At 42.9% G+C, this 126,518-nt stretch overlaps 2 protein-coding genes, 2 long non-coding RNA genes and 1 other non-coding gene across 14 annotated transcripts; 2 read left to right on the forward strand and 3 right to left on the reverse strand.

The window, feature by feature from the left end:
• Positions 1-9,263: 9,263 nt before the first annotated feature.
• Positions 9,264-9,316, reverse strand: LOC118943947 (U7 small nuclear RNA). Its single transcript, XR_005039292.1, has one exon. It is a non-coding gene; the product is annotated as a U7 small nuclear RNA (small nuclear RNA).
• A 9,221-nt stretch (positions 9,317-18,537) lies between these two features.
• Positions 18,538-21,324, forward strand: LOC110502342 (E3 ubiquitin-protein ligase TRIM21). The gene is made up of 6 exons (XM_021580288.3): positions 18,538-19,210; positions 19,425-19,523; positions 19,635-19,865; positions 19,981-20,003; positions 20,087-20,205; positions 20,536-21,324. The coding sequence occupies exons 1-6, from the start codon at positions 18,779-18,781 to the stop codon at positions 21,099-21,101; spliced, it is 1,470 nt and encodes a 489-aa protein (XP_021435963.2). The 5' UTR covers positions 18,538-18,778; the 3' UTR covers positions 21,102-21,324.
• LOC149972486 (uncharacterized) lies at positions 19,856-20,624 on the reverse strand. Its single transcript, XR_016490934.1, has 2 exons — positions 20,514-20,624; positions 19,856-20,173 (listed from the first exon to the last, which is right to left on the reverse strand). It is a non-coding gene; the product is annotated as an uncharacterized LOC149972486 (long non-coding RNA).
• Positions 21,325-30,466: 9,142 nt separating the features above from the next.
• Positions 30,467-34,195, forward strand: LOC149972487 (uncharacterized). Of its 3 annotated transcripts, none has more exons than XR_016490931.1 (4): positions 30,467-30,650; positions 30,800-30,868; positions 32,561-32,659; positions 33,885-34,195. It is a non-coding gene; the product is annotated as an uncharacterized LOC149972487 (long non-coding RNA). The 3 variants fall into 3 exon arrangements; XR_016490932.1 differs by having other exon boundaries at positions 30,806-30,868; XR_016490933.1 differs by lacking the exon at positions 30,800-30,868.
• A 3,501-nt stretch (positions 34,196-37,696) lies between these two features.
• Positions 37,697-121,558, reverse strand: LOC110502345 (EMAP like 4). Of its 8 annotated transcripts, none has more exons than XM_021580292.3 (24): positions 121,133-121,558; positions 73,847-74,029; positions 68,148-68,289; positions 67,233-67,454; positions 64,603-64,743; positions 64,237-64,262; positions 62,182-62,217; positions 59,207-59,330; positions 58,828-58,977; positions 58,119-58,188; positions 57,100-57,210; positions 56,191-56,286; positions 55,946-56,080; positions 55,370-55,505; positions 53,685-53,836; positions 53,412-53,537; positions 52,693-52,824; positions 52,369-52,436; positions 52,140-52,228; positions 51,914-52,011; positions 47,585-47,672; positions 47,243-47,341; positions 40,013-40,143; positions 37,697-39,852 (listed from the first exon to the last, which is right to left on the reverse strand). In XM_021580292.3, the coding sequence occupies exons 1-24, from the start codon at positions 121,155-121,157 to the stop codon at positions 39,304-39,306; spliced, it is 3,129 nt and encodes a 1,042-aa protein (XP_021435967.3). In that variant the 5' UTR covers positions 121,158-121,558; the 3' UTR covers positions 37,697-39,303. The 8 variants fall into 8 exon arrangements, with proteins under 8 accessions (XP_021435967.3, XP_021435964.3, XP_090072804.1 ...); XM_021580289.3 differs by lacking the exon at positions 121,133-121,558 and adding an exon at positions 89,415-90,033; XM_090216678.1 differs by lacking the exon at positions 67,233-67,454.
• Positions 121,559-126,518: the final 4,960 nt, after the last annotated feature.

Here is a 126,518-nt window from a genome sequence, read left to right on the forward strand (position 1 = left end):
TTACGGTCGGATGGCGAGCAGTTGCCATACCAGGCGGTGATGCTCTCGGTGCTGCAGCTGTAGAACTTTGTGAGGATCTCGGGACCCATGTCAAATCTTTACAGTCTCCTGAGGGCGAAAAGGAGTTGTTGTGCCCTCTTCACAACTATCTTGGTGTGTTTGGACCATGTTGGTGATGTGGAGACCAAGGAACTTGAAACTAATGACCCGCTCCACTACAGCCTCGTTGATGTGAATGAGGGCGTGTTCGGCCTTCCGTCTACAATTTTACCCCTGATGTCCTTACACAGCTCTCTGGTCTTGGCCATTGTGGAGATGTTGGAGTCTGTTTGATTGTGTGTGTGGACAGGTGTATTTTATACAGGTAACGAGTTCAAACAGGTACAGTTAATATAGGTAATGAGTGGAGAACAGGAGAGATTATTAAAGAAAAACTAGCACGTCTGTGAGAGACGGAATTCTTACTGGTTGGTAGGTGATCAAATACTTATGTCATGCAATAAAATGCAAAATAATTGCTTAAAAATCATACAATGTGGTTTTCTGGATTTTTGTTTTAGATTCCGTCTCTCACAGTTGAAGTGTACCTATGATAAAAATTACAGACCTCTACATCCTTTGTAAGTAGGAAAACTGGAAAATCGTCAGTGTATTAAATACTTGTTCTCCCCACTGTATATATTTCTTAATTCCATTATTTTACTTTTAGATTTGTGTGTATGGTTGTGAATTGCTAGATGTTACTGCACTGTTGGAGCTAGGAACACAAGCATTTCGCTACACTCACAACAACTGATAAATATGTGTATGCGACCAATAACATTTGATTTGGTATTAATGGCCAAAATACTCACCGGGCTAGAGGCTGTAAACTACAGCTCCGAACATCGCAGTTTCAATCTCAGTGCAAGTCACACATTTATGACTAGTTTCAGGAAACTAGGTGTATGTCGCACGTCACTACTTCACAGGAGAGGCATTTGAACGTAAAACAATTTTAATCAAATTATTTATTTTTTGGCAGCAATGCCTTCTGGAACATGTGAACTTTCATGTGCCTCAATAACAAATGTGTATGCCATCTGTACATTATAATACAATTGTTAAATTACGAGTCTAGTTGGTTTAGCCTCGGAAAGCCCAGAACCTTCCCACTAGGCATGATAGGCTGAAATTATGAATGGGCTGGACAAGCTAAGAAATTAGTTCAGATTGGTCTGCAATGTAGTATGCTTCTGTTTATAACATGACCTGCTCAGTATGTGGAGGTGATCATTTCTAATGCAACTTTTTTTAAAGATATCACAAAGAACTGCAAAAGTGTTGCTAATGCTCTCCACTTTCTGGAGGACGATCCTGCCATGATTGACTCTCTCTGACTCTGAAAATGAATCAGACAATGAGGAAATCCCTGGTTTAGGTAAAAACATTTTAATTGAATCAGACATTGTAGAGTCTCCTGGAATGGCGATCAACAGCGTTGTTGTCATGGAAGAAGTTGACCGAGTTTTGAAATCAGTGGAATGCCTGGTTGTAAGCAAAGTATGATAGTTAATGAGATGGTGAAAATTCTGGCGTTTGATTGCAAATATACAGAGGGAGTGGAAAATAGAACTCACTGAAGGCCGTTGTATAAAACGCATGTCTCTGGATTACATGTTTAAACTAAGGGCAACCATGGTATCCGTGACAGAGAAGGATGAGTGTTCCTCCATGTATAAGGGTAGAGTCTAACTAGCTACATTTTCAGATATCATATGTTTATATTTTTCATTGCAAGTTAAAGCGTACTGTTAGTTAGCTAGCTAATGTTATGTGATTGATCAGTATGGTAATATTATTCATATCTCAGAAAGCCATTTGCATTGATAGTTAAAGCCTAATGTTAGCTAGCTAGCTAACATTGAACCTAGTTGGTTAGTTTTATGTACCTGCAGATTCATGCATGGTATTAACGTTATGAGTTGGGATTATTGTTCATTTATCTAGCTAGCTTGCTACGTGTCTAAACAAAATACTCCACTATGCAAGTAACCATTTTAATATACTGTTTACACCTTCTGTATCCAGTGCATGTGACAAATAAACTTTTTTATTTGATATAGTGTGTTAAATTAGGGTTTGAATGAAAACCCACAGGATGGTAGATCTCCAGGAAGAGGGTTGGGCAGCCCTGATATAGTGTGTGTTTACCAGAGACAGTAATGTAAAGAACAACATGACCTGCAACAAAGTCAAATTAGGATATATTGTTCGGCCAGTGATACAGTGTCCAAGTTCTACAATTCTACTGAAATTTGTAAATAATGATCTTGTAGTGAATTTATTTTTCTGTAATAATGAATAAAACTGTTAAGATGTTGTCAGCTATGATGTGGTTATTATTTGAACTAGCTAGCCAGCTAACTTAAAGTTAACAAACTAGAAACGAACCCTAACATTGTTTAGAAAGTTGCTTTTAGTTACCTGGTTTGCGAGATTTATATACAGTACCAGTCAAAGTTGGGACACACCAACTCATTCAATGGTTTTTCTTTATTTATTACTATTTTCTACAATGTAGAATAATAGAAGACATCCACACTATTAAATTACACATATGGAATCATGTAGCAACCAAAAAAGTGTTAAACAAATCTAAAATATTTGAGATTTGAGATTTCAAAGTAGCCACACTTTGCCTTGATGACAGCTTTGCACACTCTTGGCATTCTCTCAACCAGCTTCACCTGGAATGCTTTTCCAACAGTCTTGAAGGAGTTCCCACATACGCTGAGCACTTGTTGGTTGCTTTTCCTTCACTCTGTGGTCCAACTGATCCCAAACCATCTCAATTGGGTTGAGGTCGGGTGATTGTGAAGGCCAGATCATCTGATGCAGCACTCCATCATTCTCCTTCTTGGTCAAATAGCCCTTACACAGCCTGGAGGTGTGTTAGGTCATTGTCCTGTTGAAAATCAAATGGTAGTCCCACTAAGCGCAAACCAGATGGGGTGGCGTATTGCTGCAGTATGCTGTGGTAGTCATGTTGGTTAAGTTTGCCTTGAATTGTAAATAAATCACAGACAGTATCACCAGCAAAGCACCCCCACACCATCACACCTCCTCCATGATTCATGGTGGGAACCACACATGCAGAGATCATCCGTTCACCTACTCTGCGTCTCACAAAGACACGGCGGTTGGAACCAAAAATCTCAAATTTGGACTCATCAGACCAAAGGATAGATTTCCACCGGTCTAATGTCCATTACTCATGTTGGCACAAGCAAGTCTCTTCTTATTATTGGTGTCCTTTAGTAAGGGTTTATTTGCAGCCATTCGACCATGAAGGCCTGATTCACGCAGTCTCCTCTGAACAGCTGATGTTGAGATGTTACTTGAACTCTGTGAAGCATTTATTTGGGCTGCAATTTCTGAGGCTGGTAACTCTAATGAACTTATCCTCTGCAGCAAAGGTAACTCTGGGTCTTCCTGTCCTGTGGCGGTCCTTATGAGATCCAGTTTCATCATAGCGCTTGATGGTTTTTGCAACTACACTTGAAGAAACATTCAAAGTTCTTGAACATTTCCAATTGACTGACCTTCATGTCTTATAGTAATGAATGACTGTCATTTCTCTTTGCTTATTTGAGCTGTTTTTGCCATAATATGGGCTTGGTCTTTTACCAAATAGGGCTATCTTCTGTATACCAACCCTACCTTGTCACAACACAACTGATTGGCTCAAACACATTAAGAAGGAAAGAACTTCCACAGCTTTTAACAAGGTACACCTGTTAATTGACATACCTTATGAAGCGTGTTGAGAGAATGCCAAGAGTGTGCAAAGCGGTCATCAAAGCAAAGGGTGGCTACTTTGAAAAATCTCAAATATAAAGTATATTGCAAAACATAAGCCTATAGAATGGGCTTATAGGAACACCTATTTCATTCCATGCATTAACCAGCTATGAGGAGCTGGCTCTCGCTGAGCAACAAGTTATACCATTTCGCTCAAACTCAAAAGCCAGGGCTCTCATGAAGTGTTTGATTTGATTTTGCATTTGCATTGATGTCAGAGTGATTAGTGGGAAAATAGAGCACTGAGTACCAAGCCATTAGCAAGTTTGGCCGGCAACTAATGACCAATCAGCAGCATCATAGTGCAGTTTTTGGAGAAGCCTAGTTACCGTGACTAAATGGTCACGTGGAACCAGTTCCTGGTTTGTCCCAGGGATGTTTTTAGGGCTTTCTTGGGATGTTGTGTCATGGTCCCCTTGATGTTCTTGGGAAGTTGTATCATTGTCCTCCAGAAGTTTTATTTCATTTTTCATTTTTTTGTTATTAAGGTCATTAATAGCAGCAATCTATCTCACCAAGCAAAGTGAGAAGAATAAGAGCACCACATTGAAGCTGCCCAGCAACACCCAGTGTGTAATCATGTTAGACAGTCTCCTGGAGGGGAAGGAGACTCTCCAAGAAATGGCCACAGTCTACCGATATGGACAGCCCCATCAAGAGGATCCTCCTGGATTATGTATTTTTGGGAGAGAGTGGTAAGCAAACTTCTGAAACCTATAGCAGTAGTCATTGCGCGGATTGAGGAGGACAATGCCATCCTGTCTGATGTTCAGACTCCGCTTGCAGATGTAAGATAAGAAATCCGTACTGCCCTACCCACTTCACTGTTGCTCCAAGCAGAGGAAGCTGCAGTTCTGAAATACATCAAAAAATGTGAAGACTTTTGCCTGAAGCCCATACACACTGCAGCGTACATGTTGGACCCCAAGTACGCTGGCAAGAGCATCCTGTCTGGTGCAGAGATCAGCAAGGCCTATGGTGTCACCACAACTGTCTCGCCACCTTGGCCTGGATGAGGGCAAGATTTTTGGCATTCTGACAAAGTACACTTCCAAGCAAGGGCTTTGGGATGGAGATGCAATATGGCAGTCGTGCCAACATATCTCATCAGAGACCTGGTGGAAGGGACTTTGTGGATCTGAGGCTTTTCCCCTGTTGCCTACATCATCTTCCAAATCCCACCAACATCAGCTGCCTCAGAGCGCAACTGGTCCTTGTTTGAGAACACACACACCAAAGCGCGCAACAGGCTGACCAATACAACGATTGAAAGATTGGTGGCCATCCGGGCAAATTTGAGGCTTTTTGAGCCTGACAACGAGCCATCCCCAACAAGGCTGGAAAGTGACAGTGAAGATGAGGCCTCAGAGTCTGATGTTCAAGAGGTGGACTTTGAGGTCCAGGGAGAAGACATGGAGGCATGAGAGGAAGACAACTAAAGCTTTAGTTTCTAGACTATCATCTTACAGATAGATGTATGTAGAAAACATTTTTGGGAGATGCAATGGTTCATTGGAGATCATTCAATATTTTCTTTCCTTTGTTGTTCATTGAAATCATTACATGTGAAGAGTCAACTCATTTAATTAAAGTTAAATTCGTAACTAAATAGTTGTTTTCTTTTGGAAGCATTTAATCATTTGCAATTATGTCTACTTATGATAAGGTAAAATGTATATGTTTCTGTCTCCATATGATGTGGTAAATATATCCAGTGAAGAAAACATCTACATTTAAATGGTATTAATATTAATTTGCATATATTTCCGTTAATTCCCATATATTCCCGTTATATCCCACAGAAAGTTTCCCCCTCTGAATATTCCCCAAAATGTGCAACCCTACCCATAACACCACCATATTTTACAGTAGGTATGGGGTTCTTATCTACTTATGCATTCTCAGTTCAACACCAAATTCACCATTTGTGTTCATGGTGAAAGAGCTCTATGTTCATGTAATCGGACCATAGCACCGGTTTCGATCCAAGTACCAGTGCCGTTTACATTTGTTGGATGACATGAAAATTAGGTCTTTAGCCATGCACACAAGTGGTGGGTTTGGGTGTTGAAATGAGAATGCATAAACAGACAAGAATCCCATACCTACTGTAAAATATGGTGGTGGATCTTTAATTGCTGGGAGGGAGGGAGGGAGGTAGGGAGGGAATAGAAACAGTAAATACCTGGTTTAAAGGATTTGCTATAGGATTTATTCACTGCCAATCAGATTGAGTGTGTTGAAACTGTTCACACAATCTGCCTTCAGGCCCTAGGATAACTGCACCCATTTCCGTACGCTCAAAGCATAATGTTCTGTGCAAAGCCCAGATTTTCAGACATCTGACAGAGAGGGGTGGCAAAAGCAGCTAAGAGACATTAAAACCCTCTCTGAGATAGGCGTCCCACTGGCGGGACAACTTCCGGTGAAACTGGAAACTGGAAATTATGGATATTAAACACATAGGAACATACAAGTGTCTTATATCAATTAAAAGCTTAAATACTTGTTAATCTAACTGCACTGTCCGATTTACAATAGGCTTTACAGCGAAAGCATGCCATGCGATTGTTTGAGGATTGGGCCCACATCAAAAAAAAAATCCACCAGCACAGGTTTCATAAATTCACAAATAGCGATTAAATATTCACTTACTTTTTGAAAATCTTCCTCTGATTTGTCATCCAAAAGGTCCCAGCTACAACATGTAGAGTCGTTATGTTAGATAAATTCCTTCTTTTTATCCCAAAAAGTCAATTTAGTTGGCGCCATCGATTTGAGTAATCCACTCATTCAACAGGAATAGAAAGGAATCCAAAAAGCTACCGCTAAACTTTGTTAAAACAATTCAAAATACGTTTCTATCTAATCCTCCGAATCCCTAAAATGTAATTAAACTATAATATTTCATACGGAAAGAAGTATGTTCAATAGGAAAACAATATTCACAGGTACACATCCTCTTCCTCGCGCTTGCACAGACTGATTTCCAAGTCTGTGTCCTAGTACTAAAACTCATAATTCTTCCTCGTTTGGGAAGAAACAAGCCTGAAACCTTGTACAAAGACTACTGATATCCAGTGGAAGCCATCGAAATTGCATACTGGGAGCTGGATTTTATTTTTTCCCTATACGTTCTAATGGAAGAGCATGGGCTCTCTCAAAAATAAAATTCTGGTGGTTTTTCTTTCGATTTTCTCCTACCATATCTATTGTGTTATAGTCTCCTAAATTATTTTAACATTTCTACCAACATCAGAGTGTTATCTATCAAATGGTACCAATTATAATCATATCCTGGTTTCAGGGCCTGAGCAACAGGCAGTTCACTTCAGTCAGGCGGAAATGGAGAGAAATAGACCCTAGCCTGAATGGGATTCTCTGCCTCTAACCCTATTACAGAGGCTGAGTCACTGGCTTACTGGTTCTCTTCCATTCCGTCCCTAGGAGGGGTGCGTCACTTGAGTGGGTTGAGTCACTGACGTGATCTTCCTGTCTGGGTTGGCGCCCCCCCTTGGGTTGTGCCGTGGCGGAGATCTTTGTGGGCTATACTCGGCCTTGTCTCAGGATGGTAAGTTGGTGGTTGAAAATATCCCTCTAGTGGTGTGGGACTGTGCTTTGGCAAAGTGGGTGGGGTTATATCCTGCCTGTTTGGTCCTGTCTGGGTGTATCATCGGATGGAGCCACAGTGTCTCCTGACCCCTCCTGTCTCAGCCTCCATTATTTATGCTGCAGTAGTTTATGTGTCATGGGGGCTAGGGTCAGTCTGTTATATCTGGAGTACTTCTCCTGTCTTATCCGGTGTCCTGTGTGAATTTAAGTATGCTCTCTCTAATTCTCTCTTTCTCTCTTTCTTTCTTTCTCTCTCTCGGAGGACCTGAGCCCTAGGATCATGACTCAGGACTACCTGGCAAGATGACTCCTTGCTGTCCCCAGTCCACCTGGCCGTGCTGCTGCTCCAGTTTCAACTGTTCTGCCTGCGGCTGTGGAACACTGACCTATTCACCAGACATGCTACCTGACCCCGACCTGCTGTTTTCAACTCTCTAGAGACAGCAGGATTGGTAGAGATACTCTTAATGATCGGCTATGAAAAGCCAACTGACATTTACTCCTGAGGTGCTGACTTGCCGCACCCTCGACAAACACTGTGATTATTATTATTTGACCATGCTGGTCATTTATGAACATTTGAAAATCTTGGCCACGTTCTGTTATAATCTCCACCCGGCACAGCCAGAAGAGGACTGGCCACCCCTCATAGCCTGGTTCCTCTCTAGGTTTCTTCCTAGGTTTTTGCCTTTTTCTAGGGAGTTTTTCCTAGCCACCGTGCTTCTACACCTGCATTGCTTGCTGTTTGGGGTTTTAGGCTTGGCTTCTGTACAGCACTTTAAATATCAGCTGATGTAAGATATAAATACGTATATATATATAAATACATTTGATTTGAATACGATTTATAACATCTCTCTTTACTTATTCCCTCCCGCTCCCTCTCTCTTTTTCTGTCTCTATTCATCTCTCTCACATCCACGCTCTCCTCCTCTTCCGCACTCTTTCTCCATCTTACTTTTCTCCTGACAGATTCTGAAGGTCCCCGTACAAGTGTACAAATGATACATGGATGGCATAGTCTCATGTTTTCAGGCACATTCATTAATGCATGTGCATGTGCTAAAGATCCCATGACACCTGTTGCTAGAAAAGGAGTGTACGGAAGCCCTGAAGCACAAGGCAGACCACAGTCCTACATACCTACATGTTATGGGAAATTTGCTCTGTGTATTTCTCAAGGAGAAAGTCTCCACTTCTATGTCAATGATAATATAAACAAAAACACTATTGTAAATACTACGGTAATGTCTGCAAAACCACAACAGTGAATACTACAGTATATTACAATAAACAAATACACTACATTAATTACTATAGTATATGCTACAGTTTTCTTTTACTACAGTATTTATACTATAGTTAACTGTAAATAATACAGTATACTGCAGTAAATACTACAATATTGTCGGCAAAACACTAAAATGAATACTGTGGTTGTCATACCTTAGTATACTACAGTATTTTTTCATGTGGGAGAGAATGGGATTCTGTACTATGCATATCAACTCATGCAGTCCAGAGTAAGTGTAAATCCCCTGAACTTTATTATACCTCATCTTCCAAATGGACAACTACAGTATTCCTGCTGTTGGACAGCGGCTGTTTACCGCCAGTTCAATACAGAAGTTCAATAAGTACCCATCTCAACCATTCTGAAACACTTCAAGGCCAAAATCAATCAATATAAAAAATAACAGAACTCAAGTTTCTTAGCCATTAATTTATTTACTTTAACCTAGGTTATACTCCCACAGAAGTCCTGAAGCAGTGTTTTCGCAGACTGTAATTTAATAGTGGTTTTATTTGAGGGTTTCTCCTTGACTAAACCTACTAGAGAAATACTAAAAGAGCAAATTTCCCATAACATGTAGGACTGGAGTCTGAACAGATACTGTATTTCAGCACTCAACTCTTTCCTATGACATGAACAGAAAATAATGTGGTATATATATGTAGGTTTCTAACTTATGGGTGGCACAAATTGGGATATGGGGGAGGGGAATGGGCAGAATATATGCAAATTAATTTGTGTAGTATTTACTATAGAGTTTTTTTGCAGATCATAATTAAGTATTTATTATAGTATTCTACAGCATTCTATAGTAGGTACTATTTTATTTTTTATTTAAACTTTACTTCACTAAGCAAGTCCTTTAAGAACAAATTCTTATTTACAATGACAGCCTACCCCGGCCAAACCCGGACGACGCTGGGCCAATTGTGCGCCGCCCTATGGGACTCCCAATCAAGGCCGGATGTGATACAGCCTGGAATAAACCAGGGACTGTAGTGACGGCTCTTGCACTGAGATGCAGTGCCTTAGACCACTGCGCCACTCGGGAGTCCACACGTGATCTAGGGATAGTGTGTAGAATAATATTCTATAGTATACTACAGTTTACTACAGCATTCTATAATCAGTGCTATAGTATTCTATGGAAACTAAAGTATTTTCTTCTGCGGGATATTTATTCTCTCTCTCTCTGTGTTTCTATCCTTATGTAGTCGGGTGGTAAAAGCACCTAGCTGTATTTATTTATTTCCACAAGATGGCACTATCCCTTTAAGAGATCAATAATTAATGCGTGGGTTCTGGGATACAGTAGCACATGCACAATGAGATCCTCGTTGGTAGTAGCTGGGCTACCTGAGAGTGTTTAGTGTCCATCATGGCTTCTCGTGAAATGTATTATTAAATATTACTCTTGATGCAGCTTTATACAATTATGTAAACATGCCTCCTTTGCAATGTTCGCATTGTAATATTTGTTCTGGATGATCAACTTAGACTGTTGATGTTTGCAGATTTGTAATTGGGTGTTGGTGGCTAACTACTGCTAGTTACATCCAGTTGCTCTCGGACCACGTTGTGGAGTTTTACAAGATATCATAAAGTGAGAATTACAATTCAAGTTGAATGTTTATTAATAGTGATCTTCCGTTATGAGGGAAACTATTATCGTTGCTGTGATAATGACATTCATGGTGTTTATTGTTTTCCTAATGCTAGGACACGTGATGTTGACCTGTCCGACGTGTGCATCTGTAGTAGCACATGGACAGTGTTGTAATCATTTAGTTGTTTAAAGACTAGATGTATTCTTTCATTTCATGCAAGACTAATTTTGACAAGGTTATTGTGAACTATTAACAAGGCTAACTTAGTTTGTGTTTTGTTTTGTTTTCTTGTTTTACAGAAATAGGCCTGTGACATTTTTTTGTGCACTTTGGCTAGATACACTTTGTTTCATGATTGGATTCACTGATAAAGTAGTAGGTCTAGAGTTTAGTTGACTCATTGCACTTTTGCAAGCGTATTCAGTAAGCAGGTTAGCTGAGACAGTAAAGTAATTCCTTATTATTGTAGCCTATTTAAAATTGATTAAAATAACTTTCCAAAGGATTCTGTTTCCATTACCAGGGACAGTTTTCAGAATAAACAACCCCAAAGATATTTCTGTGCCCTGTGCTGGGTTAACTTTTGCCAGGCTACGCTTATCACCGTCACTCTGAGGGCTCTATTTTTGTCTGGTATTAAGCAGGGGCTCAGCCTTGGAAACGGCATGTGAAAGGTGACAGTCTAGCGAATCCAACAGGTGTGGTTTCATCTTGCTGTGATATTCTCAGACGGATTTCGAGATCTCAACATGAAAAAATACAAAATGATTTCATAGGATTGAAACAAGACCATTTCCTTTTGGTCACAGATGGATGAAATCCCGGTGTGCTTCAAGCTGAAGTTGTAATGAGTCTGCAGATATTTGAATGGTGTCTTTGCGCCGCTCAGTGGATGTTTAGGTGAAAGGTATCTGTCGTCAGTGATATGAAATGGTGCCAATATTGTACTGTCGCTAAGTATGATCATATGTTTTATACAGTCCAGAGAAAGGTGAAATTCTCATAGTTAGAATTCGATTTGTACTACATTTAGAAATCATTTGTAATTTCAAGCTCTATTGCCCACTTTTTGAAATGTTCATAATATTTGTACAATGTACTTGAGCTTGTGTCCTCAAAAGTGAGTACACCCCAGCAATTTATGACTATTTTTTACCAGAAAGGTGAGTTCCAGACCTTTCGAGAATTATACCGCAGTATGTTCATGGCCATTTCATGAAAAATAATAACATTTTGGTTATGTTATTAGGCAGCAATCTCAATTAATCAAGTGTTTAAAAAAAAATGTGTGCTAAAGAGCCAATAGAAAGGATGCCTCTTTACACTAACGCCAGGAGCGCATTCAGCAGGACAAAACATTTTGGAACGTTCAGACAGTAGAACAGACTTGCCTCTCCGACATGTGGAACAAGGAATCATGTCGGCCTCTATTCATGGCATTTCTATCGGCGACGTTCAACAACGGAACGTAACTGAACCTCTAGACCACCCCAGGCCATGGAGACGTACTTCTTATCATGTCAAACACCTGTTTCTTACTGCCATAGACACATATTACTTATCTGAAGCTATGTGACTGTGTAATGTGGGAACTGATCCTTCTATGAACTGCACTGTATGTACTGTATCAAAACCAACAACTGGTAGAGCAACAGCCATGCATCAAAGCTTTATTACACTTTGTTCCCAGCGGCCAGTTCTGCTCCACTTCATGGCTCTCAACCCTGGCAACTGTGGGTGATACATAGCCCAGTCTTGGCTAAACTTAACGCTTTTCAATAAAATATGACCCAATAATTCACTGTGAATTATTCATGGTCACTGTTCATAAGATCCCGGGGTTTGCGGTTCGGGCGTGAGCTGCTATTGAAATTCTCTCCATTGTTTTTCTCTCCTTTCCCCCAGACATTGGAAATGTCCATCTATTAGTCAGCGCCCTGCCCGTCCTCTCACCCATGGCCACAATTCATTTCAACATGTTTATAACCTTCTAGCTAGATTCACAGGCTGAGAAAGAAAACAACCTTTCACTTAATGCCAGTTCTATTACTGGGCTGCTGAGAGTATTAAACATTACGTATGGGCTAATATTCTATCGAAATGCTGCCTGCGCATGTCCACAGAAAAGTGGCAAAGGGCCAGGTATTTGGGTCTGGATCCAATTGGATTCAGATGTATTAATATTATCAAACTCTTCTTTATTGCTTTGAAAATCTTTTTTTTTCTTCCTGTGTGTGTGTGTGTGTGGGGGAGGGTTCAGTATGATGGGGAAAGCACAGTGTACACAGCATTTGGTTGGTGGGGTTGCTTAGTGATGAATCGCTAGTGGGGATATCTGACAGAGAGGTTGTGTATAAGTTGGCCCTCGGAGATAAGTGTGTTCTACTGGTTGGTTGGCTGCCGTCCTTCAAAGAACAGGGTCAGGAACTGAGATTGGTAGCAGTTTAATTGTGCAGTCACACCCCAAACCCAGTGTCTCAGTGGAATATTTTACAGTAATGTAGCCTGCATCCCATGAGTACATAAAGCACCAGATTTACAATGTATTTACAATGTATTTACAATGTATTTACAATGTATTTACAATGTATTCATCCAGTCATTCATGTAGCCTCTCCCATCACCTAACATAAAGTACAAAGCCTTCCAGAAGAACATATCGGACTCAGATTCTCATTATTGCTCCAGCAGTGAAAACTTATGAACAATAACAAGTTACATTAAACTCTGAAACCGAGGCGATTCAAAGCATCAACACAAAATGAATAGATGTAATTGAAATAAATTGCTTCGAAGACAGCTGGTTGTGCCAATACATCACTGCAAATGAACTCAACTAAGCAGTTATGGCTTCAAAAGTGAGTGGGGGACATGACATGAGCAGCTCAGTAGATACCCCCAAACAGCATGTGTTAGCTTGTCAAGGGCAGACATGCGTCAATGATTCAGAGGAGAAACGGAGCAAACATTTGAAAAACCACATCCACTAGTCCTCCCTCTTGGTGGTTCAGTACTGAGACTGCCCAGTGTGGAGATCTATTCACTGTTCCCCATCTCTCCCACATGAGCAATGTTTCTGTCTCCTGCCTACTGTATGGAAGAAAGCTCCACTCCATCATTCTCCACTCCATTTTTCATCATTTTCCCCCAGACCCACACGTCAGCTAAAACACAGAGGCACACACTTTCACAACTGCACACACACACACACGCGCACATGCACACGCACACTCAGCGGTTGCTGATTGTAGCTTAACTTTGTAGCAGTGCTGCTAACAGTGCATTTCAGATTGATTGTTTCTATGTTGACAGGTGTTGATTAAGGAGTTGGAGCTTATGGTGTGACGATATCGGGTGCTGGGACTACTGAGGTGGAGGCCATCCCACAGAACACAAGTATTAGGCTGTACCAGGTTGGGCTTTACATCACTCTTCAGTTAGTACTGCTGACATCATGATATCAGAGAGAGCGAGCGAGAGAGATACACTCCCCTGCGGATTGTTAGGTTCTAAACAAACAAGAGTAAAAACTCAAATGGATGACTAGGAAAAAGTATGTTTATTCACCCACTGGGTCAAACAGGTACAAAGACAAAGACATGTTTACACAAGCACATATATTTATACCCTCCTACTAGGCGGAGTCAAGTCCTTGCCCATCTAGACAGCCAATACGTCTCTGTTGCTAAGTCAGGAACTTAATTGGTTTCCTCTTACTGGTGTAGTCATGGCCCTGCCTCAGGCTAGAACCTTCGTGGGTGTGGAAATGTGTGTGGGATAGGACTGTTCCTTCTCACTTCATCTGACCTGACCTCAGGCTGAATTCCTCGCTCCTCCCTAATCCACGGCTGTCCTACTTTATCAGTGACTGATACCAGACTGTTGCCCTTTGCCTCCCTCCATAGGATCCATGAGATTTAACAGTAACAAATACTCCCTGCCTCCCCCCATTGTCTCACTCAGTTACTTTCCATACACATAGCTATTATCCACCCTCCATTGACCCCAACATATACCTTCATTATACATGCAAAGTAACCAATAAGTTCTAGTATGGCAACATGAATAAGTATATTTCAAGCTAGAATCCAACAGTATGTACGTGTACACATGCTGTTGCATGTATATATTTTATATAAGGTGACAGTACAGAATGTCACTTTATTTGAGGGTATTTTCATACAGTACATATCTGATTTGCCATTTAGAAATTAAAGCACTTTATAGATCTAATCCCCCCATTTGAAGATGTCATAAGTATTTGGACAAATTTCACTTATAGTGTAAGAATAAAGTAGTCAAAGTAGTATTTGGTCCCATATTCCTAGTCTGCAATGACTACATGCGTGTGACTCTACAAACTGGTTGAATGCATTTGCAATTTGTTTTGGTTGTGTGTTGGGATCCAAAAGGAACTGAATGGTGAATGGTGACAAGTTCAAGGGGGCCGAATACTTTCGCAAGGCACTGTATATCCAGAAAATGCAATGATTAAGAAAAATCACGAACGATTCATGAATAAGGATGAGTGAGAATATTACAGAGGCTACAAAATGGCCTGCTAACCTCTCACCACAACCAATAAAGCATACCACCCTGCATACCACTGCTGGCTTGCTTCTGAAGCTAAGCAGGGTTGGTCCTGGTCAGTCCCTGGATGGGAGACCAGATGCTGCTGGAAGTGGTGTTGGAGGGCCAGTAGGAGACACAGGGGACACAGTGATTGGGGACACTGCCCTGTGTAGGGGGAAGTTAAATGGGTGTCCTTGACTGTCTGAGGTCATTAAAGATCCTATGGCACTTATTTTAAGAGTAGGGTTGTTAACCCCGGTGTCCCAGACAAAATCCCAATCTGGCCCTCAAACCATCACGGTCACCTAATAATCCCCAGTTTACAATTGGCTCATTCCTCTCCCCTGTAACTATTCCCCAGGTTGTTGCTGTAAATGAGAACGTGTTCTCAGTAAAAACTTACCTGGTAAAATAACCAATAAATAACGGGGGGTCTTTGTCCGTCTATAACGTTCTCATTCATGATTATCGTGTTCACAACCATCTTCTATTCTTACAATAAAAATGACTCCAAAATAACACAATACCTTCTCCCCCACGCACATATTATTGGACAAAACATAATCTGAAACACAACCAAATCAAGCTGCAAATGCATCCAACAAGTTTGTAGTCACACGGTTGATGTAGTCATTGTGTGCAAGGAATATGGGACTTTCGACTACTTTAATACACTATGAGTGAAATGTGTCCAAAAACCTATGACATCTACAAAATGGTGGGGGGCCTAGATATATAAAGTGCTAATTTCTAAACAGTAAATCATGTATGTATGAAAATACCCTCAAATAAAAGTTATATTCTGTCACCTCATATGAACATTTTTATCTCAAATCCCAACACCTAGTCAGTCATTTCGTGTTTCACAGGTCCTCGCTCAGTCTCTCACTCAACAGGGTGTGGGATTTATATAAGACCTATAAGTCCTATCACAGCCACCTCCATCAATTATGATGGAGGTGGCTGGCTTCACTATTTCAGGCCCCTTACAGAAGTGCAGCCTTGTTCACTACTGAGGGCTGGTATTAGGGAACAAGACTCCTGTGATGGGGAACGCAGGGAAAGAGAAGAGAACAAAGGAAAGAGAGGGAGAGTAGATGAGAGCAGGCGGGTAGGGGGGAATAATTAGGCCTTGATCTGTGTTACATTGCAGAATTCACACTTAGTTGAGAGAGTTGCGTGATCCTTTTTAGACTTTAAACGAGGCCAGAACATACCCTGTGGTCTCCAATAGGAGTCCTCTCAGGCATAGACTCATCAATGCGTCTGTCTGATCGTCCACTGTATCAAGATATTGTCAGCGTAATGCCTACTCCATTCTCCTGTGTCCCAAAACAGGATTCTGTAAGTATCTCAGTTGGAATGATGTATGCCAAATGATCTGAAGAGAAATGATGAACCTCACCCTAAAAGATCCCTAATACTACCAAAGAGAAACTAAATTACCATTCCAGTGGTAGTGGAATCAACAGACACAAAGTTTGACAAAAGCCTTTGTATCTGGAGCAGTTGGGGACAGAGAAATTACTCAGGGGTGGAATGGAACATTTGCTGTACAATTAGGTATCAGTGGCAGAGAAGGGAAAATAAGAATTGTGGGTGAGAGATAAAGAAAAAGAGTAGTTGGAAGACAGACAGAGGAAGAAAGAGCCTGTGATAGATTGCATCAGAAACGTTTAGGTATCCTATTTAAAAGAAATATGTGACTAGACACAGTATTTTGTAAAAAAAAAATATTTGATTAGATGCTCTCTTGTCTGTCTAGAGCTGTGCCCTAAAAAGTAGCATGGGATTTCATCTGGCAAATAATCCATATTAATTTAATAGCCTCTTAAATACAGGTAACTGCCAAAATAATGGAAACTTAAATGAGGGATAAAATAATATTGAAAGCAGGTGCTTCCACACAAGTGTGGTCCCTGAGTTTATTGAGAAATTAACATCCCATCATGCTTAGGGTAATGTATACAAATGATAAGCAGGCCATTATTTTGGCTACCATGACTAGGACGACAATGCCCCCATCCACAAGGCACGAGTGGTCACTGAGTAGTTTGATGAGCATGAAAACGATGTAAAACATATGCAATGGACGTCACAGTCACCGGATCTCAACCCAATGGAGCACTTATGGGAGAGTCTAGAGCGGTGCATGAGACAGCGTTTTTCACCACCGTCAACAAAACACCCAATGATTGAATTTCTAATGAAAGAAAGGTGCCGCATCCCTCCGATAGAGTTCCAGAAACTTGTAGAATCAACACCAAGGTGCGTTGAAGCTGTTCTGGCTTGTGGTGGCCCAACGTCCGATTAAGACACTTTCTATTGGTGTTTCCTTTATTTTGGCAGTTACCTGTATGAGCCCCAGTCATCATCCCTTGTGATTGACTACAATACAGCAACCATATAGCAGTCCTTTACCACCCCCGTTTGATAGCTTTCACAACTGAATGTCAGCGACACCAAGTTATATTCAGATCTATTTATACTTTTTGAAGTAATGTTATGGCACCTTGGTATTGCTGATACACTATGGACAATGTCAGTGTCAGTTGGTATCTCTGTGAGCCAACCCGTATGTAAAGAGTATGCAAGCATGACTGAAGTCGCTTTGGATAAAAGCGTCTGCTAAATGGCATACAATTTATTACAGTGGAAGAAAATTGTAAACTCAACATGCAAAGTGTTGGTCCCATGTTTCATGAGCTGATCCCAGTAATGTTCCATATGCACAAAAGGCTTATTTCACTCAAATGTTGTGCAGAAATGTGTTTACATCCTTGTAAGTGAGCATTTCTTCTTTGACAAGATAATCCATCCACCTGAGAGACGTGGCATATCAAGAAGCTGATTAAACAGCGTGATCATTACACAGGTGTGTTTGCCACACAACACCACAGATGTCTAAAATTTTGAGGGAGTGTGCAATTGGCATGCTGACTGCAGGAATGCCCACCAGAGCTGTTGCCGGAGAACATCCATTTCTCTACGATAAGCTGCCATCCCAGGCCCACCCATGACTGCACCCCTGTCCAGTCATGGGAAATCCACAGATTAGGGCCTAATGAATTTATTTCAATTGACTGATTTCCTTATATGAACTGTAACTCAGTAAACATTTTGATATTGTTGCATATTGTGTTTATATTTTTGATCAGTATATGCAGTATATGTAATAGTCACCAGCTGAGAGTCTGCTAACATGTGAAGCTACCTGTTATGTCGGGTTGCAGTTTAGATGGAGCTGGGTTGACAAAATTATTTAGCTGGTTCTACTCTAAAAATGCATGGAATTTATAGCCAATCACAACAGACCAGAATCACCTCTTAGAGTATGAGCCTTTTGAAGTTGATTTGACAATGTGTCAGACTGGCAATTATGGCTGAGGCTGTTAGCACATCAATGTCAAATCAGTTATTATTTTGATATGTCTCATAACATAAGTCCTAAAACCGTATTTTCATCAAACGTTCCTTCAAGACTGCATCTAAACTGCGGTGTACTTTGTATCTTTTATATATGACGGCTTGGCTGTTTCTGTTGGGTTTTTGTTGTTGAAAGACTGAGATAGTAACAGTACTTGAGATACAACAACATGTGCCAAAGGAATTACTTAATTGCTATCTGTCCTGAAATGAACCGGATAAGCTGGATAAACTTTGATCACAGGTAGGGCCTAAATTGTATTAGATAGCAATTTAAACCTAACTTCCCTGTAGTGGGTTGGAGAACACGAATAGAAAGGGATAAAGGACACGGTTGTAATGACACATGTACACATGTACAGTTGCTATTTCATACTGTACTCTGAAGAGATTGGCCTTTACCTAACTTCATCTGAGGAAGAGGATGACCCAGCAGGGACCTACAGCAGCTATGGAGGAAAAGCTCAGCTGTCCCATCTGTTTTGAGTTCTTCCAGGACCCAGTGAGTCTGAAATGTCAACACAGCTTCTGCCGCAGCTGCCTGGAAACACCAACAAGGATTCAACAAAAGCAGCGCAAGTGCCCAGTCTGCAGGGGAAGGAATTCCATAGACAATATCCAGCCCGCAATGTCTAATATGAAACTGAGGAACATAGTGGAGGCCTACCTGCAGAGAGAAGAGAAGAAGGGGAGTGGGGGGAGAGCAGTGGGTCTTGTGGTGTGCGCCAGACATAATAAGAAGCTCAGGTTTTTCTGTGAGGAATGTGAGGAACTTGTTTGTGCTGTGTGTGTGGAGACCGAGCGGCATGCCAAGCATAAACACCAGCCAGTGAAGGAGGAAGCGCAATGGCGTAAGGTACTGTGCTATAGCTGGAAGACAGATCTACTTGCAGTCTTTTCCTCTTACTAACCGAGTTGCATTTGGTATTAGATAAAAGTACCAGTACAGAATAGCTGAGAAACCAAATCTACCAACCAAAAGTATTTTTTACTTCGATCCATCATTTTTCTACTGTTACCCCTCCCTACTTCTCCACCACTATCCCCACTCTCTTCCATTATCTACCCAGAGGGAAATCACTTCATTGATCTACAACCTTCCTGAGAAACTGGAACTGGACATAAAGCAAGCGAGAGCCACAAGAAAGTGTGCAGCACAATACATCAAGGTATGTCGCTAGCTAAATTCCACAATATTACAAAGATAGGCCTATTACAAAGATATTACATAGACATGTACCTATGCAATATCTATCTTACTGTACTGTTCCAACTTCCAGACCCAGGCCCAAACCACAGCAGGACAGATCAAGAGTGAGTTTGCTAACCTCCACCAGTTCCTGAGAGTTGAGGAGGAGGCCAGACTGGCAGCTTTGAAACAGGAGGAAGGGATGAAGACACGGTTACTGACCGAGAGGATCGCCCGTCTTGCCAGCAACATGTCCTCACTCCCAGGGAGGATCTCAGACATACAGACCAAGATGAAGACAGATGACATCTCGTTTCTACAGGTCACACTTTATTTTATTATTGAGGCTGTCTCAATCAAAGATATTATTCTGTACTGAGGCTTTCCCAAACAAATATATTGTTCTGTACTGAGGTCCACATGTGTTCTTGTTTCAGATGTACAAGGACTTGAAAGACAGGTAATGCAACATTACAATGATCATCAATAGTCAAGTATCTGATCAGTCACCAACACTATTATCATGCAATGTCTGCACTTCAGGGCCAAGTATACATTGCAGGATCCAGAGCCTGTATCGGGGGCACTGATAGACGTGGCACAACACTTGGGAAACCTGAGGTTCAAGGTCTGGAAGAAAATGCAAGAGATGGTGCAATACAGTGAGTCCAAAGTTTTATAAGCAACTGCCCACGCATTTGAGGTCATTGACTTGCTTCAATGACGCAGAAAAATGATCAGTTACTAAACATTATAGTACAATATCCAGGCTCCAGTGTCAGTCATTCATGCCATGAATCACGACTGAAGTAACAATAAAATGTCATCGTTCTGAGCTAGTCTGATTACTGACAATAAAACTGATGAATGTTCTGATTCCTGAATGACAAACTGCTGACTCATGTTCTGTTCATACAGCCAGAAATACATTAAACTAACATCCGTGTATCTGACCTGGTGTCCAACTAACCTGTCCACTCCCTCTGTCCCAGCCCCTGTGACCCTGGATGTGAATTCAGCCCACCCTGATCTACTGATCTCTGGGGTCCTCCTGGAGGTGAGTGACAGACGATCATCCCAGCCTGTGCCTGATAACGCGGAGCGATTCGACAGCTCAGTGAGCGTGCTGGGCTCTGAAGCCTTCTACTCAGGCATTCACAGCTGGGAGGTGGAGGTGGGGCCTAAGAAGGCCTGGACCCTGGGAGTGGCCAAAGAGGGTGTGGCCAGGAAGGGCAATGTGATGGTCAGCCCAGAGGGTGGGATCTGGGCGATGGGGCTGTGGAACGGGGAGGAGTATAGCGCTGGAACCTCCCCGTTGGGTACCCCTTTGGTCCTGAGTAGGAAACCCCAGAACGTCAGGGTCAAGTTGGACTATGAGAAAGGAGAGCTGTCCTTCTATGACTCCAGTGACATGTCACTCATCTATATGTTCGAACAGAGGTTCACAGAGAGACTGTTCCCCTTCTTCTCTCCCTGCCTTAACTCCGATGGCACTAACCCTGGAGTACTGAGTATCTGCCCTGAGAAGGTGTTTGTGACTGTGACACCTGCTCACTAAGGATCTGTTCTGGTGATACTACTTTACGATCACTCACCGAAGTGTCTGTGTTGGTAAAGTCTGTCACAGTGACTCTAGTGGTGACAGTGATGTCTAAGACACCAATGTGTATTCCCAAAACTTTGTCTGGGGTACTTTCCTGTTAATTAATTTATTGAGAGAAAGTGTCATGAATTCCCTACTTTTTGTTGGTATGTTCAATAAAATTACAGTTAGAAAAAAAGAGTTCCAAAAGGGTTCCCTTTTTGGTTTCAGATAGAACTATTTCTGGTTCCATGTAGAACCTTCTGTAGAAAGTGTTCTAGATTAAATCTAAAAGGGTTTTACCTGGAACCAAAAGAGGTTCTTCAAAGGGCTTTCCTATAGGGACAGCTGAAGAACCTTTTTGGTTCTAGATAACACCTTTTTTCGAAGAATGTACAGTTGTGGCCAAAAGTTTTGAGAATGACACAAACATTAATTTCCACAAAGTTTGCTGCTTCAGTGTCTTTAGATATTTTTGTCAGATGTTAGTATGGAATACTGAAGTATAATTACAAGCATTTCATAAGTGTCAAAAGCTTTTATTGACAATGACATGAAGTTGATGCAAAGAGTCAATATTTGCAGTGTTGACCCTTCTTTTTCAAGACCTCTGCAATCCGCCCTGGCATGCTGTCAATTAACTTTTGGGCCACATCCTGACTGATGGCAGCCCATTTTTGCATAATCAATGCTTGGAGTTTGTCAGAATTTGTGGGTTTTTGTTTGTCCACCCGCCTCTTGAGGATTGCCTACAAGTTCTCAATGGGATTAAGGCCTGGGGAGCTACCTGGCCATGGACCAAAAATATCAATGTTTTGTTCCCCGAGCCACTTAGTTATCACTTTTGCCTCATGCCAAGGTGCTCCATCATGCTGAAAAGGCATTGTTCGTCACCAAACTGTTCCTGGATGGTTGGGAGAAGTTCCTCTCAGAAGATGTGTTGGTACCATTCTTTATTCATGACTGTGTTCTTAGGCAAAATTGTGAGTGAGCCCACTGGCTGAGAAGCAACCCAACACATGAATGGTCTCAGGATGCTTTACTGTTGGCATGACACAGGACTGATGGTAGCGCTCACCTTGTCTTCTCCGGACAAGCTTTTTTCCGGATGCCACAAACAATTGGAACGGGGACTCAGAGAAAATGACTTTACCCCAGTCCTCAGCAGTTCAATCCCTGTACCTTTTGCAGAATATCAGTCTGTCCCTGATGTTTTTCCTGGAGAGAAGTGGCTTCTTTGCTGCCCTTCTTGACACCAGGCCATCCTCCAAAAGTTTTCGCCTCACTGTGCATACAGAATGCACTCACACCTGCCTGCTGCCATTCCCGAGCAAGCTCTGTACTGGTGGTGCCCCGATCCCGCAGCTGAATCAACTTTAGGAGACGGTCCTGGCGCTTGCTGGACTTTCTAGGGTGCCCTGAAGCCTTCTTCACAACAATTGAATCGCTCTCCTTGAAGTTCTTGATGATCCAATAAATGGTTGATTTAGGTGCAATCTTACTGGCAGCAATATCCTTGCCTGTGAAGCCCTTTTGTGCAAAGCAATGGTGACGGCACGTGTTTCCTTGCAGGTAACCATGTTTGACAGAGGAAGAACAATGATTCCAAGCACCACCCTCCTTTTGAAGGTTCCAGTCTGTTATTTGAACTCAATCAGCATGACAGAGTGATCTCCAGCCTTGTCCTCATCAACACTCACACCTGTGTTAACGAGAGAATCACTGACATGATGTCAGCTGGTCCTTTTGTGGCAGGGCTGGAATGCAGTAGAAATGTTTTTGGGGGATTCAGTTAATTTGCATGGCAAAGGGACTTTGCAATTAATTGCAATTCATCTGATCACTCTATATAACATTCTGGAGTATATGCAAATGTCCATCATACAAACTGAGGCAGCAGACTTTGTGAAATTAATATTTGCGTCATTCTCAAAACTTTTGGCCACGACTGTAGTGCATGATACAGTACATTCAGCAAATGTTCAAACCCCTTGACTTTTTCTACATTTTGCTACGTTTTGTACATTTTGGAAGCACCCGGACTCTTCCTAGAGCTGGTCGCCCAGCCAAACTGAACAATCGGGGGAGAAGGGCCTTCGTCAGGGAGGTGATCAAGAACCCGATGGTCACTCTGACAGAGCTCCAGAGTTCGTGTATGGAGATGGGAGAAACTTCCAGAAGGACATCCATCTCTGCAGATGGAAGGCAGTTCTCAGTAAAATGTACATGATAGCCCACTTGGAGTTTTCCGAAAGGCACCTAAAAGACTCTCAGATCATGAGAAACAAGATTCTCTGGTCTGATGAAACCAAGATTGAACTCTTTGGCCTGAATACCAAGCGTCATGTCTGGAAGCAGCATCAAGCTGTGGGGATGTTTTTCCACGGCAGTGACTGGGAGACTAGTCAGGATTGAGGGAGAGATGAACGGAGTAGAAGTACACAGAGATCCTTGATGAAAACCTGCTCCAGAGCACTCAGGACCTCAGACTGGGGATGAAGGTTCAGGACAATGGCCCTTAGCACACAGCCATGACAACTCAGGAGTGGCTTCGGGACAAGTCTCTGAATGTCCTTGATTGGCCCAACCACAGCCTGTACTTGAATCCGATTGAACATCGCTGGAGAGACCTGAAAATAGCTGTGCAGTGAAGCTCCCCATTCAACCTGTTTGAGAGGTTTACCAAGCTTGTAGCGTCATACCCAAGAAGACTCTTGGCTGTAATCGCTGCCAAAGGTGCTTCAAAAAAAGACAGAGTAAAGGGCTTGAATAATTATGTAAATGCTTCATTATTTTTTATAAATTTGCACAAATTTCTATAAACCTGTTTTTGCTTTGTCATAATAAGGTATTGTGTGTAGATTGATGGGGGGGGGGGGGGGGGATAATATAATCCATTTTAGAATAAGGCTGTAAAATAGCAAAAAGGTGGAAAAATCAGGAGGTCTGAAGACTACTTTAATCCAATGTAAAAAACACAATTTCAAATGTTGCTACATAAGACTGAATCGACCAATCGGTCACATATTACAATAAATACTATGGTAAAAATTGGCATGAATAAGAACATGTACCAGTTCCATTTGAGGATAAATATGCTGACGGCTGCGCCACACAGGTTACAAAAAAGTTGGGAAGACATCTTCGATTGTCCATGGCACTTGGTTTATGAACTGATATACATAACAACGATTGATTCAACAATTCAAGTTTTTCCATTTTAAATTATTATACAAAATTCTTGCCAACAACAAAATGTTCTATATTGTAAATCAATGGCCAGTTTATTAGGTACACCACCCAGTTCATGAAAAGGGTTCACTCCTACAGACAGTGAGTCACATGGCTATATAAAGCAGGCAGACAGGCGTTGAGGTATTTCGTTACTGTTCGATTGAATGTTAGAATAGGCAAAACGAGTGACCTAAGCTACTTTGAGTGTGATATGATCGTCGGTGCCAGGCACGCCAGTTCCAGTATCTCAGAAACGGCCGGCCTCCTGGGCCTTTCATGCACAACAGTGTCTACGGTTTAACAAGAACAAGAACCAGCCTGTACCTGGTGTCAACGGTACAGGCTGGTGGTGGTGGTGTACTGGTGTGGGGAATGTTTTCCTGGTACACGTTAGGTCTCTTGATACCAATTGAGCAACGTTTGAATGTCACACCTTGAAGAATCCATTCCCCGAAGAACTCTGTTCAGGAGGCAAAGGGGTGTCCGACCCGGTAATAGATGGGTGTACCTAGTAAACTGACCACTGAGAGTACATCTTTACCATGGCGTTCCAAATTAAACACGTTACCTTTAAAACGTTATAAGCATGATATCTTATTCAGTAATTCACAGTTCAACATGCTCGTCTGTTACTTGATAGAGAGCACAGCTACAAAAGACAATATAAGGAGAATAAACAAAAGGGGGTGGATCGGCTGGATCATCTCAATTTAAACGTTAGTGAAGTTTTTGGGAACAGCAGGAATGTGGATGATCCAATAAAATCGGTCTGTTCTGATTAAACAGAACGGTCAGGAATAGTGTGCTGGTATGCAGCTTTTTGATACTGCATTACATGACCAAAAGTATGTGGCCACCTGCTCGTCAAACATCTCATTTAAAAATCATGGGCATTAATATGGAGTTGGTCCCCCTTTGCTGCTAAAACAGCCTCCACTCTTCTTGGGAGGCTTTCCACTAGATGTTGGAATAAGAGCTTTAGTGAAGTCAGAAATTCATCCAAAGGTGTTCGATGGGGTTAAGGCCAGGGCTCTGTGCAGGCCAGTCAAGTTTTCCCACACCAATCTCGACAAGCCATTTCTGTATTGACCTCGCTTTGTGCACGGGGGCATTGTCATGCTGATACAGGAAAGGACCTTCCCCAAACAGTTGGCAAAAAGTTGAAAGCACAGAATCGTCTACAATGTCATTGTATGCTGTAGCGTTAAGATTTCCCTTAATAAGGGGCCGTGCCCGAACAATGAAAAACAGCCCCAGACCATTTTTCCTCCACCAAATCGGGGATCTTAGGCTAGTGTGCGGCTGCTCGGCCATGGTAACCCATTTCATGAAGCTCCCAACGAACAGTTATTGTGCTGACATTTCTTCCAGGGGCAGTTTGGAACTCGGTCATGAGTGTTGCAACCAAGCACAGACAATTTTTACGCATTACGCGCTTCAGCACTCTGCGGTCTCATTCTATGAGCTTGTGTGGCCTACCACTTTGCGGCTGAGCCGTTCTTGCTCCTAGACATTTCCACTTCACAATAACAGCACTTACAGTTAGTTGCCTGGGGCTTCTCTAGTAGGGCAGAGATTTGACGAACTGAGTTGTTGGAAAGGTGGCATCCTATGACGGTGCCACATTGAAAGTCACTGAGATCTTCAGTAAGGCCATTCTACTGCCAATGTTTGTCTATGGAGATTGCATGGCTGTATGCTCGATTTTATACAGCTGTCAGTAACGGGTGTGGCTGAAATAGCCGAATCCCCTAAGTTGAATGGGTGTCCACATACTTTTGTATATATATTGTGTATAGTTTTTGAACTGAAACCATTTTTAAGTTAGCAAAAGTTCAATTTCAATGGGAGTTATTTAGACATACCAATGCTCTTGGACTGTTACAGCTACAAACACCAAACCAATGTTGACACACAAACTGACTCAATTTAGCTTGTAAAAAGATTGTTGATAGCGTTTGCACTTTTGGAACTTTTTGGAACCATTTTCAAAATAAGGAGTATAAACAAGAACGCGCTCAGTTTAAACGTGCAGTGAAGTTCACTATAGCAACAGCAGATGTCCATAATGCTGTGGATGGTCAAAAAATGATTAGTCCGTTTTTAGGATCCATCCAACTACATCAATATCTGTCAGGTGTGTGTAACTATACAGTCTTTCTGTTCAATCATGAGTCCTTAAACAGTACACTGGCACAACGTGTTCCACAGGCTTGCAGAGCAGCTGTCTATACCGAGGCTCATGATGGCATCTGAAGATATACTTTATGGTATAGGGCATAGAGAAGACCCATCATAACGGCAAAGGCGTTGGGGACGTACCGCAGCTCTGGGAGGACGATGTGTTAAGATCATTACATCGTAGATGATTTCCTTGAAGAATGCATTTTCTCCACCATTTTCAGTCACAATTAGTATTCTGATGTTCACCCCCTTTGTGGTCTGCTCTTCTGGATCAGTGGGCTACAGGACAACAAAAAAATAACCAATTACGAATGTACACATAGCCCTGACTTTATTAGTTACAACACTTATCGTGTTGTTAGAATACGCTAAATGAATTACCAATGTGGAGATGAAATTTATTCACTTATGAATTACCTTACTTATTGGACAGCAAGCAAGGAGTGTGAGATTGCAAAATCAGGCCTGTGTGTGCCCAAAGAGAAAACCAAGGACTTATAGAAGTTACACAAAAACCTGACAGATCTTGATGAAGTTGAATGGATCCTCCCTCAGGAAGTGTGGAAGGCCAAGTTAAACAGCAGCTCTTCTATTCTGGTTGGAGCTCTGAAATGATGAGAGAGAGGGTGTTAGTGAGAGAGTGGGTGTTAGTGAGAGAGTGGGTGTTAGTGAGAGAGGGTGTTAGTGAGAGAGACAGCATGAGAGAGAGAAAAAGTGTGTGTGTATTAGCGAGAGAGATAGTGTGAGAGAGCGAGAGAGAGAGAGAGAGAGGGGTTGGGGGTAGTTCTGATCAAGAGAACGTATAAGACTATGATGTTCGGCCATTGTTGGAGCCCGTGCTCTGCACAACTCCAGGAAATCTGGGCTTGTCCTGCGAGGAATGATTTATTGAGGTCAGCGGAGACAAGGTGATTGAATTCTGCATTGACATTTATAGAGCAAAATATGAAGAAATAGTTATCGTACTATGTATGCAACAAACTGTACAAATTGTTGGGAAGGGATTGTAACGCTACAGCCCGTTTGAAAAGGGGGACACTCGTCTACCCTTCTCTCTGTAAACAAAGTTGGCCATCTGGTTTTCACATCAGATGCAAGTGGCTCATCCTGAATGATGTCCTTTCTCAGTAGGGCAAACGTGTTTCCCATCAGCAGTTCATCCGCTTTGTCTTTTTCACCTCTAGCAAACTGTTTCTCTCCTCTTCTAGAGTGTTTGTTGTTTTAGCTTGAGGAATATCTGGCCAGAAATTCACCCCTGATCGCTTGTTTATTTAAAAAAAAAATGTTATTTTGTCTTTGCCATCAACCCTTGACCTCTTGTTACAATTCACCGTAAGCTCAGGACATCCTGTTATGTGCAACTTCTGACAATAGTTCCCATATTGAAGTTTCAGGCTGAATTTCCAGGCAGACCATCCGCATAATGGTCCTTGCTTTTTCAGGCATGGGTGTTTCTCCACCAGAGCTTTGGCAACACCTTCGACTTGTTTTTGTGATGGGAATGGGTTGACGTCAAACATAACACCTGCTACTTTGTCAAGAATTTCTGTCTTCATATTCTTGGAGACTGGCAAAAGGGATCCATTCCATAATCCTCATTTCCATGGCTGAGCTTCAATTCTACATCATCGTTAAAGGTGGGTTGTAGATACATGGCTCAGGCCACTGCTGTGCACGGTAGGAAGGTGAGAGAGAGTCTGATAACAACTAAATACTGCCAGCTGTCTGAAAGCTCAGAGTCAGGTGGCGTCTTAAGCATTACCTTCAGGGTTGCTCATTTTCAAATAATGGATCTTCAAATTAAAGTACGAAGGCACCTTCCAAATCGAGCTTGCTCTTCAGTATTGACTGCAGTTCTTCCACAGTCTCGGGCAGACTTTCAATGGTAACTCTCCTGATGCCATCAATCGCAAGTTTGACTCGAAGCAACATGATTGACATGATTGACACAGAAATGGAATGAAAGAGGGAGGGTTAGGGTTAGAGAGAGAGCCGGGGAGAGTGATAGGGAGTGAGAGAGAGATAAACAGATACAGATTACACACATGAATACATTGGATGGAACCTGCGCCAGGAATTGTGGACAGCCGAGTAAAACAGCAGCTCTTCTATTCTGGTTAGAAGTGAGAAAGATGCCGAGAGAGAGAGCGAGGATGAGAGAGATAGTGTGTATTAGTGCGAGAGAGTGACTGTGTGAGAGAGTGTGTGTGTTTGAGGAGAGAGGGAAAGAGTGATAGAAGCACTTACTTTCGGATCAAAAGTGCATCTTCTCCACCATCTACAGTCCTGATTAGTACACCGATGTTCAACCCCCTTTGTGTTCTGCTCTCCTGGGTCAGTGGGCTACAGCGTAACACAAAAATAACCAATTACTAATGTACACATAGCCCTGGGTGGATTAGTTCCAATACATATGGTATTGTTAGAATAAGCTACATTTTTTACCAATGTTGACATAAAGCTTATTCACTTATGAGAGGGAAAAATTAGGGCTGTGTGTGCCTAAACAGAAAACTGATAACGTATAGTAGTTACACACACACCTGACAGATCTTGATGAAGTGTGATGGATCCTCCCTCAGGAAGTGTGGAAGGCCGAGCAAAACAGCAGCTCTTCTATTCTGGTTGGAGGTCTGCAACGATGAGAGAGACCGAGAGAAGAAAGGATTTCAGGAGGTCAGCGGAGACGAGACAGTTGAAGGCCAATGCAGAATTCATAGAGCAAAAGAAGAACGTTTAAGATAGAGATGGTATTTTCCGCATCTATGGCGGAAGGTGGCCGAGCTACAGCAGTGTTTGTCAGACCATGAGACATCCCGAAAACGTCTGTAGCGTCCGAACGGTTTGCCCTACAAAACTAATATGACCACTCTATGGAGAGATGAGACTCTCACGAACACGATGGTGTTCTCCCCACAAGTGTCATGGGACTCGTCTGAAGGTAACCCATACAAATGAATGGAAGTATGTAGGTAGTTTTGTGCCAACAAAAAAAAGGGGTTAAATAGTAGTACGAGTAGTCCTTGTGAATAAATTATATGTTTGTATTATACCTGGCCTGTTTGTTCCCATGCCCCACTTTTAACGAACCTGTGTGAGTTTTAGATTAGTCCCGAGGATTTCACCTCACGTATAAAAAAAGATGGCGCAGTATCGGCTAAAGGAAAGGTTATTTATGTCCACGTTATAATTGCACAAGGGCCAATTGTACACTGCAGAATCCAAAGCCTGTATTAGGGGCACTGATAGACGTGGCCCAACACCTGGGCAACCTGAGGTTCAAGATATGAGAGAAGGTGAAATACAGTGAGCACAAGACCAGAGCAAATTTATCATTAACAGATCAATGGACATTTTTCGAGTACCACACTTTGTGTGTGTCTTCCGCATTTAACCCAACCCTCTCTGAATCAGAGAAGTGCCCCGGGAGCAGTTGTTGTTGGGGGTTAACTGCCTTGGGCAGATTTTTTCACCTTGCTGGCTCTGGGATTCAAACCAGCGACCTTTCGATTACTGGCCCAACACTCTTAAGTGTTAGGCTACCTGCCGCCCCTTAGTTAAAGCTGTGGGTCTATCGAAACATATTTGCTAATATATTACTAATATCCATACAGTATGTCCAACAATGTATTATCAACAGTTATAAATAGTTATATTCATGATCTATACGTAGTTAATGTTAGTTCACGATAGTTATTAACAAAGTGTTGCTTGTCAACAATGAGCTAGGCCAACCAACAGTGGTGAAGTCTTATTATAGTGCTCCAAGCCTCCAACGGATAATGCAACAGTCATGTGATGAAATAAGACACCATGTCCTTACATGGAACACATTTTAGACACCATTCTTTAATCCTGAAATCTACCCCCCCCCTTATCCAACCCTTGACATACAATGTGTGTCCGCCGCATCTGTTTGAGTGCATGTGACTGCGCGGGTGTATGTGTTCCTGTCTTGAGCACATGACACAGTATAAAAGCAGGGGTGCTCTCGACCTGTCATAGACTTTCAACCTCAAGACTTCTCTATTGCTAAGAGAACTCCTCTGCTGAGAGCAACAATGAGAGCCTACCTGGTCCTGCTTCTGCTGCTCCCTCTGTGCACAGGTAAGTCACACTTACTTACCTTGGCTAGTGCTTTTAAGTTCCTTGCGGAACATAGGTCATTGCCGAGCTGCTTCCAACCCTTTCTGTCCTTTGCCAGTTGTTATTGTTGCTATATCAGTGGCTCAGTCTTAATTTCTTGCTCTGTGAAGATGCAGGTGGAGGTGTAGATGAAAGTGGTCATGGGCCTTTCTCTCTTGCGTTTAACTTGTGGGCTAAAGGTAAGAGTCTAGTTTGGTGATGCACGTTTCTTCTTAGTGTAGCCTAACCAGTGTGGCCTAACCAGCACCACTTCCTCCTCTTCATTTGTGCTTCAATAGGTACTTGTTTTGTGATCTCCCACAGTCAGATGTTTCTGATGGTATATGTCCAATGAATTCCAAGTAAGCGTCTGAGACATCGGTTGATGAATGTTTGTACTTTTTAACAGAGCATGCTGCTGGTGGTTCTCCATGTCTTAGACCCGTTAAGGAAGATGGCCTTCACATTGATTAGAAATCTCAGTCTTTGGTTTAGCTTTTATGCTGTTCTGGCTTTACCGATTCCTGCTTTCACATTCTTCATCAGTTGATGTTGATTTGAAGTCCGATCTAAGCTTATGTTGCTTGCAAGAGCCGAGACTTGTCCTGCATTTTTGTGTGTTTGTGAGACAGTGGAGCAAGGTCATCCGCAAAGTCCAGATCTTCCGGTTCACTGTGTGCCTGTTGTTTCTTGAATGATCCGGTAAGCATGCCTGTCGGACCTGCAGTGCCTTCAGAAAGTATTCATACCCCTTGACTTATTTCCCATTTTGTTGTTACAGTCCGAATTCAAAATGGACTATATATATTTTTTCACACATCTACACAATACCCCAATGTTTTCAAATTTACTGAAAATGAAATGTCTCATTTACATACATTTTGACATCCGAGTCAATACGTTCAAATAACTTTGTCCGCGATTACAGCTGTGAGATTTTCTGAGTAAATCTTTGCATACCTGGATTGTACATTATTTGCATTTAAAAATTCTTCAAACACTGGTCAAGTTGGTTGTTGGTCATTGCTAGATGGCCATTTTCAAGTCTTGCCATAGATTTTCAAGACAATTTAAGTAAAAACTGTAACTACGTCACTGAGGAACCATTGGTCTCATGTTGAAATCCCTGAGCGGTTTCCTTCCTCTCCGGCAACTGAGTTGCCTGTATCTTTGTTGCGACTGAGTGTATTGATACACCATCCAAAGTGTAAATAATAACTTTTAAAAAATACAATGAAAAGATCTAACCTTTTATTTAACACAATGCTCAAAGGGATATTCGATGTCTAGGTGCCCTTCTTTGCTAGGTATTGGAAAAACTCCCTGAACCATTGTGGTTGAATCGGTGTTTCAAATTCACTGCTCGGCTGAGGGATCTTACAGATAATAGATCTTACAGATTGTATATGTAGGGTACAGAGAGGAGGTAGTCATTCAAAATTCATGTTAAACTCTATTATTGCGCACAGAATAAGTCCATGCAATTTATTATGTGACTTGTTAAATACATTTTTTTTACTCCTGAACTTATACAGGATGACGTGATTGAACACTTTCCCTGGTGTTAACCAACATTATCCTGAGGTAGTTTTTACACTCCCTTAGATCTCCTTTCTTGGGTATTTTGAGGTCAAACCCAAAAACTCACGTACACACAGTCGCTCGCACACACAAATGCAAGTATAGCGCACGCACACTCACATTACTGAATTCCCGCTCTGCATCATTCATAACAGTGCTGGCATGAGATTGTAATACTTTCTCAGATCAAATTCAAGTCCTTATGTAGGTTGTGACGTAACCATGTCTCTTGTGATCTTTGAACCAGCCTAAACGTACTGTATTCACTAATGAGAATGAACTCTGAACATCTCTTCCTTCCCTTGCCATAGCGGACTACAACATTGAGTGTTACGGTGAGGACTTCCTGATGCTGAGGAACCAGCTCCTACAGTGCTCAAGCAAAACACAGCAGGCCTGCTACATCAGGAGTGAGTATCACCACTATAGTCCTTCATTTGGCCCTGCAATACCAGGGCTGTGTCTGAAAATGTTACTAGCTGTCAAACCTTCATCTTTGTTTGCTCAATTCCTCATCTCTCTCTCTCCCATAAGCTCATTGGAGTTTTTGAGAGGGAGGCAAGGAATTGAGGAAACAAGAACAGAGGAAGCAAGGACTGAGCAATATTACTTGTTACAGGCAAGGCTGACTCTTTTGATCAATTGATGACAATAAATGTAAAGATATACCCATCATGCTATTGGCTTGCATAATACAACAGCGTAAACACACCATCTGGACCTTGAAAAGGGTAACATCCAAATAGCATGGACTTTTGATCAAACAACATTAGCGACATAGTAAAGAATTATTGAATTGGGGATATGAAAACATGAGTGAATAAATATTTAAAGCTGCAACTTTTTGGGCGACCCGACCAAAATCACATAGCAATGTTCATTGTGCGCTACTTCTATGCTTCCCGTTCTTAAGTTTAGTTTTGTCAAAGAAAATAATTTTTTGGTTGATCATGGAAAATATATTTCACAGCAGTTTGAATGGTACAATGATTCTCTACACTATAATTGCTTTTTTGTCACACACTAAAATTAGGTTGAACCATAAGAATTTTAGCAACCAGGGAAGGGGGGAGCGATTTCTGCATAGTGCACCTTTAACCTAACATGAAGTCTTATTGAATCAAACTGTATTTGTGATAATAAAGTCCTCGATCCTACTACATCTTCTGATTAAAAGGTCCAATGCAGCCATTTTTGTCTCAATGTCAAATTATTTCTGGGTAACAATTAAAACGGTCAAAAATAAACAAAAATAGCTTCTTACCAAAGAGCAATTTCTCAAGGAAGAATTTTGCTAATACTGTCTGGGAGTGGTCTTAGAAGAGAAGGGGAACATTTTAAACTAGCTGTTAATGGCAGAGAGGTTTGGTCTATTAACTAATTTACTTCCTGGTGATGACAAGCCAAAACACCATCCAACCAAAACAGGCTGACATTTCAAACAGCTCTTACACTAAAAGGGCATCATCACAGTATTATTCTTATCTCAGTGTGGAAACATGCAGTAGATATAAAACACAGGAGGAAAATCACATTTTTGACTGCACTGGGCCTTTAAGGCCATGATCCTGCTGCATATTCTGATAAAATCCTTGATCCTACTGCATCTTTTTATGTTCTGGGTCTCCTCTACAGGTTCTGGGGAGAAGGGCTGTGCTAGGCTTGAGTTCTGCTCTCGCCTGGGCTGGACGTGTTGCTATCAGGACCGCTGCAATGCCTAGAACTGACTCCAGGGGCCAATAACTCCACGGGCAGGCAGAGGAAGGAGAGCAAGACAGATGGAGAAAGGATCTGTGAAATCAGCCAACAGTAACTTGAGGGCTTGTGGTCCGATCTGCTGTTTAGCATTTGGTGACTCATTAATGTGTTCGTAAAAAAGTGCAATATACACAACTTCGATGGTGTAAAGTCACATGAAATAAAGTCAGAGGACAGTTTTTAATCCACTAATCTCGGGTCTGAAATGCGGTTGTGAAAGGAGTCATTTCATCAGTGTTTTACTATGTAGGCACACAGTTACTTTATTCATGAGGTGTCATGCTAAGCCATTCTTGCAAATGTGTTGTTCTGAATCAAGATGCTAAAAATGGGACATCCTTCCCTCCACTGCGGTAGACAAGCAGTCTTTGCTCCTCCGTGTGGGCTGCCTGGCAGTCTGTGGGTCTGTTTATCTGTGTGTCAGTCAGCAAGAACCTCCTGACATGTTAAATCCGCATGGCACTAGTCCTCGGTTTACACACACAGTCGAATACCACGGCCAGAAACCTCTGTTCACTGTACGGACCAAACTATAGACAGACACATCCAGAATCAACTAGGGAAGACAGTGAGCTGAATAACCTCTTCACTATACAGACAAACACACAGATACGCATGCATGCATGCATGCGCACGCACACACACACACACACACCAGGATAGGTATCATAGGGTTCAGATCGATTACAGAACACCAGACAAACAAGCTCAGGGACGGAGAGATGTTTGAGGAAGGATTCAACTTGAACTTTGTCAAACTCAGATGATAGTGACAAAAGTGACAAAATTAAATGAGTATACTGGAATTATTTACTGTAGTTACGCCCTTTTATAACACAAAACATTCAGACCAAGATCAACATAGAAATCAGTGGAAATTGAGTGGGGAAAATACTCAAACAAAAGCTTTTCTTTTTTTGAGATGTTTATTTCCATTTTTTATTTTTTTTAATCTTCAGTATTTTTCTGTCTATTGACAGGAATGCATGAGAGACAGATTGGCTCAAACATTGTCATGTGAAACATTTGTCAGTCATATCTTACCAACATTATATCATTTCAACATTGTCATTATCAGTATCACCATCATCATGGGTGGTGATGACCGTTTATTCTGAATATCACAAAAGGTTGCACCTGCCTTTGCCCTCCCCCAACCCAAAGACTTGATAATCAGAGTGGGCACACATATATGCCCACTCAATTTTCCCTAGGATGATTGGCATGGGTGTGCCAGCCCCCCCCCCCCCCCCCCCCAGGACACTTAGACATACATTCACAGGGATGAGGTTTCAGACCAGTCAAGGAGTTTTGTGTTTAAACTCGCTTCCCTTTGTGTGTTTTGGATACTAGCCCATCTAACTTGAAAACATAATTCTGTACAAGCCCTTCAGAAAAATTCCCCTCAAAAGATGGTGGTTGAATAGACATTAATGGACCGCTCGGTCTCTCAAAAATATCAGATCCTTGTCAGGGCCCAGTACATAGGATGCCCTGGTGTCCATATCTCCCACACCTTACTAACCCTCCCTACCTTAAAAGAAAATATTTCCCTCCCCTTAACCAACATAGGCAAAACTCACCTCACCTCACCCCCCACTCCCCTCATTATGGCAAGGAAATTCGTCAGAGCAACATTCACGGGACATATCTGATGTAGGACTCTGATTGGCAGACCACTACCGAGCCTAAATGGGGTGAGATGAGTTGGCCATGAATATCCTTGAATAACAAGAGGAGCGACATCCCCAGATAGACTGCGGGCGGAGGCACTCTCAAAGCCAGTTCACTGTCCCACCATAACACCTGCCAGGGGAAGAAGAGCACATTTGGGACCATAGTTTATGAGGACTCATAGAGCTATTATTCCACACTGTACTGCATATGTATGTACATGCTTGGCCTGTGGGTGAGCTGCAGTGTGCCTCCTAGTGGTGAAAGAACGCACTGAGTAATGGTTCAGTGGATCTACAGGAAGCTGCCAACATAATGGAAACACTTGAGTAATTGAGGGATACAAAATATATTGAAAGCAGGTACTTCCACACAGGTGTGTTTCCTGAGTTAATTAAGCAATTAACATATACTTAGGGTAACGTATAATTTTGGCCATTATCTTGACTACCATGGCTATGCCCCCCCATAGGATGACAATGGCCCCATCCACAGGGCACAAGGGGTCACTAAATGGTTTGATGAGCACGAAAACAATGCAAATTCTGTGCCATGGCCGTCTCATTCACCAGATCTAAACCCAATTGATTCTGGAGCACGCGCCTGAGACAGCGTTTTCCACCGCTATCATCAACAAAAAACAAACAAATGAAGGCAATTCTCGTGGAAGAATGGTGTCGCTTCCCTCCAGTAGAGTTCCAGACACTTGTAGAATCTATGCCAAGGTGCATAGAAGCAATTATGGCTCGTGGTGGCCCAAAACCTTATTAAGACACTTTATGTTGGCGTTTCCTTTATTTTGGCAGTTACCTGTATAATCTCAAAATGAATAAACCACACACACAGGCATACCATTATATACATAAAGTAGCCACACCTGAATGTACAAAATGGACAATTATTGGATGGGAAGATCTAGCAAGACCACATGGCGCCCTGAAAACAGGTGCTTTAGCGTTCTGGAGAGACTCCAGATATCCTAGGGCACGTGTCAACCTCCTTCCACTGAGAGCCGAGTGTGTGGGTTTTCGCTCCGCCATTTTACTTGATTGGTGAATTAAGGTTGCTGATTACCCGTAAGGAACTCCCAGTAGACACTAGGCCCTCCATGGAATGAGTTATACACCCCTGTCCTAGGGTATGAGTTATACAGCCCTGTCCTAGGGTATGAGTTATACAGCCCTGTCCTAGGGTATGAGTTATACACCCCTGTCCTAGGGTATGAGTTATGCAGCCCTGTCCTAGGGTACGAGTCATACACCCCTGTCCTAGGGTATGAGTTATACAATCCTGTCCTAGGGTATGAGTCATACACCCCTGTCCTAGGGTATGAGTCATACATTGACACCTGTCATTGTAGGAGGCGTTTTCTGAGGTCATGAGATATTGTACGGGGTTAAACAAGTGTGTTCACGTTCTATGCACTCAGAAGCAGAGCATTCTGGGAAAGGCAATTCCATGTTCACTACAACTACAGAACCACATGACAAAAACTACAGGACAAAATCTACCTACATTAAATCTACCTTACATTAAAGCATTCCCAGTTGCACAAGCTGTTGATTTGCGAAAAACACACACCAAAAAAACCAGACAATTATATTATAAAAAGAGAAAGAGTTTCTTTGTGGACCAGCTGGAAGTCTACATCTTTGAGGACAACGTTAGAAAACATTTGTATAACACTGATACAACCATGCCCTCATGCAGTCTTTCACTAGGATTACCAATGTCTTTACCTCTTCACTACAACCCTGTCAATGCCACCTACCAATCTTACCACACCGTCACTGACATGCACTTTACTTACAGTCCCTCACTCATCTCTCACCAACAGAGAGGATATATATATATATATATATATATATATATATATATATATATATATATATATATATATATATATATATATATATAAAAAAGATGAATCTACACCACGTGCCTTTTACACAGTCCTCGCTCTTCTTGCTGATAATGACAAACCTGGAAAAATACTTCCATCATTCAGTCCTGTATAGCTAGCTAAACCTTTACTGTGCATTGCAACACATACACATTAGTACATATCCCTTCCACCTTTCTTCAGTCTTCCTTGCCATAGAAAGCATTGGACCCTCTCTCCCTAGTCATAGACAGGCATTAAAAAAAAACAACCTCTCTCTCCATTCCCAGCTGAAAAACAGAAAAGCCTTTCTCTCTCTCCCCTCTCTCTCCCTTATGCCATGTCTGTGGAAATGTACCAGCGCATTCCCACGAGGGGATAAAGATAAGACTGTGTAGAAGAGAAGAGTCTCTCTCGCTCTCTGTTGGCTGTGTATTCCTGTGAGCGTGATCCCGTCCTGAGTTGCTGCAGAATGGGGGGGGGGGGACAAACCCTGGACAAACCCTCCTCCGGAATGACACAACGTGTAAACGGCAGCTCGCACACACATAAAATTTAAAAAAAGAAAATTAAAAAAAAGTATTTTTTCTTAAAAACATCTCAGTCCATAGAGCAGAGAAGGAACACTCCCCCCAGAACGAGCTTTTAAAAAGGTCTAAATCCTAAATCAAAATGAAAAGAAACGCAAAAAAAAATGGTAGCACGTTAAGGTAGGGCGAGCAGGTGAGAGTCACCTGGGTACGTGTGTCGCTGGTGGTTCAGTGTGGTCATAATGTCCATGAGCCACAGGATATCCTACGGACCATTATTCATCAGAGTCCTTTTTGGCCTTTACAGCGAGGCTGGATGGATGAGTTTCCTGCAGGGACTCTTACCAGAGAGAACAGCTTATTGCCATGAAGCAGTCTGCAGGCGCGCGCACACACACACCTGATTGAACGTCCAGAATGATGGAGTGTGTGTGCTATTAGCTGCATGCGTATAACTGGTTGTGTGTGGTCACACAGCTATGGTGTGTTATTGCAGGTTGTTGCATTACTGAGCTAGGATTAGGTTTAAGTTTCTATGGTAACATAGCCTAAAGACTATATGATGAGTATTGACAAAGGGCTGGACTGGGGAGTGAGCATTAGCCAGGGGTACCTGCCTAGCATTAGCTAGGCTCAGGGAAGAGGCACTAGGCTCTTGTAGCATAATATACTTGTGTATAAAGACATAAGTAGTACTTGGTATCAAGTACTATATGAGTATCTATGATAGCAACATTACAATGATATTTGAACTGTGTAACTGATCCTGCATCTGTTTGGCTGATCAAGGAGTGATGTTGGAGTGTGATGTTGTGTGTCTTTGTGTATTAGTGCTAGTGTTTGCACGTCTGTGTGCTTGTGTGTCCCCCTCTCACAGAGCTTTCATTTGCAGACTTGACTTAACCGTACGACCCAGAACAACCACAACATTCTCTCCTCACACAAGGCCGAGTGACAGCGTAAAAAAAATCAGCCACTAATATCACTGCTTGTCTCACTTACACCCTCCATTCTTATCCAATTAACACAGACTTCAAAACAAAACAAAAAGAAGAGCATGAAAAGAAACTAAAAAGAAAAACAAAGGAAACCTGAACAGCAAATATTGAACCCTGCTGCGCTTCTCCTGAGAAACGCAGTGACATCGAGGTGCCTCCAGGGGGAGTGCTGAGCAGGAGAGCGCACTAGGCTGCATCACAAGTGACGCTCTTTACGAGGGTGGGGTGAAAGGGCGGCCCTCGTCGCTAGGAGTGGCCGTGTCATCGCTGGGGTCCAGGCTGTCCTTGGGGCTCAGCGTGCTGTGAGAGGGGGGTGGGGTAGACTCTGAGCGGGGTGGGGTCATCCCGGATGGGGGAGGGGTTTCAGGTGAGCTCTCCTGCCGTCCATTGGTCGTGGGCTCGGTGGGTGGTGGGGGGGGCGTGACGATGGCCGTATCCCCGCAGGGCACCGCTGGGGGGTCAGAGGTCAGGTCGAGGACGGAGGGCGGAGTTGGGGTCGCGATTGGCGTCACGGCAGGCTTGGTGGGGGTGGGCGTCAGGTGCACCGCTGGGATGGTGGCGCGGGGGTTGGAGTTATGCAAGAGCCCCTCCCCCAGAGAGAGGGAAGAGTCGCTGGGGACCAATGAGGGGGTCTTCTCCACCAGACGCCACTGCATGACACTGGTATCTTTCCCGCCCGTGGACACCAAGTGACTATCGTTGTGCATGAAGGTCACATTAGTCACGTGACTGCTGTGGGCGCTATATTTGTGGCTCGGTGCCTGCGGAGGAAGGAGACGCATGTCAGCACATTATATTATGATTGGAAGCAAATATTACAGTATGTTATAGTATATACAGTCTACGCTTAGTACAGGGATGGTAGCACTGAACAGTGTTAATTCAGTAAGTGGCTGGTGCCCAGGGGCAGGGCAGGCTTACCTTGGGTCTCGCACAGGGGTACTGGAAGAGGTGCACTTTGCAGAAGTCATCAGCCAGAGCGATCACCTTCCTGTTGTGGGATCTGATGAGGGCGTTGATGTCTGTGCCATCGGAACCCTCAGGCCACACTCCTGGAAGACACAAACACACACACATTGGTGGTTTTGCTCCACTATCACAGTTAAAATATGGAGTCTGAGCAGTGAACCTGTGTGTACTTTCCATATGTGTGCGTACACGAAGTCATGTCAAAAGCATACCACCAGGGGGCAAACAAACACTGTAAGAGAGACTTCATACACCTCTCCATGCACTCTAACATGCTCAATACACTCCCTATCCTACTTTCCCTCTCTCACAGGTCTGTACAAAAACATATGCATGCACATATAGAAATAGTGATCACTTCACACACACGTATGCAATCTCTATTCTCAGGGGTAATATCAGTTACAGCCAGTGGCGTCAGTTCAGCTAAACCTAGGGTATGGCAAAGTGGGGTGTGTGGAAATACCCCACCCCCCAAAGCAGGTGGAGTGAAACACTGTTCACACTTCCCAATCCAAAACCAAGATAAAAAGAAAGATGAAGGTTGGCAAATAATCAACAACTACAAAAAGAAGCTTACAATAACATTGCAGACAATAATGACTTTGCAGACATCAATTAATTATTATTGGACAAAAATAAGTGATAAATGTACAGTACACTCAAAATGTGTTGCAAGTAGGGAAAAGCTATAATTTATTAAACTAAACAGGATATGTATGTGTGAGATATTCAGTAATTATACACTACCGGTCAAAAGTTTTGGAACACCTACTCTTTCAAGGGTTTTTCTTTATTTTTACTTAAAAAAATAAAAAAAATGTTTTAAATTGTAGAATAATAGTGAACACATATGGAAGCATCCAGTAACCAAAAGTGCTAATCAAATTAAAATATATTTGAGATTCTTCAAATAGCCACTCTTTAACATGATGACATTTTCACACTCTTGGCATTCTCTCAACCAGCTTCATCTGGAATGCTTTCCAACAGTATTGAAGGAGTTCCCACATATGCTGAGCACTTGTTGGCTGATTTTACTTCACTCTGCAGTCCAACTCATCCCAAACCATCTCAATTTGGTTGAGGTCGGGGGATTGTGGAGACTACGTCATCTGATGCAGCACTCCATCACTCTAATTATTGGTAAAATAGCCATTATACAGCCTGGAGGTGTGTTGGGTCATTGTCCTGTTGAAAAACAAATAGTCCCACTAAGCCCAAACCAGATGGGAGGGTGTATAGCTGCAGAATGCTGCAGTAGCCATACTGGTTAAGTGTGCCTTTATTTCTAAATGAATCACAGACAGTGTCACCAGCAAAGCACCACCACACCACAACACCTCTTCCATGCTTTACAGCGGGAAATACACATGCAGAGATCATCCGTTCAGCCACACCGCATTGACTGACCTTCATGTCCTATAGTAATGATGAACTGTCGTTTCTCTTTGTTTATTTGAGCTGTTCTTGCCATAATATGGACTTGTTTTTTTTTAACCAAATAGGGCTATCTTCTGTATACCATCGCGACCTTGTCACAACACAACTGATTGGCTCAGATGCATTAAGGAAAGAAATTCCACAAATTAACTTTTAACAAGGCACATCTGTTAATTGAAATGCATTCCAGGTGACGACCTCATGAAGCTGGTTGAGAGAATGCCAAGAGTGTGCAAAGCAGTCATCAAGCCAAAGGGAGGCTATTTGAAGAATCTCAAATATTATATTTGGAATATTTGGATTTATTTAACACTTTTTTGGTTACTACATGATTCCATATGTGTTATTTCATTTCTACAATGTAGAAAATAGTAAAAAGAAAAACTCTTGAATGAGTAGGTGTTCTAAAACCTTTTACCGGTAGTGTATGTGGGGATTTTAATACGGTGATGGAACCTAATGATCGACTATCAGACAATTTCGAACAGTCTCTTGAACAAAACGTTTTATGAAGTGATATCTGATTAATTATACGGTGGTGAAACTGACCCGTGCAGAAACGAAACACTGTATTTGAAAAAATATACTCTGTGTACAACTGTCAGAAAGAGTGCGTACTGTAATAAAGTGGATTTGTTTTGTCAAAAACTAAATTGTCTCCTATGCCTAATTGTCATGAAGAGAGTTTCAGTATTTCACCCCTTTCAGTGAAATATTACAAAACTAAAAAAATATTGGGTTTGATGTCCTGTCTTCAGAAAGTATTCACACCCCTTTACTTTTTCTACTTGTGTTACAAAGTGGGATGAAACTTTTTTTTTGTCAACGATCTACACAAAATACTTTGGAATGCCAAATTGGAAGAAAAATGTGAACATTTGTAAAAGTAAGTAAGTAAATAAATAAAACACTAAAATATCTTGATTAGATAAGTATTCAACCCCCTGAGTCAATACATGTTAGAATTGCCTTTGGCAGAGATTACAGCTGTGAGTTTTTCTGGGTAAGTCTCTATGAGCTTTGCACACCTGGATTGTTTTCCTAAAAAAACTCTCTAGGTCTTGCAGATGAAAGCATACCCATAACATGATGCAGCCACCACCACGATTGAAAATATGAAGAGTGATACTCAGTGATGTGCTGGATTTGCCCCAAACTTAACACTTTGTATTCAGGACATAAAGGTTATATATTTGCCACATTCTTTGCAGTTTTATTTTCGTGCCTTATTGTAAACAGGATGCATGTTTTGGAATATTATTTTTCATTAGGTACAGGCTTCTTTCTTTTCCACTCTGTCAATTAGGTTAGTATTGTGGAGTAAATGCAATGTTGTTGTATATCTCCTATCACAGCCATCAAACTGTTTTGTTTGTCACCATTAACCTCATGGTGAAATTCCTGAGCAGTTTCCTTCCTTTCCGGCAACTGAGTTAGGAAGGAAGCCCGTATCCTTTCAGTGACTGGGTGTATTGATACACTATCCAAAGTGTAATTAATACATTCAGAATGCTCAAAAGGGATATTCAATGTCTGCTTTATTTTTTATCCATCTACCAATAGGTGCCCTTCTTTGCAGGGCATTGTTGCTGACAGGTGTAGAAATTGAGCACATAGCCATGCAATTTCCAAAGACGAACAATGGCGGTAGAATGGTCTTACTGAAGAGCTTAGTAACTTTCGACGTGGCACCATTTAGGATGCCACCTTTCCAACAACTCCGTTCGTCAAATTTCTGCCCTGCTAGAGCTGCCCCGGGCAACTAAGTGCTGTTATTGTGAAATGGAAACGTCTAGGAGCAACAACGGCTCAGCCGTGAAGTGGTAGGCCACACAAGCTCACAGAACGGGGCCGCCGAGTGATGAAGCACATAGCACATAAAAATTGTCTGTCCTCGGTTGCAATACTCACTACCGAGTTCCAAACTGCCTCTTGACGAAACGTCAGCACAAGAACTGTCTGTCTGGAGCGTCATGAAATGGGTTTCCATGGCTGAGAAGCCACACACAAGCCTAAGATCACCATGAGCAATGTCAAGCGTGGAGTGGTGTAAAGCTTGCCATCATTGGACTCTGGAGCAGTGGAAACGTGTTCTCTGGAGTGAGGAATCACGCGTCACCATTTGACAGTCCAACGGAAGAATCTGGGTTTGGCCGATGCCAGGAGAACGCTACCTGCCCCAATGCATAATGCCATCTGTAAAGTTTGGTGGTTGAGGAAGTGAAGGGAAATCTGAAGGGAAATTATCAAAGGACTTACTTAGGATTACAATCGACAAGGACGCATGAAGACACATTTTTTTTTTACCAAAGAATGGACAGCGCCTCGGTACAACACGTAGACATAGCGGAGCACCGTGGCATGGTGCTGAATGGACAGCGCCTCCGTACAACACATAGGCATAGTGGAGCACCGTGTGTTCTTTTCATGAACATGGCCTTATTTCGTTACAGAATATTGTATGACTGTCATTCATATTCCTTTTACCCAGCTCAATGTTACATCGATAGGTTTAAGCTATTACATGATACTCAACTTTTCCCCTATACCCATCACGAGGTTGCTACAACCTAGCCTACAAATGAAATTTTACAACGTAGGTGCACAGGTCGAGAGAAAAATATTTTAATCAAGCTGACAGTGACACATTCAATACCGTCATTCAATGTATTGATAGGTTTAGGCTACTACATGACACTCAAATTGTCCTTATACCCATCATGATGAATAGCCTATGAATGAAAGTTTACAACGTAGGTGCACAGGTCGAAATTTTGTAATCAAGGTGACAGACATTGACAGATTCAATACCACCTTGCAAACTCCTGCCTGCATTTAGCTGATCTAGGGTGGAATCATTAGTCCAAACAGTTGCAAACAAGAGTTTCTATTGGACAAATTCAGATACGTTTGTCCCCGTTTAGTTTTGTTAGCATTTTAAGAAACGTTTTAACAGAATCAGCTGAATAAATACACCCGTGATCACGCCCAAACACAGTTAACTTACACAGCAACCACATACAATGAGCAAAGACACCGTGCTGTTTGTATAATTCCTTCTCACATCTATGCGCTATTCTGTGACCAGGTAAAAAAATAACTTTCCAAGCCAAACCTTCATATCATAACTGCTACATACAGCCTACATAGTTGTCACCATATGAGCTAACATCATAGTCAACATAGCTACTAGAACTAACGCGTTAGTAAACCCACTATTATCATGCAGTAGTGTACAGCAAGCAGTTAGGCATTTACACCGACGGGCCCCGGAGACAACAAATTAATAAAACCGAAAGCTTACCTTGACTTGGACTTGGATAGCCATAGCCAGCTAGCTAACATAACAAACCTCTCTGTTTGAGCCAGGTGTATGAGTAGGCATGAGCAGCATTCGCTAGCTAACTGCAATATGTAACTTTTTGGGTGATATGACCCAATTCACATATAAAAATATGTTGCGTGTGCAAGTCTAAGTTGAGGTAGATCTGTTCTATCTGCGCTATTTCTATGCTTCCCGTTCTTATGTTTCATTTTTGCGTCTATTACTTTCAGTTTTGTACACCGTCTTCAAACAGCTGAAAATGAAATATTTTTGGTTATGGAAAATATATTTCACAGCGGTTTAGATGGTACAATGACTCTACACTATATTGTCACAAACTGAAATTAATCAAACGATTAGAATTTTAGCAAGAAGGAAATGGCAGAGTGCATCTTTAAGTGAAAGTAAAAAAAAAATACAATTAAATATAGCTAGCTCTCACTCCCTTTCTTGCTTCTCCTCCATTTAAGAAATGAATTTGCTCAAAACTGTTCAACTATTGTCAGCAAGAGCTCTGATAGGTTGGAGGATGTCCTCCGGAAGTTGTCATAATTCCTGTGTTAGTCTACGAAAGGGGGTGAGGACCATAAGCCTCCTAGGTTTTGTATTGAAGTCAATGTACCCAGACGAGGACGGAAACTAGCTGTCCTCCCTTCCTCTGAGGGGCCTCCACTGGATCAATTGTAAATTGGCACTCCACATGAAAAAGGTTGCCGACCCCCTGCTATAGGCTATTTAAAGCCACATTTGTTGAATGGCGCATACAGTGTATTATGACAGTGTCATCGTCTCGTGCCCTCCCACCACCATTGTCTCGTTGCGATGCATTCAGAGATGTTCCTCATAATGTGTGTGCCCAGCTCATTTTCGCATTTGCCTTTCTGCATTATTCGCCAGGGAAGGTAAGAAAAACAAAAATTGGTGAATATTGAAGCATTGTATCAACAAGGTGGCTCTGAGAATATTGAAACATTGCATTAACGAACGAGGCGTCTCGGAGACTATTGAACCATTTTGTATCAACAAGGCGGCTCCGAGAATATTGATATTGCAACATAGTAGCCAACCACAAGGTAGCTCGTGCAAATTTTCCCCTGAGCCAGCTTGTCTCTGTCTGATTATTGTGTTGCCTACGCAGCAGTTGCACCATTTGGGTGCCTGTTAAAGTTTTTAAAAGAAACCCTTTATCCACACTATAGCTATATAACTTAGCAACATTTAATGATGTTTGGCCAGCAAGAGTTGACCTGTTAGAATATTAGAGCAGAGGCAGGTAGGCTAACGGGTAGGGATTAGGGATGCAGGCAAAGAATGATGAAGTAGGCCTACAGCAAGAAGCTACAAAAAAAGTTAGCCCAACTAAGTAATCATAAATTATTTGCATTATCTCAATTATTATTCTGGAACAGCATAAAAATGCACATTTGCTATAGCCTACAATTGTTATTGGCTTTGAAGCCAAAAACAGGACATGTAAAATAGCAAGTTATTCAGTTATTCAGAATTCATGAAAATAACAATTACACCTCCCAATTCCCAATTCAATTAACCCCTGGATATCAGATTACAACAAGACTTGTTGCCTACTTTAATTTTGGGGCCTAATCATTACACCCCTGGTTGTAGCCTCAGACAATCTACTGGCGCAGAACTGTGAAATCTGAAAGTCAAGCGTTAACTATATTTCCAGCCCCATAAAGTACTGAAATATGTGGAGTGGGGGGCTAATGTGGGGCTATTATTCTGAGCCCAAGTCCCTCCGAAAGAGAGAAAGAAAAAACTGGGGTGAGTGAGTGAGTGAGTGAGTGAGTGAGAGAGAGAACGAGATGGACAGTGAAAAAGTGATGGACAGAGAGACAAAAAAAAGAGGGAGAGAGAAATAAAGAAAGAACGAGAGAGATACCACATAACACACCATGCTGCAGTGGGACAAAACCAGTAGTGAAAAGCACAGCAGGGACAATTCTGGTAGCAGAACGAGAGTTGGAATGGAAGGATATTAAATTCCTATTATTCAAATTAGAGCTCTTAAATTCCTTTCAATGCTACAAACTTGGGTACGACATCTAAAAAAAAAACTGAATAAGAAAGGAGTAGAGCAAGAGAGGGTGAATGAAGGGAGAGAAAATAAAACCGGGGCAATAGGCAGAACGTCTAAGAGTGCGTGCGATAAGTTGCTGATGTGCAAACTCCCAAACCACACTCTGTTCAGTAGTAGGACTCATAGAAACATAAATTGCAGCCACACAACCACAGAAGCTTATAAACCCACACCAGTGAAAGTAAAAACACACAAACACAGACACAGAAATCTAGCATGGCACAGCCAAGAACCGTGCCAACGTGTTTGAGGACGAATCAAGCCCAACAGAAGAACCCATCCCACACCATATCCATATAACCCAGGTACTGACCGAAGACATGGTAGCCCAGCACACAGGTGTAGGTGGCCCAGTCAATGTCCTTACACTCCGAACGGTTACGGATGTACTTGCAGCCATTTGGAATGTCCCCTGCAAAAAAGGATAGAACCAAGTCAGGGCATAGTTTAAGGGGATACTACACAACAGAAGTGTAATGCAAAAAGGTATGAGCTACACTGTACGTTGGTTTAGCCCGATTATTTAAAAAAAAGTTTATCACATTTTTTGGGGGATAAATAGTCCTTCATGGATCAGTAACATAGCATGAGGCTTCATCAATGAAGCTGTAGTCTCACTGAAGCATGACAATCATTTGAAGGCGTCTCTACTCACAGTAGAGGATCTCATAGTCTCCTGAGTTGGACATGATGAACTTGTTGTCGGGGGACCAGTCAAGATGTGTGATGTAGCTGGAATGTCCCTGTTAACCACAGAGTGAGAAAGTTTGATACATGATTTAGAGAGATGAAACAGCTAAATGGTCTATTTTTTGTTGTTGTTGTATTTTACCCACTTTTTCGCCCCAATTTTGTGATATCCAATTGCGACCCAATTTCAAACTCGTCTTATCGCTGCAACTCCCCAACAGGCAAAGGTCGAGTCACTCGTCCTCCAAAACATGACCCGCCTAACCGCGCTCCTTAACACCTGCCGCTTAAGCCGGAAGCCAACTGCACCAATGTCTCGGAGGAAACACTGTTCAACTGACGACCTAAGTGTCAGCCCGCAGGCGCCCGGCCCGCCACGTGGAGTCACTAGAGCACAATGAGTCAAGTAAAGCCCCCCCGGCCAAACACTCTGCTAACCTGGACGGCGCTGGGCCAATTATGCTCCGACCCTGTCACGGCCAGTTGTGACACAGCCTGGGATCGAACCCATGTCTGTGGTGACGCCTCAAGCTCCCCAATGTAGTGCCTTAGACCCGCTGCACCACTCGGGAGGCCCTAGTTAATGGTATTTTAATGGAGCTAGGGACATATACAGCAAGTATAGTACAGCTGACTTAGTTTTGCACATCATTTCATGTGACATTTTGGCCTTTATAAAAGTTGGAACGAACTCCAGTCTTCCACCTCAGCCCATAGGAGGAGACACCGTGTGTGTGTGTGTGTGTGTGTGTGTGTGTACACATGTCTGTCTGTCCTCCCCCTCACTCAGGGTCAGGGAGGAAATCTCTGTTAGACTATCTTGGCACTTGGTTTGATTTCCTTCAAGTCTGCAGGCTTTCCTCCAACACAAAGACCCATACACACATGCAATCATACACATGCATGCAAACGCGCACACTTTTACACACAGGAATGTCACTGACATCCTGCCAAGCTAGACACTCCACAGCTGCCGACTTTCTCACACAAACATATACAAATCTGAATTCCATACTGAACGACGCGCACACACAAAGTTTATGTATTTCTCTGTTTATGCATTTCCCTATTTATACGTAGAAACCTGTAGTTATTTATTTGAAAAACAGGACATACATATTTACGCGTCACTAAAAATCCCCATAAACAGTTATACACAGAAAGTACAAAACATTAGGACCAGGTGAATCCAGGTGAAAGCTATGATCCCTTATTGATGTCACTTGTTAAATCCATTTCAAATCAGTGTAGATGAAGGGGAGGACACAGGTTAAAAGAAGATTTTTAAGCCTCGAGACAATTTAGACATGGATTGTGTTGTGTGTGCCATTCAGAGGGTGAATGGGCAAGACCAAATATTTAAGTGCCTTTGAACGGGGTAGGTGCCGGGCGCACAGGTTTGTGTCAAGAACTGCAATGCTGCTGGGTTTTTCACGATAAACAGTTTCCGTGTGTATCAGAATGGTCCACCACCCAAAGGACATCCAGCCAACTTGACATAACTGTGAGAAGCACTGGAGTTAACATGGGCCAGCATCCCTGTGGAACGCTTTTGACACCTTGTAGAGTCCATGACCTGACTAATTGAGGCTGTTCTGAAGCCAAAAATATTAGGAAGGTGGTCTTAATATTTTGTACACTCAGTTAATATCAGTGCGTCTCACTGCTTTACAGTGGAGCGGTGCTCACAGACAAGGGCCCAGTCATTTGCCAACGCCTATAAACGCCTCAAACCAACCTTCCCACAATGTCTTTCTCCCCTCTGGAGCCCACGGTCTTTTATACATTACCAACACGTCAAATGAGAACCTTGCTTTAATGCTCTCTCACGCAATCCCAAGCTTATTTTTCAGCAAATCTAAAACGTGACTGCTATGCACTTAGTCTGTGATCTGGTATTAAAAACAAACAAACACACAAAGCACTATACCACACACTCTGCTGTGGCTGCAAGGCTATGTACAGTAGGTTGCCTGGGGGCTTAACCTTGGACCAAGACCATAGTGGTCAAGCAGCAGAAGCAATGACCGTGACCACAACCTGAGCAGCATGGTACTGACCATTGGCATCCATCACACAGATGACCATGAGCCCACAGGGATGCAGGGAAGAGAGAGAGAGAGAAAACGGGTGTGATGTATGAAAAAGAGACTACATGAATGAGAGGGACATGAAAGAGAGGGAGAAGAGGAAAACAAGGGACAAAGAAAGAGGCCGGACCAATGCGTGCGTGACAGAGCGAGAGAGAGAGAGAACATGGGATATAAAAGAGAAATAGAGACAGCAGACTGAGCAGCAGCCAAGTGGAGGCTTAAAACTACAGTGGAGTGATTCACACTGGCCCTGTGGGGTCCAGACCACTGTAGCGTAGACTAGGGCTGGGTAGTATACAGTATTTTATGATATACCGGTATTGATGCAGGGACCGGTTTGGTTTTTTACTTTACCTTCTATACCGGAATTTTTATGTTTGGTTTGTTAAACGTGATACCATGTGTAATGTCCATTTTTATAATTGTTTACTCCGCTACTTGAATCATCTCTCTCTCCGCTCTTTCTCTCTGCGCCACCTTCCACACAGACCTAGCCACGCCCCCTGTCACAACCATGAGACACTTACGTTCAGTCTGCATGGTCAATGCAGCACATGCAACAATCTTGCATGTTGCTTCTTAATATAAATCCACTAGCGTTCTATATTAGTTTGTGTTTCTTACATCTGCAAACAGCTAGTTTATCTTTGCTTAGAAAGTTGCCCTACATCTTGTGACACTAATTGTTAGCCACTAATGCCAAATCTATCTAGCTAATAAATTTACTGAGTAATAAATGCTGCAAAGCAAGAATATGTTAGCTACATGGCGTAGCTAAGAGAAAACATGCAATGTAGCCAAAGCTTATAGGGTCCCCTAGGAAACACTTATCAACACTTTAGTTCCTACCCTGTCACAATAACTCCTCCCTGGCATTTTAATTTGTTGTCATCTCAAACACTGTATTCAATGTTCCCACTAATATATTCTAACTATAGAATTAGAATAGTCATTATATTTCCATGTTTCCAACAGTTTTGCTCTAATTCGCAAGTCAAATCGCAATTGCAACATTTGGTTAAAAATAAGTCCTAGATTATATCGTGCAGCCCTACGTGGCAGTGTGGAAATTATCACAATTGAGCAGTGGTGTAAAGTACTTAAGTAAAAAATAACTTTCAAGTACTACTTAAGTCGGTTTTTGGTATCAGTACTTTGCTATTTTTTATTTTTAACAACTTTTACTTCACTACATTCCTAAAGAAAATACTGTACTTTTAACTTCATACATTTTCCCTGACACCTAAAGTACTAGTTACATTTTGAATGTGTTTAGGTTGAAATGTGTTTAGGTTGAAGTTGAATTGAACAGTATTCAAAAACTAAAAATACCATTCAATTAAAAAAAATATATACTGTGGTATAATATTTTGGCCATATCGCCCAGCCCTGGCGTAGACCTAATGGGATCAGTCTACTGGTCATGATCTGTATACCTTCACCTCTAACCTGCTGGATTTAAACCCATCACTATACGTATATACAGGTAACTGCCAAAATAAAGGAAACACCAACATAAAGAGTCTTAATAGGGTGTTGGGCCAATACGAGCCAGAACAGCTTCAACTCTATTGGAGGGATGAGACACCATTCTCCATGAGAAATTCTAGAATTGTGTGTTTTGTTGATGGTGGTGGAAAACACTGTCTCAGGCGCCACTACAGAATCTCCCATAAGTGTTTAATTGGGTTGAAATCTGGCGACTGAGACGGCCATGGCATATGGTTTACATCATTTTCATGCTCATCATACCACTCAGTGAACACTCGGGCACGGATTGTCAACCTATGGGGACATTGCCATGGTAGCTAAAATAATGGCATGCCCAGCATTTTTATATATGATGGGATGTTGATGGGATGTTAATTGCTTAATTAACTCAGGAACCACACTTGTGTGGAAGCACCTGCGTTCAATATACTTTGTATCCCTCATTTACTCATGTGTCTCCATTATTTTGGCAGTTATCCAACAGTCCCCATCTGAACTGACTTTCTCTCGATCTCGCGCTCGCTCGCTCTCCTGTTGCTTCTTCTGTTATTACCATACTGTGAAAGCACTGATCCTATCCATCTCTCCAGCTGCAGGGAGACGTCACTCCCTAGGGCCCCACACACACACACACACACACACACGCACACACACACACACACACACATACTAATCACTTCAAACACACAAACTAATGGTGATGTACTCACAATGCACTTCCCGTATCTGGTGTACTTGCGTCCTTTGTCCGACACGGTGTAGAGGTAAATGAAGTTGTCATGTGATCCCACTGCCAGCAGGGTGCCATCTGAAGGATGGAACAGGTAAATTATCCACCATATTTTATTCTCCTCCCTAACTGTTGATTGGTTTAACAATTCTCCCATCAAATCCAAGTCTACGGTTAGGATAGGGTGTAAGACAAGCTCCACCCACCTACGGAGAAGCGTATGACTGACAGCTGCTCATTGCCGTCTGTATGAATGGCCACCAGGTCTCTGGTCTCCGCATCGAGGGCGTACCACCTGGGACACGGGGGGGAGAAGAGAACATCGGCGAAAATTTAGAAGAATGGACTATTCCCATACAGGCGTGAGCGATAAGAGATGGGATTAATAGCCACTGCTGTGCTTCAGAGTTCGAGATAGGGTTAAGCTGAACTTACTTTCCTGAGTGAGTACCGATGGCCACAACAGCACCACTAGGGTGGAAGTCTGCACAGTGTCCATGCTCCTGAGAGAAAGAAACAGCAAGAGGGAAGGGAGAGACGCAATTCATACATACAAGTCATTTTTTGAGTAAGGCCTGAATCCTAACTCGAAATGTGTTTGCATGCCTTGATCTCAATAAAAAAAACTTAAAAAAAAACTTGCAGCAACATTTCAATTACGTCTGTGAACAAAAACTCTAAAAAAGGGCAGTGAATGAGCGCGTATTCTTAATCTGCAGTATAGAATAGTTCCGACAGGGAGGTATATTTAGTTCTTACATCCAGCAGCCTGGTCCATTCCAAGCAGTGGTCCACAGAGTTCCACAGGCACACCTGCCTGTCCTGGGCACAGGTGAGGAACAGGTCCTTGAAGGGGTGAGAGGCCAGCCCCCACAGCTCGTCTGTGTGACCCTAGGGGCGATAGGTCAGAGGTTGGGGGAAAAAAATGCGACACACTTGAGTAGTTAACACAGCTTGCAGAGTAGTTAACACATATTCTGTCTATTCTGTATGTCGCCCATGTTACTGTATGGGGAGAATCAAAATCCACAGTATCATGTTCCAACCAACTAAGCCATTGGAAACACACCACCACTAACGCTCGAATGACCTCCTTCACATGGGAATAGTGTGCCTCAAAGAGGGGGCAGACGAGGGGAGAAGGGGGTGGGCTCAGTTGGGTGCCCTCAAAAGAGGAGAACTAAATATCTCTGCCAAGCTGGAAAATGTATGCAAAGTTTTACCACGCAGCTCTCTGGAAAATAGCAGCGTCTCCATCGCTCTTCCTCACAGAGAAGAAACGATTGGGAAGGCAGCTAGTGAGGCGGCCGACACTGGCATCCCTACAGCAGAGCTGCCATAGCAAGGGCCCTGCAGTCCTCAATTGGCTTTAGTTCTCACACCCTGGATGTTTTACACACCTGGAGCACGTAGTGCTGGCAGTCAGCTATTCAGCAGTGAGAGAGAAATAGAAAGCGAGAAATATAAACTTCGCTCACCTGGACTTCCACCTGGAAGCCGTCATTAAACGTCCCCCTCAGGACGAAGTTACGCGACGTGCCCACCAAAAGCTGCTCGCCCTTGCCCTCAGCCACAGCACGAATGGTTCCATATTGATCAGGGACCTGCCGGGGAAACAGCTACATTGAGATGTACGTTCATATTAATCATACTGAACATGGGACATATTTACATTCGTATCTTTGCGCATAAACCACGGCGCATTGGGGTGGAACGTGTCTGTGTTGCATTCTGCACGGCCGAGACGGCACCTCTATGTCCCTCTCTGGGTTGATGCCGTGGTCCCACAGGATGATCTTGTGGTCTTTGCCCCCTCCGGTCAGCAGGGTCCCGTTCCTCATCTGACACAGAGTGAACACACTGCCATCATGGGCCTTGATCTGACGACTGATCTGGTACGCACCTACAGGGAGTGGGGGGGGGGGACAGAATGACAGACAGACAGAGAGGGGGGGAGAAGTAAAATTGCCCAGAAGGAAAGAGGAGGGAGAGGAATGAGAGAGGCTTGTAAAACAGCTCACAGCAGAGATTTCTGGGAATAGGATAGCACAAATAGTTGACATTCGTTAGTGTGGTTTATACACCACGCTACAGGCCAGCTCTTGTTGTTTTCTCAGGGGAGCATTTGAGGGGGGGGGTGAAAGAGGGTGCGCGCACGCGCGCGGTTAAGAAGATAGCTGTGGAAGGCATGTTCGAATGAGTGCGAGCACGCACGTCTGTGTGCGCGCGTGGTCTAGGTTTGATGTGTCTACATTCTCCACATTCTGATGATCCCTCCTCCTGTTACAAGATATTCTCTGCTGACAACACAGACAGATGCACAGCGAGGGAGGCCCATTCCTCAAGGCTAGTTACACTGAACCTGAGGCAGTGGAATTCTCAATGGGGGTAATATTGTGTGGCATTGGGAGGGTGCGTGTAGAATTAACGTGCATCAGATAAGTGTTTCTGTATCGCTTGTGCTCCCCCACACTGGCATGACCTTCATCCCTGCAGAGCTCAGACAGATGTGGACCCACACACTCAATCAAGCATTCCCGCGCACACACACATACTGTACACGCGTCACAGGAGCCCGCTGAGGGGAGAACGGCTCATAATAATGGCAGGAACAGAGCAAATGGAACGGGATCAAAAAAACAGTACAAGTTCATGTGTTTGATCCATTCGATACCGTTCCACTGATTCCGCTCCAGCCCGTACCACGAGCCCCGTCCTCCCCAATTAAAAAGGTGAAACCAAGTTCCTGTGAGACACATGCATTCCCACCGTCTAGCCACCGGGGACGCTCAGGTAAACAAAAAGAGATGAACAGTTTTTATCCATGGCGCCTGGCCCTAGCCCTGCTCATCCAGTTCCCCTGTACGCCACAACCAAAACTATTACTGCTCAAACCTTCCCCAACACCCTCCGTCCCCCGGGCACTCTGGCCTGCCAACACGCACACCCACTCTCCTTCCCCCGCCACACTTTTATTTTCCCTTCCGTGTCTCTCCTTCAAAGGCTGTTTTCTTTTCGCCAGTCTCAAACCACCCTCTTCCAGTCGCTCTCCTCTGTGGCTGAGACTCACTGGGAAGGTTTCGCCACTTGTGTTACTCATGTGGGCATGTACGATAAATGGTCAGACGGTTTTTCCCAAAGTGACTAAAGTTTAAAACAAATATTCAGTAGGCTTCACATGGCTTGCGAGGGAACCAAACCCGCACTCCTGGTGTTAGAAAGCACCGTGCTCCAATCAACCGTGCCATCGGTACTGTAGCACTATACGGCCGGGTGTAGGGACTGCCTGCGAGGTTTAAAGTACAGTGGAAGGTATATGAGGTATTGTGTGATAGTGTACCTTTGGATCCCTTTCCCTGGGGCCGGCTCCACTAGGTCGAGGGAGTCCGTTTGTGATGTTCAAGGTACAGTGTAAGCTAGAAGGTGTACGGTGTACCTTTGGGGCCTTTCCCTGGGGCCGGCTCCACTGTGCTCCGGCTCCATATCAACATGACGCCTCCAGAGTCTCCAGTCAGGATGTCCCCGTTGTTGAGGAAGGCCAGACACTGAACGAACTTGGGCTTCTCGTATTTCTGAAACGGGACAGGGGGAGACGGGAGAATGAAATGTCTGTGTAATAATTGTCGTCTGTGTTTAGTGCAGAGAAAGAGACTGTATTCATGTATGGGTAAAGGTATACGTTACATTCTAGCGTCACATTGTTTTTAAGTTTTTCACTTTTGGTGACACGTAGGGGTGTGGAGAGTACTCGGACAAAACAAGTATCATAGCGAATGGAGAATTTTCCAAATACGATTGTGATTTTTTTTTTTTTTTTGTAACTATCCATGTTCTGAAAAAATGTATGGTCAGCTCCCAGCACAATTGTGTACAACTGCAGGCCGCAATTCGGGGCGGTTCTGCATGTGCTCATTCGGGCCCTGAATTGCGGGCTGCAATCAGCTTGGCTCAAGTGGATATTTTTAAGTAATTTAAGTTTTTAAGAACTGGACAAGTGGAAAAATGTCCTCACCCCGAAGATGCCCTGCTTGCGTGCCAGCGAGGTGCCAGCCCAGGTCCAAAAGAAGATGTGTGACTTGCCACAGGTTACTATGGTGTTGGCATCAGTAGGGTGGAACTCCACCGCAAGGACCACCTCATTTGTAGACTAGAGGAGGTGAAACAGTCAAAAACAAAATCTATTTCAGAACCAAATCAAATGCTTTACGTATTTTAGGCAGAATTGCACCGCATAAAAACACCCCAGGTTTCCCGGACCTTGATTTCAGCAATTTTGGATTTCTTCTGCCAGTCCCAGACAGTCAACATGTGGTCGTTACAATCATCAATCACTGCCAGGTGTGTACCGGAGTCCTGTAGGAGAAAGGCAGGGTATGTCACGTCAGCAAAGCTTGTATGAAACACAGATCCTATTGTCTGCAATGCAGTTAACATGGCATAACATAATAATATAATTCCAGTTTAGGCCTACATATTCACAGATACAGTATGTATGTAAGTGAGAGGGCATGGAAATCTAAAGATGAATCCACATGTTGCAAAATGGCCATAAAGCAGGCAGGACTAAACAATACTCTTCTAAGTGGTTAGCCATGGAGTAGACTTGGCATAATGGTATCGACAACAGCATAAGATCACCTTCATTCAAGCTTTACCATTATTTGATAGGGAAAATCCACTGCTTAGTTAGACCTTTGATCACATAAGGGGATAATGAATCACTTAGAATGCGTAACTGTGTTTGTTTGTATGGGAAATGGGTCACGGTGTGTTTGTCGGTTTGCGTCTGAAGGGAGCCAGACATTAAAAGCTGTGTTCCGGAATGTGCTAACTGAGGACAAAGAGAGAATAGGAACATTAAACTACTACTGATTAGAGAACCTATTGATGTATTCAATACCGCAATAACACCAGTCTGGCCAACTAGCCTGATTATGAAAAGGCTCAGTCCAGAAACACACAGCACCTAGAACCCCAGAACTGAGTAGAACCTCTAATCTAGATCCACTGGCTGTGATGTGAGTGTGTGATCTATCAGATGCGTTGTGATATGGACCCTTCCCAGACAGAATGGGGTTTCATTTAATGTACTTCACCAGTTCCCACAAATCGCATAATGACTAACACTTCCTGGATTATACCATTAGAGGTGCTACGGGTACCCACCGCCTTGGAGAAGGCCAGGGAGCCCACCCCTCTCTCAAACGTGCCCAGGCCGATGACCTGCAGGGTGGACAGGCTCACCGAGTCCCACACCCTCACGTGGGGCTGCAGCGGCTAAAGAGGGAGAAGAGGAGATACACATGATATAACAAGCCATCACTGCAGCCAAACTCAGACACTATGGCTGCATTTGCAGTATACTCTTTTCACAGCATCCTTTCCTTGTTTCCTTCCCTTCACAAATCACTGGTAGGTGAGGAGGAGAAGAGAACACAAACATCTTTTTTGTAGATAAAAGGACTGGACAGATTCCCACCCAAATTGCTTTTCATCTATCATATCCTCTAAGATCAGTGGTCATGATGGAATGGGGGAAGGAGGTGAGGAAAGGAAGCCATTTTTTAGAAAAAACTTGAGAAAGACTAACAAGTAGTCAGTGAGTGAGTGGTGCGGGATCCAGGCTGGCTGACAGGCAGGATACTCTTCTACAGAGTCCTTCCAGGAAGGTTAGAGGCAGTTTGGCATGTTTAGACCCAGAGAGCTTAAATATAATTAGTTGCATGAGCGCACTGATTGTTGGTGTGGTTGAGTAAATATGGAGCACCTGTGTCTGGGTCTGTGCCTGTCAAAGACGTGAGTGAGCCTGATTGTGCAAAACGCGAGCAGAAATACTATAACCGTACACAAGAAGAGACCTCGTGCAAACAAGGATTATGCTGTTCAACACAACCACAGGTGTCTCGCCGTATTCGGCGGGTTGGAATAAGACTACTAAACTCACTTGGAAAAACCCATGGCGTTACATAGGTGACATTTGAGCCCTGTGACTTGCCCATTGTGTGTGTGTGTGTGTGTATGAATGATAGGAAAGAAAACAGCATATGTGCTCCTAAATCCAGAGGAACAAACATGAAATGTACATGAACAAAGAAATATCACACATGCGAACATACTATTAAAGCATTTAGCTAGCAGGAAGTCAGGGGGTTAGTAATGGGTGAGGTGGTGGGAGTGTGACTCACCCGGCCGTCCTTGTCCACTCCCGCAATCTGTCCCGTGGCAATGCGGATCTTATCGGGATGAACAGCAAGGCTAGTGAGTTAAACGGAGAGTGAGACAGAGAGAGAGAGTGAGAGAGCAAGAGAAAATCATAGACGGATAGAAATGAGACACAAAAACATGAATAGATTGTCAAACCAATAACATTTATTTTTTTATGTCGTAAACTACCTCCCTATTGAAAACCCCTACAGTCAAAAACAATCGTAATGAGAGGAGTATGTCAGATGTAAAATTAAGTTGAGAGGGAGCTGCTAGACTGAGCTGACCCGTTTGCCTGTCTGGCACACAGCCTGATGGGAGGAAGTGAGGCTTTTCGTTTCAAACAAAGGCAGTTTTGAATCAGGGTTCTGCCAGCACAAGGACTAATTTGTCTCTTCCACCCAGACAGAAGACGTGTATATCTCATTTGCATAGTCTTTATCTTAAGAGGCCTCTGAGAGGATGGAACCTGGAGACAGTTAAGCTGAACCATCGTGTCTGTGACAACTATTTGCTTAATCTACATTAAAAAGGTTTTGTAATGAAGTGTTTGTACATTATTCAGACCCTGGGGGACACATTGTTGTATCATCTGAATCTAGTGTACACCCGTGATGGTGTGTATAAGCTACTGTAGGAATTCATTACCTGATACTACACAACGAAGGCTGAACAATACTACCAGCTCACCATTTGACACAGTCAGTGTGGCCAAGGTAGTGGCGCTGTGTTCTCTCCTCGTAGTTGAAGAGCACGACCACGGAGGCTATGAAGTATACACTCTCCCCTGTAGGGAGCAGGTACACGTTGGCTCTGCAGTCTCTCCCCCTGTAGCCATACCTGACATAAGGACTCAAGGAACCACAACAGTATTCTCCTTTCCATCATCTGCCACGTGAAAACAACTGGACAGGTCGAAAGTGAAGACCTATAAGGCCTCCACCTTTTTGCTTTGGACATCTGTCTCCGAGCCCAGGGACCCACAGACAGACAAGAGGGAGAGACCGAAGGCCAGGGACACACGGAGTAACAGTGTTTGGGACCAGGCACCGCCAAGAAGAAAGGATACACCCACTCAAGTTTGAGTTTCTCCGGAGGCAGCTCTGTGCGCACGTCTTCATAGTTCTCCACGTCCGCAGGGATGTACATAGTGATGGGGCGACCTCGCATGAACATCTTGATGTAATCTCCCTCTGCGAACGAGCCGGACAAAACATTTTTTTTTATAGCAAGCTATATCACGATCGCCATTTTGACTCGCTACATAGAGAGGGATTCTGGTAACACTAAACCCGTGCTTTTGCAAACACATTCAAAATACAGTATTAGCACAGGTATAAGTATAAGCAAGTATAAGTACTTTCAAATACTATTTGAAAGTATTCAGGCAGGCTAGAGCAAACACTCAAAGAAGCAGGCCTGAGTAGTGGTGGTTCATGTTTCCCCTTAACAGAAAACCCTGTTACGGTAAAGCATTAAAAATGACTGTGGGTCAGACAAATACCTCTTGTTTAATAATGGTTCATATAGAGTCATGAGTCAGAGAGCGTAAGTGAGAGTGCATGACATGACTTTAGTCCACGAACCCAAAGATATCTGCAGCGTGACTGCTCAACACCCTCCGCACCGTCACACACAACCACTTACACTTATTTTTTGTGTGTCCCTGGCCTTCGGTTTTTTGAACATAAAAACCTACAAAAGCCTTGAAAACCTTAAAGAGTTCAGTTAGTGTGGTGCACGTGCTTTCCACTCATCCAGGGATGAGATACTGCATAGACCGAGATAGATATACAGATAGAGGGCGAGTCAGACAGAGAGAAGCGTCGGATGCCGTGCAGTGGAGCAAAGCAGCGAGTCAGCAACCCCAAACTCAGCTGAAATAAGAAAACGTGACGGGGGGAGAGAAAAAAAGAAAAGATAGGGAAAAGAGAGCAAAAGGAGGGGGGTGAGGGTGGGTAGATTAGTGGTAGACAGGGATCAGTGGAATGTGTGTGTTTCTACTCTCCTAGTGAGAGAGGACGAAAGGGAGATGGTTGGACGGGGGCCAAACTCACAAAATAGAGCGAGGGCTTTCTTCCAGTTTTCCCAGATTGAGGAGGAGCATACAGTAGACTCAAACTGAAGGGCCAGAATTAATCCCAGGACCTACCTAGTTATTACTAGTCAGAATGTACTGGTATCACTAAAGGCCAACACACTGCCTTGGACACTGTAATAAGTTTAGCCATTGTCTGCAGTATTCTTCTTAACTAATCCATTCCCCCTACTGCACAGTGCATTCGGAAAGTATTCAGACCCCTTCACTTTTTCCACATTACGTTACAGCTTTATTACTCTAAAATTAATTACATTGTTTTTTCCCCCTCAATCTACACACAAATCCCCATAACCCCATAATGACGAAGCAAAAACAGGTATTCAGACACTTTACTTTGGTGGAGCACCTTTGGCAGCGATTACAGTCTCGAGTCTACTTGGGTATGACGCTACAAGCTTGGCACACCTGTATTTGGGGAGATTCTCCCATTCTTCACTGCAAATCCTCTCAAGCTCTGTTAGGTTGGATGGGGAGCGTCACTGAGCAGCTATTTTCATGTGTCTCCAGAGGTGTTCGATCGGTTTCAAGTCCGGACTCTGGCTGGGCCAGGACATTCAAAGACTTGTCCCGAAGCCACTCCTGCGTTGCCTCTACCGTCGCCCCCAGTCTGAGGTCCTGAGTGCTTTGGAGCAGGTTTTCTCTCTGTACTTCGCTGCGTTCATCTTTGCCACTGAAAAACATCCCCAGAGAATGATGCTGCCACCACCATGCAGGTTTCCTCCAGACGTGACACTTTGCATTCAGTCCAAAGAGTTCAATCTTGGTTTCATCAGATCAGAGAATCTGGTTTATCATGGTCTAAGAGTCCTTTATGTGCCTTTTGGCAAACTGCAAGCAGACTGTCATGTGCATTTTACTGAGGAGTGGCTTCAGTCTAACCACTCTACTATAAAAGGCCTGATTTGTGGAGTGCTGCAAAGATGGTTGTCCTTCTGGAAGGTTCTCCCATCCCTGCAGAGGAGCTCTGTCAGAGTGACCATCGGGTTCTTGGTCACCTGCCTGACCAAGGCCTTTCTCTCCCGATTGCTCAGTTTGGCCGGGCGGCCAGCTCTAGGAAGAGTCTTGGGGGTTCTAAACTTCTTCCATTTAAGAATGATGGAGGCCACTGTGTTCTTGGGGACCTTCAATACTGCAGAAATATTTTGGTACCCTTCCCCAGATCTGTGCCCCGACACAGTCCTGTCTCGGAGCTCCACAGCCAATTCATTCGACCTCATGGCTTGGTGTTTGATCTGACATGCACTGTCAACTGTGGAACCTTATATAGACAGGTGTGTGCCTTTCCAAATCATGTCCAATGAACTGAATTTACCACAAGTGGACTACAATCAAGTTGCAGAAACATCAAGGATGATAAATGGAAACAGGTTGCACCGGCTTTGTCATTATGGGGTATTGTGTGTAGATTGATGAGGAAAATGTTTATTTAATCAATTTTCAGAATAAGGCCGTAACGTTACACAACGGGAAAAAAGTCAAGTGGCCTGAATACTCTCCAGATGTACTGTGTCTGTGGTCAATAATGCCAGGAAATGGCTGAATTCGTTGAACTAGCTGAATTCCAGTCCAAAGTGTGTCTGTGGAGGTAAACGAGCACCCCAGCCAGCAGACTCAGGACCAACCACCTTCCTCACATGACCAGAAGCAACCTTTCTGAGCAAGAGTGGGAGACTTTTAACCAGACGACACTCTGCTAAGTGGCAAAGGCGGGGCAGGGCATACTGGCACAGCTATGCCTTTTATGTCGGGCATCGCCTGATGACAATAAATGGAGGAGGGTGAGGAGGTAGAGGGAGGGGGGGGATTGAGAAAGAGAGAGATTCTGTCTGTGTTTGACATGATAAAGAGAATGTCAGAGTTAGATAGACAAGCCAAAAAGCAGAGAGGGTGGGGCAAGCGCTCGTCCCAAGGCTGGCAGCTCTCCTCGCTATCTGACAACTTACCTGCTTGGCTGTTTTTCTCACGGGTTGACATTTTGGCTGGTCATGAGACAGAAACAATGTCACTCACACACAACGATAGTACACAGGGGAGAAGAGCTAGAATGATCTGAAGACAGCAACGATGACTAGTTGGGTCTACACAATAGGATGAAGGACTATGTGGAAGGAAAGGGGACATGTTTGAAAAGAACAACAAGACGCTAAGGCTTTGAAATACAGCTCTTCTCTTACCTAAAAAATATACTCTCAAACCTACAGTACAGCACAGCGTTTTCATAAGCCCAACGAGAGCACACTTTAGGGCTATATCCCATCCTATTGTACAGCTGAATTAATAAACGATCTGGTTGTCAACAGATGTGCCAATTGTGTCGGTATACCGCAGTACACACATTGGGGAGAGCAAGTATTTTATACACTGCCGATTTTGCAGGTTTTCCTACTTACAAAACATGTAGATGTCTAATTTTTATCATAGGTACACTTCAACTGTGAGAGACAGAATCTAAAACAAAAATCCAGAAAACCACATTATATGATTTTTCAGTAATTAATTTGCATTTTATTGCATTACATAAGTATTTGATCACCTACCAACCATTAAGAATTCCAGCTCTCACAGACTTGCTAGTTTTTTTAAGAACCCCTCCTGTTCTCCACTCATTACCTGTATTAACAGCACCTGTTTGAACTCGTTACCTGTATAAAAAGACACCTGTCCACACACTCAATCAAACAGACTCCAACCTCTCCACAATGGCCAAGACCAGAGAGGGTGTAATGACATCAGGGATAACATTGTAGACCTGCACAAGGCTGGGATGGGCTACAGGACAATAGGCAAGCAGCTTGGTGAGAAGGCAACAACTGTTGGCGCAATTATTAGAAAATGGAAGAAGTTCAAGATGACGGTCAATCACCCTCGGTCTGGGACTCCATGCAAGATCTCACCTCGTGGGGTGATGAGGAAGGTGAGGGATCAGCCCAGAACTACACGGCAGGACCTGGTCAATGACCTGAAGAGAGCTGGGACCACAGTCTCAAAGAAAACCATTAGTAACACACTACGCCGTCATGGATTAAAATCCTGCAGCGCACGCAAGGTCCCCCTGCTCATGCCAGCGCATGTCCAGGCCCGTCTGAAGTTTGCCAATGACCATCTGGATGATCCAGAGGAGGAATGGGAGAAGGTCATGTGGTCTGATGAGACAAAAATATAGCTTTTTGGTCTAAACTCCACTCGCCGTGTTTGGAGGAAGAAGAAGGATGAGTACAACCCCAAGGACACCATCCCAACCGTGAAGCATGGAGGTGGAAACATAATTCTTTGGCGATGCTTTTCTGCAAAGGGGAAAGGACGACTGCACCGTATTGAGGGGAGGATGGATGGGGCCATGTATCAGGAGATCTTGGCCAACAACCTCCTTCCCTCAGTAAGAGCATTGAAGATGGGTCGTGGCTGGGTCTTCCAGCATGACAACGACCCGAAACACACAGCCAGGGCAACTAAGGATTGGCTCCATAAGAAGCATCTCAAGGTCCTGGATTGATCTAGCCAGTCTCCAGACCTAAACCCAATTGAAAATCTTTGGAGGGAGCTGAATGTCCGTATTGCCCAGCGACAGCCCCGAAACCTGAAGGATCTGGAGAAGGTCTGTATGGAGGAATGGAGGAGAGGGTCAAAATCCCTGCTGTAGTGTGTGCAAACCTGGTCAAGAACTACAGGAAACGTATGATCTCTGTAATTGCCAACAAAGGTTTCTGTACCAAATATTAAGTTATGTTTTTCTGATGTATCAAATACTTATATCATGCAATAAAATGCAAATTAATTATTTAAAAATCATACAATGTGATTTTCTGGATTTTTGTTTTAGATTCCATCTCCCACAGTTGAAGTGTACCTATGGTATACATTACAGACCTCTACATGCTTTGTAAGTAGGAAAACTTGCAATATCGGCAGTGTATCAAATACTTGTTCTCCCCACTGTAGCTCTAGCGGTTCCATTACGCAGCGGTGGATGACGAACTTAGAAGAGAGAGTATATTCACCTTGGCTGATCACTGGGTCTTTATGCCTGGACGAGAATGGAGAAATAACAATCAAGGTCAGACTGTGATTTGAGAGTACAAAACAAGTAAAGGTTATCTGACAGCTGGGCCAATTTAACAGCGTTCTCTATTAGGGAGGGACTTTGGATGAACACAATATAGGGAATTAAGGGGCGATTCTTGGATGATATTACACTATCTGAAAAGAAACTCTAGCTAATGAATACCCCATAAACGAAATGCAGGCTCACCTCTTAGTACAAAACATAGACCGGAATTCAATTATTGTGCATCACCGTACTTGCATTACACTTTCACACCTATGTTTACAACAGATTTGTGAAGCGCGTCCCATCAGCCACTCACTTGTCTGCATTCTTCACCACCTTGGCCAGCAGTTTGGAGGTGGAAGCAGCCTTCACCAGCTTGTTCCTGCTCTCCTCGCCACTCTCCCAGGTACTACTCTGTGAACGCTCCATTCCCGTGCCTCGCTTCGCACTGTGACCCCTACACACACAGAGGGTACAGAGTGCACACAAAAAAAATAAACAGTTTGTTTTATACCACAGAGACGGATAGAGAGGGGAAGAGAGAAAGACAGTTGGCTAGACAGAAAGAAAGCTGGAGTATGGATGAGTGTCATGGTGAGTTTCTTGAATTTGTTCAATTAGTGGAACTGTAAAAAGTGCATTAAAAGTGTGCAACGGTGAACTACATATTTTTGTTTGTTGCAGTTTTATGCCATATACATTAAAAGTACAGCCCAGAGCCTGAACCTGACCAGGCCACCAAGTGACCTGACAAGGAAAAGAAAAACACTGTACCTTTAATGCACTTAATTCAAATGGAATTATTTCACTCATGGTACGCATCTTTTTAGGGTTAATCTGGACCTGAAACAGACGCGCGCAAATGCAGAGATACAGATGCCTCAGGAGGTACCCAGGTGAGTAGCAGGCAACCCTCAGGGGTAGAATCGATACCTGCTGATGTAGCCGGGCACACAGGGGAAAGCCCACCCCAGTCACAGGTTAGTACACACAGGCTGGCAGAACAAGTCAAACCCCTCCCCAGGCTTCAGCAGACAGAGGAGGTCAGTGAGTTTGGCTGTAAGAATAACACTGCAAGTCAAGTGAAGAATGGAAGGTTTAGAGAATGGCTAGAGAAGAGAGAGAACAGCGAGAGAACAGCGAGAGAACAGCGAGAGAGAGAGAGAGAGAAAGAGCATGAGCGTGAAGAACATGGCGTTTTGTTCTACCTCCAGGGGGCCATAGTGACACTGAGGGGGCAGATAGGACTGGGGCTGAATGTTGGGGGAGCGGTGGTGGTTTAACAACGTTACACTGCTTCATTTACAGAGTCTGTACTCTCTCCTTATCTACTGTGCGGTGAGGGAGAGACAGGGACAGGAAGGTAAAGACACCCAGACATCCTCTGCTTATTCTAACTGCCTGCATGGAATTTGGCGGGAAAATAACAACCTAGCCCGAACAGAATTTCTCCATAACCCTACTACACGCACGCACGCACGCACGCAGTACTGGTACAGTATCATTGCTCTACAGAGTGTAGAAAACATTAAGAACACCTGCCCTTTCCATGACACAGACGGACCAGGCGAATCCAGGTGAAAGCTACGATCCCTTATTGATGTCACTTGCTAAATGAACTTCAAAATCAGTGTAGATGAAGGGCAGGGGACAGGTTCAAGAAAGATATTTAAGCCTTAAGACAATTGAGACATGGGTTGTGTACATTTGTACGTCTTACCCACAAACGGGGTATGGTACTAGGAGCCAGGGACACCAGTTTGAGTGTGTGAAGATCTGCAATGCTGCTGGGTTTTTCACACTCAACAGTTTCCCACGTGTATCAAGAATGGTCCACCACCCAAAGGACATCCAGCCAACTTGACGCAACTCTGGGAAGCATTGGAGTCAACATGGGCCAGAATTCCTGTGGAACGCTTTCGAAACCTTGTAGAGTCCATGACCTGACGAATGTAGGCTGTTCTGAGGCCAAAACGGGGTGCAAATCAATATTAGGAAGGTGTTCTTAATGTTTTGTACACTCTGTGTCTGTTGGTTAAAAGCCCTGAATGGTCCACTCACATCTTCAAAAATAGGAACAGAAGCGCACTTGATACTTTCAATCCAACCAGAGGATTGAATAGCATGGGAAAGGACCATTTAAGAGTTAAATATCACCCTATAATACTCATCCCCAGAAAGAGCCCCGACTGTGCACTGCGCTGCTTAGAAGCCTGGCCCATTTCAGATTTTTTGACACACACACACACTTGCCAGCGGATGAGTTTTCCGGGCTAACGTTCTTGGCACAGCAGCGGCCCTGACTAATATCCTGTCACTTGCCCAGTCTAATGGGCAACGATGGGTTCACGGGTACTCTTTGTGAAACTTAATTGGTTCTCAATGTTTCTGAGAATAATTTATATTGATCTGTGTTATGGGTAATGAGTGCGAAGGCAGTGCTTCGATTAGTGAGAGCAGTCGGTCTGGAGCGTGTGTGTTGGCGTGTGTGTGAGAGTCTAGGGCTGGTGTGTGTGTGTGTGTGTGTGTGTGTATGCATCCGAGTGGGTGTCCTGAATGGTACGAAGCACAGCTAGTACATGACAGATAGGGCCTCTCCTATTCCTAATGGAGAGAGGGCTCAAACTGTTGCAGATGAGTGCAGAAGGGTCAAATGCTAACCATTCCTACTAGTCTAAAAAAGAAGTGATGCAGTTTGAGAAGCTAAGGTCTGCAGTGGCGGAGTCTCTACAGGGAACGATTGCTGAAAGTACAGGTGAGAGACAGAGAAGAGAGAGAATAGGTTAATAACCAAAATGGGTACAAAAATGAAAGTGATCTAAAGAAGCATGCCAACCAGTCAAAGGGTAAAAGCTAAAGTCATGAGCATTCAGAGTGTCGGAGGGCATTGCATTGGTAAGGTGGGGGGGGGGGCAATCGACGATCAAAGTGGGCAATCTTAGGAACCTTTTGGCTGGGGAGGTGCCCTTGCTCTCCGGGGCCTGCCTTTGGGACTGAGGGGGGTGGGGTGATGGGGGGTGGCTGGAGACGGAGGGGGACGGAGAGGGCTGTACGGGGCTGGCAGGGGAGGGTTTATCGTTAGCCTGGTTGGGCTGGGAGGGCCACTCCTCCTTCTCCTTGATGCCCTCCATCTGAGGCTTGTCCTTTTTCCTCTCCGCTGTCTGACCGCTGTGGAGACAACCAGGGGGTCAACCAGAGGATAACCAAACAGCGGAACACAACCAGTGGCGACATGGGGACACAACCAGTAGTAGAGACATGGGTACATGGGGACACAACCAGTAGAGACATGGGTACACAAACAGGTGGGATATATATAGGAGGACAAATAGTGACAAATAACGAAACACAGGGGTATATCAGGACACCGTTGACGGTAAAATGATCCTAGATCTGGGCAACTTCTACCCTCAGCCTTCACTACTGAGAGACCTGCAAAGCCTCAACTTCCTGCATAAGCAGTGAATAGCTGAGGTCAGTATATTTGATTAATATCTAGTTACTCATCGAGGACGTGCTCAGCAATGCTTAGCCATAGGCTTAGCTACATGCGGTGACAGGTACTCCATCACTACGTCATTGTCCTGAAAGAACCAGGGAAGTGTATAGGCTTTATTCTGCTGAATAACTGCAAGCTGCAAGGGAGAAAGTTAAACACGTGATCAACATTCAACAGTTTCTTTTCTGGGAGGAATTAATGTGGCGTTTCAAAGCAAAAAAAATATCAATACAGGCTCTGCAACAATGGCTGCCCATCTGATACAAGCAAGTCTAGAGTTGTGCAATGACTGTTTTTGAATGTTGTGTGTGTGTGTGTGTGTGTGTGTGTGTAGCGTATGTAACTTTACGAGTGTGTAGTACCTCTTGGCAGCTGAGGAGAAGGTATCCTTCCTGGTGACGGAAACTGTGGAGCTGTCTCGGTCTCTGTGGCTGGGCTTGCGGCTGCTGGAGCTGCCGTTGGCGATGCAGGACATAGAGTAGGCCTCGCGCAGGGGAGTCTGGCCTACAATGGGCAGGAGAGAGCACAGTCAGAGGGGACAGTAAAACCGACGCAGTATATAAAAGTAACTGCCAAAACACTTGAGCAAATGAAGGATACAAATTATATTGAAGGCAGGTGCTTCCAACACAGGTGCGGTTCCTGAGATGATTAACCTTGCATCATGCTTAGGGTCATGTATAAAATGCCCAGTTGCCCATTATTTTGGCTAGCGAGGCTAGAAGATCTCAGTGACTTTGAAAGAGGGTCTCAAAGGAGCATAGGGGGTTTAAATGGTGTGCGTGTCTCTCTCTCCCCGTCACCAGATCTCAACCCAATTGAAGACTTATGGGAGATACTGGATAGGTGCCCGAGACAGTGTTTTCCACCACCATCAACAAAACACCAAATGATGGAATTTCTTGTGGAAGAACAGTGTCACATCCCTCCAATAGAGTTCCAGACACTTGTAGAATCTATGCCAAGGAGCATTGAAGTGGTTCAGGAGGCTCGTTGGCCCAACGTCCTGTTATTAAGACTCTTTATGTTGGCGTTTCCTTTATTTTGGCTGTTACCTGTACATCAGGATACAATGGGAGGAGTTTATGTATAAGACAGAGAGAAAGAGAGCGAGACAGCGAGAGAGAAAGAGCACGTGAGAGAGAGGAGACACTGTCTACTAGGGCTGACCCCAATTAGTCGACTGGTCGATAGGCTGTTGGTCGAGCAGTAGCAAATACATTATTATAATTTTTTTTTAACGGCACACGAGGCGCCTGTCTGATTCGCAACCCATGTCAGTGAACCAATCCATTGCTGAGACTAATCCATTGCGGGGCCGCGTGCATGGCACAGTCCAAGAAGGGGAGTGTGGCTAAAATGCACGTCTCTCTCCAGAACGTTCTCTCTCTCTCCCCCCCGCCAATTTGTGCACATTCATCGTTTCATAACTTCATTGTGTGAATTGTTTGCCTTGATTGTTAGTGTATATCAAGTCCCCCTTGCATGCATCACCAGTAGTAGCCTACATTTACCGTTCATTCCTATCATTTCTACAATGTTTGTTTGGTTGTGGTCACTTCTGTTCATCCATTCACTATATTATTATTTCAGTCTTTTTACCGGTCTCATTGGCAGAGTGGACATCGTTGTTTGCAGAGTGCACAACCTACGCTAAGTTTGGATTTATTTCGTTCCATTTACGAGTTTTGTCAATGTAGTCAGTCTTCTGTTTGGGGCACTACTGTCAATGTTGAGTAAGGACATGCACCTGATTACGCATAGAATTTGGACTATAGGCTACCTGGCCTGCTCGCAAATGTAGGCAGGGTAGCCTAGTGGTTAGAGCGTTGGCCTAGTAACCGAAAGGTTGCAAGTTCATATCCCCGAGCTGACAAGGTACAAATCTGTCGTTCTGCCCCTGAACAGGCAGTTAACCCACTGTTCCTAGGCCCTCATTGAAAATAAGAATTTGTTCTTAATTGACTTGCCTAGTTAAATAAAGGTAAAAAAATATATATATAGCCTAAATGTGCCCATTTGGGGATCTGATGGTATTTCTGATAGGCTTAACGCACCACCACTGTGGAGCTTTTCAAAGTAATATTTTCTTCACCTCAAACAGTAAGCAAACAAAGTCTGTTTTTACAGCTGTTGAGAATGACAATAGTTCCTCAATTGTATTTGAAAACTATTTGAAAACCCTCTCAGCGTGAAAGGGAAAAACGGCCATGTTCCGATCCAGTGGAAACGTCATAAAATGAGTCTACCTGATGAGCTCATCCCTTTTGCGCTATATTTTATACAACGTTGCACGTTTGCTAGTGTGCGCTTCCTCTGGACCCAAGTTGATACAATGTTTCAAGTTTGCTGCAGACAGGCCATGCGTAGCCAATGCGATTAATAGGATATGTTCTACCTGCAGACTGCAATGTTTTTATTTGTTGTACTTAGTCGGCAATAGAAGTTACTTCTTTAGGTTTGTATCATTTTCATTTAGATTTGGATTAACCACATGACAATGACTTTGAGATACAAAGACGTTATTATGAATTAAATGAAACTGTTAGATGAAAATGTGCATATGAAGACCACAACAGGCACGCAGATTGGTAGAAATAGTAAGATAAAAATCGGGGTTCCGCACGAGAAAGGTTGCCGACTCCTCGGGTAACCTATTACCGGAAGCTTCAGGAGAGAAACTGTCTACAGCAGTATATGGGGATTAAAAGGGAGGGGGAGTGGTTGAACAACAGAGTATGAGATTATGACTGCTCAACAGACATGGTTGAAGAGTCTAATCCATGGGAGAACAAAGGAAATATTAGGGAAAGCAGATGTAAAAAGCATAACAAACATCCTTCCTCCCAATGAAGCTTCTATGCCACTTCTGTAAAAGGCACAGACACAACGGTAGCAGCGTTTGCCAGCCGAGAACACTTAGCACCTCTGAACAGAGTGGCGGACGTCATTTGCAAGCCAATTCTACATGTAGAAACGACCAAAAAATGTCAGCAGTCAGACGCCGACGACGGGTGGTCCCCAAAACATACCGCACCGAAGGAACGGGCAGACACACAGCTGACCGTCACTCGGTGAGACGTGTTTCCTCTCTACGATGTGTGGGGGGCAGGGTTATGTTTGGGGGCACGTGGCGCCCCAGTGAAAGCCTGATTCCGTGCCAGTGGCACAAGGCCCAGTTTCACGGTCCATTACCCCCCAAGCACAAACAGACACCGCATGGTGGAAGAGGTGGCCTCCCTACCCCATCCACCAGCCCCCACCACCTCCCTCCTCTCACCAGTATTTTCCCCTCCCCCTCAACATCAAGACAAAAGACAGCCTGAGTGTGTTTGAGGAAAGACTGGAAATGCTGGTACACAAGGCCAGAGGAAGAGTCAACGAGTATAATGAGTGGTCAACCAAAATCAATCCCATTCTAGAGACTTCAGAAAGTATTCACGCCCCTTTCTGAAACCATGTTTTCACTTTGTTATTATGAGGTATTTTGTGAATAATCTATTTAATCCATTTTAAATTCAGGCTGCAACACGACAAAAACGTGGAATAAGGCAAGGGGTATGAATACATTCTGAAGGCACTGCATATCATAATGACTGATGCCTTGGGAGAGGGAGGGTCTTCATCCATCAACCTGGCTTCCTGATCTCAAAAACCTGTTTCTCTCTCCCATCGAAGCCATGTGATTGACAGGTTTGTGTGTCTGTGTGTGCGCGCGTGTGTGCACACATGCCTAGATGCATGCATAGGTCTGTAGAACTGGAGGATAGCCCCAAGCCAGAGTGTGTGTGTGTGTGTGTGTGTGTGTGTGTCTGCAGTGTTCATAGTGTCACAATTCATATGCCTTCATATGCCTTGGCTTCATCATTCATGATAATACATTATTTGGAAAAGAGAAAGATTTGGGGGAAAAGGGTGGAAAGAACGAGGGCTGGAAAGATAAAGATAGGGGGCTGGAAAATGAGAAAAGTTTACAAAAATGAGAATGAGAGAAAGGGATACAGTGCTGGCCAATAATGCAAGTGATAGAGGGGAAAGAAAGACTGAACGAGAGAGGAAGATATTTCTGGGTCTTGAATAAGTTAACAAGAGCAGGAAGGGGCCGTGTGCCTTCGTGCTCTGTGTGTGTGTGTGTGTGTGTGTGTGTGTGTGTGTGTGTGTGTGTGTGTATATATGTGGGGCAGTGGAGGTTTGCATACTCTGAAGAGTTGGCTTTGAAGTCAGAGCATGGGTGTCTGCAGAGAAACTAAACTGAACCATGTGATTTCCTTTGCTTCCTGTCTGCTTCAGTCCCAGATTACTGCCCACGCACCGAAAGAGCAGCACAACAGAGTTAAAGCACAGAAAGCTCTTCCACTGTACGTGCCAAACTGCCAATGCCATAACACATCAACTCCATAACCCCTAAATAACATCAGTCAATGTCAATGTGCCAGGAGTGCTGACTAACTCACTAGAGTAGTACGCGCAAGCACACACAGCAAGGGGTTGCCAGGGGTCGCCGTTATGGCGATGGACCATAAGTAAGAGAGTGACGTAAGAGAGTGACGCCATAATGAGATTTTAAAAAAGGTGACCGGAAGAATGGAGAGCTGACCGGAACGAGGGATCAGAGGGGACTGGAGGGAGGAGTGACAGATGATGGACAGAGGGGATAGGGGTGTAGAGGGGACGTGGCATGAAAGAGCTAAGCAAGGGTGACACTGGGCGAGTGCAGTCACACAATACAGTAACTCCTATCCTGCCGTTCATGAGCAGTAAGGGTCCTGTTCCAATACTTTTCAAGTGCAGCCTTATTTCCTTGGAGGAACTGTAATCTGACATGACTGGAAAAGTGAAAGCATTGAGATGGAATCTTTGCTCTCACTCTATACATGCTGGATCAGTGGTTACCTCAGGAAAGGAAGGAAGGACGCATTTAAAAAAATAAAAAAGTATTCTAACGGGGCCAGGATCTTTCTTTATCTAGGACCCATGCATGGTTTCCCAGCCAAGACACTACCCAGAGAGACACATCCACATGATCATATACAGTAATTGGTTCCATTGGAGAAAGTCAAAATATCAGGAAAAGGCTGCAGAGTCGCCATACACACAGATAATGTTCCACTTTCCACAATTAGGTCCCCCTGATCACACACACACACACACACAAGATAGAGGGTCTTATTGTGTGCAGATAGACAGGACTGAAGTTAGTTAGCCAGGCTATAGGTGAGTGAGTGGTGGTTATTACTGAAGCCCGATTACAGAACCCAGATACTCCCCAATGACCATGGGCACGACACACATTCTCTGTCTGTGTCGTTCTCTCTGTGTCTCAGCGTCTCTCTCTCTCAATGCAATATCCTTCTCTCCCTTTCTGTCTCTAAAATGGAGTTCAATCACCTTCTTTCTCGCTCTCTTTCCCTCTTTGAGAGCTGGGAATTCCCTTCCCCTCCTCTCTGTCCTACTGCTGGCTGGGTATATCAGCCTCCACTTTATCACTGAGCTTAGAGAGAGGAATGGCTACGGCACGGTGTTCATGTGTCAACCAGAGGTTGGGTTATCGTGTGAGAGAAAATGGAGCAGAGTACATTTGTCATCGAGAATATAGTGTTAGATTGTGATTATATGGGATGTGTAATCATGTGTTGCTGTGTGTAGGTGTGAGAGGCTAATAAAAGCCAGGGGTCAAGGTTGGAGGGGCTCCATCCTGAACTTCCTTAACGTAAACAAGTGGAGGAATACAGGATAACACTCTCTTCCACAACTACGACCTGGTGAAGAAATGCAAGGGAGAGGAGAGGGGCTGAACGAGCCATTGGGAAAGTGGAGATTAATGGAATGTCCATTGCTGGAAGGAAGTTATGGTAAATGGAACAGAAGCTAGTGCAGATGGATTTGACAGTGCATGACCAGCTTATGGTGGGGAGAAGGTGCTTATAAAACTGTCCTTTACAGGTATTGAGAAACTACCCATGGAGATTTCTGAGGGTTTACAAAAACAAAAAGGTATAATCATGAGAGTGCCTCAGATGGTGACAGTGACGACAGAGACAGTTCAGGGGTGACTGACTACCTTTGGTGCTAGTCTGTTTCTTGGCGGTGGTGGCCGCGTCCTCGGAGAGTGCCAGGCGTCGCAGCACGTCGGCCAGCGCCGCCTTCATCACGGTGATCTCATCCTCTTGCTGCTGGACACGCAGCTCCAAAGACGACAGACGGTCCTGCACGTCAGACGCACTCGCCGCTGAGATACTGTCATCTACAGAGAGGAGACGGGGTTAGAGACGGTAGACAACACACGTTTAGACATCCACCCACACAAACATTTTGGCCTTACCCAGGCCTCCTTTAACGTGTACAATCACATAATTGTGATCATTGTTGAATGGCCCCCTGCAGTGTACCATCGCAAATACGTGATTGGAACGGTAGCAACAGAACGTGTGATGCAACAAACAGATTGCGCTGACAAAAAAATTAAGTTAGCGACCCAACAGCTAAACTTCAAATGTACCACTTCTCTGGCGAGGGCAAGGGAGAAATGTAATGTTGTTTAGAAAAGAGATGCGTGTCAGCTAAGCTAACAGCAGCTACATTTTTTAAATGTTTGTTTACGTTTGACAAGCAAAAACTCCCTCTTCACAGAATTTAATTCACTATAAAACAAAAATATGAATTTAGTTTGGCTACTTTTCAGCAATCTTCAATGTACGTGTTACAGTGTAGACAAGAACAGGAGCACATGGCTTGACAAGTCATTTACAGTTTTTGACAAATCACAAAGCAAATGAAATGTTATCACCTCACAGATCATCACCCCAAATACAAGCCTACTGCCTACTCTAGCCATAGCGTGAAAGCTAAACAGGGTTGCCAGATTCAGGTGACCCCATTTTAGGGGGGATTGTGGGAGGGGTTAATTTAATTTGTGGGGGATTTCAAGTCGATGGGGGGGGGGGGGGGGGGGGTAGAAAAGGGGGAAGGTATCATTGGGTTATATGATACAGGAAATATTACTATGATGAGGGATTTATCAATACCTGGGGTGCAAACACAGAAGTGTATAAGCTAAATAAAAACAAAACCCCTGGAAAGGGGGGCTGGCAACCCCGAGTAACGATAGTTCAATCTAAGTCAGTCGAGTGAACTGACTTAGATCCCTTCACCTCGTTTTGTTATAACATCTTTGGTCTGACAGACGTTTACGTGACAACCAGAATGCATTGTATGTCAACAAACATGGAGCCACCCATATCTGGCATTTAACTTAGCATTCGCTCATCATAATCAGTACAACCATCCAAAAAGTATTTTACACACATCATACGTGTCCATTACAATATATGCAAGTATCAGAATGATTTATTTGTCACTACTTGAAAACATGAGAATAAAACATTAAATACTTATGCTCCATACTATAAAGATAACGTAACAAGGCACTTACTTTGATAGTAATAATAACTTTGGACATGTACTTTGGACATGGTGTACGTTTCTAAGGAAAACAACAATGAAGGCAATGTGTGTGCCAGCCGGAAAATGTGCCAGGGGGAAAAAGTTTGTAAGTTATTTTCTGACTGGAGATGCGCAAATGTTTGCATACTTGATCTGGGGAAACACTGGGGAAGTGCTTAGGCTCTAGGTTGAAAAGAGAAGTTTGTCCTTCTCAGTAAAGCCTCAAACATGTATTGTCCACAACTGTGAAACGGGCTACTTCTATGTGAATTTATGAGGAAGCGCAACACACCTCAATTTAAACTGTTAGAAAATAAAACTTGCAACAATTTTTTTTTTATTCTCAAGCTGAAACAGTCTATAGATAATTAGCAGGCAGCGTGGCTTGGTTTGAGGGCAGCGTGGGTTAACTGTCCTGCTGCATAACAATCACATTTTGAAACCGTGAGTGCATAATTATATATTTTATCATCAATCACTCTGGGGCGACCAAGATATTTGGAACTCATGCATGAAAAGACTCCATAATGTTTAATCTGTAGGTGCTACAATGAAAACAATTGTGTCATATGAAGTTAACGCTTGCTCTGTAATGAGTAGTTTATGAATATTGAAAATATAAAAACATTTGATTTGCAAAATTGTTCAATATATTATTGAACATAAAAATACTCTACGGGCATATCATAGTTCCAGAGTTGGATTTCTGCTTATCTGTAAAGGCGTACTTGTCGCATCTGGTGACTTCCCTAAGGCCCCACTGAAAAAATATGGGAAGTGAAAAAGAGTGGAAAACACAGGCATGAGGGCTTGAAAGCTACTGAGGATGATAACTGACTCTATAGCCACTCCTATCCATCATATCTTTAATCTGAGCCGAAATAAAAAAGTGTTTGTGCAGGGAAGCCAGGCATTCCGCTACCCAAGAGTGGTAAAGTGGCCTTTAGTGGTTCTAACAGCAGCCGTATCAGCTTGCTGCCAGCTCTTAGCAAACAGTTGTAAAAAATGGTGTTTGACTAAATACAATCCTATTTCTTTGTACACAAATTAACAGACTTCCGGCATGCTTATAGAGAAGGGCACTCAACATGTACTACTGTACTGACACAAATGACTAAGAAATTGATAATACAATGATTGTGGGAGCAGTACTGTTAGATTTCAGTGCAGCCTTTGATATTATTGACCATAACCTGTTGTTGAGAAAACTTATGTTTTTATGGCTTTTCAACCACTGCCATATCATGGAATCAGAGCCCTCTCTAAAAGAACTCAGAGGGTTTTCTTTAATGGAAGCTTCTCTAATGTCAAACATGTAAAGTGTGGTGTACCGCAGGGCAGCACTCTAGGCCCGCTTCACTTTTCTATTTTTACAAAGGACCTGCTAAGGGCATGTGTGTCCATGTATGCTGATGATTCAACCCTTTACACGTCAGCAACCACAGCTAATGAAGTCACTGAAACCCTTAAGAGTTGCAGTCAGTTTTGGAATGGGTGGCCAGTAGTAAACTGGTCCTGAATATCTCTAAAACTAAGAGCATTGTATTTGGTACAAATCTTTCCCTAAGTTCTAGACCTCAGCTGAATCATGTTATGAATGGTGTGGCTGTTGAACAATTTGAGGAGACTAAATTACTTGGTGTAACTTTAGATTGGAAACGGTCATGGTCGAAACAAAGATCCAATGGTTGAAAAGATGGGGAGAAGTTTGTCTGTAGTAAAGAGATGCTCTACTTTTTTGACACCACAGTCTAAAAAACTATTCCTGCAGGCTCTATTTTTATCTTATCTTGATTATTGTCCAGTCATATGGTCAAGTGCTGCAAAGAAAGAAAGACCTAGTTAAGCTGCAGCTGGCCCAGAACAGACCAGCACGTCTTGCTCTTCATTGTAATCTGAGGGCTAATATTAGCTTAAGTGCTAGATCAAGCTTGTTAACAGCAGTAGAGACAATTCCTTCCTGAATTAAGATCCCTGCGGTCTAATATTTGTTTTGTGCACGCTGCAAACTGTGTTTTGAGATACTTGCATAACTGTATGAGCTGAGTTTTCTGTCTTCGTAGCATTTGTTAGCATTCTGACGGTTTATGTTTGAACAACAACAACAAAAGATATCCCTTGTGTGCACTGCCGGTAATACCGTATATCACAGGATGGCACAGGCATGGTATGAAGGTATTCCATGCCTCTACAATATAAATACAGGGAAAGTTCAGCTGCTCAGTATTTGTGAGAAGTGGGTTTCAGGCTCAGGGCTGCTGCCAAGCCGAGCTGTGGTTTAGGTCCTGATTGCTGGACGGAATTGGGGTAATTTGTAGTGAAGACAGTGAGAGGGCCTCATCTCTAAGGCTAGCCTGTTAAAGGGGTTCTGATGAACCCTCCTCTCTACTCAGAAGGAATTTGAACTCCCTCACCGACACACAAAAAAAAAAAAAAAACACTGTGCAAACACAGTCACAATTTAAAAGTGCTAAAGAGAAAACATTTACAGTCATAAAAGTCTAGAGCAAAGTATTAACAAGTTAAACAATGAGAAGACTTAACCCCGAACTCAAAAAGTGGATTCAACGATGGTAAACAATAAAAGCTCATCCAAAGGCCAAACCATTTTTACAATGTTTGTGATACTAACAGATCAAGCTAACCTTTAATATATTTGCGCAAAGAGCAGTTTCTGGCCAATAAAGGTAATTTAAAAAAAGGGTTTAAGAATGTGCACAGAATGCTAGTAATATGGCACACACACATACACGCCTGCACACGCACGCACGTACGTACACACGAATGCGCGCAGACCGAGTGAGCAGAGGTAGTGGGCAGTTACTGTGCCCTAGATGGCTGGGCAGCAGCAGACCACAGTGGCAGGGAGAGAGCGAGAGAAAGAGAGTGATCGAGTGAGTAAGAGTGTATTTATACTGTACATTTGCTCATTTAGCTATTTTCTATATTGTATTTAATGTATGTAAACTGTGTCAATGTACTTGGCGAATAAACGTGATTCTGAAAAAAAAGAGTGAGTTATAGAACCCATTGCCCTTTATGGTTGTGAGGTCTGGGGTTCGCTCACCAACCAAGAAATCACAAAATGGGACAAACATCAAATAGAGACTCTGCATGCAGAATTCCGCTAAAATATGCTTTGTATACAACATAAAACACCAAATAATGTATGCAGAGCAGAATTAGGTCGATACCCGCTAATTATCAAAATCAAGAAAAGAGCAGTTAAATTCTACGACCACCTAAAAGGAAGCGATTCCCAAACCTTCCATAACAAAACTATCACCTACAGAGAGATTAACCTGGAGAAGAGTCCCCTAAACAAGCTGATCCTGGGGCTCTGTTCACAAACACAGACTCCACAGAGCCCCAGGACAGCAACACAATTAAATCCAACCAAATCATGAGAAAAAAAAGAAGATAATTACTTGACACATTGGAAAGAATTAACAAAACTAGAAATCTCTAAACAGAGAGTACACAGTGGCAGAATACCTGAAAACTGACTGACCCAAACTTAAGGAAAGCTTTGACTATGTACAGACTCAGTGAGCATAGCCTTGCTATTGAGAAAGGCCACCTTCGGCAGACCTGGCTCTCAAGAGAATACACAGCCATACACCAATCTACTCTTACATGGAATGTAAATCAACCATCAAACAGACTAAGACAAGACCAGGGGAAATAGCTTAAGCCTTAGTACAAAGCTATCAACCAGACCACTATCACAGAGACACGGAGACCAGCAGAGAGCCGAGGCACTCAATCCCGAAACAGAGACCAATCAAATCAAATCGTTAGTAGTCACATGCTTCATAAAACAATAGGTGTAGACTAACAGTAAAAATGCTTACTCAGTGAGAGGAGAGCTGAGAGGGTCTGAGAGAGCTACGGTGCTGAGACTACTCATCTTGTCTGATAGGGAGGCCACAGACACAAACGCGCCCACAGACTCACGCTCATCCACACAGCTGTGATAAGAGCTCAGTGGGTGAATCCTGGGGACGGAGGAACAGTCTTTTCTTTCTTGCTCTCCATCAGTCTATATTGTCCTGTACTGTTAAAACATGTGCCCCCTCTCCTTGCAGGGTGAAAGGCTTTGACCTCATTATTGGACATAGTTTGTCTATCCATTTGTCTATCTGAATCCCTGCTTAGATGTGATACAGGGCTGAATCAAGCAGCCAGGGGGTGTGAAATTCAGTGTTAGTGTAGGCTACAGCGTAAACTCACTGAAGACTCTATTCTCTAGCCTTCTTTTGATACTGACTTTGATGTGAAACAATAGCAAGTACTACAGCACTGAGCTGGTGGCACACAACACACAAACATGGACAGGGAACAACGCCCCACCCCCCCCACACACAAACTCGCCACACACATCAATCAAATATATATATACTTACCGAGACTCTGATGTCCATCACTGCCATCTTGTTAATAACAAAACACCACAGTTACAACAAGACTTTTACTACATATCTTTACAGATCAGAGATAAAAATACACTGAAATGCAAAATGTAAAAGTGTTGACTCCAGGTATTTCCTTAATAGCTAAAAATATATATTTTTTAAAATATTAAACTTCAAAATAAATAGTTTCAACAGTATTAAAAACTTTTCCATGGCCATTACCAAATACCCCGGCATTACCGCCCAAGCCTACAATCTACTATGACAACTTTCAAGAGTCAGTTGAAAGCCGTCCCACAGTTTGGGAACCACTGATCTATACTGAACAAAAATATGAAATGCAACATGTAAAGTGTTGGTCCCATGTTTCATTGGCTAAAATAAAAGATCCCCAAAATGTAACATGTTAGTAAGCTTTTTTTTGCCAAGAGTATCCATCCACCTGACAGGTGTGGCATATCAAGAAGCTGATTAAACAGCATGATCATTACACAGGTGAACCTTATGCTGGGGAAAATAAAAGGACACTCTTAAATGTGAAGTTGTGTCACACAACACCACCGATGTCTCAAGTTGAGGGAGCATGCAACTGGCATGCTGACTGCAGGAATGTCCACCAGAGATGTTGCCAGATAATTTAATGTTCATTTCTCTAGCATAAGCTGCCTCCAACGTCGTTTTAGAGAATTTGGCAGTACGTCCAACCGGCATCACAACCGCAGACCACGTGTAACCATGCCAGCCCAGGACCTCCACGTCCGGCTTCTTCACCTGCCGAATTGTCTGAGACCAGCCACACGGACAGCTGATGAAACTGAGGAGTATTTTGGTCTGTAATAAAGCCCTTTAGAGCTGAAAAAAAATATCTGATTGGCTGGGCCTGGCTCCCCAGAGGATGGGCCTGGCTCCCCAGTGGGTGGGCCTAATTCCTCCCCTGCCCACCCATTGCTGCGCCCCTGCTCAGTCATGTGAAATCCATAGATTGGGGCCTAATGAATTTATTTTAATTGACTGATTTACTGTAACCCAGTAAAATCATTGAAATTGTTGCACGTTACGTTTATATTTTTGTTCAGTAGTTTTTATTTAGAACAAAAACATCTGTTAGCCTCCAGTAGCTTCCAGTACCCTTCACATGTGTAGCTTGTTGTTTATGTTGGCCAATCAAAGCAGCAAAGAGGTTCAATGTGTAGCAAGTGGAGTGAGATCTCAAAAACTTGCGAAATGAGTATGCTCCAAATGAGCATCCAACAGGTAGGCTGTTGTTTTTCTCTGAATGGGGTTTGGTAGAGGGCGCAGCATGTAGCTGTTTAGCTTAGCTACAGCTAGCTTGGCTACTCCAATCAAGACGGGCCCTGTTATATGGGATGATAAATAACATTGTGGCTGCTACAAGTTAGCTAGGTCTAGGCTGTAGCCGAGTTGCCTTGGCAACGTTACTGCGTCTCTCACGGTCCCATCTCACACTGGCCTCTCTCCCTCGCGCAGCAGTACTCAGGTTAAAAACGTACATTTAAAATAGAAACGCATGTATTAAGAAAATCCAGATATCCGATAAAAATTCATGATACTTTTGACGTTTATATATTTTTTATATTCATAAATATTGTTATTGAAATAAAAATACTACTCATATCATAGAGAAAATGGTAGCGCGTAATATGACACCAATTGTTGCTTTGTAGCACCTACAGATGAAACATTAGGAGGCCTGGGTAAGCCCAAAATGTGAGATATGCCAACTTTGAGCAATTATTTCTCAATTATGCTTTTAGATACAAAAATGTCAAATATATGTCAACAAATCTTTCTTCCAAAGGAACATTTAAATGGATTACATTTTCATGAAATTCCCAAAATCAACTTCTATTGTCCTGGTTTTGTATGGAATACTTTTGCAGTCATGGCCTCTGCTCTCTCCCAGCCCAGGTCACTGTCCTATCAGTGTTTGACAGACATTTGCTACGGGAGGACTCTCTCCTCCCCCTCCTTCCATCTCTTCATCCCACTCCTTCACATACTGTAGGTTTTAATGAAGGAGGGACAGCCATGCTGGATTTACATATTCACATGTAATTCGTTGTGCGTCTGTCCCCTGAGGTATATCTCCATGTATAGACACACACACACAGTATGCTAGATAGTGTCAGAGATCACTCGGGACTCAGTATGTTTTAACCATGCCTTCAGGTCATCTCATTGGACACGCTGGGACAGAGAGTCTGCATTGGGACTGGGTTAGAGAAACCATACTGCTCAACATGGTAAAATACACACACACACACACACACACACACACCCTCTTTCTCACTCACACAGAGGGAGAGATTAAGGAGATTAAGGAGGGGCAGTAGGAGAACGTGGGAAAGTAGTGTGCACCTATGTGCTGATTCATGATCCCAGCCTCAGGCAATAGATAGTATTATAGTAAGCTAAAAAAAAAAAAAATACATATGCACAAACGCAGACAAGCTACCACGCGCGTGCACACACACACACACACACACACACACACTTCAGTCTGAGTTTTTAGCTTTCATAATGACGTGGGAGCACAGCCATGCATTGACAAGGTCACTCTCCGCATCTTACTCTCTCGCACCATCCCTCTCTTTATTGGAATCTGTCCTTTCCTTCTATAAACCTCGCCACATGCTCGCTCATACTTCTGCTGCTTGAAGGGAATCCATTGACATACACTCAGTGGTCAGTTTATTAGGTACACCACCCAGTTCATGAAAATGGTTTGCTCCTACAGACAGTGCGTCACATGGTCCTGGTCACGGATGGGCTATTGCAGATGACCACATCGGGTTCCACTCCTATCAGCTAAAAACAAGAAGCGGCTTGAGTGGGCACATGATCCCCAACACTGGACAATTGAGGAGTGGAGAATTATTGAAAAAAATATATTCTCCCCGCAATTTCTGTTGCGTCATGCTGCTGACAGAGTCAGGATTTGGCGTAAGCAGTATGAGTCCATGGCCCCAACCTGCCTGGTGTCAACGGCAAAGGCTGGTAGCTTAATGGTGTGGGGAATCTCATCCTGGCCCACGTCAGGTCCCTTGATACCAATTGACCGACGTTTTCATGCCCCGAAGAATTCAGGCAGTTCTGGAGGCAAGAGGGTCAGACCCGGTATTCTCGACCCCTCCCGTCTCAGCCTCCAGTAATTATGCTGCAATACTTTGTGTCGGGGGGCTACGGTCAGTCTGCTTTATCTGGAGTATTTCTCCGGTGTCCTATGAGAATTTAATTATGCTCCCTCTAACTGTCTCTCTTCTCTTGGAGGAACTGAGCCCTAGGACCATGCCTCGGGACTACCTGGCCTGATGACTCCTTGCTGTACCCAGTCCACCTGGTTGTGCTGCTGCTCGACAGAGTTTCAAGTTCCTTGGTGTCCATATCACCAACGAACTACCATGGTCCAAAGACAGTCGTGAAGAGGGCACAACAAAACCTTTTCCCCCTCAAGAGACTGAAAAGATTTGGCATGGGCCCCCAGATCCTCAAAAAGGTTCTACAGCTGCACCATCGGTACCAGAGCGCCAAGTCTAGGTCCAAGAGGCTTCTAAACAGCTTCTACCCCCAAGCCAAAAGACTCCTGAACATCTAATCTTATGTCTACCCAGACTATTTGCATTGCCCCCCCCCCCCCCCCCCCCCCCCCCTCTTTTACAACATTAACATTGCTACTTGGTTGTTATCAATGCATAGTCACTTTAATAACTACACCTACATGTACAAATTACCCCAACTAACCGGTGCCCCCGCACATTGACTCTGTACCGGTACCCCCCTGTATAGTCTCACTGTTGTTATTTTATTGCTGCTCTTTAAATTACTTGACACTTTTATTTCTTATTCTTATCTGTATTTTAAACTGCATTATTGGTTAGGGGCTCGTAAGTAAGCATTTCACTGTAAGGTCTCCCTCCACCTGTTGTATTCAGCGCATGTGACTAATAAAATTTGATTCGACACCTCAAGTCCTCAACTGGAAGCTTCATTAAATAGTACCCGCAAAACACCAGTCTCAACATCAACAGCGAAAAGGCAACTCCGGGATGCTGGCCTTCTATGCAGAGTTGGAAAGAAAAAGCCATATCCCAGTCAGGCCAATAAAAAGAAAAGATTAAGATGGGCAAAAGAACACAGACACTGGACAGAGGAACTCTGCCTAGAAGGCCAGCATCCCTGCGTCGCCTCTTCACTGTTGACATTGAGTCTGGTGTTTTGCGGGTACTATTTAATGAAGCTGCCAGATGAGGACTTGTGAGGCGTCTGTTCCTCAAACTAGACATTCTAATGTACTTGTCCTCTTGCTCAGTTGTGCACCGGGGCCTCCCACTCTTTCTATTCTGGTTAGGGCCAGTTTGCGCTGTTCTGTGAAGGAAGTAGTACACAGCGTTGTATGAGATCTTCAGTTTCTTGGTAATTTCTCACATGGAATAGCCTTCATTTCTCAGAACAAGAATAGACTGACGAGCTTCAGAAGAAATGTATTTGTTTCTGGCCATTTTGAGCCTGTAATCGAACCCACAAATGCTGATGCTCCAGATACTCAGCTCAGCCTAAAGAAGGCTAGTTTTATTCTTTAAAAAATCCCAGCCTCAGGCTTCTTTAAATCAGCACAACAGTTTTCAGCTGTGCTAACATAATTGCAAAAGGGTTTTCTAATGATCAATTAGCCTTTTAAAATGATGAACTTGGATTAGCCAACACAACTTGCCATTGGAACACGAGTGATGGTTGCTGATAATGGGCCTCTGTACAGCTATGTAGATATAAAAAATATGTAAAAAATGTAACCCGTTTCCAGCTACAATAGTCATTTACAACATTAACAATGGCTACACTGTATTTCTGATCAATTTGATGTTATTTTAACGTACAAAAAAATGTGCTTTTCTTTCAAAAACAAAGGCATTTCTAAGTGACCCCAAAGTTTTGAATGGTAGTGTATGTCTGCCTATAATTATGCATGTGTAAATCTGTGTGTATGATATAGTGAGAGCGGAAAATACAGAAATAAAGATTAGATCTGTAATCGGTGACTTTGTTTTCTCATTCATGCTCCTGCCTCTCACTCAACACCATGTTGATGTATGTTTTTCTTTCATTTGAGGAGGGTGTGTACTTTGAAGAAAGGCGGCACGGGGAAGAGGGGGTACGACGAGTACCTTGAACGTCGGTGAGAAGTGAGGGAGGGAAAAAGAAAAAGGGAGGGACAGCATTTGCCAAATTAAAGTGTTGTAATAAGAAGACAGAATACCAACTGGCCTACTAACCTCTCCCACAGCCCTAAGAGTGCCTCCTCACTACATACACATTGTACACACACACACACACACACACACACACACACACACACAGTATAGAAATTACTCATATCAACTGTTATAAACTGGGTGGTTAGAGTTTATAATAGCAATAACGTACCTCAAGGTGTTTGTAGTATATGGCCAATATACCATGGCTAAGGGCTGTATCCAGGCACTCTGCGTTGCGTCATGCATTAGAACAGCCCTTAGCCGTGGTATATTGGCCATATACACCACACCTCCTCAAGCATTATTGCTTAAATATAAACTGTTGAACATTGTTACATATTACACACACAAACATACTAGTTACTCATTGACCAGCAGTGCATGGACTGGTGCAGTACTGCGTGGCTATGGCCATGTTCGTTCAAGCACAAAGCCAGGAATTAGTAACACCTTAACCGGCTCCCAGAACCACCCACCCCAGCCCTGCAGGCCTACTGAGACCATGAACTTATGGACACACCGCTATGATCTATGACACCCCCCTCCTTCTCTCTACCTAACTCTGTCTCACTCCATCTACAGCCTGAGCCATTACATTTTTTTTTTCTCTCTTCTGTGTCTCTCTCCACCTCATGCCATGCCCAGTGCCACGCCCAGTTCGCCACGGAGTGTGTTGTTGACGAAATGCGTTTTACTAGCCTGAGTTATACTCTACACCGCCATTAATTTTTTGCATTGTGAATATTGCAAAAACCCAAATGAAAAAAAATCAAATGAATTGTGTAGGCTTACCTTGGCCTGACGTTTTTAATAGCCGTGACCAAATTATTTTTTTCCACCATAATTTGCAAATAAATTCATAAAAAATCCTACAATGTGATTTTATGGATTTTTTTTCTCTCATAGTTGAAGTGTACGTACCTATGATGAAAATTACAGGCCTCTCTCACCTTTTTAAGTGGGAGAACTTGCACAATTGGTGGCTGACAAAATATATTTTGGCCCCACTGTAGGTCCTGGATGGCAGGAAGCTTGGCCCCAGTGATGAACAGGGCCGTTCTCACAACCCTCTGTAGCGCCTTACGGTCAGATGCCGAGCAGTTGCCATACCAGGCGGGGATGCAACCATTCAGGATGCTCTCAATGGTGCAGCTGTAGAACCTTTTGAGGATCTGGGGGCCCATGCCAAATCTTTCCAGTCTCCTGAGGAGGAAAAGGTTTTGTTGTGCCCTCTTCATGACTGTCTTGGTGTGTTTGGACCATGATAGTTCGTTGGTGATGTGGACACCAAGGAACTTGAAACTCTCGACCCGTTCCACTACAGCCCCGTCTATGTTAATTGGGGCCTGTTCAGCCTGCCTTTTCCTGTAGTCCACGATCATCTCCTTTGTCTTGCTCACATTGAAGAGGTTGTTGTCCTGGCACCACACTGCCAGGTCTCTGACCTCCTCCATATAGGCCGTCTCATCATTGTCGGTGATCAGGCCTACCACTGTTGCGTCATCAGCAAACTTAATGGTGTTGGAGTCGTGTTTGGCCACACAGTCGTGGGTGAACAGGGAATACAGGAGGAGACTAAGTACACACCCCTGAGGGGCCCCCGTGTTAAGGATCAGCGTGGCAGACGTATTGTTGGCTACTCTTACCACCTGGGGGCAGCCCGTCAGGAACTCCAGGATCCAGTTGCAGAGGGAGGTGTTTAGTCCCAGAGTCCTTAGCTTAGTGATGAGCTACATGGGCACTATAGTGTTGAACGCTGAACTGTAGTCGATGAACAGCATTCTCACATAGGTGTTCCCTTTGTCCAACAAAGAGCTGCAGTTAGTTTCAGAAAGGGTGGCAAGGAATAAGTTAGTCCTAAATATAAAAAACTAAAAGCACTCTATTTGGAACAATTCATTCACTAAACCCTGAACTTAATAATAATATGGAAATTGAGCAAGTTTAGGTGACTAAACTGCTTGGAATAATCCTGGATTGTAAATTGTCATGGTCAAAACATGTTGATACAACAGCAGCTAAGATGGGGAGAAGTCTGTCCACAATAAAGACCTGCTCTGCTCTCCTACAGGCCCTAGTTTTGCTGCACCTGGACTACCGTTCAGTCGTGTGGTCAGGTGCCACAAAGAGTGATTTAGGAAAATGACAATTGGCTGAGAACAGGGCAGCACGGCTGGCCCTTAAATGTACACTGAGAGCTAACATTAACAATATGCACGTCAATCTCTCATAGCTCAAAGTGGAGGAGGGATTGACTTCATCACTACTTGTAAGAAGTGGTGACAAGCTGAATGCACCGAACGGTAGGGCTGGGCAATATGGCAGATAAATTATCACGATATCTATATATTTTTTTCATTCAATAACGATAATTACCACGATATTAATCAAATAATGTTTAAAAAGGTGCATATCTGCTTCAAACTCAAGAATGCCTGAACAAACCGTGGTTAGAGAGTTGGGCCAGTAAATGAAAGGTTGCTAGATTGAATCCCCGAGCTGACAAGGTAAAAATCTGTCGTTCTGCCCCTGAACAAGGCAGTTAACCCACTGTTCCCCGATAGACTGTCATTGTAAATAAGTTGTTCTTAACGGACTTGCCTAGTTAAATAAAGGTTACTTTTTTTATTATGTGAACTACACATAAAATTATACTTGAAGGAAAATTGTTTCATGTTTGCAGCCAGGGAGCACTTACAATTAAAATCGATTAGCCTCTTGAAACCTTCCTTTTCGACTGTGCTATTTGGTAGCATGTCCTTACCAATGCAATGCATAATAGAATTTGTGATGTCTTTGTCTTCTCGATGTTTGCTTGTAGGACATAAACGCTGTCAGTGTTGACTGCTTCGGGCAAACATCCCTAGATTGGCTGGTGCTTGAGGGGCGTTTATCAATACTGTGGCGCAAACTCAAAACTTCCTGCATGTTCCAAACAGTGACTTTGCTTCAGATGTTGAATAAGGTTTGTCGTATTACCAGACTTTGTAGCCACCTGTCTACGGCACAATTTACACCGAACGTTGCTCTGCTCTTTGTCGGACTTCAAAAAGCCAAACCACTTCCAAATTACTGAAACAGTTGAACCCTTTTTATCAATCATTTATTTGGAAGCTGCTCCTTCTCCATGGCTATCACTACCACTGTTTTCTTCTACATCACTCATTTTTTTTGTGGTTAATAGTGGCTACTCCATCACTCGGGGTGCTAAGTGGTTTTTAGTGGGCGTATACCTCTCCACGTGCATATTGTCACTTCTCCTCACGTTCCTGCTGTCGTCACAGAGGTGAAATGGACTGCTGTACCTAATTATTCTATATCGACATTATCAAAAATGAATCTAAACGTTTTGATATCCTTATTGAGGGAAGTAATTACCTCGATAATTATTGATATTGATTTATCGACCAGCCCTATCGAACGGTCCGCTTAAACTACTGGCACACAGCTCGGACACCCAAGCATACCCCACAAGACATGTCACCAGGTCTTTTCACAATCCCCAAGTCCAGTACAGACTATGGGAGGCGCACAGTTCTACATAGAGCCATGACTACATGGAACTCTATTCCACATCAGGTAATTGATGCAAGCAGTAGATTCAGATTATTATTTTTTTTACATAAAAATACACCTTTTGGAACAACGGGTACTGTGAAGAGAGACACGGGTACAGACACACGCACATTGTAATATCGTTGTTTTACATTTTGTATTGTAGATATGTAGTGGTGTAATAATGTTATATGATGTACTGTTTATCTTTTGTTTTGTGTGTGATATAAGTGCCTTAATGTGTTTGGACCACAGGAAGTGTAGCTGCTGCCTTGGTAGCTGCTAATGGGGATCCTTAATAAATACAAATACACTCAATCCATCCGCCTCTCTCACTCTTCTCGCTGATACAAATCCTCCCTGCTATAAAAAGACGGACATCTAGACAGCTTTACTGTCTCAGTCCTCTCCTCAGACCAATCAGCAGCAGTCTCAATGGGGTGAGCTCTCTGAAGGAACAGTGAATGGCTTGGAGAAAAAGGTCATAACGACCCACACACAGACATTAAAAAGAGTGCAGGGGTAATTGTGTGGGCCCGAGTCTATGGATAAAAAAGTAAATGAGCGGCCACACACAGACACACAACACACACATTTTCCTACTTCTATAGTTTGACTACAGACCCACCACAGGATATGACCAAAGCACGCTTAGAAAGTATTCTACGTTAGAACCACATGCATGCCATTTCTGGTAAACCACACAGACACTATTGTATTGCAGAAGACAGATTCTGGAGCTAACGCCACCTCAAGTGCGTAGCTGGGGGGGAAACCCCATAGAGCACACACACGCGTCAATGAGCCTCCACATGGAGCTCGCGCTCCACTAACCTCAGAGCTTTGATTATTTTACTCTGTCTGGGAACAGTAACAAAAGCAATACTACAGCAAAGCAGGGCAATGAAGGCTATTGTAGTACGGTTACAGAACAGTAGATTACCGGCGCAGTGGTTGTTCAGCACCGCGTTGGTGGTCGTAGAGTTGCATGCTGGGGCCACAGACACCGAGCCCTCCTCCATTCTCCTCTCGCTGCACACACACACACACACCTCTTTGGCAAGATCCAGGCAGCTTCCTCCCTTTTTTACTGTCTGAGAGTGTGAGTGAGTTTGCTGGCTTCACCGATAAAAGTCTGCTGTGTGTGTGACTGTATATATATATACACACACACACACACACACGTGAGTGATAGAATATTCCTCGTCTTAGGCAGTCCAGTTCTTCCTCGCTCTCGCTTTCTTGAGTCTAGTTCCTTTGTTACTTTTTTTTATATCCGGTACTAGTCTTCCTTGACAGCAGGCAGAATGATTCTTGGTTGTCTGTGTGCAGAGAGAATGCTTTTGGTCTCCCCCTCGTTCTCTCTCGTCTGGGTCTGCTCTCTCCCCGACATGCGCTAACACACAGTGCCACCGATGCACGCTCACACAAAGCCCAGAGTGAATGAGCAAGAGAGTGAGGCAGGAGGAGGAGGAGATAAAGACTTTAAAAAGAAAACCTTGGCTGGCTCAGGGAGTGGCTAAAGCCGAGCTCCTGCTGTTGGCTCACAGATTTTTAACCTCTGGAGTGCTGACAGCAAAACAGCTCCTGAAAATCGAGAAAGCAAGGAGAGAGAGAACAAGGGAGAAATACAGGGAGGAGGGTAGACCACGTAGTGGTGTCAAATTCCCCCTCCCCCAGGAGCCTTGCAGGAGTCCCTATACCCCCTACTCCCTTCCCCCTCTCATCCTCTCCCTGCTTACCTATCCTCTCACAGACTACTTTCACACACCACTCACCATCACAGCAGTCACCTTACAGGACTGACAGTCTTATACCGACATCATACCCACTTAACCTACCTACCGTCTGACAAGAACCGTACCACCCTAATCACTATGCCACCTTTAGATCTGGGCAATTCAATAAATTCATTATTATTCACGTAAAAGGATATGACATCACCCTAGAATTACAATGATATGATGTGAATGTTCCTTGAGATGATGTAAAATAACATTTCAAAACCTGGTCTGGTCGAAATGAAACCCACTGTTCCTCACATGAATGCAGGAGCACAGCCAGGCTACGGGGTCTGAGTGGGAAGCAGAGAGCACTATGATTGAAACCCATTCAGTGCGTTCCTGCCTATGTTTCACTAAGAATGTATCAAAGTTTGGGTGGAACAGAGTGCATCATGTGTGTGTGTGTGTGTGTGTGTGTGTGTGTGTGTGTGGATATATATATATATAGGCATTCTGAAGAACCTTCTTTACCATGTTCACGTGTATGTGGGTCTTTAAGACCGCACATGTGTGCATAGCCTAACTCCTGCTAGCTACATAGAACACAGTTGAAACTGAACCTCAGCCCTGTGCCTTAGTGGGCCAGCATTCAAAAACAACACAGGCAGGGTTTTGTAAATTTGAGGCTCGGAGGGAGAGCGGATCCCAGCCGATGGCGGCTTTCAAACCAGAGTGAACCACTTAACTCTCCACTGTTTGTGAATGGGGCACTGTCGCAGGGCACAGCCAGAAAGGGAGAGTGAGGAGAGAGAGAACAGAAAGAGGGAGATAAGAGAAAAAGGGAGTGAGCGAGAAAGAAAGAGAAACATGTAAGAGAGAATTCTTTCAAGATAGCACTCTGACAAGTTGGAAGGAGAAAAAAAAAACTGGAAAGGGGACTGGTGACTAGCCTGGAGGAAAAGGAGAAACAGAAAAGGGAAGCCATTCCCACAATATATTTCTATAATGGGCTCTGCAATGACTCATGGTATGGACAAGGATGGGGTTCTCTCACAAGATGGATGAATAGAACAGGTGAAAGGAGGAGGGGCCAGTGTCAGCGGTGTGAAAGGTGAGATAGCCAACTGTGACACTGCAGTTGTCCTCTTAGAGAAGTAATGAGCTTTTAACACTTGACAGTAGGGTTGGGCAGTATCCAGATGTTCATAACCATCATAACCTCCTCTCACCCTTGACTTTACGTTATTGCCGGTTTAGTACACAAATGGGCGCAACAGAAAATGTTTTTTTAAACCCATTGGGCATCTATTACCAGAATGCTAACAAAATTAGCACAAGTAATAGCACATGTGCATGGAGGCTGAAGGCTAAATACGCTAACAAGTGCAAATGAAAATAAAATAAATTGCAAACACGGGCAATCCAGCTCATAAAGTTATATAGGTAGGAGCTACAGAATGTCATTTTTTGGTGAGTTTATACTTACAAGTGAATGTGAACAAGAGGCACTTAGCAAATTAGCAATGTTTTGACGCATGCAGTACTGGCTCTCCAGCACCTGTCTCTATGTGGAGTCTGGAGTTGCTAGGGCAACGAGCCTGCCTGCTCTAAGGAGGGAGGAGCAGAGAACGGAGTGGAGAAAAACGCAAGGAAATGAAGATAGCACTGGCAGCTGTGCAAATAACTCTTACAAAGAGCTTTGCCTACTCAAACGCAGAAGTAATGTAACAATATGATGCCCCATCACCTTATTAATTCAGCAACTTAGATATAAAGTTAAACTAGGGGTCGTGTTAACGCATCATTTTCAGACAGGAAGAAAATATAAAAACAAATATCTTGCTGCGTTTCGTAAAAACAGATCTAAAATGATTCTTATTGTAATTCCTGCTCAGCGTCAGACTCATTTTGTGCTTCAGTTGCACTTCTAAACTCGGATGAGAATTCAGGATTGGGCATTCTATCAGCAGAGTGCTGCAACTGATTTTTAGTTTTTTTCCCACGGAAAAGCCATTTTTCTCCAATAAAATGCAAAACCAACTTTAAGCAAGACATTAGGAACTGTAGCTGGCTACATTCTTTCTTTGATAGGCCTAAACATTAGAAATGTGCCATGAAATGTGTTTCATTTCATTGTTTTTTTTAAATTCCTTTACTAGCCAAATGTGTTGCACTAATCTATTTTCTGTGATGGAAACCTATGGTTGCACATCCCTGATCACTATTGAAGCAACAAAAAAAAACACTTGACTTACAATATAAAAAGCACCCCTTGTTATTACACAGCTATACTCAACTGCTCCCACTTTCTCTTGTTGTGCTATTTAGAAACGGGACTGGCTCAACTGTGCTGGGGAAGTAAGGTTAATAATGTAAAATAATGTGACAGTTGAAATAAGAACTGGATCTGATAAAAAAAAAAAACAATAGCAACACATATTAAAATGTATTTGAAAAACTTGAAAATAAATCGTTTGAACAGTATTGATGCTATTGAAAAACCATCCTGTGGCCATTTCTAAATACCCCAGTATAAACAGTATACCGCCCAAGCCTAACATGCTGACCAGACCGGACAGGTCGCGTGCGCGAGTGTCGCAAAATAAATGTAGAAATCCATGTTATTCAATTATTTCACCCACACTGTTCGAGCTTGCCAATGAGCGTCTGTGACGCCAAGGGCTAAAATATAACTCCTTTCTATTTCTGATGCAGAAAGCATTGAAAGTCCTGCCTCTCCCATCTCCTCATTGGTTATACCCACGTGGGTGATTGAAAGACAAAATGTTTTGCCGGTTGTTGTGGTAAAAGTGTAGATGTCAATCACCATATAAGTTCAAAGATGAAAAAGCCTGGAAGGAGGAGAGATGACTAGAAATGATTCGGTTGGCCGTTTTATGTGTGGATTAATTGTCGGAGTAGAAGACCTTGTGTATTCAGGTAAAATAACAACTCAATGTTTATATTTCAGGACAAATTAGCTTGTAACAGCAATCTAGCTAAATAGGACAAATTAGCTAGTAAGTGCAAGCTAACGAGCTAAATTACCATACATGTTTAATGCTTTTCAACCTGTCCCCAAATTAATGTCATTGGTTCAGAGTTTGTTTTGATATTTTAACCTGCGTGTCGTGATTGCGTTTGGTGTAGGGGGACAAAATACATTTATGCACGATTGCGCACGATGGTGCACGTGTGCAGCCGGTTTGGGTTCCGTGTAAGTGACAGACAGGTCAACTGTTGTGAGGTCAAAAGCCAGCACACAGAGTTCTCGGGAAGGGACGGTTTATCTCATACCTAAGCACAGTCAAGTCAGGTCATGGCCCCTCAGACATGTGACACAACAACTCCCAGCATGCTTTGGTAGCTAGACGAGAAGTTGTGACCATGTTTGCAATCATTCCCAAAATACTTTTCCAAAACAATTTGCTGAAAATGTGCTGTATATCATTGCTCCTGCTCTCTACTTAAAACGTCTGGCGTTAACTCAAGCTTTTACTGCCATCTGAAGGAAGATCAAACCTAAATGTGGAGAGGAACTGCAGTAAAGTCACCAAAATAGAGCTGACAGGAAAGTGTAAAGGTGGCAGGATAGCAGAGCACACTTGAATAATGCTACGCGGCCTGTAGAAATGTTGAAAATGTACTGTTCACAAAACAAAACAATATCTATTACAGGTTAGAACACAAGAAGTTACCGGTAACTTCCAGCTTTATAGGTCAACTTTCCTCGCTAGCTTACAGCTGAAGCAAACATAAATTCACTACCTTAGTACCTCGTTTATGATAATACGCAAACCATAACACAAAACTGGCTGATTTCAAAGCGGATTGTCACCGAAAACCTTATTCATTCACTTAGTCTCCCCCTGCGTCACATCTCTCCCAGTCAAGACCAACTTTGCATGAGACTGGAACTGACTGTGTGTGAATGACATCCTGGGTCTTAAAGAGACAGCACACACTTTTTTATAAAAGAAGATATTGCTTCTTCTTTGCAAAATGTTGATCAGTACCATAAAATAATTTCCAAAACAGATGGAAGGGCAACAGAAATCCCCATGAAATCAGCCAAAACAAGCGCACACTCAATAACTCCTGAGGATTGCGTTCAACTGTATTGTAAATAGGCCTACGCTACATCTTAATTTACCCAGTTTATCAAGACTACAGATTAACCATTCAAATAAATTATTACCATTATGCAGTTATTTTTTTTAATCATAGTTTGTCTTCACTATTATTCTACAATGTAGAAAATAGTAAAAAAAAATAAAGAAAAATCCTTGAATAAGTAGGTGTCCAAACGTTTGACTGTTAGACATGGAAAAGTGTACAGAATTGCAAGTCAATTATCTTTAAAAAAAATATTTAAAAAAAGCTAAATTATCTCTGAAACCCATGAAAAATTGCAGGAAATAATCTGCACAATTTTCTTTCCACCAACAAGAGGGGTGTGTTCACAATGCTGGAAAAAGGGCCTGAATGAAAAAGTTTGGGAACCCCTGAACTAGATGATCATTTCAGCACCGTTTTGATTAGGGACAGTGTCATCACACTGCTTTCAGTCTTGATAAATCAATCAATGTCAGAATTTTTTTTCTTCCAATGAATCTTCAATTGGATATAGGCTACAATTAGACCGGGGGGAAAGGTCAGCTTAGTTGAGGTGAGTGCTGCTCATGATCATCTTGTCTAGTTGGCTCATTTATTAGTACTGATCAAAACATTTTGACAGCGTGTTATGTAGCGTAGCCCTTTACTACACTCGTACCCGTATATGGGTTGAAAATGGCAGATTTGGACATTGAAACGTACCTAAATTGGAACGCAAGTGGCTTTACAGCAAGATTCTATACATGACGTCAGAGCTCAGTGGTCCGAATCAAACAACTACAAGTGTACTTTCTCTAGTTCCTCAACAGCACAGCTAGGAGAGCTCAAAAATATTCTTATCATATTACGGAACGTATCCAGAGTATTTTCAGATTTCATTATCAACAAATGTGGGCGATAAGTACAGTAAACGTCAAATACACATAAAATCAACAGTACAATGGTTGGATTCAGTCTCGTGAACTGCTGTGTCCTCACCATTGGTCTAATCATTTTCTCATAATCCCCAAACTTAACTGCTACCATGGTTATACATTCCATATTTCTTCTGTAAGCATCATTTCAATGTAGTCCCATCCATAGGCCAATTCCCATGAGTGTAAGGGGTTAGCAAGTGGATTACTTTGCTCTTTACTCAGTCGGATAGGTCTCCTCTTGATCAAAAGCCTGTGACTTACTTGTCTGATCAACGTGCTTCAACACCTGCATTGCTTGCTGTTTGGGGTTTTAGGCTGGGTTTCTGTACAGCACTTTGAGATATCAGCTGATGTACGAAGGGCAATATCCTCCGATTGAACAACAACATTATGAAATATAGATATGCACCGAGTGTACAAAACATTAAGAACTCTTATAAATACATTTGATTTGATCAACCAATGTGATTTTGTTTCACGGAATCTACGTATATTTGGTTAATTGGTCTCTCGCTGGGAACATAAGTGGGTGTTAGGCCTATAGCTCATCTATTTGTTCGCGCATCTACCACTGATAAGAAACATTTAGCATGCAATAATGTAGCCTTAATCAAGTGTAGGGCTACTATTTTGCTCGATCGCGTATAGGCAACCCTAAAAGCCTGCAGAGGTTATGAAATATAAACACGAGCGAGACTCGCATGCTTTTGAAAATATAAACTCAGCAAAAAAAGAAACGTCCCTTTTCAGGACCCTGTCTTTCAAAGATAATTCATCAAAATCCAAATAACTTCACAGATCTTCATTGTAAAGGATTTAAACACCATTTCCCATGCTTGTTCAATGAACCATAAACAATTAATGAACATGCACATGTGGAACGGTAGTTAAGCAATTAAGGTTACAGTTCTAAAAACTTAGGACACTAAAGAGGCCTTTCTACAGACTCTGAAAAACACCAAAGGAAAGTTGCCCAGAGTCCCTGCTCATCTGCATGAACGTGCCTTAGGCATGCTGCAAGGAAGCACAAGGACTGCAGATGTGGCCAGGGCAATAAATTGCAATGTCTGTGTACTGTGAGACACCTAAGTCAGCGCTACAGGGAGACAGGACGGACAGCTGATCGTCCTCGCAGTGGCAGACCATATGTAACAAGACCTGCACAGGATCGGTACATCCGAACATCGCACATGCTGGACAGGTACAGGATGGAATCAACAACTGCCCGAGTTACACCAGGAACGCACAATCCCTTCATCAGTGGTCAGACTGTCTGCAATAGGCAGAGAGGCTAGACTGAGGGCTTGTAGGCCTGTTGTAAGGCAGGTCCTCACCAGACATCACCGGCAACAACAGGCACAAAAACACCGTCGCTGGACCAGTGCATGATTTCCTGCAAGACAGGAATGTCATTGTTCTGCCATGGCCAGTAAAGATCCCGGATCTGAATCCCATTGAGCACGTCTGGGACCTGTTGGATCGGAGGGTGAGGGCTAGGGCCATTCCCCCCAGAAATGTCCGGAAACTTGCAGGTGCCTTGGTGGAAGAGTGGGATAACATCTCACAGCAAGAACTGGCAAATCTGGTGCAGTCCATGAGGAGATGCACTGCAGTACTTAAATGCAGCTGGTGGCCACAGATACTGACTGTTCCTTTTGAACTTATTCAGTTTATGTCTCAATTGTTGAATCTTATGTAAATACAAATGTTTGCTGAAAATATACACAGATGACAGTGTAGATCAATGTAGATACATTGAGAGTAAGACCCTACGCCTGCTCCCTAACAAAGCGGAGTGAGGGTAGGAAAGAGATTAAATGTGGATTTAAAAAAAACATGGGCTTGTGCTGTTTCAAAAGATGTTGGGGGGTTTCATGGAGACATATTGATAGAATGTATTATATATTCAACTATGTACTTCTTGCAGGTTTTTTCTTATTTTGATTGGCAATCTACGGGTAGGTTTTATAATCGTATAATATGAAATAGATTATGTACATGTAAACCCCTCCAAAAAAAAAAAATCTAAATTGGCTACAAAAAAAGTATGGGCTTGGGCTTTCAAAATATCACTTTTTTAAATATTATGACAGCCATTCCACACGTTGCGTGGGATAAACATAGGCTAATGCTTTTGCTGTTCATTAGGCCTACTCATCTTGTTGGCTGACGAAAAATAAATGTGGACAGTTCTTCCAGTATCTTCAATATGCACCTCGGAATTGGGAAAGGACATGCACAGTTACGTCCCCAATGTGTCTGTCTTCACTTGTAGCCTGTGAGAAAGACCTGATCACATGACAGAGCCATGTGAGAGGCGCTTCGGATTGTGCAGCACATTCAGGGAGAAGGGCACAACACAGCACTCCGGGCCACAAAAAGGTATGGATTTTTTTTAGGGTGCATGACAACCACAAAGGGGATGCCGCCTTAAAATGGAGGCATTATCAAGTGCTTGTCAAATTGGGAATGAGAGACTATTGGAGTGCGTACAGCCTGAGCAAAAAAAAACAAAGCAGAGCTCATGCCTTTCAAGCAACCTTTTTCAAATCATCATTAGTCTCATCATTCAGCCTTACAATGTATTAAAAATCAAAACATATAGCCCAACTTTTGTAGAACAACTAAAGTTACATTAATAACTAAATTAAGCACATAGGAGTACCTATTTCTTTGTTAACCCCTAAACACTGAATAGCAGCATGTGCGCACTCCCTCACATCGTTTGGAGAAAATATTTATAGTTTATTCAATTGTATTCTTCATACTATAAAATAATGCCAAGGAATTGTAAGCAAATATTGTCTGCTAAATGAACTAGTGTAGCCCACAGGACAACTCAGTATGCTATTCTGGTCTTCTGACAGAATACATTTTCTTCATATCATGCTTCTTAAGACTCGTCTATATTCAATAATGGATTTATTGTGAAGGTGTTGGCTAAATTACATGGATTTCTTACTTTTTAAAATGGCTTGTAGGCTGTGTGTGGAAGCCAGGAGACCCGAAATGTGTTTACGTTATTTAAACTTCAAATACCGTGAGACCGACAGTTATTTGCTTGACAATAACCAGCTGACGGAATTGTGTGACCACCACAGCCCTAGTGGTGCCAGTTTCACCATCTCACACCCACACTGCATTATAAGCTACGAGGCCAGAGCACAGGGCCTTGGTTCAATGAAGTGTCATGGCGCCCTTTCCAGTAAAACACTCTAGCCCAAAGAAGGAAGGCCCTGGCCTGGAGTCACGACACTAACGTTTTCTCCACTACCCCATGGATAAGGACCTGTATACTACCATGTGTGTGTGAGAGTGAACCCGTTTCTATTTGTCAGCAGCACATTTGCATACACACGTGCATGTTTCAGAGACAGTAACTATACAGCACTGAAATGAAGTGGAAATTGCATACTAGACAGTGAGGGAGAACAAAAGAGAGAGTGATATGAAGGGCTTATGAGACAGACCGGGGGAGTCTGGGGGCGGATACATGACGGTTCCCTAGGGAAAGTAACGTGTCAGAGGTTAGAGGTGGCACCCTTCGATTGGGGAATGCCTGCATGAGGATCTGGAAGGAAGGTTGAAGGGAAGAGGAGGAGTGGGAAGAGAGGGGGAATGGGTTTCGGTAACCATAGAGGGATGTGTTGGACAAACTGAGACATGTTCTTAGGAGGCCCGTTACACGTGTCTGTCGGTCTCCCAGAGCGCCTCACAATGACAGACAACTAAAGCAAGCATAGCATTGTAAATTACACACACAGTCGAAGTGCTCTGCTCGGAGAAGACGGGCCGGGAACAGAGAAGGAAAAAAAAATAACCGCAAGGATATCAGGATAGTGGCAGCTGTATAAATAACTCACGCAACGGTCTTTGACTTCTCAAACACGGCAGAAAGCTGACACAATATGATGCCCCGGCACTTGATTAATTCAGCCACTTACTTTGATTAACTAGCAAGCTAAACTTTGGGGTAAGGTTAACTCAGAATTCTGAAAGCAAGCAAATAACTTGCTGTGTTTTGTAAATGCAGACGGAAAATACTTCTTACTGAAATATCTGCTTGGCATCAGACTCATTTTGTGCTTCAGTTGCATTTGTCCACGAGAATTCACGAACAGGCATTCTATCGGCAGACAGGTGTAGCTACTTTTCCTCGGTGTAGCCAGCCAACTTTGCTGCGATAAAATGCAAGATTAACTTTAAGAAAAACATGACGAAATGTAGCGGTCTACATTCTTTCTATGATAAACAGTATAAATACGATGCCACCAGTTGACTGCAGGTATTTATTTTAAAAAGTAGCTACAAATATTAAAATGTACTGAAAAACTTCCAATAAATGTGGCTATTTCCCCCCAAAAACGGTGTACCCTATATACATAAGCCTACTACACAAACACGCATGTGCACACACACACACGCACACACACACACACACGCAACCAGTGCCTGCAATTCATGACATGGCACAATTCCACACACACGATTGGACGCGCACGCGCACACACACACACACACACACTAACAGAGAGAGTATATCAGTAAATCAAAGACACCGCAATGTAATCGTAGTAAGCAGAAATAAAATGTTTAAATGTAAACTGTGTGTAATCCATTCCTATACCGGTTCTGTTCTGAATCGGAGCCTTATTTCAGTCACAGTATAGTTTTAGACCACCCTGCAAATTGCTGACACACACACTCACATGCTCGGTCTGTGCGTCAGTATGCATTAATATATGCACAACCGTACAAGAGCAGGTGTGTGTGAGGAAGTAAGACATTGTGTGTGTGTGTGTGTGTGTGTGTGTGTACAAATTGTTGTGTGTGTGGATGTGCTTGCAGGGGTTTATTTGTGTGTGTTTCTGGAGGGCCCTGTATTACAGCCTTCTTAAAGCAGCAGGAGCCTGGATCCGGGGCTGTGGTACGACCGAAACGTCACTAACTGACACACTGACAAGCCGACACTTGTCAGTCTGACTGACTGCAGCACGCAGACACCAGCCTTTTCACCTAGTTTAACTGACGGTATCTTGGTCCTTTGTGCCTTTCCGACCCAAGTAATACATTTTTTTTTTTTTTTTTAAACCAAAAAGGAGCAAAATAACAATTACCCTCAAAACCTGGGCAGAGAACGGAAGAGAGAAGCAGGAATCTGGAAGCTGTGTGTTCCTGCTTGCCTCCAATTCCAGGAAAAGCAGCATGGACCTTGGGAACTGGGGGAGGGAGGGAAGGAAGGAGGGAGAGGGGTGGTTGAGGTTGCACGGACCACCGTACAGCAGAAAAAAACTGCCGACGACCAGAGAGAAAGAGCTCTCTCCCCCCTAGCCTAAAGAGTTGTTTGTGAGTGCTCAGACCAACCTCCATAACTAAAAAACTTTTTTTTTTTTAAAGAATATCTGCAAAAAGCGTCAAAACATAATTTAAACGTAATGTAAAAAAGCTATTTCACCTTGCCTATGGCCACAACCCCGCTGTGTCACTATATTTTGGTCGAACAGAGACCAGGGCACAGGCGTTGTATTTTTTCAAGATCCAAGCTGTCGTATTTATTTGAAATGTTAAAGCAGACTCACCGCTGCAAGGATTTGATATAATACCAGACTGTACTCTAAAATCTATTTATTCACTTTAGCACTTTAGCATGGGTTATATCAGTTCAAGGTCACTTCAAATCTAAATCAAAGTTTATTGGCCCACTTCATGGGACAATGAGATCAGAATGCTAAGAATGAGGTAGACTGGAGCCCTCAAAATCAGCTCTCTACCATTAACTTTAGTACCTTGTATCTCAACACAATATGTTGAGACAAGCTGTCAGTCAGACAGCACCCCCTCTATCTGCCAACCAAGCAGACACTCCACCATCTGCACTCTGCAGGGCTAGGCCAAAAAAAAACTCCACTGTGATTGGATGGGTGACAAGGACACACACACACACACCTCCCCCTTCCTCCACACTGGTCACCTGGTCATAATGTAAATACCTCTCGTCCGTCTTCCAGTTGCCATGGAAAAGTACAAGAGGAAAGTTGGACTGACTGCAGCACAGGACTCCCCCTCCTCTCTCGGTCTCTGAAATATTCCCCATTCTGATTCAGCATCACTGCACTGAGCAGGAAGACAGAACCGGGTCATCACCGCGGGACAGAATGAGGTCATCACTCGGCACCACTCTACCGCAGGGCACCGCCACATGGGGTTCTAACACAGCACAATCAGTTGTACTAGTGGTGTACTGTGGCCCTGTATCTAGTAGACTGAGACGACTGTATATCCACTTAGTGTTATAGTCACAGACATGGTTGAGGTATCCCCTAAAATTATGGAAACTCAGTGTATTTGGACATAGGCTGTACACAACAAGGGTGGTCAGCTAGGAAGCTCCAGTGTTTGCAGAGCTGTGAGGGGGAGGTGTGGTGGTGAGTAGACAGGAGGCAGGAGGCAGTAACAGTAAAGGTTAGCTGGTCAGGAGCAGAGTGGGGGCTAGGCAGTAGAGGGAAATGCACTACGCAGCACATTCATGATTTGTAGGTGACAAACAGCTAAAAATAAGTGTCTGCAGCACAGAGCAGTCACAGAGACAGGACAGGCAACATAATACTGGGGCACATTGCAACACAGACCTACATACTGAAAATCAAACATATCTAATGAATATACACATGGAGGAATATTTACACACTCATACCAATTCATGCATTATAGCCCTACTAACAAACATGAATTAATGCAGTATATATATATATATATATATATATATATATATATATATATATATATATATATATATATATATATATATATATATATATATATATATATATTTTTCATGGTAATGAACAAACACATCAACACACCCCCCCCCCTCCCCCCTCCCCCTCACACACAAATACAGGCACACAAATACCTTCCCCAAAAACTGTTGCCACAAAGTTGGAAGCACAGAATCCTCTAGAAAGTCTATGTATGCTGTAGCGTTAAGATTTCCCTTCACGGGAAGTAAGGGGCCAAGCCCGAACCATTAAAAAAAAAAAACACCCCCAGACCATTATTCACCCTACACCAAACTTTACAGTTGGCACTATGCATTGGGGCAGGTAGCGTTCTACCGGCATCCGCCAAACCCAGATTCGTCCGTCGGACTGCCAGAAGGTGAAGCGTGATTCGTGGTCCAGAGTCCAATGGCGGCGAACTTTACACCACCCCAGCCAACAATTGGCATTGCGCATGGTGATGTTGAGCTTGTGTGCAGCTGCTCAGGCCATGGAAACCCATTTCGTGAAACTCCCAACTGACAGTTCTTGTGCTGACGTTGCTTCCAGAGGCAGTTTGGAACTGGGTAGTGAGTATTGCAACTGAGAACAGACGATTTTAACACGCTTCAGCACTCAGCAGTCACATTCTGTGAGCTTGTATGGCCTACCATGTTGTGGTTTAGCCGTTGTTGCTCCTAGACAGTTCCACTTCACAATAAAATAACTTACAATAAACCGGGGCAGCTTTAGCAGGGCAGAAATTTGGCGAACTGACTCGTTGGAAAGGTGGCTCTTCAGTACGGGCCAATCTACTGGAGATTGCATGGCTGTGAGCTCGATTTTACACACCTGTCAGCAACGGATATGGCTTAAATATCCGAATCCACTAATTTTGGCCATGTAGTATACCTTACATCACACACTGTTAATCATGCTATAACCATCAGTCACTCACCAGGCCACCGCGTGGTGCCAGAATGCTCTCTGGTCCATAAAGTGTTGTCAAATCCTGGACAAACGGCATTTAGGAGTGCCCTGCTTTGTTTGGTTACACAGTATTACTGACGGGTGGTTCCATGTAATTTCAGCAAGCCATGAAACCCATCATCTCAGACTGTTCTGAAATCATTGATATAGTTAGTAACAGATAAGATTAGCATTCCTGCAACATCATGAGAATTTAAGCAAAAATAATATACAATAAAAATAGTACCAAACATCCAATTTGGACCCAACTTAACACGAGGAATCCAAATAAATGGTTAAAAGCCACACACCTGACCAAACCCACCCAAACAACCAGTATACAGTATCAGTTCTCTATGTCTGACAAGTAGTATGGAGCTGTGATGTATTCTCAGTGGTGGTTTGGTGTTGTATTTTACCCAGTACAGAGAAATGAGCCATTAAAGTTGTTTGGTTTTATGTCCAATTCTACATCCTGATATTACCAAAATCTTACCAGTAGATAGTGCTGTTCCTATTAGTAGGTTATTTGTTTTGCAAGAATCCCTCCCAGTCAATATTAAAGGGATAGTACACACAGATGACAAAAATGGCAATAAAAAAAATGTATTAAAGTTCTGGGGGGTAGATCAGTTTTAAAATTGCATATAGTTTGTGGCTTCTATCAATGTAATTGTCTGCATCATTTCCAATCCACACATACACATACAGTTGAAGTCGGAAATTTACATACACTTTAGACAGAGTTTAAATGTTTCACAATTCCTGACATTTAATCCGAGTAAACATTCCCTGTTTTAGATCAGTTAGGATCATCACTTTATTTTAAGAATGTGAAATGTCAGAAAAATAGTAGAGTGATTTATTTCAGCTTTTATTTCTTTCATCACATTCCCAGTGGGTCAGAAGTTTGCATACACTCAATTAGTATTTGGTAGCATTCCCTTTAAATTGTTTAACATCGGTCAAAATGTTTTTGGTAGACTTCCACAAGCTTCCCACAATACATTGTGATTTGTCTCATTCCAATTGACAAAGCTGGTATAACTGAGTCAGGTTTGTAGGCCTCCTTGCTCGCACATGCCTTTTCAGTTCTGCCCACACATTTTCTATGGGATTGAGGTCAGGGCCTTGTGATGGCCACTCCAATACCTTGACTTTGTTGTCCTTAAGCCATTGTGCCACAACTTTGGAAGTATGCCTGGGGTCATAGTCCATTTGGGAGACCCATTTGCGATCAAGCTCCCTCATGATGCCATCTATTTTGTGAAGTGCACCAGTCCCTCCTGCAGCAAAGCACCCCCACAACATGATGCTGCCACCCCCATGCTTCACAGTTGGGATGGTGTTCTTCGGCTTGCAAGCCTGCCCCTTTTTCCTCCAAACATAACGATGGTCATTATAGCGAAACAGTTCTAATTTTGTTTCATCAGATCAGAGGACATTTCACCAAAAAAGTACGATCTTTGTCCCCATGTGCAGTTGCAAACCATAGTCTGGGTTTTTTTATGCCAGTTTTAGAGCAGTGGCTTCTTCCTTGCGGAGTGGCCTTTCAGATTATGTCAATATAGGACTTGTTTTACTGTGGATATAGATACTTTTGTACCTGTTTTCTCCAGCATCTTCACAAGGTCCTTTGCTGCTGTTCTGGGATTGATTTGCACTTTTCACACCAAAGTACGTTCATCTCTAGGAGACAGAACGCGTCTCCTTCCTGAGCAGTATGACAGCTGCGTGGACCCATGATGTTTATACTTGCGTACTATTGTCTGTACAGATGAACGTGGTACCTTCAGGCATTTGGAAATTGCACCCAAGGATGAACCAGACATGTGGAGGTCTACAATTGTTTTTCTGAGGTCTTGACTGATTTATTTTGATTTTCTCATGATGTCAAGCAAAGAGGCACTGAGTTTGAATGGAGGCCTTGAAATACATCCACAGGTACACCTCCAATTGACTCAAATTATGTAAATTAGCCTATCAGAAGCTTCTAAAGCCATGACATCATTTTCTGGAATTTTCCAAGCTGTTTAAAGGCACAGTCAACTTAGTGTATGTAAACTTCTGACCCACTGGAATTGTGATACAGTGAATTATAAGTGAAATAATCTGTCTGCAAACAATTGTTTGAAACATTACTTGTGTCATGCACAAAGTAGATGCCCTAGCTGACTTGCCAAAACTATAGTTTGTTAACAAGACATTTGTGGAGTGGTTGAAAAACTAGTTTAATGACTCCAACCTAAGTGTATGTAAACTTCTGACTTCAACTGTACATACAGTTGAAGAAGTTGACATACACTTAGGTTGGAGTCATTAAAACTCGTTTTTCAACCACTCCACCAATACCAGGTATATCACACTCATTCATTATACACTTCAACAGTTTTTACCACTCCGGTTTCTGGGACATCAATGATTGAACACTGTAACTATTCAATAGACTAGAAACATGACAGGCTATTTGCTCTGCGATCGGCATAATAATGTAATGAAACAAACAGGGAGCAGGTTTCGAACCCTCAACATTCTAGCCCGAAGTCCAGCACGCTATCGACTGTGCCCAAATGTATTAATTATAGTTGGGGCCGATTGTGGCTAAAAACACTTTATCAATTGGAACCTTTAACTTGGAAAGGGGGAAAAGTATTATTATTTGTTTTTCACAAGCATTGCAGGAAATCATTTTCAGGACTATTTCGAAAAAGCAGCAGAGATGTGCAATACATTTCTAAGAAGAGGCTATTCTCCACAATGTGTGGATGAAGCTCTTAGTTTGGCAGTGGGGAAAACACGAGACGAACTGCTAGAAAAAAGACCCGCTAAAGCTAAAGAACACTCTGGAATGTTCACAAGAACATGTACTTTGAACTCGCAAAAAGTGGGAGCAGCGGTCAAGAAACACTGGCATGTTTTATCATTGGACACAGTGCAACAAGATGATGAAGTGTGAATATTTCTGCCACCCACATACAGTAAAACAGTTCCAAATAAATGACATTATTACGCGCTCCAACACCCATGTCATCTACAATATTAAATGTCCATGTGGGCTGTGCTATGTAGGTAAAACCTCTCGTTCTCTAAAACAGGGAATCAGTGAACATAAAAGTCCACTTAGCAGAAACGACAGGGATAATCCAGTCGCAGTACATTTTAATGACCTAAAAACATGACATTTCTACCTTTAGATTATGTGGCATAGAGAAAGTTAAGATATCAGACAGGGGATGTGATATAAATAATACTCTGAGTAAAAAAGGTAATGTTTTTGGATTTTTACCCTACAGACATTATTATCTGAAGGTCTTAATAATGAAATGCCTATGTATGTTATGTTGTAAATATGAACATGGATTATGCCCCTATTCCAGATTAATCTGACGTTTTTCTTACCCTGTACCCAATGATTTATGAAAACTTGCTTGGTAGGTTGATGTCCTCATTGTGGTTTTACAGACGTATTTAATACGTTAATACGTATTTATGAAATGCATATTATTATATTTGGTAGCTCTTATTTGTTTTTTCTTCGCCTCCAACCCCTTTCGATGCATGGACAGATGTGGGTGTGGCTAGGTCTACATAAGGGTGCTAATTTAAAATACAAAAAACGAACAAAAGCTCTGACGAGCTTGAGATCGACTGATTAACTAGGGCCAATTTCAAGTCTTCATAACAAATTGGTATTTTCGGACGCCGATTACATTTCATTCCACGAGGAAACTGCGTGGCAGGCTGACCACCTGTTATGCGAGTGCAGCAAGGAGCCAAGGTAAGTTTCTAGCTAGCATTAAACTCATCTTATAAAAAACAATCCATATTCACATAGTCACTAGTTAACTACACATGGTTGACGATATTACTAGGTTAACTAGCATGTCCTGCGTTGCATATAATCAATGCGGTGCCTGTTAAATGATCATCGAATCACAGCCTACTTCGCCAAATGGGGGATGGTTTAACAAAATTAATTAATTTAATTAATTTGCCAGACATGTACATAATTATGACATAGTATTGAATGCTGTGCAATGTAACAGCAATATTTAGACTTCGGGTTGCCACCCGGTTCCATATTTCACTGAACGAATAAACGTTTTGTTTTTTAAATGATAGTTTCCAGATTTGACCATATTAATGACCAATTCTGTGTTTATTCTATTATAATTAAGTCTATGATTTGACATTTGATAGAGTAGTCTGACTGAGCGGTGGTAGGCAGCAGCAGGCTCGTAAGCATTCATTCAAACTTTACTGCGTTTGCCAGCAGCTCTTAGCAATGCTTGATTAACAGCGCTGTTTATGACTTCAAGCCTATCATCTCCTGAGATTAGGCTGGCAATACTAAAGTGCCTATTAGAACATCCCATAGTCAAAAGGTACTTGAAATACAAAAATGGTAGAGAGAGAAAATAGTCAACGCGTCATAATTTCTATAATAACTACAACTTAAAACTTCTTAACTGGGCATATTGAACCACCAGCTTTCTTTCATATGTTCTGAGCAAGGAACTTAAACGTTAGCTTTTTTATAATGGCACATATTGCACTTTTACTTTCTTCTCCAACACTGTGCTTTTGCATTATTTAAACCAAATTGATCATGTTTCGTTATTTGAGACTAAATTGATTTTATGTATTATATTAAAATAAAAAAAGTGTTATTTCAGTATTGTTGTAATTGTCATTGTTAAATATACATACATACATACATACATACATATACACACACACACACACAGTGCCTTGCGAAAGTATTCGGCCCCCTTGAACTTTGCGACCTTTTGCCACATTTCAGGCTTCAAACAAAGATATAAAACTGTATTTTTTTGTGAAGAATCAACAACAAGTGGGACACAATCATGAAGTGGAACGACATTTATTGGATATTTCAAACTTTTTTAACAAATCAAAAACTGAAAAATTGGGCGTGCAAAATTATTCAGCCCCTTTACTTTCAGTGCAGCAAATGTGGCAAAAGTTCGCAAAGTTCAAGGGGCCGAATACTTTCGCAAGGCACTGTATATATAAATTAAAAGCCAGATTAAAATCGGTATCGTCTTTTTTTGGTCTTCCAATAAATCGGTATCGACGTTGAAAAAAAATCATAAATCAGTCGACCTCTATTATATATGTTCTGCTATTCCAAGAATGTGTAACCGAAGAGTTACCAAGAGTGGGCACAGAATCCATAGCGTTCCCGCTGTGGCCGTCTATTTCAGCACCATTTTGCGCTGCTCTGAGACAAGCATGGAGAAACGAAAATGTTCAAATATTCCATGACATTCTTAAGATGTGCGTTGACTGCATATAAGCAAGTGATGACTGCTAAATAATCAAGTTAGGTGTCTCCAGAAATAATTCTAAACTATTGGCTTTCCTTACAAATTAGTGAGAATGTCTCACTCCATGTTCAAAAATTGCCTTTATCCTTTCCTAGGTTAAATGAAAACTAAATCTCCAAAATATTCTTACTTATTAAACAAAGCAATTATTATTAATTTAGAATTATATAAAAGCCGCTTAGATATTCTCACAGATACTAACGGAAAATGCCCATTAGATATTAATTTAGAGTCCTCCAATTCTCTAAATGTAATTATTGGCGGAGAGTCACGTCATTGAAAAACATATTTTCCAATATACTGTAGGCCTACCATAGACAAAATGAGTCTCACTAGTGTTGAGTAATGTGCTGTTAAAAATGGTGTAGGTCTTATTTATTTAAAGAGCGTATAAAAGTTAGAAGCAAAAGCCTACAACTATTTTAGCACCGTTTGTGCTGCTCTGAGGCAAGCATGGGGACTGGTCTTAATAAATCAATAAGATTTTTTATTTTCACTTCATCTCCATTTGGGTATTGGTTAGAGAAGAATTAGAAAATTAGGGTGCAGAAATGTTATGCTCTAAGTGTAACCTTTTTATTTAACTAGGCAAGTCAGTTATGTATGCCAGTCTGTTAAGACTACTAACAATTGAGAATTGTTTTGTACGTTTATAACATCCTAAAGCTTGATTCTGCACTTAGTTTGACCAGTTTAGTCGACATATAATATGTAATTTTGAAGTTTTGATGCGCAACTGTTCGGGACCAGAAGTCATTTTGGATGCATTTCAGCTGAAAGTGATAGCATATGCTAATGCAAAGACACACGACACACGACCCAAACGATGTATTGGGTAAGTATGACTCCTTCCACTACATTCTGATCAAAGACCATCAAAGGTAAGGGAATATTTATGTTGTAATTTTGTATTTCTGTTGACTCCAACATAGCGGAGAAATATTGCTTACGTCTGAGCGCCGCCTCAGATTATTGCCTAGTGAGCGATTTCTGTAACGTTAAAAATAAATGTAACACAGCGGTTGCATTAAGAAGCAGTGTATCTAACTATATGTAGAACATGTATATTTTGTCAAAGTTTATGATGTGTATTTCTGTTATCTGGCGGAGCTATCTATAATTTCTCCGGACATTTTTGAGCATTTTCTGAACATGACGTCAATGTAAACGGAGATTTATGGATATAAATGGCATATTATTGAAAAAAACATACATTTACTGTGTAACATGTCCTATTACTGTCATCTGATGAAGACTTTCAAAAGGTTAGTGAATTATTTTTCTTTTAATCCTGCGTTTGTCATTGCATCTTTTGTTCGACAAAATGGCTGCATATCGTCTGTGTCTTTGTGGTGGTTTGACATAAATATGTGCTATGTTTTCGCCGTAAAACATTTTAGAAATCTGACTCGCTGGGTAGATGAACAAGGTGTTTATCTTTCATTTGAGCTATTGGACTTGTTAATGTGTGGAGGTTAAATATTTCTAAGAATATTTTTGCATTCCATGCGCCACCGTTCCAGCTGAACGAGGGGGGAGGGGGGGCGTTCTCTGAGAGGAACACCTCGCTTTAACAGAACAAATTCTTATTTACAAGGACAGCCTACTCCTTCCTTGTAAATAGCCAAGGACTGTACTGAGGACCGACATTTTCCGTTCCAGCAAGTACCAGTCAAAAAGTTTGGACACATCTACTCATTCAAGAATTATTCAAGACTTTTACTATTTTCTACATTGTAGAATTATAGAGAAGACTTCACAACTATGAAATAACATTTGGAATCTGTTAAGAACAAAAAACCTACTCCTTCCTCCTCAATGGGGATTTGAACCCCGGTCTCCCGCGTGCCCCGCATTCTGTAGTAGACATGACATCTCGCGTTTGTAAGGAATTAGGCACTTTCCCGTGTTTCCTACAGAATATATTGTAGCCTAATAAACACATTTCATTAATAAAATAATAATAAAAAAACACTTTCAAAATGCAGATGTTGATTTAGTTATGGATACATAACGAATTACTATGGGAATAAATATCACTGATTTACAGAAATAAAAGGAACAAAGTTGTCTAATGAAGGCAAACAATTCAGAATCCTCCAATCCTGTAGCCAACTCCCGACCGTCACGTTGTACAGCACCATATTTTCCATTCCATCATAACGGAAACCCTTAGGGTTTCGTTTATCATGGAATAGAAACATCAAATTAATTAAGCAAGTACCAGTCAAAGGTTCAGACACACCTAATCATTCCAGGATTTTTCTATATTTTTACTATTTTCTACACTGTAGAATAATAGTGAAGACATCACAACTACAAAATAACACCGGTCTCCCGCGTGCCCTGCATTCTGTAGTACAGACATGGCCTGCTCTCCCTTATGTAAGGAATTAGGCACTTTCCCATGTTTACTACAGTATGTATTGTAGACTGCACAGTAGCCTAATAAACAAAAACACATTTTGTTAATATAATAATGAACAAAAAAAAAACGTTTCAAAATGCAGATGTTGATTTAGTGGATGGATCCATAACGAATAACTATGGGAATACATATCACTGATTTACAGAAACATTGGAACAAAGTTGTCTAATGAAGTAAAACAATTTAGAATCCTCCAATCCTGTAGCCTACTCCCAACCGTCACTTTATGTTCCATTCCCTGAGGGTTTTGTTTTTCTCTGAATAGAAACAATAATATTACTCAAATTAATTAAGCCAAATTTCTTAAAATCAATCCCATATACTATGTTATTACAAAAAAGGTTCAATTCCCTGGTAACGACAATACGGAAGACTATCAACTGCTTCTCAAAGATGCCCTATGGTGGTCAAACTAGCAATAAAAAATGGCTGAGAATTAAATGGTGTGCTACAGAATGCTGCGGCAGCGCACAAGGTGTGCCGCAGTATGATGCAACTTCTAAAGGAGGAACCACTGTACAGTGCATTCGAAAATAATTCAGACTCCTTAAATATATCCACAATTTGTAACACTACATTATTATAAAATGGATTAAAAAGTTTATTCCCTCAATCACCCAAAATGACAAAGCCATTTTTTTTTTTGCACATTCATAAAAAATTATTGAACTTAAATATCACATTTACATACAATTCCGGTCAAAAGGTTTAGAACACCTACTCATTCAAGTGTTTTATAGAATAGTAGAATAATAGTGAAGACATCATAACTATGAAATAACACACGGAATCATGTAGTAACCAAAACAGTGTTAAACAAATCAAAATATATTTTATATTTGAGAATCTTCAAAGTAGCCGCCTTAACAGCTTTGCACACTCTTGGGATTCTCTCAACCAACTTCATGAGGTAGTCACCTGGAATGCATTTCAATTAACAGCTGTGCCTTGTAAAAGGTTAACTTGTGGAATTTCTTTCCTTCTTAATGCATTTGAGACAATCTGTTGTGTTGTGACAATGTAGGGGGTATACAAAAGATAGCCCTATTTGGTAAAAGACCAAGTCCATATTATGGCAAGAACAGCTCAAATAAGCAAAGAGAAATTACAGTTTATCATTACTTTAAGACATGAAGGTCAGTCAGTACGGAAAATTTCAAGAAAGTTTCTTCAAGTGCAGTCGCCAAAACCATCAAGTGCTATGATGAAACTGGCTCTCATGAGGACCGGCACAGGAATGGAAGACCCAGAGTTACCTCTGCTGCAGAGGAGAAGATCATTAGATTTACTGGCCTCAGAAATTGCAGCCCCAAAAAAATGCTTCACAGTACAAGTAACAGACACATCTCAACATCAACCGTTCAGAGGAGACTGCGTGAATCAAGCCTTCATGGCTGAATTGCTGCAAAGAAACCACCACTAAAGGACACCAATACGAGCAAAGGACATTAGACCGATGGAAATCTCAAATTTGAGATTTTAGGTTCCAACCGCCGTGTCTTTGTGAGACACAGAGTAGGTGAACGGATGATCTCTTCATGTGTGGTTCCCACCTTGAAGCATAGTGGTGGTGTGATGGTGCTTTGCTAGTGACACTGTCAATGATTTATTTAGAATTCAAGGCACACTTAACCAGCATGGCTACCACAGCATTCTGCAGTGATACGCCATCCCATCTGGTTTGCGCTAAGTGTGACTATCATTTGTTTTTCAACAGGACAATGACCCAACACACCTCCAGGCTGTGTAACGGCTATTTAACCAAGAAGAAGAGTGATGAGGTACTGTATCAGATGACTTAGCCTCCACAATCACCCAACCTTCAACCCAATGGAGATGGTTTGGGTTGAGTCTGACCAAAGAGTGAAGAAAAAGAAGCCAACAAGTTCTCAGCAAATGTAGGAACTCCTTAAAGACTGTTGGAAAAGCATTGCAGGTGAAGCTGGCTGAGAGAATACCAAGAGTGTGCAAAGCTGTCAACAAGGCAAAGAGTGGCTATTTGAAGAATCTCAAATATATTTTGATTTGTTTATTAATGCATTTTTCTGGTTACAACATGATTCCATGTGTTATTTGATAGTTTGTCTTCACTATTATTCTACAATGTGAAAATAGTAAATATAAGGAAAAACCCTTGAATGAGAAGGTGTTAACTTTTGACCGGTAGTGTAAGTATTCAGACCTTTTACTCTTGAAGCACCTTTGGCAGTGATTACAGCCTCAAGTTCTTTCATTCTTCTCTGTAGATCCTCTCAAGCGCTGTCAGGTTGGATGGGGAGCGTCGCTTCACATCTATTTTCAGGTCTCTCCAGAGATGTTCCATCGGGTTCAAGTCCGAGCTCTGGCTGGGCCACTCAAGGACATTCAGACACTTGTCCCAAAGCCACTATTGGGTTATCTTGGCTGTGTGCCCTGTTGGAAGGTGAACCGTCGCCCCTGTCTGAGGTCCTGAGTGCTTTGGAGAAAGATTTAATCAAGGATCTCTGTACTTTCCTCTGTCATCTTTCCCTTGATCCTGACTAGTCTCCCAGTCCCTGCCGCTGAAAAACATCCCCACAGCATGATGCCGCCACCGTAGCGATGGTTCCAGGTTTCCTCCAGAAGTGACGCTTGGCATTCTTTATTTTATTTAACTAGGCAACTCAATTAAGAACAAATTCTTATTTTACAATTACAGCCCTTCCTTAACCCGGACAACGCTTGGCCAATTGTGCGCCCCCTTATGGGACTCCCGATCACGGCCGGTTGTGATCCAGCCCGGGATAGAACCAGGGTCTGTAGTGACTCCTCTAACGAGATGCAGTGCCTTAGACCGCTGTGCCACTCGGGAGCCCTTCAGGCCAAAGAGTTAAATCGTGGTTTCAGACAGAGAATCTTGTTTCTCATGGTCAGAGTCTTTACGTGCCTTTTGGCAAACTCCAAGTGGGCTGTCATGTGCCTTTTACTGAGGAGTGGATTCCGTCTGGCCACTCCACCATAAAGTCCTGATTGGTGGAGTGCTGCAGAGATGGTTGTCCTTCTGGAAGGTTCTCCCATCTCCACAGAGGAACTCTGGAGCTCTGTCAGAGTGACCATCGGGTTCTTGGTCACCTCCCTGACCAAGGCCCTTCTCCCCCAATGGCTCAGTTTGGCCAGGCAGCCAGTTCTAGGAAGAGTCTTGATGGTTCCAAACCATTTAAGAATGATGGAGGCCACCGTGTTCTTGGGTATCTTCAATGCTGCAGAAATGTTTTGGTACCCTTCCCCAGATCTGTGCCTCGACACAATCCTGTCTCGGAGCTCTACAGACAATTCCTTCGACCTCATGGCTTGGTTTTTGCTCTGACATGCACTGTCAAATATGGGTCCTTATATAGACAGGTGTGTGCCTTTCCAAAACATGTCCAATCAATAGAATTTACCACAGGTAAATCAACTTGTAGAAACATCCCAAGGATGATCAATGGGAAACGGGATGCACCTGAGCTCAGTTGAGTCTCATAGCCAAGGGTCTGAATAGTTCCGTAAAATAAAAAAACGTGTTTTCCCTTTGTCATTATGGGGTAGTGTATGTAGATTGATGATTATTTTATTTAATCAATTTAAAATAAGGCTGTAACGTAACAAAATGTGTATTTAAAAGGATCCACCTTCCTTGTGCATCTGTTTGAACAGTTTGCACATTCTATCATGTCAGCAAAAATATATCTAATCGCTTCTTGTCTTGTCAGGTGAAATGATAAATGGCAAGAAGAAATCAATATTTTAAAATTAATGGATTTGAAAACAAATGTATTCGCGGCTGCTCATTCCAGTGAGTGTAATTGAGCAAATTACACGCATTGGTGCCAATGTTAAGAGTTGAGAAAGTTGATATTTGAAATGAAAAGATACTCTTGTACTGGGGTCTGTAATTCAACATGTGTTAATGTGGTTGTTGCTAGCGCTATTGATGTAAACATTATTTTCCCCATTATATTGTCGCAGACTCCCTGTAGTACCTCCCGACCCATGGTTCAATAACCCTTCTCTAATCCTAGCTCTCTGTGATCTACACAGACACACACTCCCCCGTCATCAGCATCACATCCCTGCCTAATCCTGATTAGAGATTCCCCGCAGAGCCACTATGCGCCCCGCAAACACGCAACCTGCCTGCACCCAGCCGCAATCCCGTCCATCCTCTTTCCCGTCAACTCCCCCACCTTCCAGTTGGCCTTGCCAGTAACTGCGGGGATCGAAACTTCAAGGCTGTATTAAAAAAGGGGGGGACTGGGGAGAGGCATATCCTACCTTTAACTTAATCTTAAGGCTTTTTCTAACTGCATCAGCAACTGCTAGGACTGGGGAGGAAATATTGTGGCTTTTATAGCCAGCTGTCACCTCAGACAGTTCTACCAGGTAGGGGCCACATTCTTCTACCTATTGGGATATCCATGGCAGGTACAAGCAGGGATACCATAGCCAGACACATAGTGGGACTCTATGATAATTGGGATGAATAGTGTAGCATGTGTGTGTGTGTTCGTGCGTGCGTGCTCCCCTGAACTGTGGGCAGAAAAGAACCACCAGACAGACACTAGTGGAATTTTATTTTTACTTTCAAAAATGTTTTGCTATACTTCCTGGTTCTACATAGCGATCAATTGGAGGATATGCAGTACCACTAATGAGAAATTGCACACACGCACTCTTCAGTAGAAAGAAGAAACAGCCAGCAGTCGGTCTCTGGGAAGAGCTCCAAGCCTTCATCATCTGTTCATAGTAAGAGTGGAGACATGCTGAAAGACAGGCAGAATCACAGGCTGTGCAGGCCTCCCATTCATCTGTTTACTAACACCCAGCACATGACCATGACGCATGCACGCACAAACACACAACCGCTCTCACAGACAGGATCTTCAAAATATACCCTGCAGATGCATAAAAAAATCTAATATGCACACAATCAAGTTAGAAAATCCCGCAAAAACATCCCCCTAAACCATGATGTGGTAGCAGCTCTGTGTTTTTGTAGTGTAGTATTGTCAATGGGTCTGGGGCAACTGGCTGACTGTCTCGCTCTCTCTCTCTCTCTCTCTCTCTCGCTGTCCATCTGTCTGTCCACACTACTCTCGGTCTCAAATAACCACTCCATGCTCAGAATAGGACAGTCCTATTTATTTTTCATTCCAGCGGTAATGTAATACATTGTTATGGAGAGGTGAAGAAAACAAAAAACAAATGTGGGACGTGACATTCCGCATCTGGAAACGCTCTGGAGCACGTGCATCCCTCTCCAGATCTCTGCTCTCCCTCTCCACCAAGAAGGAATTCTGTAACCGATCTGGAGCACGTGCAACACTCTCCAGATCTCTGCTCTCCCTCTCCCTCTCCCTCTCCACCAGGAAGGAATTCTGTAACCGATCTGGAGCACGTGCATCACTCTCCAGATCTCTCTCTCCACCAGGAAGGAATTCTGTAACCGATCTGGAGCACGTGCAACACTCTCCAGATCTCTGCTCTCCCTCTCCACCAGGAAGGAATTCTGTAACCGATCTGGAGCATGTGCATCCCTCTCCAGATCTCTGCCCTCCCTCTCCACCAGGAAGGAATTCTGTAACCGATCTGGAGCACGTGCATCACTCTCCAGATCTCTCTCTCCACCAGGAAGGAATTCTGTAACCGATCTGGAGCACGTGCAACACTCTCCAGATCTCTGCTCTCCCTCTCCACCAGGAAGGAATTCTGTAACCGATCTGGAGCACGTGCATCACTCTCCAGATCTCTGCTCTCCCTCTCCACCAGAAAGGAATTCTGTAACCTGATCCTCTAGTTGTCTTTAGTGCACTGACCAACCTCACAGGGCCCGGTGGCATACACACACACACACACACACAGGGATTCAGTGAGCGCTGACCCACACTCACTCAGATGGAAAATATCAAACATCAACATCACACATGAACTATAGGTTCAAAACACCATACAGACAAGCGTCAACACATATCCCACAAGTTCAGCGAAGTCAAAAACACAAAAGCTGCGCTGATTTTGTCCCAAGCTATTTTATTTTACTAGGCAAGTCAGTTAAGAACAAATTCTTATTTTCTATGACAGCCTAGGAACAGTGGGTTAACTGCCTGTTCAGGAGCAGAACGACATATTTTTACCATGTCAGCTCGGGGATTGCAACCTTCTGGTTACTAGTCCAACGCTCTAACCACTAGGCTACCCTGCCGCCTCTATGGTCTCTCAACATTCATTTAATAGCATTACCCCAAACACAACACACTAGTTAACATGTGAATGGGACAGGGGGCAAGGGCGGTGAACACTAGCAGCTGGCTCCTGTGAGTTCTATATTTAAATCTGTCATTTGACAGTTAAAGTGCTGATTGGGTGCAGAAGGGGATCAGAGGGGCGGCAGGGGCACTCTGAAGCCATCCCAGTGGCCTTTCACAGCCATGCCTACAGGTGCCCCGTTAACTGCCCTGGCATTGGCCTGGCCCAGTGGAACTGCCATCCACTCACACCCTGCACATACACATGAATCAACCAACTAACACATCTACTGACTGATGTTCACTACCGAAGTACATGTGTGTTGCTGGTCACATATATCAATGACCAAGTCCTCTGACTTCATGAGTATACAGCAAAGGTTATCAACTAAAGTTTGATCCTATTTTGCAGAGGTGTGAATCTCTCATTTATTTGAACAACAATATGACACGCTATCGATACCCAGGGCAACGAGACGACACCAGTATCGCGATACGCTGTAGTATCATGGCAAGTAAACAGAACATGAAGCGGATTTAAACTTCTTTAGGGAAACAGGCCTAATGTTGGAAACAAACATCATTATGTTGTCATCCTGAGTCACATTTATTTATTTTCAAAGCTATAGGACACCATATTGTACATACGCTCCCCAGAAAGTACTCCGAACCCTTGACTTTTTCTACATTGTTAGGTTACAGCCTTAATATAAAATGGATTAAATAAAAATCCTCAATCTACACAAAATACCCCACAATGACAAAGCGAAAACAGGTTCAGAAATGGTTTGTAAATTTATTACAAATAAAAAAACAAATACATATTTACATAAGTATTCAGTCCCTTTACTATGTAACTCGAAATTGAGCTCAGGTGCATCCTGTTTCCGTCGATCAACCTTGAGATATTTCAACAACTAGATTAGAGTCTACCTGTGATAAATTCCTCTCTATATCCCACAGTTGACAGTGCCCGTCAGAGCAAAAACCAAACCATGAGGTCAAAGACATTGTCTGTAGAGCCCCGAGACAGGATTGTGCCGAGGCACAGATCTGGTGAAGGGTACCAAAACACACCCGCAACATTGAATGTCCCCAAGAACAGTGGTCATCATTCTTAAATGGAAGAAGTTTGGAACCACCAAGACTCTTCCCAGAGCTGGCCGCCTGGCCAAACTGAGCAATCGTGGAAGATGGTCACTCTGAAAGAGCTCCAGAGTTCCTCTGTGGAGATGGGAGAACCTTCCAGTAGGACAACCATCTCCGCAGCACTCCACCAATCAGGCCTTTATGGTAGTGGCCAGACAGAAGCCACTCCTCAGTAAAAGGCACATGACAGCCCACTTGGAGTTTGCCAAAAGGCACCTAAAGACTCACACCATGAGAAACAAGATCCTCTGGTCTGATCAAACCAAGATTGAACTATTTTGCCTGAATGCCAAGTGTCACATCTGGAGGAAACCTGGCACCATTCCTAAGATGAAGCATGGTGGTGGCAGCATTATGCTGTGGGGATGTAGTTCAGTGGCAGGGACTGGGAGACTAGTCAGGATCGAGGCAAAACAGACGGAGAAGAGTACAGAGAGATCCTCTGATGAAAACCGGCTCCAGAGTGCAAAGGACCTCAGACAGGGGGCGAAGATTCACTTTCGAACAGGATAACAACCCGAAGCACACAGCCAGGACAACGCAGGAGTGGCTTCTGGACAAGGATCTGAATGTCCTTGAGTGGCCCAGCCAGAGCCCGGACTTGAACCCGATCGAGCATCTCTGGAAAGAAAGTAGATGTGCAGCGACGCTCCCCAACCAACTTGACAGAGCTTGAGAGGATCTGCAGAGACGAATGGGAGAAACTCCACAAATAAAGGTGTGCCAAGCTTGTAGCGTCATACCTAAGAAGACTCAAGGTTGTAATTGCTGCTTCAAAAAAGTACTGAGTAAAGGGTCTGAATACTTACGCAAATGTATATTTAAAAAAAATGTTTTTTTGAAACTTGCAAAAATTTCTATAAATCAGCTTTTTGCTTTGTAATTATGGGGTATTGTGTGTAGTTTGATGAGGGGAAAAAAACAATTTAATCAATTTTAGAATAAAGCTGTAATGTAACAAAATGTGGAAAAGGTCAAGGGGTCTGAATACTTTCCAAATGCACCATACAGCGGATTTTTAAAGTACCAAAGACTTTGTTCTGCTTCGCGGTTTCATTTTTGCTATGGAAAGAATATCCCAATGCTGGTATCGTCACAGCCCTAGCAACCACACAGCTGCACCAATATCTATCACTATAATGCCCCAGCCCTAAAGTTCAGTAGATACCGAACCTGATGCTCTGTCATTTTAAAAATGTCACTGTACATGTGTGTAATAAAGACCCTTCCTAGGCAGGCAAAACAATAACAATCCCATAAAGTAGCATTGCATAGAATGTCTGGAAGGGTAAAGCAGATACAAGTTCCTTTACACTGTGTCTGTATATGGCATATGGGGTTCTGTTGCTCATGCCCAGAGGGCAGTGTGTTTAGGAAAATATAAAAAATGTTTGATAAGCGATTGCATAATGTGTATATGTAAAGCAATGTGGCCTTACTCAGAGTGAGATAAGGAGAGAGAGACAACAGCCTTCTCTACTAGGTCCTGCTCTGCCCAAGACCATGGTGGGCAGTGGACACAAACACCCCTACCCCCCAATGTGTGTGTGAGAGAGAGAGAGAAAATCAGCCCAGTAAGTGTTGAGGACTGGCTGGCACAGCCTGCGGGCACTGCAGAGCAGTTATGACTGGGCATGTACTCCTCAGCGTGCTATGCACCAGAAGCCTCATACGCTGTGCGGGCACTCGCTCACATACCCTCCACCACCACCTCTGTCGTGCTCCAGGCTAACGTCCTCTAACTTCACTGTACTGCATTGAGTGCATTCAAACATGAAGGATAAGGAGGGAGAGAACTGGGATTCGCTCACACCACACACACCGCATTCAAATGGGAAGGACAAAGACAGAATGACACTACCACCACTCGATCTATACTTTACTGCACACACACACACACACGATGGCACCCACTACAATAATTGCCTGTGGCATCTCCAAGCAACTCAATAAAAAAAAGACATGCATGTGTAGCAAATCAACAGCAAGAATTTAACCGATATTGAGAGCAATTGATGCCATGCATGTTCCATCATCACTGTAATCAAAAATTAACACTGTCGTCAGAAGTCACCTGCAGTAAACTCTGGGAGGTGTTTTGTTGACCATCTGTGATTATCTTTCCTATGGGGTGTGGATTTTACAAAATGTACAGTATTCTGTAGGGTATTGCATTGTTGTTTACATATACAGACAGCACTGTGTCTGAGATTCGTAAAAACGTGATAATAAGCAAGTTGAGCACAGTATTTGTGCATATTCTAATCATTTTACAGTCCTTGGAGATAGTCACCTACCTAGTATCTAATGAGGAAGTTGAAATCCTTTTGTTAGAACGTCAGTCAGTTAAATTGTATTGTGTAACGGTTACATTAGTACCTTTGGAAGGCCCCCTTCTTGGAGTGCCACTCATCTGACACGTCCCCTCTTCACACACACACACGCACACTCTGCGCGCGTCAAAATACGCGGCGCTGGCAATGCTCTCGCACACGACCCTACGCGCACCCGTATTGGCAGACTGACTGGATAAATAAATAATTTATTGCCGAATCTATTCTATTCCTGCTATTGCTATGGCAGAGAGCCTTTTGAAAGACTCTCTGCCATAGCAATAGCAGGCAATGGACGTAGAAAAAAACAGATACGCACAACCCAGTGCGTATGAGAGAATAGCACAAGATCAGATGCTTTGTTACAATAGCCTATTGCATGCAGTGTGGTACGTACGTAAAGTGAAGCCTACTTGTGATATCCAGCACAGAAAAACAGAGCTCATAAAATGTGGTGCACTTTGACACATTGGAGCCAACTTGGTGTCAAGGTGATATGTTACAATGTTGACTCGATTGGTTTAATAAATAAGCTAGAGCACTGACACGTGTAGGCCTATACATGAAGACACAATACGTTCCAGGCTGCTATATGAATTGCGATGCTTTTCGCATTGACCACGTCCACCAGTTAGACAGACATATTAATAGGCTAGTATTCGTCTGTAACTTACCCAAACTGCCGGCGAAACCGTCCATTTCTGGGAGAAATAGCCGAGCAGACACCAAAAATATTCCTGTTATGACGGGTCCTATTCAGGGAACAGTGGGAGAATGTCGGACTCTATACGGGCTATCCAGACTGGCAGGCAAGGCGGAAATTTCTCAAGCCAACTGTTCTCGCAGTGGTCGCGACCGTATCGTAGTAAATTGGGGATCTGTCGAGTCGCAGTGAATTGTCAGTCCGGAGCAACACCGTGGTTCTCAGGGCCAGTTGATCACACGCTCTTGCTTGACTCCACGATAGCACACCTCCGCCGGGGGAGGTAGGACAGGCAGAGCTCGGCTTTCGCATTTCCGACTCCGCCCGCTTTGGCACGACTTGCTTCCCTGGTGTGGCTAGTCTGAGCGCGTCTCAATTTGACACAGTTGAGGATCCCTATGTGCTGGCCAATATATACACTACCGTTCAACAGTTTGGGGTCACTTAGAAATGTCCTTGTTTTTTTTGTTGTCATTAAAATAACATCAAATTGATCAGAAGCACAGTGTAGACATTGTTAATGTTGTAAATGACTATTTTAGCTGGAAAGTGTTTTTTTTTTTAAATGGAATATCTACATAGGCGTGCAGAAGCCCATTATCAGCAACCGTCACTCGTGTGTTCCAATGGCACATTGTGTTAACTAATCCAAGTTTAGCATTTTAAAAGGCTAACTGATCATTATGTTATGTTTGCACAGCTGTAAACGGTTGTTCTGATTAAATAAGAAATAAAACTGGCCTTCTTTAGACTAGTTGAGTATACGGGGCATCAGAATTTGTGGCTTCGATTACTGGCTCAAAATGGCCAGAAACAAGGACATTCTTCTGAAACTCTTGTTCTGAGAAATGAAGGCTATTCCATGCGGGAAACTGCCAAGAAACTGAAGATCTCTTACAACTCTGTGTACTGAAATTGCAGTCCACCTGAAGTAAATACAATTGATTGGACATGATTGTCCATATAGAGTCCCACAGTTGACAGTGCATGTCAGAGCAAAAACCAAGGCATAAAGTCGAAGGAATTGTCTGTAAAGCTTCAAGACAGGATTGTGTCGAGGCACAGATCTGGTAAAGGGTACCAAAACACTTCTGCAGCATTGAAGGTCCCAAAGAACACTGTGGCCTCCATCATTCTTAAATGGAAGAAGTTTGGAACCACCAAGGCTCTTCCTAGACCTGGCCGCCCGGCCAAACTGAGCAATCGGGGGAGAAGGGTCTTTGAAGGGTCTTGGTCAGGGAGATGACTAATAACCCGATGGTCACTCTGACAGAGCTCCAGAGGTTCTCTATGGCTAATTCATCCCTACCTCCAGTATGGAAATCATTCCAAAGGCCTGGGACAAGTTGCCACTCTCCGTGTCTGCAAGGGTGGCTTGGTTAGATATGAGGGTCTGTCTTCTGATTGAAGTGCCACAGTTAGAGTGCCATTCTCTTTCAATGTGTCTGCTAGCTCTTTCAGTGATGTAAACTAGAGGGAAAGTGCAGAGTCTAGGTGTTTAAACATTCCCGTGCCATTGTTGTACGAGTTAATGGTGAAGGGTCGATTATCAGGCTCCTGTTCATCAAATACCAAGATCTGTCGACCATTAGTGATTCCTCTGTTTGTGACATGGATAAAGTGCCTACATGCTGCAGAATACCAAGCAGCAGTATGCTCTGTATAGAAGAGCAGGTCAGCGGTTGTACTCTGGTCTCCAATTAGGGTAGGATCAGTAAACAATGTCTCTGGATTTTCCCTCAGCAGCCTTTGTTTGTGATGCTGTTTAGAATGTTCAGAGTTATTTTCCTGCTGGTAGGTCAATGGTATGGGCCAGGATCCTGCTGCTGTAGCCATTGTTTCATTTGAGTATTGATGCATGCAACTTTTGAAACAATGCACTTTTTATAACGAGAGTATAAAGCTGTGTATAAAAATGCGTAATTTAGTGTAACACTGTACACACCAATTACAATGTCTAGACAATCCTACCTCGCCTGTATGTGATTTGTTTGTTTCCTTTTCAATGCCTTGCATTGTCTTTCCTTTGGAAATCCCCCATAATTCCTCCAAAGGAATTCCCTTTTCTGTGGGTTTTATCCTACATTTTTTCTTATTTCTTCTCATTGTCCTTATGTTCAAGTCCCTCAATCCTGCACGTGTTACTTTTTACTTGTTGCCAGATGATCAAGATGACTTAGTAGACTATCTAGCTTTCAGAGCCAGGTTGTGATCATCTATCAAAACCAACCACATCTTCTGAAAGGAGAAACAGACAAACATGGCTACATGAAAGGAGGTGTAAGTCCCCACCTGTGTGGACGCCCACCTGCTTTGAAGAAGGGTCAATTATTGCAAATGTCCATTGGCAGTGCATTTATTGTGCCCGCTGGCATATTCATTATGTTGACGGAGACAGCACTTATTTTAGCCTACAACAAGAGTTCCAGTTCCAAGTGAGGAATATTTGCAGTTTCAGGACAAACAAAACAAATCAACACCTACCCTAAGTGTTAATTACTCTTACAGGGCACCAGGCTAACATTTCACCCGGTGTCACTGGTGTCACTAGCTTTTGAGGTTGGTTGGTGGCACCAGCGCATAATTTGCTCGGTGAGTTGTCATCTTACAAAGTGATTAATAGTGCTTTATTAACCCAATGAGTCCCGCCGTAATGCAGGCGTGATTTAGGACTTCCAACCCGTTTTACACATTGTCTGTTTGAGCTAAAGACTACTGGGTTGCACCATTAGATTAGTCCATTCCTCTGCATCTGTAGATACCATTAGTCTGTGTTATTAATGGGGGCTGAGCTACACCAGAGTCGTTAGAAAGTAAGAGGTTCTTCTCCATAGAAGATCATAGGAAATCCCAGGACAGTGTCTATAATACTGTAATAAGCTCACACAGTTGCTGTCACAAACTCCAAACTCCACACAGTTGTCACTGACTAGTTGGATATTTATTTTCCACTTGAGCAAACGATTTCTGTACTTACAGCATTGGCTGGCCTTATTTTTTTTATTGACATTTGTTAACAAAACTCATGAGAGCAACTCTTTATGCCAAATGATTTTGTGTTTTACGTGTAGCCCTGATTTTCCTGAAAATAAAATGTTAAAACCCTTCATTGTGAGGCTAATTATAAGGGCTGGACATGCAGATAAATGAAAGTCAGATAAATGAAAAGTATATTCTTTGCTGATTTTCTCAGGCGCTGATAGGGTTAAAAAGTATAACAAATAGACTACAGAATTATTCAAGATAAGTTGTTTCGTCTAACACGACCATCCAAGCAGGAATGCGTGATTCAACATATTTTGATCGGCATCCTAATTCAGTGATTGTCATGAATTTTGGGTTGACAATTAGACTATAGTTGGGATTTAGGATTAGGATTCCAGAATTATTATCATATTCTTTTCAATAGAGATGAATTGCATACATCTTTATGTGCACTAACTAATATCATAGACTTATTCATTAGGGGGAAAGTAAGTGGAAACTCAAAACACAAATAACTAGATCGCTATCTCTAAATACAATACCCACTGTTAGTAGCCATGTGTAGGGAACTTCCCGTGAGACCTAGGCCTTTGCCCTCGAAATGGCTGGTGCGCAATTTGCGCTCGCGCCACTCCGTATCTCAAAGCCATATCAAATATATTGGTTGTAAAATAGTTGCTATTGAACTGAATATTTAGAGTTGAGAAATACAAACAGTACCTACAGAAAGCTGAGACCCTGCTCTCAATTTGACAGGGATAAGGGTGACAAAGCTTCCAAAGCTGTGTCTTTCCCACAATTGGTGGGAGAGGAGAGTGGCTGTGGTTTTGTTCATCACAGCAGCAGGCGCCAGCAAAATCATAGGGGCAGATAAGGGCTGGACATGAGGATAATGCACTTCACTGTTTGACCAAATCATGGTTTTAGCCGGCCCAATGTTGGTGACAATGTAGATTGTGATCTTTCTGCGTTTATAGGCACCCTTTCCATTTTTTACTATCCATGATCTTGGGTGACATAACTGATGACATTGTCTGACCAGGTCTCTTTGCTGGTGCAACATTTGCCTTTGAATGTGAGTTTGCGTGACTTCAGCTCAGCCTATCAGAAAACCGGACCGGGCCCATCTTGCTAGGGAGCCGGCTGTTGCACACATGATTAGCTAATGGCTCATTAAAGATTAGTATAAAATAAATTGCTCCAACAAATTTCAAGAAAATATCTTAACAGGCACATGGGCCGCCAGCCGTATCACCTTTTTCATTGTTTTATATTTATATATGAATAAATATTTTTGTGTGTGTCAATTTTGACCAGCCCACCTACCAAAACAATTGTCCAGCCCATCTGGCATTTGCCAGAATTGCCAATCCGTCCCTGTCTATAGGGTGCCGTGACACAATGCATGACAGTCTGACAAAAAGGAAACTGTGTGGACTGACTGGACTTTTCACAATTGACAATTTGAATCCAAGATCTATGGTTTATTGGTGGTTGTCCTTTCCCAGTAGAACTCGGGTATGACATCACCACCTCTCAGTCTGTGCCAGACACTGACCCGTCTTACCAGAAGACACTCGTTCCATCCCACTGACCAGCTGGAAACCTCAGGAGGTAAGCCCTCACCCTTTGACAGAGCCAATCAACCAAATGCCCGAGTATCAAGACCAGTGAGCTTTCTGTAATGGCTGCTCCCCCCTACTGTAGGGATGGTAGGAACTGTGTGTGTGTGTGTGCATGTGTGTGTGTGTGTGTGTGTTTGTGCATGTGTGTGTGTGTGCATGTGCATGTGTGAGTGTGAGTGTGAGTGTGTGTGTGTGTGTGTGTGTGAGAGAGAGAGATAAAGAGAGAGAAAGAGAGATGGATAGAGGTGTCATTGTGAGAAATTGAGTGGGCTAACCCTGGCAGGACAGATGGAAGACTGTTTCCAGGAACAGAACCTTCCTCTCTCCACATGCTCTGTTATGCAGATAGAGGTCATGATGAGTGTGTGTGTGGTTGTTTGTGTGTGGGTGTGGTTGTGTGTGTGTGTGTGTGTGGGGGGGGGGGGGGGGGCTTGTATTACTATCCTGGTGTGTCCTAGAAATCCCCCAAAGTCCCCACAAGGATAGTAAAACAAGAACATTTATCCCTCAAGTCCCCACAAGGACACATTTTTTTTTTAGGCTTAGTTAGGGTAGGGTTAGGTGTTAAGGTTAAGTTTAGGGTTAGTGTAAGGGTTATGGAAAATAGGATTTTGAATGGAAATAAATTGTAGGTCCCATCAAGGATAGTAAAACATACTATCCTTGATGGGATGTGTGTGTGTGCCAGTAAGGCCAGTCACCTTGTATCGCAGTGGAGTAAATTACCCTCAGAAAACACCCTCCCTC

Source organism: Oncorhynchus mykiss, chromosome 23 (assembly GCF_057628025.1).
Source record: "Oncorhynchus mykiss isolate SJ-2025 chromosome 23, ASM5762802v1, whole genome shotgun sequence".
NCBI classification, from domain to species: domain Eukaryota; kingdom Metazoa; phylum Chordata; class Actinopteri; order Salmoniformes; family Salmonidae; genus Oncorhynchus; species Oncorhynchus mykiss.

Bases quoted from the DNA above. Each gene is read 5' to 3' on its own strand.
- LOC110502345 (XM_021580289.3), bottom strand. From the start codon at position 89,493: ATGGAGGAGGGCTCGGTGTCTGTGGCCCCAGCATGCAACTCTACGACC. The intron at 68,290-73,846 runs GTAGTCAGTCAC...TGCCCATTGTAG, and splicing joins GAAACAGACTAGCACCAAAG to GCCAGACTCCCCTGCGCGAG. The intron at 52,229-52,368 runs GTAAGTTCAGCT...CCCGTGTCCCAG, and splicing joins ATCGGTACTCACTCAGGAAA to GTGGTACGCCCTCGATGCGG.
- LOC110502342 (XM_021580288.3), top strand. From the start codon at position 18,779: ATGACCCAGCAGGGACCTACAGCAGCTATGGAGGAAAAGCTCAGCTGT. The intron at 19,211-19,424 runs GTACTGTGCTAT...TTATCTACCCAG, and splicing joins AGGAAGCGCAATGGCGTAAG to AGGGAAATCACTTCATTGAT. The intron at 19,866-19,980 runs GTCACACTTTAT...TTCTTGTTTCAG, and splicing joins ATGACATCTCGTTTCTACAG to ATGTACAAGGACTTGAAAGA.